General features: G+C 38.0%; 1 long non-coding RNA gene across 1 annotated transcript; it reads left to right on the forward strand.

Moving 5' to 3' along the window:
- Positions 1-3,508: 3,508 nt before the first annotated feature.
- On the forward strand, positions 3,509-59,071 carry LOC120409883. Its single transcript, XR_005601750.1, has 5 exons — positions 3,509-3,607; positions 8,767-8,822; positions 24,735-24,811; positions 40,154-40,278; positions 58,973-59,071. It is a non-coding gene; the product is annotated as an uncharacterized LOC120409883 (long non-coding RNA).
- Positions 59,072-144,179: the final 85,108 nt, after the last annotated feature.

Genomic DNA, 144,179 nt, shown 5'->3' on the forward strand with positions numbered 1-144,179 from the left:
TGTTTCCGGGCGGGTCTGCTGTTAGTGGCAGTTTGGGAACCACGTGCAACTGAAGGAAAACCCTTTTTCCCTTAAGCATAAGAGAGAGACTTTTCAAGAACTGGAACACTGACTAACATCCCATGTTCTGTCATCCTTGTGTGAGCTGGGTAAAAGGAGAGAAGTGCTGGGGGGGGGGGGTAGGATTTGCTTTACTTTTGTTTTGTTATTTTCTCTTTACTTTTAATTCTATTAGCAATAAAGCTCTTTCATTGTACTGCAACTGTTTAAGGTTTGTGCCTGCTTTGCTTTTCTCCTAATTCTTATCTCACAGAAGGAAAATAAGTAAGTAATGAATATTTTGAACCAAAACCACTACAGTGAAGTGTTCCAAGAACTTTGATAAGACCTTTCCTTGGATATTTCCAGGTTTTGAGCAGAGAAACCATTTTCTGGTATCACAGGATAAAGCCTGTGGTGCTTTATCCTCCCCAGAACAGTCAATGAGACATTGAAGAATATTAATATGCATAAGTGCTAAGCAGTTGCAGTTCATGAAGTCACTAATTAAACTGTGTAGCAGTTTTCTTCCACACCTTGGCCTTTCCTTACCAGCTTTGGAAGTACAAAACCAGAGGCTGCTGGGCTGATATCAAAGTAGGTACAAATTCAGCCAGGCTTCAGACTTCTGGAGTAAAGATTCAAATAATGGATTTGTGTTTCAGGAGTTTGTCTTCATAAACTAGGTTTCTTCAGACTGAATTTTATACTGAAAATAAGGTTTTAAGTCAACAATATGTTTGTCAGTGTTGCTTTGAGAAAGATTGGTTCATTCATTCCTTTGCTCCTGTAACGACTGAAATGAGTTATTTCCCTTAAAATGATGGGTGTGTGATAACTCTAGCGGGCAAAGCCAGGTAGTTCCATTTTGGCTTCTCATTGGAAAAAGTAGAAATAAAAGGAAGGAAGAAAAAAAATAAACTTCAGTCTGTGCTTCATTTTGTTTTCTAAGCACTGGGAAAAACCCATTTAAAATTTATTTTTCCCTTTTTTGTTCTTCATTTTAGGTTCTAAAGGAAATGTTCACCTTTTTAGCCAGCAGGTGGGCAATAAATATTCCTTTAGAGTAGGGGAGGCAGTATAATGGGTCTGTAACAGCAGTTGTCTCCATCTGTTGCCTTTTCCTCATTTTGCATTGTAGTTTTCCTTTAGTATGGAGTTGCTGTACTTCCTTCCCTTTCTGACTGCACTTCTTTGTTCTGGATAACATCCTGGATAGGAAGACAAATACAGCTTGTGATGGAGAGAAAATACTGTCTGTGCTTCCTTTTTGAGCCCTGATAGGAATCTCTGGAAATTTAGTAATTTCTTTAATACCAGTTTTTAAACAGCTAAGCTTGCAAACAGACTAGAGGAAAAAAATAAAATTCAGTGTTGTAGTATTAAATGTTAAGAAAACCAAATCGAGACTATGGAGTCTTACCAAACTAATAAAGTGATTTTTATTGACCTCTGTAGTGATTTTTATTGACCTTCATTTTCTATGCAAGCAATTATATCCTTAGCAGAAATAAGAAGTTCCTTTGGCCTACCAGAAATACCCAGTGTTGTTTTAATATTCCTCTGAGGCTCACTGAAGACGGCAAAGCCACGAAAAGTCACGGGGTATTGCTGAGATGGTTAAACTGAAAGTTTTCCCTTTATTCTTGAAGTTCTCAAGTAAATACTTCTTACAAATTTCTGTGTCACATGAGTGGTGCTGATAGACTTGATGTATCAAATCTGACAGGTCAATGAGTTATTTACCTGGGAATTTGTTGTAAGGAAAAGCAAAATCAAGGGAAACTAATTAGTAATATTTTCTAGGAGAGCCATGATTTCTGGGATTCACAGGAGACTTGTGATTTTAAATTCTTATCTGTGGGAAGTTGCCCCTCCTTTGTGTATTGTGATTCACCTTGACATTTTCTCAGATGGGTTCTTGTTACTGGGAAATGCTGATCAGGATGAACTTAGGTCCTAAAATCCCAAAATGGGAAGTAATACTTTTAAGTAATTTTACTTGTAGAAATATGAAGGTGGAAACCTTCCTGCATCACACAGATTAGGGATAACAGTGCCAAATAACTCTACAGCCCTTCAAAGTTCATTCTGTGAGCCTTCCTTTCAATGAAAAGGAATTTTACTGTATTCTCAGTAAAGCTGCCCAAAAATTAAATCAATGCAGATGTAAGTAAATACTGTTAATGCTTTAATCCTCTAACAGAACTCAACTCCCATAATCTGCAGAGGAAGAGCACCATAGGGAGAAAAGCAGATTTGAGTTATAACTGGCAATGTAAGCTTTGAAATAAGAGATTGTTAGAAGGTACACTGCACTTCAAAAGTAATGTACTCAGTGCTAGGAAGCTGGCAGCTGAGATTTCAATGAAATATGAGGAGAAAATAATATCAAACAATATGGTCTCTATATACTTTTACAGGCCAAGCACAAATAAAAAATTGCTCTCTGTTATGACAGTGTGAAATATAAAATGTGAGGCTGAATATAATATTCTGGCAAGTGAACAATCAGAGGAGACAATTACTGAAGGGACTGTATCAGATGGTTCATGTGGTGTTTCAAACCTGTAGTGTTTGAAGGGATCAAAGTTCTCCAGACCTTTGCTCTCCTGTCCTTTCCTATATTGCCAAAAGCTAACAGAGAGAAGAGCTACAGCAAGTAACATTTAAAAGTATTTAAATAGCTCTGTGTTTAAGTAGGTCCGTGTTAACAATTGAGAATGACAGGAATACTTGAAGGAGAAATATTCAGGGTGCCAAAGATACCTCCTGTTCAACTGTTCAACTTTTTGCTTCGCACTACCTAAACAGTGGAGTTTGAGAACTACAAGCTACGCTTTAAATCATGCTGCAGATGTTCTCTGTAGTTCTCCAGTAACTCAAGGAGAGGTAAACAAAACTCTTATTCCCCAATCTGCAGATAAGGTTGGCAAGTGACTGATGAGGTCTGCTTGCTGACAGTGTAATTATTGGAGGTCAGAGCAGGGACAACATAAACTGGTAATTATTCACATACGAGGTTGCATGGGTAATTGGTTGGGTTACACTCTGTCAAGGCACATGTTCAAACTGCTTGAATAGTAGGGAATATTCTCATGGATACAGTTTTTTCTCCTTAAGGGTCTCATTCAAAACCAGTTAAAATCAGTGACTCATGAACTTCAGTAAGTTTGGTATTAAGACCTGAAAAGTGCAGGGTGTCTGAGTTTATCTTTCTTTATTTATTTGGAAGGAGTGCAGAGTACAGTATAAATGTTTTATCTCAGATAAAGCCTTCACCTTAGGGGCAGTGTGTTTGCTCTACCATGGCCTTTTTTGTTTATACTACTCTTACACATTTCCACATGTATTAAATGTGTTGATTTGCTTATTATTTCACAGATGAAGCATTGTCTTCTCTCTAAGGATTGCCATTTGCAGAGAATTATTGTTCTCAGTGTATTTCTCTTCTTTTTCCATAGGTGCCACACTGACCTGCCATGTTGGACCTAGACCACAGCCTCCCATCACAAAAGTAAATTAATGGATTGAAAAGACTCCTGGAAAGCCTCCTGGTTTAGCTCCTGTAAGTACTGCTTTCAGTAAGAGTGGGGGGAGAGGGGCAACTGTGATGACGACAAGACAAACTGTTTATAAGAATTCAAGTCCCAAATTGTTGTCTCTGTGCATGGCATACTAGAGAACAGTGTTTTGTTTTCCTCGGAACATCAAAATCCAAATGTAAGTATAGAAAAGGAAATAAAGAAAATTCTTTTTGCTTGCCTCAGCTGCAAGTTCATAGTTCTTAATAGTCTAAGCATTTTTATGGTTCAGAGCCAATCACTAACATTATGAAATTCAGATTTGCCCTCTGACATGTTCTGAAAAATTGGGCTGTACAGTAGCCTGGTGCAGCTCCTCAAACCATCTCAGTTTAAAGAAGTGACAGATACTACCTCTTCCCCCTCGCTAAAGCTAAACATCTCATGGCAAGCACTGTGCGAAACAGGGAACTTTGCCTGCGTTAGTCTGATAGATGTTTCTATCTAATGGCAGCTGCTTAAGTGCCTTGGCTAAGTAAACACTTGGTATAAGTAAAAATGGATCCAGATCTCATCCCCTGTTCTTTTGGATATACTTTTCACGTGTTTGCTGTTTTAATGGTTCAGTTCTTGTACAGAATTTTTTTAAGAAACAGAGCTTTTACAAAACAGTGCAATTTTTTCCTTTTTTTCCTTCCTGGCAAGAAATACTCTTGAATTAGACCCAGTAAAAATCTATTGTCTTGCAGAGAGTGCACATGCCAGATTTCTTTTCCCTCACTAATTTGAAGTGGGAGAAACAGAAGTTTCACTATATTAATGGATTGTGGGGAATATATTCATCTACCCCCCAGCTTACAAGGCAAAATGTAACAGCATACAAAACTATAATAAAAGGAATCTAGCTGCAGAGGCTGTAATAAAATGATGGTAGATGAAATCTAGCTGTGTATCACCATGGCAAGTAATTCCTAACTGAATTCACTGATCAAAACTCTGCTGTCCTGTGTAAGACAAACAAGTTATTGAAACCTGCCCTGAAGGCTTTGTGATGATGAGGCATTGCTGGGATAATCACACTCAGTAGTAGGCACCTTCCAAAGTGTGAGACTTTAATGTATCAGAACTATGCTTTTGTTGGAAATGCTGGGATCTGCAAGCACTTCCCTCCAAATTTCACATATTGAATCCTTCTGTTAAAAATGAAAGGCTCTTTATTGGCAAGCCAGGGCTCTCTTAATTTCAATTATTCTTAAAAAAAAAAAAAAAAAAAATTGCATCTACAAGGTGAGACAACTTTGACATACTTACCTGTTTCATAGTGTACAGTTAGTTGCATGCATTGAAAGATGCAAGATTATCATTGGTACTATGAGTCATGGTGTGAAAATACATTCTAAGTGAAAGAAATTAATAAATTTGTGCTGGATTATGGTCCAAATATTTTTATCTTTTTTATATTTTTCTATGAGAAAACCCTGACTTAAAACAAGGAGAAGTTCTAGCTGGATGAAAAGAATAGCTTCCAGGATGAGTCCCCTTACGAAAGACATCCTAATGAAGTGTTGCACAATTTTTGAGTGATGAGAGAAAGAATTGTATGGAATGTAAACAAAAAGTATTTTAAAGCATACAGTTATTTCAAAGAAGTTCAAATACTATCTACTTTTTGCAAATGCAAAGGGAAAATTGGCATGCTGCATCGCAGTAGTTCTTGTCATTAAGCTAATTATTACACAGGCAGTGTAGCATTAGTCACCGTTTGAGCAATTCCTGGCCCATTTATCAATATCAGTCTTAATACTTTGATTAAAATCAGATGTATATGTCAAGTGGAACCTTGATTTTCTTGCTTGATGATAATAGATATTTGCCAGAATGGCTTTATATAAAATTTTTCTTTTTTGGCAAGTCGAAAATGTGTCATATCAAGGCACTAAGCCAGAGACTTTGAATCAGCTGGCAGAATGACAAAAAGCAGAATGATATTTAAGGGAAAGAAGTAAAGTTTCTCTTGGATGAAAGACCAAAATTATTTCTGGCAAAAGAAATACCTATTGCCAAGGAGATATAAAGGCCAATCTCTGCTCAGCTACCAGCATGTCTGTCAGTAGCTGCTAGTAAAAACTTCTTCTGCTATGGAGCCATGCATGTCTCTGTGGCCCTTGTCCTTCTCATTAAAACAACCTTAGTTCTCTAATAATTTGCATGAGAGCGACCATTCCTGCTTCTTTTTTGAAATACTCCATTTGCACATAAACATTAGTAAACTCTTAATTAATAACCTTTCTGTAGTCCGTGTGCCTTATCTATTTTCACTTCTCTTTAATTTCAACTCCCTGAGGGAGAAAATTGAGTCCTTTCTCAAAGCATATGTAAAAATGATATAATGTTTTGGTAAGCTTCCTTACTGTCAGGTGACCCTGCTGATCCTCATTTATCAGGAGATGAAGAAACAAGGTAAATAAAATACTTTCTGCAACTGTAGGTGGTTATACAAAGATCTTCTCTCACCAGCCATATAAGTCACTTCAGAAGTCAGAGCCTCAGTAAGGGAGTACCTGACTTGAAAATGAGAAGAAGTGTAAGAATTTAAACTGAAATTAATTACTGTAGTGGTCCAGGCTTACTTAGGTGCCACACAATATGTATTGTTTTGTAATAATCCACTGGAATGTCATGTATGAAATATCGCAGGATAATGGTTAGGAAAATAATAATGAAAATGAAAAAATGACTGTTCCAAGGCCAGTCATATCTAAAACTCTGAAGAGGATTGGTTTATGAATGTAGGTAATACAATAATGCAGACACGCACACAACAGGTCTCACCAAACTCTCTTTGGGTTCTCCATTCTCCTGTTCCCAGCTTTCAGCTCCCACGTCATACTGGTTTGAGCTAGCACTCGAGTTTACATTTTGGAAGGTAATGGACATGCAATTTAGTGGCTTGCCAGTCATTCCTTGTTCTTGGTTCAAACCTGAGAGAGTAGGGAGGGTGGTGGGAAAGCAATGATCATCCACTTGCTTGCAGCTGCTACCTTGTAACGTGAAATCAGACACAACCTCTGGCCATCAAAGAATGCTTTTATCAGGAATAGCACAGACAAGCTGAGTATGTCCTGCCCTCTAAACACAGATAGGGGCCTTTATATTATTTTATGAAAGCAACACTAATATCAACATAACAGAAAGCAAAGTAATATTGCTGAAAAATAACACATTAATTTCTAAAGACAAGATATCTTCAGAGTCCAAATCTTGAAATTCAAGGAGAAAAGCAAAAGAGTTTGCACACTGGTGAAGATTTTGATTTTGATTTCAACCAGCAAGTGCAATAAACATGCCTGAGAAGAAGTTTTTGTCTTGATATATGCAGTTAATCCACTTCCTCACCTCTGGTCACAGTGGTTTTCTGGTCACAGTGTTTCCCAATTAGATTTCTATTTCAGTACAATTTCTATAGCAAGGAACTTGCATAAAGGAGAAGGAGTGGGAGATTTTCAAAGTACCCTTGCTAATTAGGTGTCCAGCACTCATTGATTTTGAATAGGAGCTAGGTCCCTCAGAACTCTTTATGCCTTTGAAAAATTCTCCTGTAATCTCTCCCGGTTCTCTTTGTACAGCCTCTAGCCTTCAAAGGCTTCAAGTCCACGGAAGAGACAGCACATGATGCCTAGGCTGCATTACCCTTCCTGTCAGAACTGCTATTTACAACTGAAAGGTTTCAAAAGGACAGCCTATATGTTGTTGACAGAAAGAAACTTCAGGGCTATTAATATTTTGCACATTAACTCCTTACCTGCTACAGTGCCTGCTTTGCTGTAACTTTAAACATAGGGTTTCAGTACGTCTGTGTGGATTCAATACATTTGTCAATACATTAGGCACCACTGCTTAATTCACAGGGATAGACGATTTTAAGAAACATCAAGTCAGAATCGCAGATGTAAATGATTCTGCTGTTTTCTAAAACTATGACTCATTTGTAAGGCCAGGCAAGCTGGGAATTAGTTATTTCATGTACCATGCCCAAGTGTTAAAGATTAGATGTCATATGTTTAAAAACCACGAAGTATGTATTATGTCCCTTTTAAAAATCAATTTTACTGGCCAGTAGTCAACAACTATTTCCCTATGATTCTGAATATTCTCCTAGTCCTTCTGGAAATCTGCTCAAAAACATAATAAAAAGTAATGAGTCTTTTCAGAAAGCTGATTCAGGAAAGGATTTTGTTTATTTTAATAGCTAAAGGGATGTACAGCACACAGCGAATGTTTGCTGGCACACACCGTTGGTGCAGCAAAGCAAAAGTTGTTCACCTCTGACTCTTAACTGTGGGGGACTTCTTGACTTACGGGATAGGGAGAGGGAAAGAGAGGATTCTGTTTTGCAGATATCACTAGTAAGAGGTACACACCTCTAATCCTGTATATTTTAATAAAGGCTCAGCTTACAATAAAATGCAAATTATGAGTCTAAATGTAATTCCACACCACTGGAAATGACACAAGAGCGCTTCTCATTTTGCACAGGTGAAGTTCCTCTAAAATTTAGAAAACCAGAGAGACTGCACTCTTAGTGAGGCTCTAAAAACAGGTAGGAATTCTTATTAATGACTGGTTGAATGCCTTGTTGAACAAAATGTTATCACAGATTACATCATGTGCAATCAAATGAGAAAGGACCTTGTTCTCCTATCTGTTCACTCATCTATGATGAAATAATTGCTTCTTCAGGATGAAATGTTAATAATGGCCCTTTAGATTTTGAATGCAACTAAAATGTTACATGCAAAATAAGCCCCTTCACTTACAGAATTCTATTAATTCAGCTGCTTGCAACAACTCAAATTGAAGTTTCTGGTTTTATGTCATGAGGATCTCCTAAACCATATGTGATGATGATATTTCATCTCAGAAAGTTAGCTGCAGCTTTGGTGCTTCCAGTTTAGTCAGAACAGGCTAACATAAAGCTAATAAAAACATTTCCATGGTTTCGTCTCGTCTCAATCTGCATCTTGAATGTCTGCATTGGTCTAAAAAATGACAGCAAAAACTCCAAACAAACAAACAAACAAAAAAACCAAACAAAAACCCCACAAAAAACAAAACAACAACAACAACAAAAAAAAAAAAAAAAAAAACCACCAAAAAACCCCATTAAAAAACCCCCAAATCCTCATACTATTATTGTCCACAGATGCAGTAACTGGAATGTACCAGGCCTATCCCAGGTGTGATCTCAGCTATTAAGAGGTAGGTAAAACTCCATAAAAACTTCTGAACAGCACAGTGACAACCATTCATCAAGAATCTGATTATTTCTACAAGTGCTCAGTTCACACATTTATCCTGTGGTGAACTGCCAACAAGAATTACTGTACCATTTCTATTCAAATTCTTGAAAAAAGAACCTGAAAGTAAGGGTGTGATATTAAAAAAATTTAAAATTAACTATGCTCATCCATCCAAATCATAAGAACAAAGCTAAATTTGGGATATTAAAAAGTGCTTTTGCTGTACTTCAGTTATTCGGCATTTAAATAAGTTCCCAACATTACTCAGAGGTAAATAAGTATACATTTTAAAATAGTTTTATGGAAAATTATATGTCTAATGATCTGGACTGTGCAATAAATATAGCCTTTTATCAGAACACAATCGAATCATTAGCGCTGCAGAAAATTTGCTAGGATTGTTTGATGTTAACTTACTTTTTTATTAAATCAATGGTAAGGATGGAAAGCTATTTAAATCACTCATCTCCTGGCTCACTGGCAGTCACAATGTGTTTTATTTGATCTTAAAGCCAGCAGTGAGGTTTTAAAGAAATTTCTGTTAATAGAAATGAAAAAATACTGTCTGATTTTTAATAGTAGTTCTTGAAATTTGAAGTGCATACTACTTTTTCACCATGGTTATTGCCTAGCTATACCTGTATTTTCTGAGCTTTCAAAGACATAAAAAATTAAAGACTTACCTATGTCCCTAGACTTCTCTAGATAAATTCTTTTATATTTGCAATTCACCTCATCTTCTTTGGGAAGAATGAAAAGATGTGACAGTGCCACCTTTGTGACTGAGACAATCATTTTTACTGCAATTTTCCAGCTAACCTGCAATATCTGTTCTGAAATAATGCATGCACAATTGCCTGAGGCTTATGCAAGAAGTCCGAATTTGTTTTTTGTTCTAAGTTTTCCAAAATTAATTGAATGAAGGCTCAGTGTTTGCTGACATTACAGCCATAAACAGAACATGGTGTCCCAGGCCAGAGTTCAGGGAAGGGTAGAAAAACAAGGAGCCTTTTTCAAGGATTTCTTTTAGCACATTTTCAGGTTTACTTACACCAAAGATTGCCCCCAGGCCTACAGGAAGGTATTTCATTACTTGCTTGTAACATTTTATGGTTTTTAGAAAATATTGCCTTTATGTTTGATCCAACTTTAGGGAAAGTATCATTTCCATTTCTTGTTCTGCATCATTTGATCTTCCTGAGGTAAGGAAATTGAAAGCACCTTGGCAGTCATTGTAGGCATACTGTGAAGTTTTCTTCTAGGAACACTAGTGCTGAATTAATTTGGTTTAATGCAAACTGAGGTTTAATCTCACCTGACTAGAAATAATACAAAGATCACAATATAGATAATTTTCTAGATCTGTACTTAAAGTTTCTCTCCCTTTTGACATCAGAGGGGACTTTGGAGAGCTCTGTCCTTAATTTCTGCTGTAAGTGTTCAACATCGTAAATCTTCACTAGTTCTGTGTCTTGTCAGTGACTTTTGATAATAAATATATTTTTTTCTAAAATGTTGTAGTCCAAGAAAAAACGGATGATCGAAAAATTACCTCTAGGTTTATGGGTACAACTGTAAGTTGTTTGTTGTCAGAATTTTATTTTTTGTTTACTTGAAGTGATTATTGATGCATCTGAAAAGTAGCACGTTCTGTTTACTAAATTCCCTGCAAGGAAAACATTTACATGTTTTATAGAGACCTAAGTCACTGGCATAGAACAACAAAGGTATCACAAGTGAATACATTTCACTTAATTGCAGGAGACGTGTGATCCTTCAAGGGGAAAAATTCAAATAGGTAACACTTCAAATGCAGGGAACTTTTGTTTCTTTGAACGATTAAATTAATAATAAGCTTAACATAAAAAAACCCCAAACTTTTATTATTCTGATGACTAGAGGATGTTGATTTGTCTCATTTATTTAGAACAAGAAACAATTTAAATGTAATAGCTTTGATTTTGCTCAATGTATTTTCTTAAGGATTCTTCGTAACCCAGAGTGGGGGTTGAGGGTAAGAAAGGTAGGAGGTGAAAGATGGTGGGGCAGTATCACCAATTCAATTTAATTTTAAATTCTAAAAGCCTTTTCAAGATCAAATCAAATATAGAGGGGAAAATTAGCATAAGAATCACCAGCAATAAAAATAAAGAGAAAGAATAAAGTAATTGCTTTTCACTAAAGTTTAAAGCAAAGCAATAACAGAGAAAATACTGCAGCTTAGAAAATGATTTGCCATTGCAATGATTCATTTCTAGCCTATAATAGGTGTTATTTCCCTGCTTTGCAGTAAGGCATTCATTACATGCCCAATTTAGAGCAAAGTTAGCCACAGAATTCTTTATAAATAATCAACAGTCACTCTTCAGCTCATCTTCAATGCTACATCAGCATGACAACCTAGACGGTAACAGTGTAGCACGACAAGAAAATGTGCACAGTCATTGTCTAATACTGCCTTATTAGCTGAAAGAATAGGCAAAAATGACAGGAGTTCATTGTATAATTCATTAGTCCAAATTCCATTCCCTTTGGAATCAGCATTAAAATGCTTGTTGTTTCGAATGAGTGCGGTGTCAGAAGCGTATGTTTTTCAAATGTGTGCCCTGGATAACGATTAATGTTGTACTAGAAACACTAATCTGGTGGAAGTCTTTGTGGTTTTAGTGCATGTCACATGCTGTGAGTCCAAACATGTCCTGTCACATAGGAATAATTGGTAAGACCAGTCTGGTCTAGTAATACTTCTACACCCTCTTTGTGTCATATACAAGGTGGGCAAAGCTGCATCCATTTAGGTCAATGAAATAACATTACAGAAAGGTGGGCTTGGCTGTAATTGTACCCATCAGCAATCTACCACCATGAATTCTTACCCACTTAGTGGTTACTGTCAGTACATTAATTCTCAGAAGAAGAAAGATGTACTGGTTTTGTGAAGGTACAGTCCTGAAGAAAGAACCCTTCGAAGTAATGTAGGTAACTAACTTTCTCATTCTTAAAGTCTAGGAATTTCCAGAGTATTCTGTAGTAAACAGACAGCGAGGAGTTTCCAAAGACATCTTTTCTTACTCTGCTAACTGCCTATGAAACTGTCACATTTATTTTCTTTGCACCAGTCTTTAGGGAACTTAAAATTTAAGGTGAAATCTGTGTACAATTGTAAACACATCCAAAACACCACATTTTTTCAGGTGAGTGGGTTATGATAACTCATTTCCAAGAAATTGTTAAGGGAAACATTTGAAATGAAACTTTCGTTTCAGGAAGCTTTTAAAGCACCTGGGTTTTTACAGTATACAATATACAATTGTATATTGTATAGGTACTGACCTGTAAATATGAGGAAAGCAGTATGTCTGTTTACAGGTTAAAAAAAAAAAAGCACTATAAAATACGTCACTCAAAATAATAGTCAAAAAAATATTTAGATTCTGCCACTCCTGATGTGCCTTTGCTTACTGTCATAAAATGCTTCCTTAGAGCACTCTCAGCTCCTAAGGATTGTCTGTTGAAGCAATAATTTGAAGAAACAGTCTATCTGTCTGGAAATGCCATTGTCAAAATAAAACAGACATATTTTCAACTCTGGGATGTAGCTGTGATGAAAATATAACAGTGCTGAAGTCACTGGCAGATTTGTCCCTGGGTCTGGTAGGTCTGAGGTTTCATCTCAGATCTTCTAATTTTAATGATTTTACATATTCATTGTCTACCCTAAAAGGGCACATCAAGAAATACAAGCATTTAGTTATTCTGATGCACAAACCAGGGGAGCAGGCCAGGCCATCTGGCATCTGAAAAAATATTATGATTACTGGAGACTTGTTTCCAAAATATGACTTGCTGAATTGGTATTTTCATTTCAGCAAAAACAAACAGGTTAAGAGCTTCCTCTTTGAAGTTTATTTTATTTCTGCACAATACAACAGATGGAAGTGCTATTCACCCCACTCATCACTAAGCAGGAAGATTGAACCTTATTTTGAGAAGTCTACCAGCTGAAGTTTACAGCTTCATCAGGAACATATTCTAACTTCTGGTATCATTTCTTGAACAAGTTACAGCTTTGTGCATTGTGTTTTGTCTGGGATACGTTCCAAGTTTCAGAGACCTGCTCTCCACTTATTTAGAGTGGATGTTGTTTGAAAAGTAAAATGTCTTTCTAATAAGGGGCTGCAAAGTCATAGCAAATAAATGCAGCCAACAGTGTGCAAAATGACACATCTGTGGCCAAGTACACCTTTGTGGGAAGGCACTGGATCTTAATTAGTTGCCTAGGAATCTCTGCTGCTACCTGACAAGGTCTTCTTGCTGCAGGTTGGCTACAAAATGGAATTGTTTTAACCTCATTTTTTGAAATGAAAAAAATAGAGATGCTATTAACCCACTTAGCTGAAAAAAACTTCACTGATTCAGCTGCCACCATGTTGGGTTCCTGACTCTTAGACATCCTGTATAAAATGAAATCAAATAATTGAACAAAAAGGGCAGTGGCCTTAGGTCCAACCTGGATTCCTCCCTCAATTCCACTTCATTTGTAAGTCCTATGTATTAGAGGCAATAATTAATTTTTTGTCAGCAGTCAACAAATTCACATAAATCATATCTGTATCATCCATATTTCTAGGCTGTTAAAGAGGACTGGAAAAGTTACTAACTCTTAATGTCCATCCCACCATGGGAAGAAAAGAGCATGGGCATGCCATGAAAAGAGCAAACATGATGCATTTTTGGACTGTGTGCCTAGATTTAAGACAGTAGGAGAGGTGATAATAATAATATTTTGATGTATAGCTGTAGAATAGGTAAATGTACAGAGAAAGAGCAACAAAGAACAGAACCAAACAGAAATAATAATGACACATTCTGATAGGTAACAGTATTGGGTAATACAGTTAGAAGAGCCATTTTTCTAAGGTGTATAGAAATGCTGAAGAGACTAATTTAGGAGTTTCAGCTATAAAAGTTTAATAGCAGAGTAATATTACAAAACAGAAAAAATAGCCTAGCTATTGAAATTACCATTATAGCTATATATATTTGGCTGTAGAGTGCTATTGCCAGGAACGGTACAACATCTGCACTCAAGTCAATGAAAACTTTTAAAATATAAAGTCCCATAGCAACCAAACCAGAAAAAGTCATGGAGCTCTAGGCAAGGTAATAAACACCACTGAGTTTTATTACTCTGAGAACTGAGGAATGAAGAAAGTTGCACCATGAGCTTTGTGAGCTTTTGAGAGAATATTCAAAAATTAGGTTGAATTCTCTGAAACTGAGCTTAATAGGTGGAGTACAATGGAACTGAATTCATAAGAACCTTCTCTCTGTTACAGGCCATGCTTTGCTGGCTAAAAATGTCACCCAGGCAGAAAAGAATGAAGGCATTGGAATATCTCTGCCACCTTCTGCCCCTCAAGTCATTACTTGTATAAGTACTCAGGCGAGAATAGGGTACTGTAAGGCACACTGAGATAGAAAACAACTATTTTATGACAAATTAGCTTCAGACATTACAGGAGTCTGTATTGGGAAAATAAAGGAACGCAGAAAGATTCTACCATGGCAGTCATTTAAACCAATGCCGCAGCCTGGCGGAGTGCTCAGGACTGTCCTTGGTGCGTTCAAGTAGTAGAAGGACTTGTGTGCAGTAGAAGGACGTCTGTGGTTTTGTCACTATTGATCAGTGGGGCACAGAATTCCAGTTTATTGTGATTTCATTTCGCCAGCCCTAGACTGTGGAAATGAGTAATCTTTAAACACATTTGCAAAGGGCTGTAAATGTAATTAATAAGCAAAGCTACTCTGCAATGTAGGTGGAAAAGCCCCCTTAGATCAAGGATGCCCAATATACTTTTCAGTCTTGTCTAACCCATTGGAACTTCCAGATTTATGTTTCCTGAAGGCAAAATCTGAGAAACTGATGAAGTATTTTCACTTATAGCAGTTTAAATAAGAAGGTGGTCTTTGTATTAAGCTTCTGCAGCAATCTATGTCTTGTGGTCATATCAAATCCTACTGATAATTTAGATGGCAAGGAATAATATAATGAAGAGTTAAGTTTGTCAGTCAAATCCATAAGGATAACATCATTCCACTTCAAAAGAAATGATTTCTCCAATGAGTATCTAATTTACATGTAAACAATGGTTATTTTTAGTTAATTAAATGTCACGATTGTTCAAAGTACACTTACTGATACTTGTGATGTAGTTAAATCATAAACAACACAGTCAAGGAAAAATAATTTGAGACACATTTGCTTGGACTTGCTGCTACTGGAATATCCCTGCAATTGAATTTTGCTTCCTGGAAATGGGACATACGTGGGTAGCTCCTTTTCTGGCTCTAGTACTAACTAGTATAGTAGCAGGGCTGTTCTCCTTTACAACTAAGAAGGGAATCTGCACTGTGTGTCTTAAGTTATTATTGTATTTCCTGATTTAGAATCGAGATCTGTAACACAGAGTGGATATCTTATCACTTCATTATTTTGGTAAACCAGAAGCAAATGCTGACAAAAGGCATTCCTGTGTTCTCAGCAGTACAGTTGATTTCTTCTCCTGAGGTTTACTTTATGGCTAGAAAATTTTATAGTGACAGCTGTATATCTTATTTTTGTTTGGTTTGTTTTCTGATGTTGATCTTTACTGATTCTTGCCTGCAGTGTATCCTTGAATTTGAATGAATAGACAGTTTATTGTGGAGGAAGAGGAAGAATATACGCAGAGGACAGAGAGGATGGGAATTGGAAGGCTTTGTGGCCTTTAGATTCTGTCATAGCAATTTGATTTCTAATCAGAGACTTTTTTTATTATCCTGGCATCACCTGTCATCCTGATGAGGATAATGATTTAAGTGTGGTACATATGTACTTCCTTTAAATTAAAAATAGGCTCCTTTTAGCTCTGTGGCTCTTCAGGATGTCTTTCATTTTTCTTTGACAAGTTAACACTGGTTTTCATTTTAGCTCAGAATGCAGTTCATAAAATACAAGTAGACAAATTCTGCCAGGGACCATGACTTGTAAAAGCATTTGTAAAGGGATGGCACATTTTCTAAATGTTTTGTTTGTAAAGTAGCTATTAATCAAAAATTTCACTATGCAACAAACAACCGAAAAAAGATTGAATTCACCTCTTTTCGTAAGAAGGAGCTGTTTGTGATGATGGAAATTAGAGATATTTTAGCAGAATTGAATGCCCTCACTCACAGAGCTGAAACCCTGGGTACTGCACGACATGATATGAAACCCAGCTGGAAATCCTTATTTTCTTACTCTGTTACAAACTTGATGGATAAGGAAGTTATGGTTGACCTTTCACGAAAAGCAAATCATGATGTATATATATATATATATATATACCTATATTATGTCCCCACTGGATTCCTTATTTATATATATATATATATATATATATATATACATGATTTCTGTTGAAGAACATGTGTAACTGTGTATATTTCTGCTTGGGCTGAGGTTTTTCCTTTATTAGTACTATTGTGTGGATCACCTTGTTGTGATGTATTTTTCAATGCAGAAAGAGAAAATAATAGCATATTTTTTAATGTAGGAATGCAAGTTTTCTGTATCTTGAGGCTATCTCAAGCGTTATTTGGATTAAATGAATCATTATTAGGATTAAAATAGGATTAAATGTTAGGATTCCCACTTTGAGGTAATTGGCCTGTGTTGATCTGAGGGTTAGGGACCACAGCATTTTCAAAACCTTGCTCAGAGGTTTCTCACCCTTAACTTCGTGTCACTCATATAAATGTATCATTTTTGGAATTAATATTTGTCATTTGAAATGATGTACATGTAGAAGGAAACACCCACATTGAACATCATAACAAAAACCTAAATATGGGCAAACTGGTGATGATCCTTGAAAGAAATTGTAATTAAGTTTTTAATTATTTATTATTACCTCTGTAATCATTTCATGTCTGAACAGTAGCTCATAATAAAAAATCTCTATCACCTAGAGCTGTGAGGCAATGGCTTTCCATTAGTCATCATACCCTGCATAATGAGCAGCATTGCTAATGAGACACAACACACTTCAAAGTTATTCAATCAGCAGTCTGAATAATGAGATTTTACACAAAAATGTAAATACTGAGCATGCAACAAAAGCAGTAAGGTGGATTATAGCTTTTTCTTTTAAGCCACCATGAATGGAAAGATTGAAAGGAATTTAATTACTTTTTATAAGTAATATAGTGTTCCACAGATTCATAAGAAAACAGAATAGGCCAGGGCACTTGGTGCTTTAGAAGAATATGAATTTAAATAATAGACATAACTGCTAAGAATAAGCTTTATTGGAAGCTGTAACTTTGCGTTTAAATTTTTGTGGGAAACATCTGCAAAACATTTCTTATAATGAATCAGAAGAATATTAATACCATATTTGACAAATATGTCAGACTTAGAGATCAGCCTCTAGTATACATTGATGCAAATTACATTAAAATGTAATATAATATAATATAATATAATAGGCATCAAGCCTGTCAGAATTCAAGGAGCATCTGGACAATGCTCCAGTCATGCTGCTTAACTTTAGGTAGTCCTGTGAGGAGCACAGAGTTGGACTTGATCCCGATGTGTCCTTTACAATTTGAGATATTCTATGTTAACATAATATTACATAACGTAACAGCAACCAGAGAAAGGATGATGTGTGACTGAGAGTTGAACATAATTTTTTCACATGTACAATCATACGGTTTTTAAGCCTGCTACTCGAGAGAAGCAAAACTAGAGGACAGTGTTTCAGTTTTATTTAAAATGCCAGGAAAATCAGTATCAGAACTGTTAAAACTAATGGCAGTTTCATGGTAGTTATTACTGAAAAATAAAAATTTTTACTGATTGAAACCAGGAACATTTGGGATTTGACTTTGGATGTTTTGGAAGGTCTATGTTGCAGGATCATGCTTTTTTCAGAATAATTCCTATCCATTTATAGGAAATAAAAAATTTCTTTGATGTAAAATTCTGCAAATATTCAGGTGGCTCTTTATAAATCAATCAGTAGGTTATGATTATTAGTAATACCAAACTCAGTTTTATAGCAGTGTGCTCCCTTTATAATCATGTGAGCAGGGAAAAGATTTGCTGCTGGCCATCTGCTGTTCAGGCAGGCTGCACTAACCTTTCACCTGCCTGAAAGAATGAAGGTGCTCTTTAGAAAATGACACCAGAATTGTATTTAAAATTATTACTTGGAGCTGCAAAAAATTGTCAAAATCTGAACCAGTAATGGATACAATATAACTTTGAATTACTGAGTTATATTGCATTTAAGAGAAATCCATTATATGGGTCCTACAAAATCGATTATCCCTTATGGAAAGAACAAACCAGCAAAGAAACGAAAAAAACCCTCCAAGCAAAACAAAAACTTGTCTGAAAAATAGGCAAATTTCTAGTGAATATTTTTTACGTTGCTGATTTCACTAAATCTATTTTTAAAATGTAAGCCACTAATTATCTCTGGTTATCAAACCAGATTTAGTGGCTGTGAGCTGAATCTCAGTGTATTCAGACTTCAAATGCAAACCATGAAGTTTTTTCTGTCCCCAGTTCAGTGAGAAGCAACTCAACCAAAATCAATAAAGAAATGTCAGTTGTAACAAACTTGTACAGAAGAGATTGGGATTAGGATTTCCGAATTTATCTGTTAAAAAGGGATTGCAACAAAGGACAGTAAACTTATTGAGCTTCAGAAACTTTTTGCTACTTATAAATATCTGATGGTTTAAATACCACTCCTCACAAAATTCATTGCTTCTATTGATCAAATGTGTTTTTAGCTCAGAAGCACATATTCTCTTACTATGAGGTAGCTAGCTGTAAACTGGACCAGGCCTTAAAACAATGGCCCTATAATTTTTAAGTGTTCAGTAATAATGTTAATCATGATTAACTCGTTTAGTATTAATTTGGTTCTCATAAAATGCTTGTATAGACCTTCTAGACTAATTAGCTTGACCTTAATTTTGAAGGGTAACCAATGACTGTCTAGTGTTAAAGCTTGACTTGGAGCGGAAGGCAGGCTGGGAGCAGATTCCTGAGCACCAAGTTCAGCCTTTTGAAATTTCCTTCCCACCCTTTGACAATAACTTTGCTGGATAAATACAACATTGACCCAGTTTGCTGATTGTCAATGAATAATGAGACTTTATGTTCAAAAGGAAAAGATTTTGTGGATCTTGTATACCTGTGGATCTCCTTAATTTCTGTAATGTTTGATGTAGTTAAAACTTCTCTACTCTTCTGGGAGTAATAATGCTTGTACATCAGCACAGGAATGTTTAAGAGGGTCTGGAATAAAAGCATATGCCTTAACACCAAGTTTAAACATAAAAAAATTAAGTGTATTTAACATATATTTCTTCAAAAAGGGCTGCACCACACCAAGAGGGAGAGACAAATAATTCCCTGAGAAAATAGTGATTTCATTTGTCCTGTATGCAGGACATCATGACTCCAATAAGATCATACAAATTTCTGTCTCAGCTTTACCGTAAGTGAGAAAAAGATTGTGCATATCACTTCCTTTGCTGTGCCTCCCTTCTAATATTCTAATAGATCTGTCTCTTACTAAGAGACAGAGTTTGAAAATGGTGTTATTAAACTCTGAAAATGGTCTGCAAATCATTGTTCCCCTAATACACATTTTTCTTCAGGGAACCCTGCCACAAGGATTTGCACAGCCGTTCTGTGTACACAAACTACCTTAACACAGGTATTGACTCCCATGTGCTTCTAAATGAAACCTGAAACTCCATTGTACCTGAGATTTTATTAATTCAGCATAACAGGGAGGAGGTGAGCCAGTGGTGAAAACACCAATCTGAGGTGCCACTATCCTATAGTCAGACACTCACACTCCTGACATGTTCATTTGAAGCAAATATTCCTGGAGGGACAGAGATAAGGTGGGTTTATCATTCTTTACTATTAATGCAGTTCCAAAACATCTTTTTTACCTGCAGATTATTTTACAGTGTAGGATAAAACCACTATGTACATTTTAGAATTGCAAGTTGAACAGTGTGTTTTCTTCCTGGGAATGCACCTCTGTACCATCTGTATACTGCTAAGCTGCATCTCATGCATTTTGTAAAGCTCATTTTTCCAGGGCCACTTTATGGCTCAGGATTTAGTAATAATATGCATTTACTTTTAAACCTCCTTTGGATTCCTGAGGTACTTCTTAATTTGATGAAGTGCTTTCTTTCATTTTATAATTCAGAATCAACAACTTATTGACACCTTCATACTTGAAAGAGTTTGGGGTGTTAAAGTGTTTCTGCTTTTGATTTTATCTCAGACAAGAACCTCTATATTCATAATACAAGTTTAAGAGAAAGTAAAAGATTCCATCTCAGCTGTGAGAGATCTGCCCAGATGTTCTCACAACTTCTAGTCATCTCTGAGCTCCCTAAAGCAGATATTCTGATCATTTTAGCAGCCAGGGAATAGAATAATCTAAACCATCCCAACTCCATTAATGTGACCATTTCAGACATGGAAAAACTGAGGTGTGGAAATATATATAAGGTCCTTAATTTATACATTTTGAGGCACTTTTACTCACCTTCTTAATCACACATCAACAACTAAATAAAACCACTAAGGCTGTTTTTTAGGAACCAGCATTCTAGAAGAAGTCTGGCTTATGATTTCTTTTGTTCCTGTTTGTTTTGTTTTGGGGTTTTTTTGAGAAATAGTGATGATTTTTCTAAACTGGGATTTTAATGAAGAAGCCAGTGACCCATCCTACACTGACAGAGAGGGATACTTCAAGTACAATAGTTTGATTGCCAGAATTTGACACAAAGTAGATAAGGTATTTTATCTTTTTCATACACTAGATTATGCATTCTCCTTACTTTGGCATTTCTGATATATTTTCTGAGAACCAATTTTGTCTCATGTAAATGGTTCTCTGGAGAATTTCTTGACTAGAAGCGGCAGAAATGAAAAATAAAGCCTACCATTAGGAGAAAAATATTTTCCATTGTTGGCACAAAAAATACTCAAAATATGCACATGGCCAGGAAAACCACTATTTGAGTTTGTTCAGAAAAATATCATGCTGTTTTGTCAAAAGTAACACTTGTATCTCATGAAATTGGGCAAGACAAGCAGTCCAAGTTATAGAGAGATGATAAATCACTCCTGTTCTTAACCAAAAGAGTCTCAGGCTGAGAGCTATATACATTTTAAAATTAAGAAGCAGTAGAAGTGAAGATCATTTGCTAACAAATATAGATGCATCTCAAACCCATTTGAAAGCCAGACATTCCCCTTCTGCCAAGAGACAGGAAAGAATTTTGAGCACAGTTGAAACTGTTAAAGCACAACAGCAGTTAATCCTCTTCATTCATTACCAAGTTATGGCTGGAAATAATAATTGCACTGAAACCAATGACCACACAATGAATAGAGAGCACTCCACAAGTGATCACTGTCCAGGTATATTCCTGATTGCTTTTGGTCTGCAGAGGATAGAACTGAATTAAGTAATTTCTAGCCTTCTCTCGTTACCCAGGTAGGGCAATTTGTATCAAATCACACCAGAGGTTCACATAGCTTATCCTTATTGTGCAAACTCAAGTTACACTAATGCAACTGATAAAATTTACTCACCACCTTCCAAGAAAGAGGGATATGAGAGATCCGTGGTAGAAGGTACCTTTGTTCTACCTAAGATTTAGAAGAGTGCAGGGGAAAAAAATTACTTGACGTTATATAGGGCTCACAGCGTTACAAGGCTCATTATATTTTCTCAAAATCCAGGTTATATTTCTTGGCATCTCCTCAGACTTTATCAGTGCAGAGATTCTGACTCTGTTCTGTTCATTTGCACTGCAGCCCAGATTTTTTCCTGTCACCACATGTACCGTTGCTTTCTTGCTTTACACCTTCTCTCCTGTGGAAACTTCTCATTTCCATTTGGCACTTCTGTTCCCTGCCTTGCTTCAGAAAACCTTCATCTTTCCTCTTACTGTTGCAATCTGCTAAAATTCTTTAGCTCCTTTCAGGTGATTCTGACCACCATCAAGCTTCAACCCACCTACAGGCCCCAGACTAGGTCTCTTCTTGTGCCCCAATATACAGACCTGAACTGAAACCAGCTACTGTGAGGTTTGGCAACAGCACTGGCATTGTGACTCTAATATAAAAATCCATGTTATCAGACCCTGTCAACATTTCTTCAGGTTTAGGTGCTCTGATTTTTCTTTTCACCTGATTTTTTATTTCTAAGGTAATACATTTTCCTGGTTAGAAACTAGCTGAGATTTCCCTGATTGTTGTTAAAATACCACAAAAGGGTGCAAGTCTTTTATGTCCTTGCAAGAAAATTTCAATGTATGTGCAAGAAAAATAAAAAAAATCCCTGTTTCTTTTTTTTCTGAGATGATGAGTTAATCCTGTTAATGGTTTTCCTGTTTCTGCTGCTGTGCTTCCCCCTTCTGTGCAAATACGGGCAGAGTTGCTGGTGTTACATAAAGAATATATAGCAGTAGTTTATTGTCTTCTTCAAATTAAATATTCGGCACATTTTTTTCCTGGTGTTCTTTTCTCCTTTCCTGAACACCTTTGTTGCCTATTACCATAGGCAATATAAACCTGGTTGAAAAGAAATCATCTTTATAGAAACAAGAAGACTGAAACCAGATAGAAATTGCTGCAAAGAATAAATGCTAGACTGATGTTTTCAAAAGAATAAATGCTGTTTTCAAAATTTTGGAAGGTGTACAAGTAATATTCTTCTGTAATCTATTTCCAGAAGTCTCCTGCATTGTGTAAGTCACTCCTTTCATCAATATCTGTGGCCAGGCAGATCCTAATACTGTCAAAAGATATTCAAACATGATTATTATTTCAAATATCAATGGATATTTTCCCAGCAAATGGATTTTTGAAAATTTGAGATGTTAAAGGTGTATGCACACTGAACTCAGTAACCTGCATCCAGATGCTGATTTTCAGTAAGAAACGTGCCATAAATCAAGAGACATTGTAATTACTGATGGGTATTCTTTACATCTCAAGAGCTGGCTGAGAAGACTGAAAATGTGTATTCTTTGCTTACAGTTGAGGTTGGAATTAGTCCTTGCCATGGCACTGGTATGAAGTTTGTTTTAAAACATGAAAGATCCTCTTAAGATTCCTGAAAAATGGTATTAAAATTTATTGTTAGATATTGCTGATTGTGATTGAAAACCACTTCATTAAATTACAGTAGAGGGAGATGAAGGACATCTTGCAGCAATGAAAATGGTTACAAATTTAATTAAAACATTAAATTATTGTTGGAATAAAGGTCATAATCATAAAATGTAATTGAAGGAACTACATTAGCATGTACCCTAAGGTATCCTTTCCATTTCAAAATATATATTACATATTTGACATTTAAAGAGGAAAGAGGTACCATTTTATCTGGATGGATGAACGGTGATGGGGAGAACTGTTATACATAATACAGTTTAAGAGCCCAATTTTTCAAAAAATCATTTGCTCCTTGCATAGGTGCAACACACTATTTTTATGTCTCTGACTGACGAAATTCACCTTATTTATTGAGCACCATGGACCTGCTCAGAGCAGAGGACATCGTATCATACACTAAGGCTTTATCTCCGTGGAAAAAGTGTAACTTTTCCCACAGCCTTCAGAGAGTATCCTGGTTTAACTCTGGTTACGTTCATGCCATTTATCACTCCATTTTCTCTCCCTTGCAGCAGGTTAGGGAGCAAACACCGCATAGGGAGAGAAAGGAGAAGCTGCCAGAACATCTATCCATAAAAGCCTGCTGAAAGTACACTGCTAATGCTGCTACAGGACAGCTGTCACCTCATCTCCTGGGAATCACTTTTTCTAAACAGAAAACACCCCAGAACTGAATAAACTTTCTTCTTAATAATTTTTCCTAAATACTCCGCAGTAGTCTCCGAATTCAGATAAGGTCTTGTAAAATACTGTCCATATCTTTCTGCATTCACTGCTATCTTTTGGAAAAAGGACGGGGTATTTTTTGAAATATCTCAGAGGGGGAAATCAGAGTGAGTACACTTAGAAAATTTACATATCTCTGTAGAAATTTTTTTTCATGTGTATTTGGGGAGAAAGTCAGGATAGCCAAGCTGGATTTCATGGATCAGTGCTGCAGATTGAAATGCTTTATTGAAGTAAATCACTTTACACTGTGGAAACAAAATAAGAATCATGCATCAGTTTCTAATAACAAAGTAATTCTTAAGATTCTTCAATAGCAGCAGAAATCCCCTAAATCTTCTTTAATGATCATCATTTTTCATTGCTGTTTCTCCAGACATTATTCCGGTTGCCATATGCCTCCCCATCCTGACCTGTTGCATCAAAGCCACTTGAGGAGCAGTAGAAGACTGCTCAGACTGTTTCTCCTCATCTGATAGTTCAGGTCCATAGTATTTGCTAGAAAGCTAATGCCAAGAGAGTTAGTAAAATACGTTGTAAACCCCATGAGGTTTTTTCAAAGTTTAAATCTACTTCTGTTATATGTTCTCATTTTTTTTTCCCTTTTCTGCAAGTACCAAAGGCTTCTTTGCCTTCTCCTGCTTTACCTTTTCTTTTTTTCCTATGCTTTCTTATATTCAAATGCATTCCTTTATTAGCAAAAATATTTGATACAAAAATCAAAAAAGATGAATCGGGATTTGGAGAAGATATCAGATATTGCTTCTTAGAATTATGACATGAATTCTGTTTCCCAAACACAGGATTTCAAGATCCATACTGCTATTTTTCTATTCCGTTATATCCAAGCTTCTTCTGAATCCTTCATTATTTCCTTTACAGAGAATTGTGACATGTGACACAATGGAATACAGATTTCAGTACCATTTGGATTTGCATTGGGATCTCCAGGAACCCTGGTATGTAAGTGAATCCTAGATTTTGGCCATTTTGGCAAATATCAGTTCTCAGCAAACACTTAAATGAGCCAGTAGAAACCCTCCATAATAACGTCACAGTGGTTATCTAAATAGGGAGTTCTGATCTATTGTCCTTATTACTGATCTAAATTAATCCACATATTCTGAAAGGTAGTAGGGTGTGCTCAGGATTGAGACCATTGTATGACACTTGTGTGGCTGCATCCTGCAGTGCTGTGTTTTCTGTAGATTATGTCACTACTTTATCTCTCCTCCCTTACATGAACCATTAAAAAAAAAAAAAACAAGTTTCAAAGGAATTCAGCATGAATTATTTAGTATGATTTTTCTGCTTTAAGAGCTGAAAGAACAAGATTAATTGCATTGTATTTTTTAGTATTTGAAACATCAGAAAGAAATATAATAGGAAAATTAATATTTGACACTTGGGTCCATTAATGAAATTGGAAGGGATATCCAGTTTACTGATAAGGCACTTCTGAAGACCTATTTAGAGTTCCAGCCTGAGTCATGACATCGATGAAAGAAGTGAAGGAAAAAATATACATAGATCAAATGAAAAAGGAGTAAAAAGCAGAATTATTTAGAGCACAAGGGACTAAAATGGCAGTGGGTGACCGCAATAATTTCAGGGAATAAGGAAAAAAATGACAAGTGCCTGAGAGGAAGCTGTATATTTTGTAAAAGGAACTAAACTGAACTTGAAATTAAGATTCAGGCATTGCTACATTTCTGTTGCTCAAATAAGCAGAAGATTTTTTCTGATAAATGGTTTGGGTTTTTTTCCTTCTGCTTCCCAACACCCGAAAACTGTTCATTATCACAACATCAAAAAAGACAGATAGAGGTATTCTAGAACAGATGAGACAAGAAACTTAAGTGAAAAATGTGTAGATTTTGTTTACTTGCTATTTTGCCAATTACTTACAAAATCTCAATGTAGTTTATTGCTAAGTGAGAGAAAGCTGTCCTTAATTACAACAGCCAGTGTTACTTTTCTATTATTAGCTATTTGGTTTTATACTTTTTCTGTCTATTGTCTCTGAATCAATCAGTATAAAAACATGCTTGTGGTAACCGGAATAGTCTCATGGGAGCTGCTGAAGCAAATTAACAAAACGGAGGGACATTTAGCATTTAGAGATTAGCAGCACAAGAATTCAAAATTCATCTCACTTGCTTTAGCATGGAAAAAAAATCTCAGCCTACAAACAGTTAAGGAAAAAAAATGAAGCAGGATGAGTCTCCTACTCTGTTTATTTTTGATCACTCTCGTGGGGTTCTTATCTATGGCAGTTTTTTATTATACTAAAAAAATATGCAGTTTACAAGTTTCCTATTTTGAATTATTGGCATTATTCCATTCCATTTGAGTTACATAAACAGATCACAGCTCATCACCAGTTGTCAAACCCAGCTGGTTCTTATAATGTGTGGCCAATTTCTCGAATTTCAAATGCACATAATCCATAATTACTGAATACCTAACTTCCAATTCATTCATTTGAATTTGAGGCATAAAACTAGTGCCAGGTCCTTTGTTGAATCAGGAAAGCTGAAAAGCACATAGAAAAATTAGAATTAAGAGATGCAAAGACTGGTAAAACAGAAAGGAAGATAAACTTCTACTTGTTTGTAAGTACTTCCTAAAGCTACTCAGAAGTCATATGAAGGCTGCAATATCAAATAAAATGGCAGTGAAAGAAAACAGATAAGGAAAAGAAGAAGTCTGGTAGCGCACAGGGAAAAGGAGGCAGTGCTGCTGTTTCAGTGTGGCTTCAGTGAATTGCCAGTTTACATCTTAGAAACCTTGCAAGACTGCAGTGAAGCATTTAATGTAATACAGAGGGTCCTGGATGCTGGCAGAGAAAAAATCAGAATACCTTGAAGAGCAATGTCATTATCTCAAAATTTACAGTGATTAAAATTTTTCCAAGCTTTTTATTTTTCCTCTTTCATCAGTGGTTTTTTCCCTTCTAACTGATCATTCATTTTCAGTCCGTTGTTAAACAGCTTTATCAAATGAAGGCTGGGTGGCTCTGTAATGAGAACACATCCAATAAAAATGCTTTCAATTACATTTTTAAACTGCAAAATATCAAATTACTGCTGTATGAGGATGCTCCATTGAAAACTCCAGGATTACAAGAGAGGTCATTATGTTTCTCTGCTACATGGCTTTGAAGTATAATACCAGAGTGTCACCTTAAATATGATTCATTGAAAATGTTACAGTGAACAAACCAATTTTTCATTTCTAGAGTCCTGCAATCAATGAAAGAGTTCATACAAAGCAAGAAACAGTGTAAACTTTAATTTCTTTATTTCTATCACTACTAGAACTTTTGGATGATAAAACAGAAAATATTTTTTAAAAATGTGATCTAGTTTTCACTATATCTGTGATTTATTGAATTCTTATATTTCCCCTCATTGCGGTTATAGCCACAAGTGCTACTTTATTTCATCTTTTGGTTCCCATTCACTAGCTAACAGTGGGCTGATAGAGAAGTGATGGAGTTACAGGAGATCCAAGTTTAGCTCCTTATTTTGTCATTCCCATGATGCCTTTCAGAAATTAATGTTCCAGTGTAGCTAAGTTCCATCTGCAAAAGACGTTTAGATACTCAGAAAGCAGTGGAGTGTAAGTGCTGAATCACTTGGTTTTAGAAATCTTACCCAAATCTCTCTGCGGTCAAGTTCCCAATTTCTGAACTCAGGCTTTCTTAATCACCAGGATTACAGATTTTTCAGAGGCCATGTCTAGCATAAATCACGTTTTTTTTTAAGAAAACACCAAACCTCAGACCTTTCCATTCAGCATTAATTTTACCTACTTAACTACTGAGTATCACATACCTATTAATAAAGTTGCTTAGGGCAACACAGCTGCATTTTCTACACACTGCCAGAATGACCAGTACGTAGATTAAGGTGGGAGAGTACAATGGGTGTATCTAAATGGAAAATTTAATGCTTTGCAATGGCTCTTTTGTAGTTTGGAGTTATGTCATGTTCACTAGAATATGCCATGTGTGCAGTTAGAGCTGTTTCCTTCCCAAAGGAGGAAAGGTGGGAGTTCTTTCCTGCAGTATCACCTAGAGCACCCCAATCTCAGGGTGGGCATAAGGTCCTCCAGCAGTTTATTCCCTGGGCACAAATGGGGTCATGTCAGGAGTGAAAGGCTTGTGCCATGTATGATGTTCAGACCATCAGTGGCTGTGAAAGAAAAGCAGTAAAGTGGATTTCATTACCAGCAAACATAAATTGTGATTGCAGTTCCAAAATGGAGCACCAGACCAAACTTAGACCACTTGGTAAAGCGTGTGCACTGAACAGGACCAGCAGGATTCCTGTGTATGGGAATTCAGGGGTCTGCACAATGCACAGGTCACTTACAGAGCTCTGTACATTCCCTCTGGGTTTGGAGTAGGTACCTCAGAGCCTGATTGCTCCACCATCCCGCACAGATGGAGGGAATCTCACCTTTCAAGCATCAGCTTCGTGCAATTTTTAAGAGCATCTTTTACTTTTTGCACATTTTTGTGGTATCACAGAACGCTATATTCCTGCTGGCAGATGGAATGGATGTTTAACCAGAATTAAATTAACTTTCAAAACTAAATCTGTTTCCCTCTCCCCTTGAGAAATCCTGCCTAAGAACAGTATGCCTCTCTTTTAGGCTACGTAGGGCCAAAACCTCAGGCAGCAGGGCCTCTGATAGCTGTACTGCTTGCACATCTTAGAAGGGGTGTTTATGTAGCATTTACTCTTCTAGACTACATTTTAACTGTTACGTGATATTTAGATTCCAAACAATTTTTACTTATTTCCTGCACGATTTGTATTTTACGTTAAGGATTGTTGCATAATGATTTGCTTTTTGTTGTTCATTGAGCAACTCAGCTTCCAGCTGTGATAAAGTAAACATCTGTCCTTTTCCTGGTGCTGACGTGGGAGGCCATATGGGCACTGAGAAATTCACAATACAAGAACTGCATATTAATGATTAGCTACTTTCCTTCTAGCACAAGGGGTTTCTTGATGATGTGAGGTGTAATAGAATAGAACCACAAAATACCAGAAAAATTCGGGTTGGTTTTCTGGACGTCACATAGTCAAAGCAGAGCTGTCTAGGTCAGGTTTCTCACAGCCTTGTACAGTCACAATCCAAGTAATTATCAAAAGTGCAGGAACTGGACTGAAAGTGAAGAAGAATAATTCAGTCCCCTTCAGACCATGTATCCCTATCCAGTCAATCCATTAATATACATAAAGGAGTATCAGGCACGACTTCAAATGTTCCATGCTCCTTAATATTAAAAAAATGTATTTGTGTAGTTCCAGCTATTGATTGCACAAAATGGGAGATCGTGTCAATATTCATAAACACCGGAAGGGAGGTTGCAAATTGAAAGCAGGGAATAATGGAATTTTTTTATGCCAGTATGCCAAAGCTGCAAGGAAACAGTACATGTGCAAAGATATTTACAATTATGAGTACAAACTAAGTAAAAATGCCTGTGATTGCTCTGACCTTCAACTCATTACATTACTAATTACCTTCATATTCCTCAATATAAAATAAACATGTTTTAATTATATTTATGCACAAGTGCATTTGAAGTTTGGATAAACACTCATGAATAAATGAAAAACCCAATGAGCACCAGACTTCGTAAGAAAAGCACTGACAAAAGATTTAATTGTAGCTTTGAGAGTGGTTGTGATGCAACATTATCCCACCTAGTGTAAGTTTTAAATTATATTTGATTATAAAGATTATAGCTTCTTACATAAAGCAATCACTTGCCTGACAATTCCATGGGAGAGAGAAAGGAAACCTAGCAACATGGCAATTCCAGTTATTATAAATGGACCCTTGCAAAAGGTATAATCTGTTTGAAAACTTTGCCTTTAGTATTTGATGCAAGCTGTAAGTCAACTCAGTGAAGGAGCCTTTAAGTCCTCTATGTCTATGGCCAAGAGAGGAGTTGTGTTCAGGCACCTCATGGATCAAAACCATCATTTCTGAAAGATTTGGCAGGGGTTCTGTGAAGTTATTTCTTAATTGATCCTGAACTTGACATTTTTGACACTATCCCTGACTTTGCTGTTTATCTTTGCCTGTCCACGTCTCCTTGCTAGGATTGCCTTGGTGTGCACTCACAGAGTTGGTTTGCTGCCAACAGGGAATTCTGCAGCATGTGAAAGGATGGATCTGTCATACATAATTTCAGACATTATAAACCCAGTCTTAAAAGGGTTCCTAACTTTGATTTTAGGTGCTTACTATAGCTCTCTGATGTTCCAAAGTGGTAAATACTTTTGCTACTACAAGTACCACAAATACTACACCACCAACTGTTGCAAGTGCTTTTAGTGCATGGTACTACTTATAAAATTGTTTTAACCCAGAATTTCTCTTCTCCGCTTTTCATGTTGTCTGGACTATGAAGCACAGAGATAACAGGCTGCTGCCAAGTCATATCAGATGTCCTTTAAGTGTATTGGGTTTCCAACACTTTTATCTTGGAAGACTCAATGGTACAGTGCAGGGTATCTGGGATAGCAGTACTGCTAAATCCCAGTGTATTTACTTTTTCAAGGCTGACAATTCCCATCTACCTGTTTTTCTTTAATCATTAAAACAATGAAAATGTAAAAATATCCAATTTACAATTATGTATTGAGAATCCCACATTATATCACCCTTCTGTTGTGATCTGATTGGGGGAAGAGTATAAATGAAGCCTATGTATTTGAGTTTAAATTCTTGTGATTTCTTTATGAAGCACCATGAGATTGCAGGTCAAGGCAGTAAATGAAGATGGGTCTAGATTTTTTTTAGGATTCAGTTAAACTGAGCCAAGAGATATCAAACACGACCATCTTTGCCAATAAAATAAAGGTCAAATTGTCACAAAAAACCCCCCTCAGAATATAGAATTTCAACAAAGAAGCATCAGTAAGTAGCTATGTCATATTTATAGTTACATTTATATTTATTCATTGATCGGATTTTCAGTGGAGTCTAGAAAAACTAGACACTTGCTATGTTAAGAACAATTATCACATCACTTTCAGGTTAAATGTTTTTATCCAAATGTCAGTAAGAAGTTTACTCAGTTATTTTTATGCCATGTTATTTTTATAGACACGGCCATGGATTATTCCACACACACAGAAACAGATAAATTGAGCACTTACTTACCAGATTGTACAGCACTGCAGAAAGTCAGATGGAGCAGCAGTAGCCTAATTCAAATTCGTTTAAAGTACCTCGGCTCTAACAGGATCAGTCACCTTTTCCTATTAATACAGTATTCCTTTTTCTTCTCCTGAGCTTGACAGTTTTCCATGACAAAAGAGATCTTTCTAGCAATAAAACATACTTCTTTTTGTGTAATTAACAGGGCCAAGAATTTTCCAACAAAGCCACAAAAATCAATGAGTGATAAAGAAAATGTTTTGTCCCACTCAGATTTTCTTCTCAAACACACTTCAATTTCACGCCCTTTTGTAAAACAGATGTGTGCAAGTTATTCAGGCTGTTTAAAATCAAGAAACTTCCTCATAGTCACAGGGTTAAATGTGTACAACCAGGGTCTCATACAGGAAAGTAAAACTAGGTCTGCATATCATTATATGATTACAAAACAGAGCTTGAAAAATATGGTTTCTAATATTCAGTTTCTGCTATTCTTGTCCTGAGGATGATGTTAGCTACCAAAAAATACAGGTTTTTTCAACAAAGTTAAAATTAAAAACATAAAGAGAGGCCAGTACTACCCAGCTAGGAGGTTGAGGAACACTAACTCAGTGTGGCCTTGTCCCTGCTGCCTTTTGAATGAGCCCCTCTGTCTCCTGGCACCTGAGGTCTGCTGCAAAGCAGCCACCTGTGCTGAGGATTGTAGGGACAGACACACTGCCTTCCATTATGTTTTTCACCAGCTTTTCTTCCTGGCTTCTTCTCTGGAACCTGTCCAGCTTGTTTATTTGTGGACCCTACATGCAATTTTCCCAGAATCGAACAGAGGTTTTGCTTTTGAGGAAGTTGAGTTACTGCAGAGAAAATAGGCACAAAAAGGAGAGCAAGGATATAGATGTTGATTGACAGCAAAGACACTCTCTGATAGAAAGTGCTTTCAATTTTTCTGTTATATTCACCATCCAAGTTCCCACTGCCTCTGAATTACCAATTAAAAGTCACTTTTGTTAATAAATCTTCTCGAACACACATGACAGCAAATGTTCCACACTTACATCTAGTCTAATAATCAAAATGCTTAACAGTGCAAAATAAATACTCTTGGTGGCTTCCACTGGGTTTTGTGCTTGATATTCTCCTTTCTGACATTACTGTTGTGTCACTCTGTTTAATTGGAAGTAACCCATCCTGCCTGACTGCTCTTTCCTCACTTTTGGTCGCCACTATCTCTGCCTTTCATTGTGCAGCTTGTTATCTCCAGTGCATGTCCTTTGGGGCTGGCAACCTCAGAGATCTGAAGCAAAGGTCTTTTGAGACAAAATCGCACGTTACAGCGACAAGTTCGCATCTCAGATGTGTTCAGTGTAATTTTCTACTGAAGATGTCATCTTCTAGGACTCTAAATAATATTTTTGTTCAGCCTTATCCACATCTCTGTATTTTTGCAAGTCCTCAATGACCCTGATATCCGCTCCTACTCAGTGCCAGTAATCTTGTTTTCAGTTTCCAGCTAAATAAGGTGTCAGCAGGTGTGTCAACCCATGCTTCCCTGGTGCCACCTCATCATTTTGCAGGGCCAAGTACAGACTGGTGTCTCATTACACTGCCACCTTATAGGCACTTTACTATTTTGACACCCTTTTCTACCAGGCTCTAGGGAGAGGGGGATAGCTATCCAGAGGCCCCACGTCTAAACCCGTATTTCACTGGGAACTGCTTCTTAAACTGTGGCCCAGAAATTGCTGTGCCTGTTACGTCCAGTGAAACAGATTTGATGTGCATGATCTTCTGTGTAACTATTCTTCCTTTTTCTGAGACTATTTCAAAGGAATTGTGGTAAGAGTTCAGGGCAAACACTTACATATGCCCCTTAATCGTAACCTAATCTCTGTGCTAGGCATTTGGTTTTGCTGTGTCAGCAGTGTGGGTTAGCTTTATGATTTGGCCTTGGTTTTTGGCACATGCAGTAGGCCTTGACAACTTTCTCACCATCCTTGCTCTCCTGAGTCCGTGGTATAAATTATCTCTCTCTCTCCTCTTCATTTCTTTCCATTCTCAAATGCCTTTTTTGTAGCGTTATAATGTTTTCAAGCTGCTTTATGAATCACTGTCATTTAAGCACTGTTCCCCTTTCCCTCCAGAGGAAGTGGGAGCCTCCTATTGATTAACTGTGTAAGCTGGAAAATTGCTCTTCTGCCCTCTCTGTGCTAATAACCTAAATTGCTTTCTGCAGGATCTCATCATGGTAGTGCAGCTTCAGCAACCACTGTCTATCTTTTGGATATGACCAGTTAAGAATTTTAAATTATACTGATTTTCACACTCTGAACTTGCCCTTGCACAGTGCTGCCAAATTCCCTTGTGGAAGCCTGTCTGAAATCCTTAAACTTCTTCCAGACCTCTATTCCCTTTGCAAATCGTGTCTGCAACTGGAAAACAAAACCAAAACAACGAAAATGACAAAAGGCCCTCTCTATTTGAAGTAGGGTTTGTGAGGCACCGCTTGGCAATGGCAGCAGGTAGAACCCTCATAAGGAGAGATGCTGGATTTTGTGCATCGAGCCAAGTCCTGATCCTCACTCTGAGTGTATTAATAACCATTGGACTCGATAGTCATGTGATTTTAGCCAGTATTTCCCACTTTTGATTCTACTGTTGTGAGTTAATAGTTCCTGAAGGTGCCCAACAGCAGCTTCCCCTTGTACTTACTAACTCCATATTTAATGATTCTATCCTTCCAGCTTTTTAAAATTAACATCTCATTTTGACAAAGCAAAAAAAAAGGCACACACATCTCACATACTTACCTTTCAAAAAATCTTTCCACCCTTTACCCAGAAAAGTGGACATTCTTGATGTGGCCTTAAACATCGCTAAAATCACCTTTAAAGTTACAGCTTTGAATCTGTTAAAACGTCTAAGAGGTTGATTCATATTGTTTCATTTTCTTTCAGACCAAAATGCGACTCATATAGCCGCTGATTCTCTCTGTGCCACTATTCCAGGTCAGGCAGGATTCTGGGCTACATAAAAATAAAAAATGAAAGAGGCTTTGAATGTAGCCTCAAGTTACAGTAAAACATAAATTATATAACCAAACTTATATGAAGTAGAAAGTATTCATATAAACCAGGAAAAACAGAATAGAAGTAAGCAGAAGTTTATAAAGAACTAACTAACTTCACATTTTTAAACTTGCAGGAGCAATAAGCATAAATATGGGCTTCTTGCCAGCGCCTTTCTAGTTTTAATGTGTCTATGTTGGAAAAACATTTAGTTTGTCTATTTATTTCTCATTCAATTGATGATTTTATAACAGCCATGTGTGTACGCATAACTATACATTTATTGATTTAAGTATTTAACACTCCTCCTGTTACAGGCCAATGCAAAAGTTTTCTTGTAACTTTTTGCCTTTGAGGAGTTTCTACCCAAGCAGAGCTTGAAAAGTTTCCAATGTGGATTTTTATTTTATCCAATGCGAGGAAAATTGACAGGACATGAAATTCCTGCTGCAAAGTAGTTAAATGGCTTTACTGAACTTATTTCAGACTTGAGGAAGGATTGGTCTAACTTTTAATGTTATATTATATGGTCTAAGAGACGCTACTTTCATCTCCAAGCTTTGTCTCTCCTATATTCTTTACACCAGTATAGCTACAGTGAAGCAACTTTGAAGCAACCTGTAATTTAAACAATTTGGGATATGAGCTCTCTTTTCCTGTTCTATTCCCAGTATGATAACAGCCTATGTAACTTTACTTGTGAGATTCTAAAATTAATTAAACACCTGCATAAATCTTCAGATTTGGGCTTGCTCAGCAGTGCTAGCGATAAGTATATCTAATATGTAAGTAGGTTACAAGCTGACTGAACAAGTAACAAGTTGTTCTTTATATGGGTATTTAAGTGGAAAGCTAAGAGTTCAGATCTCTAACGCTCCATATCTTTATTCACATGTGAATAAAGTCTTCTAATGCAAAAGGATTTGCCACTTCAATAAGAGTTGTGAAATTAAGCTTAACCTTTCTCTTCCTTGTGCATTTTGTTAATTAACAATTAACTTTCACAGATTAAACTTCCAAAAATCATTGCGCAAAAGCTGCTTGAGTCCCCTTTCAATGCCTTTATGTCCACAGCAAAGTCCAGTACTTCAGGAGAGTGTGAAGAATGTTTCCTGGAAATGTAATAATCTGGTGGATTACTGAGTTTTGATCATGTCTTGTGCTTTTATGACTATGGAGATGTGTCCATCTCTGTCATGCAAGATTTATTACTTAGAGTAGTCCAAAGTTGTAGGTGGTGAGTAACAAAAACTAGAATAATAAAAGAGTGTGTCATCTCACTTAAAACATTTTTTCCTGGATTTGTTTTGCTGATGAAAAATTTTAAAAGGAAGAGTCCACCTTCGGAATCAGTGCAGAAAGTATTGGTCAGAGATGTGCTTTAGGTCACATTAAGGCAATGTAAGTGAGGTTTATGTAACAAGTGAAAAATGGATAAATATTTTCTCTTGAAATAAATACATCACAACAGGAAGCTTAACCAACAGCAAAGCCGAGGGTAATACCTTCAAACAATCAACTCAGAAAAGTGCTAGTTTGCATGACACCAAGACAAATTCCTCCTTCAAATGGGGAAAACAGCCAACTGCCTTCGTGTGAGTTACAGTGATAGTGCTGCTAATGGAACTGAGCATCTACTCCAGCTTCTTCCTATCCTCAGACATCAAACAAGTCAAACACTGTGGTAAAATTCTATCTTAGATACAGGATACTCTTGTACACAACACAGCAGTCAGCTCCCCTGGTGTGATTCCCCTCTCTTATTCCCTTCCTGCCCACATGAAAAGGAACAGTACTAGTTTTAAATAATTTATTTTATTTGGTGTATTCAAAAGATTTTTGATTTTATGTACAATTCAGAGCAATTTAAATCCCTGTGTCCTACTTTACTCTGCAAATACCTGCTGTTCAGATATGCTCGGGAGAGCTGGGAGAGCACAGGCCCCAGAGCCTTCTGCCTTACCCCATGAGCTGGTTCTCCATGAAGTCCCTCACAACGCTGCCCAAGACAGACATTTGCTCACTTTGTGAGGTGGCATCAGTGTCGCTTGCTAACAGTTATGAGTAATGAATTGACAATAAGGTAGATGTTTCCTTCTGGTAGCACAATGACAAGGAGCCCTCACATCCCATTTCTTTCTGTGTTAAAACTATTCCAAGCTTAGCCTGCTATAATATGACCAGTTTGCTGACTGCTCACCATATGCTGAGTTTAAAAGCAGTGAGGCCTTCCTAAGGGATTCAGTACATATAATGTGTTTGGAGGATGCGAGATTAACATAAAAAGTGAGCTCTCTGCTGTGAGATCAGATGTTGGCAATGAGAGCTTCTAAAGGTGCTGCCTCTTTCCTGAGATGGCATTTCAAATAGGAAAACATTGAAAATGAAATGCACAAACACTTGCTGAAAAATAAATGCAACTTAAATTGTATATCCTTGTGCACTCATGCTTTTTTTGAGAAACGGAATCTCCAGTGATGTATTTATACCTGGAGATGAAAATACATCTGATTTGTCATAAAATCATTAATGAATACCCAACACCATGTGCTCTGCCTGGATAAAACTGGTCTGCTGCCATGTGAGTCCGTAAGATGGATTGTCACTTGGGTAGCTACAGAAACATTTGGGAATGCGTTTTCCCCTTTCAAGTTCCCTGTCCCTGCAGCTCTCTGTTGCTTGTGAGCTGCACCGACCCAAAAGCCGATTAAACACCGTGAGTCAGAGCGTTCCTTTCAGGATTTCTTAGCCAAGAATCAACAATGGAGAAAATCATTTGCATGGGTTTCTAGTCGATGAAACATCATTCTGTCCCTTTGAATTCTGAAACACAAAGAGAGAGTATTTTAGTTCACCTGCAAGGTCCTGTCCTTTGAGCTTGTTTAGGTAAATTGACTTTGTGTAATGAAATTTTCATTGCTTCTGGGAATAAACAGAATAATATATTTTAAAAAGCATTGCCTACATAAAAATTGCTCCATTTCTAGTTACAGACTATACCAAGCAGTAGTATTACAAACTAAGTAAACATCAGATAACAGGAGAGCATTTTTAAAGGGTATCTCTTAGAGATTAATTAATGTCCAGTGGGAAGGATGGCCTAAGCAGAAATCCCATTTTACTGAGGTAGGAGTTAGGATACACAGCAGCCTGTCCTTCTGGGCCTCTCCTCTGCACACGTAATTCCCGGTTAGTGGAGCCATCTCCTGCTGCAGCAAAGCTCCCAGCATTATTCCACACACTCCAGGGAGGAGAGGAGAGAAGAGGAGTGTGGCAGGTAGTGGTCCTCAAAGTTCTTTTCCTGTACAAAAACAGCAGCACCCCTCACTGAGCGAGATTAAGGGAATGTTTCACGCACTCCCAGGTTTCCTGTGTAGCCCTGCCGTGGTGATGTTGCTCTGCATCCCCGATGAATTGATGCTACAGCCCTGAGCACTTCAGAACTGCAAAGCACGGGTGATAATGACATTCAGTGCTGCAAAAAGCTCTGCCTCCCACTGCACTTCTACATATTAAAAAGGAAGGGAAGAAAAGGCCCCCACAAATGCCAGGCTCCAGCATCAGGTCTGAATCATTAATGAGGAACAGCAGATTGAGTTTCTCCTTAAGTGCAAAATTTATTGCGGCCTGAACTGTTGTACCTCGGGCTGGTGCATGCACAGCATTCTGTTTCTTTCTGTCTAGGTCACTGATTTTGCCTGGAAAATTGAATGTCATTTGGTAGGTGAATTTGTGGGTTCTGGATATACTCTCAGCTATAGAAGTAGAGGACAAGAGCCATTATTTCTCAGTCCCTCTTCCTCTGGTGGCACAATATGCAGTTACGTGCTCAGATTCAGGGTGAACCTGTTCACACTGGAGTCTCGCCCATGGGAGAGCAGCAGATGAGGATATGGTCTCACCTGCAGTCTTTACCACCCTTTACCTAAAGAGTATAGTAGCCACATATGGTTTTGTGAGACTTACTTTTCAGTCCATATGGAGAAACTTCTGAGCATGTGTTTACAAACAAAACCACCCTTTCCTCAGGGCTCTGAGGGAGACTTTTCAAGATAACTGCCTGTCTAGATCGCGCTTCTTTGCCAAAACAGATGTTATAATGTATATTTCCTACAGCAGGTTTTTCTCTCAACAACGTTTCACTCCCTCTGCCAGTGAATGTCTCTACATTCATTAAATAGCTTAATTATCTCAATATCACATAAATTACTTTAAAGCAAGCAAACAACAAACATCACTCATTTTCTCATGGTAGTCTTTCGTGTGGGAAGCAGAGTAGCCCATGGATTCTGGGAACGCTTCCATAGTCCATTGTACATCCTACTGATCAAAGGATGCAGCTCTTGTTCTCCCGGTATTACAGGTAAGGTCGTTTGGATTACAGTGGATTTGCTTCCAGAAAAAGTGAACATCCAGTGAAGTATCTCACATGGATAGACAAAATTCATCCACCTGGCAAGACCTCATTCTGCTTCTTTGCACTGCACAATATTTAGCTTCCTTTTTACAGTTGAATGCTATTTAATAGACACTGTTTAAATGAAAATAGTGCCAATTATTCAATATATTAATGGTATTACAATAGTCTGTGGGAACTAATGAAGAATAATTTGTGCTGGACATTTTGCAGAAGTTGGTGAAGCCAGCATTTTCCATGAAAAGCATGGAACATAAAACTAACGATAATATTTACGTTATTAACAACTTACTCTTGTTTTCTACAAGCACAGTGTTTGACATTATGACTACTTCTCCTGCATGAAAACCTGGAACTCATATATATTGTTGTTATGATGACTGGAAAACTGAAAATGAAGTGAGGCAAGTAAATGCCCTGCTTGTGTCTTACTACTCACTGTGTGGACAAGACAAGCTACGCTTTGCAGTACTCTGTCTCTCTTTTACAGAACCTTGTCTTTAATTGTGTCTCATTAAATAGCAATACAACACTGAACTGACCCCATGCACGAGTGCTTCACAATCACCTATTTGGGCTGATCTCCTGTGAGCTAAACTGTCTAAACTCTGACAGTGTTCTCCAAGAAACACAGCAAGCAGGCATGCTCCGAGGCTGATCAGGATCAAGGGAGGCTTTCAGATGTCTAGGTGTAGGTGTAGCTTATGCGTCCACTGAAAACAGGCACCAAATCAGCCTTTGTTTTCTTCAGTAGTTATATTAATACTGTTCAAAGGCATTGAACATTCAGGTACAGGGTCTTCTAAAAATTAACAGCAATTCTAATCCTGTTGCTTTTATTTCATATACTAAATAGTAAATCGCTTCTGAAAAAAATAATTGCTTTTGACTTTTATTGCCTAATGAATTATTCACTTCAAGTGGGAAAGGCAATTTTATAGTATCTCATAAAAAGTATTTTAAACAATATGGTTATTATACATTTTCAGTCTCTGCCACAGATTGTTTTGAATGTTTTAACTGTGATATGAGATTTTAAATATTGAACATATTGGGTGCCAGTGAATATTTCAGAAAACACAGACAAGCTCTTCTGGCTTCACAGTTTGTATTATTAAACTGTCATGAAGTGGGAAAAGCCTCTCCTGTCATGAGACTGTCAAAGGGGAAACACAGAAGTGACTTTGAAGAGAACCTGCAATAGTAAAGGTCTGAAAGAAGGCAGTGGAGAAAGAGAGTAAGAAACATGAATGTAAGAGAACAAAAAATACAAAGCTGGCTGGTATACTGAAAAAGGGGTTCATATTTCATGTAGTCACAGTTCTAAGCAGTAAGGCTGCCTTGGCAGATGAATGGCACAGGTTAGAGATCTCTCTGTGCAACTGTCAAGCTGTAGGATTTAAGCTGGGATTCGAGCAAGTGTTTCAATCAGATAGGGAAATTTAAGGAGGAATATTGACTGCAAGGCCTCACTCATAGTCAGGTAGATGCAGCTCATACGTCAAAGCACAGTTCTCAGTTTAAAGGGAAGTACATGTTACCTGATGCCTTCCAGACCTGGTTTGTTTTGCTTTAAATAATAAAAAGAATTATAATAATAATACTTGAAACTAAAATTTTATTTTCAGATGACCCTCAATTGGTCATGGCTGCCTGGAATTCCTGAGTCTCACCAAGTCCTCCTATCTTAGCAGCAAGTACTTCCCCTGTGTAGGCTGTCCCAGGAAGATGTGTACCACTACCTGACACAAAGGTAATAATTTTTGGGGAAAAGGTTTTATCAGCAAGCTGGCATTATGGAACTGAAAGTATTCACAGATCAGAGAAACTGATAAAATGGGTTAACCATGGATCTAGGAATGTAAAAAAAAAACCACTTTCAATGTTGAAATTTCCTAATCAGCAAAAATTGAGTTTCCCTGTATGGATAAAAAAAAAATTAGATACATAAAGAGAAACAAGTCTTAGGAATTAGCAGAGACACGCAAATATTTAAAGCATGTCTACAGTGCAGAACTGTGTTGCAATAACCTTTCTGAAGTTACTAACACATCTACTGCTACATAATGTACAAGGCATAGGCTTCTTTTCATGCTAATCTGGTAAAATCCCCTTGATCTTGAAAAGATAAAAGACATTGCAGGGCTATCTTTTACTTTCATCTTCTCTGTCTATTATCCAGGTCTTTATAAGTCACCTTTGTCTCACCTGCTCCTTACCTCATAACTTTCCTTTTTGAAAGAGCACATTAACACGTTTAGATGCACAAATAGCCTCTTCTTACAAAAAAAAATGACAGTCTCTTGAGATCAAAAAGGATGATTGTCATTTATCTGCTGTTTAGACATGCTTAAGTGGGCATACTTCTTACTGTCCTGGAGGGTCATTTTAAGGTCAATACTGTATGTAAATAATACAATTCAGCTGAAGTTCAACTGACCAAAAAAAGATGGAGGCTTCCCCATTAAGGTTCAAGATGAAATAGCAATTTCCTACATGTACTCATCATCCAATGTGTCTCTGTTCCCTTGAGATCTAATAATTCTTTAAAATTCCACAAGGGAGGATTGCCTTTGCTTTTATGATCCAGAGGTTTTTCATCCAGAAAATAATATCCCATGTATATTGCATGAATAAAGGAAGGGGAAGCCTCCTCAGAGAAAAAATTATAAAAAGCCAACTAATTTCTAACACAACACAAGCTGGTTTTCCCTGTAACAAATTTCCATAGTTATTCCTGTCTGTCTACTATATGCCAGTTAAATGGGCTTCTAATACACTTTGTTCCTTTCTGTGCAAGTGATTCATCTTTCCTTTGAAGAGTAGGGATAGCACAGAACTGAAAACAACCATTTCTGCTTAGGGGAATCCTGGGTTAGCCCCATGTAGTACCCATTGATATAAAATCTATATTCTATTTAAAAGCTCCATATTTCCCACAAGTTACCATAGTGTCTTCTAGTGATTAGAACATGAGAAAATTCTCCTGCTATGAGTGGATTTATCTATCTGTATGAAGAAGTACATGGTCCCTGATTTAGTCTTACCAGTCTGAGAGGAGCCTCCATTTTTCCTGCCTAGGTCTTACAAGGTGTCAAAGTGAGAGATGTAGCTCAGTTTTGACATACCACTTAAAAATAGGACTACGAAGATAATTTAGAGATACTGACATGTCCTATGTTACTTTTTTCACCCAAGGAGAAAACAAAACTTAATATGAATATCCATAACTCTTTCTTCTCTCTTGCTGTTAAAAGTGTACAGTAAAGTTCGCTTGAGTAATTATCTTGGATCTCACTGAAGTATTACCAAGAGCACACCTACATGTTTGTGAGTGTGTAGATACTTGTGTAAGAAACATTTATCCCAATTAAGACCAGTTTTTTAGCTGTGGCTTGATCAAAGACTCACCAGCTACACACAGATTTACCTAAATGCAAACATTTCCCCTCTGCTCACATTTTCCACATCCACATGGCAGCTGTTTTTCTAGTGAAGCTGTGTTATTTTCCTCATGAAGTCCTCAAAGTAAGTGCTTTGTATAAGAAAAGGTAAGGAAATTTATACTGCAGACTGATTTCTGTTTTATTCTTCTTCTTTGTTGGAAAAGGGTGGAATTGATATTACCTAAAGCCTTTGAGATCAAACTTGATCCATTAAAACATTTCCATGAAGCATAGTCTCTATGCTAAATAAATTGTGGTTAAGTAAAACCAGGAATCATGAAGAGTTGGGAGTTTCACTTGTGCACTAATCTTCTATTTAATCTCACTGTGACTGCTCCAAATATTAAAGACTGGCTTTCCAAATGGGAAGCATCACTGGAAAACCAATGCCATAGGTGAAAGAAATTTATAATAGTTTTGCTTTCTCTTGAAAATGATGCATAATAAGTGTGGGGGAAAGTGATAGTGGTACTTCTCCAGGGGGCAGTCTCTTCATGGAGCCTTTAGAACAATTAAGTGAAGAAGCTGAAACAAGCAAAAGCAAATGCTAAATAGCTGGGTTTATGTATCAAAGAGCAACCTCTTAATAGCAATGATATAAAATAGATGATACTGTTTAAACAAAGCAGGTCCTGGGGACTTTTAGAAAAAGACTTACATTAAATCGGAAGTCAAACAATGCCCTTGAAAGAGGATTTTTCATTGTCATGAATCAGGAATAGGAAAAGCATTTCCCAGTAATAAATGGTGATGCAAAATGGATTTTCCCGTCATGGTGCTAAATTCTGCCTTTTGCTGTCAATGGGATTAACTGGATGTTAAAAACCTGAGGTGTTTACATCTGAGTTATAAATGTTTTTCAGAGAATAAAAATTGCACTTCGTGAATGCAAAGGAGAAGCTAAAACATGAAGTAATACAGGTGACTGTTTTAAACTAAAAGCAGCACACTCTGGACAATGAAATGGAACAGGATCTATTTTGCTGAGACAGCTTTTTGTTTTCCACCTGGATGAGAGATTTTGCATGAAAGAAAAAAAAGGCAATGTACACAAAGCCCTCTGCCTTTACTGCTCTATGAACTATCAACTTGAATGAAGTCTGATGGACCTGGGGCAGCTGTTAAAACAGCAGTTCGTCCCTTCCCTGTCTAAATATGATGCCAAGTAGCTGCATGGCCCCAAACCTGGACAGACAAGACGAAAAGGCAAAAATAATTCCAGTAGTAAAAAAAAAAAAAATCTTTGTGATGTCTCAGCAGACACAGATTTAGAAACTGAAATGCATAAACATGAGAAGATCTGTTGAAACTCTAACATGCATTGTTGACCCACAGCATGCTGGATTGTTTTACACTCAGCTGGGGGAATTTTCAAAGGTAGTAAAGTGGGCAAACCTAGAGATATGACTAAGGCTTACAAGCATCTTACAGCTTCTGTAAGATATTTCATTCTTTCCATGCTTCAGAGTTTTCAGATAAATAGAACAATTGCAGAAATTAGAAGAAGCAGGTGGAATAAATGGAATTTAATGCAGTCATCACAAATTAAGGCTGATGTAATGCTAACATCGTATATATTATCATGGGTTGATAATCTGCTGGCTACCTAAAGTTCTTATGCTACAATAAACCCCTTAGTTTAGCACGAAATCATCATGGCCACAGCAAAATTTGAGTACAAACAACCAACAGTCAGGTTTTGACACTAATAGAAGGGGATTTCTTAGGCCAGGTGCTCTTATTGACTAAAGACAGGCTTATTAATCTTTCATTTCAAGTGTACTGCTTGACAAGCCTGCCCTAGTTTCCACACCACATGCTCACCTGCCAGCCTTCTCAAGCTTGTGACACCAATTCCTGAACACCAGAACCAAATTAGCATTTGACCTTTAGAAAGTTAGCTCAGAATGCATGTCCAAAACTCACACAACTCATCTTTTCTTGGCCGAAAACCTAAAGAAACCATCTAGGAAGACACTGCAGGTTATGAGCACAAGCAAAGAGCGTGGAAGTAGGGAGTTTACAGGGTGTGATTTACTTGCAGTAAAAATAGTAACCTTCCGGCATTCACAGCCCACTGTTTCAAGGAAAAGGAAATAAAAAATTAAGTGTTCAGTAACATCAGAATGGCATCTGAAATAATTAAACTACTGTTTTCAGAACCCTGAGGAAGAATGGGATATAGAGGAAAACCTGTCTAATTTTTAAGAAAAATTAAATAGCCTACTGCTGTACTGTGAAACAATGCATTAAATTTGGTGCTCTATTTTTTTTTATTTTGCAATGTTTTTACGAGGAAAAAATAAGCACAACTTACAGAGAGCTTGAAAAAGTAGCCATACATATTATATATATATAATAGCTGTCTCACAAATTTCTTTCCCTTGGTGTTTTCCCTCTCTTCCCATATAATTGGAGGTCCCAAGCTCAGGTATTTCAATCAGCTTTCTCGGGACTCCCTCTATAGCCAGTGGAGAAAAAAAGGACCTCTAGAGAGCACTGCAACACATAAATTCTGAATCGCCTTTAGCAGGGCTCTCTCAGCTCTCAGGAGAGCCTTTGAAAGTTTTCAGTTAACTGGGAGAAAAGGTTTATCAACACTCCTGCTGTGAGGCAGCAAACGTGTTTCCATTTCTTTAAAAATATTAGGTGCCTATCTAAAGCCGCTGGAAACTAATTCCTTGTTTCAATGATTTCCCTGATCCATTTTATTTTTTTTATTTTCCCTAATTAGCTGTAAACTAGACACATTTACCTGATTTAATATAGCATCACCAGAATTCAGATATCCTGGCGTGTTGAGCTGATTAGGTTCTTTTTAACTTTAGAAGTGGAATAAGTTTTCAATTACTCAAGTTGCACAATAATTTTTCAAGTTAATTTATAAAATCCGAAACTTTTACCAGATTGTTGATGCAAAAGCTACAGTAGCTAAAAAGTACTGTTGCAGAATATACTGTTGAATATTTGAAAGACATCGACTTAAGAGTTCTCTTTATGCTTCTACGCATAGGAATTACAGTACTAAGTTCTGTATTTTATGCTGCTATCTTTGCAAAATACTGTGCTTGAAGAAATATATTTTTGTTTTAATAGCTGATTTTTCAATGGCATCAAGGGGTATGCACAAGTCTCTTCATAGAATGGTGTCCTGGTTTTATTTATTTTTCTAAAGGTTGCTTCAAAGCATTTTAGGCACTTCACAAACTCAAGGCCAAGAAACTCAATACTAATGAATTGGCAATATGATCCTTTTTAGAGGCAACTAAATTTTCTTGACTCTAAAATGATGACAGTTAAGATGAATCTTTAATTTTCACTGCCTGCCCATGAACATTATCCTTTAACACAAAATTAATTTTTCGTCTATTTGTGTGTGCCTAAAATTTCCTTTCCAAAAATCAAATGTCCCTTTCACTTCCATGGAAAAACACTGAACTTTGTAATGTTTTTGCAAGATTTATCCCCAACACATTCTGAAATGTTTAATCAAAGGTATCGGTAGATACCACTTCTGTTTCATTTAAAAAAAACCAGTTTACAAATAAGTGACATTTTAAATACTTTGTGTTACTTTCAGCAATGTTCTACTCTAGCAAGCAAAATGAGACGTGACACAACAATGTAACTCTATTAAATGACAAAATATTTTCCGTGTTCCTGAACTCTGAAATTATTTTAAAAGACAGAAAGAAATCTATTTGCATTTTGTCTCCATAATACAAGCCTGTACATTGCAGATGTCTGCATGACAAATGTACCTCCAGAAAGAAAAGAAAAATAATTCACTACACAGTAGTTTATCCTGAATAACCAGAAGTCAAATGGTACAGTAAAAAGCTTTTAGAAAATCAGGGAAGGAGTAAACATAGTATCTTCTAGAAGCAAGAAAATGTAGCCCTAGCTAAATTATGTTGCCTGGTGGGGTAATTGTTAAAAGACAAGCTTTCAAGCTTTTTTATGATGAATAGAATTCCAACATTATATAAATATGATCAGATTAGATTTATCTTTTTATGCAACAAGCTGTGCTTTAGCAATTGTCATTTTGTTTTGATAGGCAGAGAAAATATTATTGATATTGACATAACAACATTCTTGTTTTACTAACTTTATTAAAAGTAGCTCCAAAATAGAAAAGTTCATAAATACATAACTCAAATTAAATCAACCAAACATGCCCAGCTTTATAAACATAACTTCTTTTTCCACTAGCAATATGAATTAGTGACTCCTTTGTTCTGCTCGAAGTAAGATTGTTTTCTCACTTGCTAAACAGTTGTTAAATTGGTGAGACATACCCAATATATGGGAGTCCCAAAGGATTGATGTTCTTCTGTCAGTCTTTTATGACTCAGGGAAGTAAGGACCAGTGATAACTAAACATAAGTCAATAACTCTGCAGAAATACCAATTTATTCCATAATCTACTCTTTAATCCACTTTTCAATTACAAAGACACTAAATGTAGCATTAATTTCTATTTCTCACACCTTTCTTCACAAGGTCAGCTATTTGGATTGGTCACTCCTTTTAAAATTTCTCCATTTGCTTTCCATCTTTTACTTCCTCAGAAACAGGTTTTTGCCTTTTCCTCACCTTTCAGTTCCTTCCCATTTCAGCCTGTTATGACTACCCTCATGATTCTTTTCCTTTACTGTAGAATTCCTTCCAGCCGTTTTTTTTCCAGCGAGTGGGGTTCCCAGTTACCTGTCTTTTCTTCACAGCCACCTCACAGGAAGGAGATTTTGCTTGTTCTATACAAATATGGGGTTCCCTCTCGCAAGTAACAATCGACAGGTTGAAACAGCCTCAGATTCAGCCACTGGAGGTTTAGGTTATTTGGAAAAATTCCTTCAAGGAAAGGTCTGTCAGACGCTGGAACAGGCTGCCCAAGGAGTCAGTGGTGGAGTCAGTGTTCCTGGAGAGATTCAAAAGATGTGTAGGTGTGGCACTTGGGGACAGGGCTAAGGAGCGGCCTTGGTAGTGCTGCACTTACAGTCTTAAGGGTTTGTTCCAACCTAACTGAATCTATGTTTCTATGGCCTCTTGTCACTCCTGCAGGAGTTTAACTGAGGAGAATATTCCAAATTAATCTTGAGGGGGGGAAAAAAAGTAAAAAAGAACCCTCACCAACAATAACCTTCACAGGCAAAAATCTATGAGCTTTTTCTACCAAACATTTTGTAGAACTTTGCACTGATAGCACCAATCCTTTGCAATACTTCTCCCACATAAACCCTTTGTCCATGACAGTCAGTACAAGTGAAAATTCTTCAGGGAAAAAAATATTAAGTTTTAAAAGGATCTGCAAAATGCCCAGATTTAAATGCTTTAAATTTTTTTTTTTCTTTAACTTCATTCACCTCATACATCACACTCAAAATAACATCCATCAAGAAAGTTATTGTGGCAACATTGACAGCTGTGGAATATCTATCTTTTAATGTTGTAGATGAGCTTTTAAAAACATTCTTCCTGCCTGATACAACTTAGGGGCTTGTTAAATAGAGATTAGAAAAGGAAGGATATTCTTGTACTTCAGAAATCCTATGTTTCCATAGCATTTTGAAGTCCTTTTCCTGCAACTGCTGCGGGTTTCATTTGTGGTCTTGGAAAAGTCAATCTTCATCACCTATGGAAACACTATTTCATTCCTTCAAACTCTTTCAGAAGTAACATCCATCTTGATTTTTGACTTGTTGGGTATAACTTGTCAATCATTTATGTCATCAAATCCAGTGCTTAGAATCCTGGGAACATCCTATTACCTGGGATGTCTGGGTGCTCTCATAAAACAAGCAATAATCACCACCATAAAAATAATTGACGCAAAGACATACATTAATGAACGCTACAACCTGTGAGGCACTGAGCTGATATTAATTTGGGAGTTACAGCGATTTGGACCAAATACTGCCATACATGCATGATGGGAACACGCCTCAGTAATTTCTGCTCACAAAACCAGATTAATTTTAAGGCTAAAAACTTTCTTTCTAAAGCCCTTTTCACATCTATTGATAACCTTCATTATTAGTTGCTAACTTGCTTGGGTGTGTTGATCTGCGAGTCCCATTTGAATACATTCATTATTATACCGCCAGAAGAAACAAAATTAAACTTAATTACAGGTCACATCACCTCCAGCTCAAGTTAATTAAAAGCCTAATCAAACCTTTTGGGAAACAGTAGCCTGTCACTGAAAAAATGATAAGGGGAATAAATTGCATTATCCCCGCACTAAGGAGAGTAATCTGTCTGATTGCCTTTTATTCCTCCCCCTGCCCGATTTTGCACAGAAAGAAATACATGGAATAGTATATATACTCTCACATAACATTTGTACTAAATAAATGAGTTTGCCTGCTTTCCCTCAGTCTGGTAATCAATGCCTATCGCAGGAGGAAATGCAGGAATTATGCTGCATGTCTTTATGCTGCCTAGCACATAAAAATAATTAGTTATTACAAGGTCAACTTTCCAACTTTAACTGCATTTGGGAGAAGTGTGGAAACCAGCTGGAGGCCTAACAGGACTGAATCTCCAATTAATACGGAGGAGATAGGCAGAACTCATGGGGTGCACACTCCAGCTGTTGGTGTCAGGACACCTGTGCTCTCAAATTGCACTGACCCGCTGTGCAACCTGGAAAAGCCACTGCCTCTCTTGGATGTTTGTTTTGACCATTTAAATGTGCTCACAAAATGGGGTCCTTCAGACAATTTTTGCTCCTCAAAATTGCTTACTCTTCGCTTACTGCTGTATTATCAATTAATACCAGCCATGCTGTAAGGAAGCTACAAAGAAAGACATTTCTCACGTGGGAGGTCTAATGAGGAAAAGTTCTAGCAACAGATGCTGAAAATGATTGTGGCCAGTTGTTTCATATCACCAACAGCCTCTCCCATCAGGAGCCCGCAGATGAAATTTATAAAAGAGAAAAACTGATTTTTCAATAAAAAATGTTTATTGGACTTGAAAAGAAGTCCTGAACAAAAATCACCCAGCAAGAAACTTGAGAATAATCAATACATTCATTATCTGTATTTCTTTGGCCCCACATATGTTTTGAGTCTGGCAAGAACCTGTTAATTTTAAACCCAACTGCTTCCTTGGGTATTATAAGTAATATTCATTATTGAACATGAAAAACTCAAATTGTATCAAACTAACAGTTTAATATCATCCCTGTTCCATACTGGATTCATAAAACTCATAAAAAATGAGATCCAAACCTGTGTGCTTCTGAATTTTTCTGCTTGTCCTCATCTTTATTTGTTCCTCCTGGAGAATGATGGGCTGTTTAAGCTGAGCTGAGCTGATGGTTTTCATCAAAACAACTTCTTATGCCAAACTCTCAGAAATCATATATTGATTTCAGTGTTGATTTGAAAGGAAAATCCAAAGGAAATTTTTAGAGGACTTAATTTTGAAATAAAAATCCAGGGACTTGAAGCTTCATTTAAAACTTTATTCTTAGTTATACTGTTCACATCTGTTTTGGATTGCTCTTTCCATAATTTCATGATACATAGAATATTATTGCTATTCCTGAGGGCTCCACTTAATATTAACTGAAAGGCATTATCTACTTAAATGAAAATATGTTTCCTATTCGTGGGAAGAATGAAACCACACGCATAGATGTGTTTTCTTGGATTGTCCCAGAGCAGTCATTTTTCTTACACCTTTGAAGCATCCAGGTTTACCTAAACAGAGCAAAACCAGCTTAATACGGAAAAGCAGAAAGCGGATCAGGAATAAATTGCCAATACTGGATATGCCAACATTTCATTTTGGTATCGTTTTTCTCTCATGACGTGTTTTCAGGGAGGGAAAATTAGAAACACACACAAATTTGTTCTTTTGCCTGCTGTCATTTTCTCTCAAATGTTGTTCTCAATTTCAGCGCCAAGTGGAAATATCCAACATGGCATACAGATGTTTGCAGCTGAGCAAATGCATAATACAGATGAACATTTCAGTTGCAAATCAGGGCTAAAATAAAGATTTATTATGTCTGGAACTCAACTGGAAGAATTTTCATTCGATTTTCTTCTTCTCCTGTTGGTTCCCACCCAGCCGAACAACATGTATTGTATGCTGCTTGATAAAAATACACCTATGCTTAGAGTAAAGGCAGGCACAAATTTCTTAATCACATGAAGGAATTCAGATCAGCTTTCATCAGGGAAAAATGAAAGAAAATTCAGGAGAATGTTGCTTCATTTAAAAATAAAAGACCACTAAGGTCTACTAGAAACCATGGAACCGTAGAAGTATCATAAATGTAGGGAGGCCAATATCTAGGCATGCTGAAATCAGAAGGAAAAAGCAATCAGTGCTAAAACAAAGTACCAGAAATGATGGATGTCAGGAATGAAAGAGAAATGTGTCACGGAAGGAAAACAGATAAGCGGATATTAAAAGGAAGGTCCATTGAAATGAGAAAGATGAAGGACAAAGCAACAATCAATGAGAATAAAATATACATATAGTGAGTCATAACAGGATGCTTGTATTTTGTCAGATGGAGTCATCAGTCTATGAAAACAAATAAAAATATAAAGCAGTGGAATAAAGAGCCACCAAAGCTGTGTTGGAAGTGCACTGTAGCTTCCCTGGGGCAGCGCAATGCCTGGGGCTTCCCTTAGCTCCACTGTAACATGCTCTGGAGTTTTGGTACCTTTCCTTCAGAACAGAGGAGTGAGATTTCACACAGTTTGTTATCTCTGAGTGTAAAAGGGAAAGCTGATACAGAAGCAGGGACTTCTTGGGCATACAGAAGCATGGGCTCCTTAGAGTGTTTTGCTTTCTTTTGAATTTGGGGAAACAAAGCTGAAACCAAAACCAGAGTTTGTGTAACTTCAGTGACCGTAAGAAGTCAAGGCAGTGATGGTAAATGGAAGACAGATCACAGCATATTCTATCAGAGCACAGAACAATAAGAAATGTGATACTATTAGCTTCTTGAAAAAGCAAAAGACAACAGCAATTCACACAGATCTCATTATTCAAGCCATTTCTAACACGGTTTTGAGCTTTGGGAGGGAATTTTGGTTGTAGTTGTTTTAATTGAGAGATGGAGATCATAATGAAGACATGATTTGGAAGTCACTGCTATAGTAGCAAATGGCTTTGTGAAAAGAATCTTGGAGTTTTTACATCTTGAACTTCTCCTCCTCTAAAGAAAGCTTTTGAACAAGGAAATGTTCAGGTTTGGAGCAAAAGACATAGAAGTCCTTTCCAGGATTATTTGCCATGGGTTCTGTGAAATGGGAACGGACTCTGATGCTACAGGTCCTGCAGGCGCTTTTCCTGGCTGCTTGCCACATCGAGGGCCTGCTTAGCTGTCTGCTTGCTCCCTAAAATGTGCATGAGTCGGCTCAGGTGCAACAAACAATTTTTTCCCTACAAGTTTCCGGGCAGATTCTTTTGTAACAGGGATGTAGGCAGCAAATCCTTAGCTGTTGTTATGCACGTATTTCTCTTCGGTGCTCCTCACTGGAACACTGACACGGATAAGCTTGCCTCCGATATTTAAGTCAACCTCTTTGTCAATTCACCTATGTGGGATTTAAAGTATCGGCTGCTGTTCTAGGGAAACAAGGTGACCACATTCTTTTTTGTTACAATATTTTCCTCAGTGATAGGAAAAAACCAAGGTGGTGGATTCCCCATCCTCTTCTCTCTATCCCACTAAAAGCCTGATCTTTATTTCTCACAACAGCTGCTCAAATATCACCGTTTGCACTGCTAAACGTGGTTTCAGGGGGTCATTTTCAGACCCACACACAACTTTACAGCATACAGACACCACATCACTTCATGCTTGGTTTCAGACAGGCTTTATTTAAGCTTTCTGTCTGAAACTTTCAAAAGTACGATTTAGGGTGAAATTGCAAATAAACCTTCAGAACTGCCTAATTCATAGCAGAGAATGCTTGTTAATCTTATGAAATGTACTTGATGCACTATTTAGGGAAGTTTAAAAAGCTGTTTGAATCACTGCTTTAAAAAAATTCCATAAGCTTAACAGAACAATAAAATAAATGGGCTGTGAAAGGTTCCCTAAGTTTAACAGGATTCCTCAGCAGAAAAAATGAAGGAGACTGAAACATCAGAATTCATTTCTTCTGTCACAATGATATTTCTTATTTTAATTTATACTAAATATTGTCATCCTTTTTCAAAAATATTAATATCTGCTTTGGTACTTTACCATTTCTTAGGGCTCTATAGAGTTTTCTTCCTCTCACACACTCATTCCATTTTCCTGGGTTCAAAACTACTCCTGCCACACTCAATTACTCTATTTACATATGAGGGATGCAGAAGGAGGAAGAAATCTCTATGCTAAAAGTACACAAAAAGTTAAAAATGGTTTTAAAAGTAAATCAGGCATCTGTTGTCGTTCAAGATTTTACCATTCTGGCTGTCACTTCAGAATAGCTGTTTATCTCTCTACGTTTTCCAATGCACTTCGGGTGACAGGGTGGGAATATTCTTGGAAACATTCTAGTGTGTGGATGGTACTTTTTCAGTTTGTATCTCTATTAAATTAATTTTTGAGGCAGTACTTTGAGTGGCTCATAAACTCTTTGTTCTTTGACATGTGCCTGTGCTCTGTGCCTTGATGCAGAGGCTTTCTAAATAAGTTAATTGCTTAAATATAAGCAGAAGCAAAGAGAAATCATAGGTGAGTTTTTCAGCCATATCCTGTTACTTTAGTGTATTTTTCAAATTACAGTTGGCAAGAAATTAGAAGAGCAGTGACCTCTATATTAATGCTATAACAGAAATGGAAAATCTTCCATTCCAGGACAGTGGCGAGTTCTAGATGCAGACACTGATATGTGTCTCCTCTTTAATGATCATTTTCTTCAGGAATAGGTTGGGTGATTCCATACTAATAGAATTACTAGTTATTCATAGAGCATTTGTCTACTACAACTGGAGTGCCATGTTGTCCACATGCATACTTGCGTGTTAATCTCTGTGCCTAAATCTTCTGCAGGACAGTAAAGCAGAGATTACAGAACATATAAGCTGTATTTTAACAAATTAATTAATTCTGTAGAACTTTACATGCCCTGAAATAGCAGGCTTACCACAGCACTTCTGAAACTGTGGGCTGAGACTGCTTGGAGGATGGACAGCATTAAACATCTGCAACTGGCAGTAGTTCACTTGCTCTCAGGCTGAGAATGGGAAACCTCTGGCTGGATGTGTCTATTCCAGTCAGGAAACTGCTAATTAACCAGGATAATTGCACAGGCACTTGTGACCAGTCATAATCAGTGTTCACTTCCTTGTCTAAATGACTGGAAGCAATTCCCACTTCCAGGTCCAAACTGAAGGTTTCAAAGAAAGTGACCTGGCCGCTTTGGACAACTTCAAACTTCCATATTTTAGTGTTTGCCACAGCAGTGATGTGATATCATTTCATCATATGGATCACATCACTAATGCAGATCTGAATCAAAACAAATACGAAACTCAGCTTTGTTGCCTTTGGTAGAGTAAATGTTTCATATTGAAGAAGAACAGTTGTTGTTTTCTTGTGAATTATTTACAACTCATACCGATCTGGCATCATTTTCCTCCCAAAACAGTCCATCTCCATGTATTTCAGAACTGGAAAGAATAAAGGAGGGGTATGAAAGGAGACTATTAAATATGAACTGTCGTGGGCTAACCCCAGCTGGCAAGTGAGTGTCATGCAGCCACTTGCTCACTCCCCCCTCATCCCACAGTAGAATGGAAGAGTGTAAAAGATTTATTTGAATTGGGATTTCCTTTTCACAGTACAAACACCGAGCAATCCCTTCCCCCAGGCACAAGCCCTACTTGCACTTTATATAGTCTATATGAAAATCTGCTGGCAAGTTCTTGAGATCCTGAAATCCTGGGATCCTGCCCTGTCAGGCTGGTACAGAACATGGGACCGTCTTCTAGTGCCCAGAAAAGAGCTGAAGAAAAGCTAAGGGGGAAGGGCTGAGATACTGAATTTGGTGGCAGGTTGCTTCCTGCTGATGCGTGAATAAGTCTGCTACAATTCATGTGGGAATCTTTTTTTTTGTGTTGGTTTGTTTGGATCATGAGAAACTTGGAGGTCAAAACCTTGCCTTAATTATAATCTCTTTCTAATTCTTGCAATTTTAAAAGGAAAATGATGTTATTATTTTACATAATGGCATGCAGCAGAATCTGTGTTTGAACAATAACCACAGCTAAATGCATTAATGTTTCCCCAGATAACTGGTTTTTACTTTTTTTCTCCTCTCTTCCATTTATATGCACATTCTCAAAGGGAACATAGTGCTCATACCGTAAAAGGCTTGAATTACCTTCTTTTTTTTTTTAAGAATACTAGAATTGAATGAAGATAAAAAGGGATATGTATGAATTGCAATTTGGTTTTGAATACTGTCAGTAATCTCTCTATGCACCTACCAAGACACATATCTCTCCTATTGAAGATTTGCTTCAGAAAATGTTAAATGCACATCATAGCCTGATGTCCCCTGTGTGTGTGTGCAATGAAGGATGGTGAACATGCACTGTTGAAGCAGCTGTAATTCCTTCTACTGTTTTAAATTCTCTGGGAGTGGGAACTCCTTTCACTTTGCAGTGTAAATTTTGTTGCCCCTTCACCAAAAAGTTAGAAGAAAAAAATCCCCACCAGTATTCAAATGGCTTTGTAGCTTATGTCAAGTCAAGGTTTAGTGAGTTGATACAAATTGACATAGTTGATAGGAGTTGTATTTTCTGCCTTTTTTTATATATTACCTTTATTATAAAGATAACAGGATTTTATTCATATTATCTGCCCCTTACACATCTTGTAAGTATCCACAAAATCCATATGGACTTCCTGCAGACAAAATTCATCCATTGGCCAAAACCTCCACCAAATACTTGATTCATTGATAAAACCAGGCAGCAGCAGAACAGAAGGAGGGAGAAGGCTTCAAAAGGTTTTTGTAGTCAACTTGGGTCTTATTCCTGCCAGTCGTGTACTAAGGGCTGAAAGGTAGTTATTCTTTAATTCATTTTCACACTGTACATCTTCCTTTTTGAACACTACAGTATGAGATTAGGATAATATAAACATGTCTGTTTGAAAGCTGCAGGGAAAAATGAGTTGTCAGGTATGATATATTTGACTTAACTTTCATAACTTGTATTTTAAAACAATATTAGCTCTGCATGTTATTATACAAGTGCATAATGTATGCACACCAGATGGCAATTTGGGAATGCATGCAGGAGCTGAGGATATATGTAACACTTTGCTCACAGCACACCTTGAATTCAAGGGCCATTTCAAAGAACATTCTCATTTTTTTCTTTCCTTGTAATGAAACACATCTTTCCAATAAAGGGATTTTCTGTTAAGATTAATAAACTAGGATTGGAGGAACACATCTCTCAAACAATAAAATGTTCTGGTTCATTCTCTTTCCACTCCTGTGAAAGCATTAATATTAAAAGCTGAAGTGGCTTGTGGTTTAGAGTGGTTATGAAAAAAATCACAGATAAAAGGCCTGAAATAACTGTAAGAACATAAACACTTTATATTTTTATCAGTAATAATGCCCTTCCATTATAAGACAAGCAAAAGGTCTTTGCTCTGCATTTAAACTTTAACTCATCTCTTCTGCTCCAACTAAATACATTGGTTATCCAAGGTATTTTTAATCAAAAGAAGCAATTAAGATTTAGTATTATTTGTGGACATCAAAACTCTCTTGAGGCCAATTGAGCTCTAAATAAAAAAAATTACTTGGAATCTGTATTCCAAAGTTTAACCCTACAACAGTAGTAACCTCATCTGCAGAGTGTGGAAGTGGGTATCTGTTCCCATTCACTAACGCCATTTCTTTTGGAGGATAGGATTATGAAGAGTAGTTTTGTGCCTATGTATAGCAATTGGATTATGAAATATGAATATCCTGCTTGAAACACATCTGTAATTAACCAAAACTTTCTTGATGAACAAAGCAAACCCATTCACTCTTAGTCTTTTTCATCTGCTGACGTTTTTTTCACTTCATTTCATTCCAGCCACTACATTCAAGCTCTACCTCAATAAATGGCAAGACAACTCTCTAAAAGAAATAGAATTACTGGGCTGGTTTGTTTTTTCTCCAAAGAATATCTGCTGCCATCTGTTGACATCTGAAGTGCTCTTGAGTCTTAAATAAAATACAATCAGATTATCAGATGTTACACATACAATTGAACCTCTCAACAGCACTTGTAGATATTGTCAATTAGACACTTGAAACTGAGCCATATGTTTCCATGTTGTAATAAAAAAGACACAGGAAAGGCTGGAAACTGTGAAAACTCACAACTCCTCAGCGTAGCATGGTACAAAACAATTTGTGTAGCTCTTGAGGAAAGTATTTGTAGTAAAATCAGTTAGAAAAGATGAAGGCTGCAGAATGGTGTTGGCAGGGAGGTACTGAGTAATTAGAGGTAGCAGGGGTGGAATAACAGTGCGTGGCAATGCAGGGTTCAAATGTGCAGCTGGGCTGAGTATGAATTTGGGAATAGCAGTGGGTTTGTGCTTCCCTATGTAAATATACAGCATTCATTTGCAAAGTTTGGTGAGGAAAAAAACTACTTGGTGGGAGAGTTGAAGACTACAACAAAGTGCCTTTATGGCTATTCTGCATAAATTCTCTGTTTGTTGTGCTGTGAGCAGAACTTACAATTTTTAGGAACTCCTTCCAGTTTTTCTCCCTCAGTACTGCATTTAGAAATCTATGAAGTCTTATTAAGGGAAGGAGGCTTTTTTTTCCCCATTTTTACATCAGCATCAAAAAGTAAAAGTTATTGGCATGTCTATAGACTTTTTTTGGTCCTGTGTTGCAATTAATTTGAATTAGTTAATAAAATATAGTTTGTTCAAAAATTTTAAGACAATTGCCTATACATCTCTTATACAATCATGGCATGTTGTGCAGTATCTATGGGAATTAAGCTATATTTTGTGTTATTTTTTCATAAGTTGCATTATACCTATGCTTGATAAACTTCTTCATCCAACAGACAATGATGCTTTCTCTCTATTCTTTTCCTAATCCGCTAGTAAGAAGAAATATCTGCGTAAGTGTGGTGAAATTCTGTACTGTAAGTGCATCTTCCCTGTCTGACATGTGAATTTGTGTTCTGATTTCTTGTCTTCAGAGCATCTTCACGAGAATATTCAGATCCTTACTGCTGATATAGGAACTGAAACACCACTGTAGCAGGGGGAAATGCCCTCCTGTTATTGGCAATATGCACAACTATTTCCATTGCTAAAAGGAAGAAGTCACTCCTATAGCTTCAGAGCTCTGTTCACACGGCAGACTATACATTTTCGAGGTGTCAGCCTGATCAGTTGGATTTATTTTGATCCAACATATATTTGTTGTCATGTTTTATGGAGAAGTAAAATAGTGCATTTAGAGCAAACACACATTTGTTTCTCTGTCAGTTGCTTTGGCTTAGATGAATCCGGGCTTGTTACAAGACTCACAAATGTCATGTGTAGTCTCAGTGCATAACATCTCCTGGGAAGTGATGCCTGTTTTCCCCAGAGGAACTGATCCTGCTTTCTGCCAGGAAGTGACAGCTGGGAATCTCCTACCGGAGGCTCTAGAGATACCCCACCAGCACACTGAATTTGCAATCACAGCTTCGTTTTGCATTTTTGCCCCAAAAAGAGGCTTCAGGCCTTTTCAAGGATATTCTGATTATTTTTCTATGCTATTAGATAGAATTTTGTTTTAAAAATGTTTTCTCCTTGAAGTTCCCAGTGTGTATTTTCTTTATCCACCAGCTGTAGAGTAGAAACTGGGGGCCTGCAAGTAAGTGCTATCAATAATTGAACTAATTATATTTCAGACATAATCCCCTATTATTATAAGAGAGTTCAGTGAGCTATAAGATAATGGACTAATAAACCCCTAAAAACTGAGATTTAGCAAGGAAATACCAGCAGAGCTTGGAATGCTGCATTCTGACCTGAGTGATGTAATAAATGTTTAATCAAGTACTATTGATAAATTTTAAGCGTGAGAAGGATCTGGATAAAACAGCAACAGAGTGAAGTTTTAGATTATTTGCAACAACTTTGCATCTCTTGTTTTTAATAAAAAACAAGCAGCAGCCCTGATTTAGAGGTCTTCAAAGAATTGTTAGAAGACAGCATAAATTGGTGCCATCATAACTAGACACCTCTAGGACTATAATAATGAATGGAATTTGGATGACCGTCTTTCATGGGTATCATGATTGAAGGAATTCAAAGCTGTTAAATGTAGAATGCTAAGATTTCAGATCATGCACGATTTTAACCTCACAAATATTGAAGCAAAATATTCTGGCCCCTCTTGAAAAGTTCATTTAGAAGGTCAGTTAACACCTGAATAGCAACATAAATGGCCACGATGTTAGATTTTTCTCCCCTACAGGATGCACCACATAGTACAGGAACATGTTTGGTTAATTTTTTGCATTGATTACGGAGGAAACGATTTCTTATACCATCAGTCAAGAACAGATCTGTAGCAATGAATTCCAGAACATTATGGCACACCAATGATTAATTGCCAACTCAGGCTGTTCATCTAAGATAGCAACTGCAATAAAGACTGGTAATTGTGTTTACCAAATGGCACATAGCAATTTAAAATAATTTGGAGGGTTACAGTTGGCTTTAGGGTATGTTTATTAAGGGAATTTACACTACCATCTTCTATTAGATCCACATTAATGTGTTACAATTAAATTATTACTCCTTGATTCTATGTTGCATAGGTATTTATCAACATGATGTACCATGGCCCTGAAGTTTGTAGTTAGGGAAGAATTATAGGAGACATTCCTCTAGAGGCTACAGGAAGTTTTGTATCAATAGAGACCTAAAATACTTCTATAGAAAGGGAAGTGGAAATAACCTTTCTCTTCCATTTTCTAACTTGCTTTTCCATTTTCCAGTCTCTCCTGCTCTCTCTCCATGGTAGAGTGCTCCAGAAGAAGGGCTAGTTTCCCACAGTACATGTGTCTCCTGTTCAATTTACATTTCACCTTAGAAAAAGCTGGTGGACAGGTGAGTGCTTCCTGTTTGGTACAAGTGGGAATTTGTTCTAAAAAAAAGCAGCAGAAAGTTAGCGAGCAGAACAGCTTCCAAATCCCTATGGCCATCAAAGACAGATGCGCATGGAACACACATCATTAATGCCTCTTCTGGGTGAGAGGAAGCACAGCAAGCCCACGTGAAGGTTATTTCAGAGAAATACTTCTTTTACCCTCAGTTTCTAAAATGACTTCCTGCTGTCTCTCCTTTTGCTTTGATTTTTTTAAAACGCTACAGAATTGGAGCCAGCTGTAGCTTTTCACTGACCCATACAAGTATCAGGTGTGTAAAAGCTATTTAGGGTTCTTGATTTCTTTTCAGCTTTGAAGAGCAATTCTGTGATTTGCTTTCTGAGGGGTGTGTTGGTTTAGGAGTATCTTAGTTACTTGATTTGTCGGAAGGAGTGTGTCTTCCTGGCTCTAGAAAGAGACTGGTAAGGTCTTGACTTGCTGAGTTTTTTGTCTGGGATGCAAATACACTCCATGGGAAAATATCTTTGTTTAATTCAGATGATCAACAAAGGACTTTCTGCAAATGATACCTGTATTTTAGAACATCTAAGTACCAGAAAATGGAGCAGTCAGAGGGGTGAAAAGATACAGAGGTGAAATAATTCTGCTAAATAGACAAACCAACAAGTGTGGTTCATAGTTGCTGGCCCCACATGTGTGCAAAGGTAAGGACTAGAGAAGGCAAGATGAAATTTTAGTACATTAGAAAGTGATAGACCTACCCAACTGTAGGTAAAATGGCATGGGGAAAACAGCCAGCAGGAAAAGAATACCTGGTCCCTGGAAGTGAGAAGAAACTGGGATTTGAGGGTGTAAATTTGGGATGGAAAATAACAACTTAAAGTTTGACATTCATTTTAATATCAAGTGTGGTATTTGCTTGGCTTGAGTGTAAAAGTTCTCATCCTGTTTCTAATGTATTCTCCTATTTTTGGCATGTTTCTTGCATCTCTAATCCTGAACAATTTTGGGGTCAAATGTAAATATGTATTTACACCTCTGAGTAATCTGCCTGAATACTCTTTCTACTTATTTTCTATTCTTACCAACTGAGGGTACCCACTTATTTTGATTTTCCTGTTGCATAGCTTCTTTTGGGGGTCTTGAGACATGCAAAAAGTTGAAAGTTTATGTAAAAAAGATTCACCTAGGCTCTGGTGTAGGCATTTTTTATTTTTCATCCTTTTTTCTTCTCAAATGATGGTTGTTACTTGGACTGTTTTCATGAGGGAACTAGTTTTATAAGAAAGCTTACTTCTGATTAATTGGATGATATAGGTGCATAGTCATAGTGCTTCAGACAATTTCAATGGGAAATTACAATTAACCTGGGGCAGGATGTGGTTTTTCTGGTCAGATTTCACATGTAGTGCTAGTGTGTAAAGCAAAAACAATATATTTCTGCTTAGTTTTTTATTCTAGTGAAGATATATATTTTACCTTCAGATATTTGTTGAATTATAAATAAGAAGTGATCCAGACCAATATATCTAAGATTTTACTGTGTGAATATTGTAAGTTTGATATGAAATGTGTACTTAAATATCCCTTTTGTGAGGTTTAGGGAGCTTTAAAGGTAGGTTTACTTGTGCCTCATGGTTTCTGCTGCAGTGAGCACTATTGATCTTGCTTTGTGACACTTCTATAACTAACTATCAATAATGTGCTGCTTTCTCTTACTAAATAAGAACCAATACATGTAGTCAAACTAACCTAGCCTGATTCCAGGCAGAAAATAAAGGCATAGAGGGAGAGAGAAGAGGGAAACAACTTTGGTTGGTGCAGGATGTTGGCAGGTTGCTAAGGGCCTCGCAGTTCCCTACTTTTCTGGCTGCACCACCGTGTCCAACTTAAATCTCCCATTTTCACAAGATCTGATGCTCTAGTTAGGTGAGAAATTGTTTTAACACACACACAGAAAAAAGCTTCCCTAATTTCAAAAAATCCCTTAGCTGGTGTGAATGACAGTAAGACCTTTCAAAGCTTCAAAAAAGCACCCAGTAAGCCTGACACCCTCATTGGTATGTATCAATATGCCTTTGCCTGACACCACAATTAGTATACCATCAAATATAACATGCAAGAATTTAATTAGTATTCACAGGGGTAAATATGGTGGGGAAGAGTTCTTAAAATAGTTGATAGAAAGGGAAATGATATGAAGCTTTCAGGCAGCTGCCAAGCCTGATGCCTGTTGACACAGCCCTCTTGGTTCACCGGAAAGCATTTGGACAAAATTCCTTGCCAAATTGCCACTGAGAATTTACACAGCCAAGGAATAACAGCTCTTTGTGGAGCAGAATGCCAACTTGGCTTGTCAAGGAAGGCACTAAAATGCCATAATTTTCCTGAGAATCCTCACTGGGGACCCCCATCCAGACATCATCTGCCTGTGGGTTGGGAATTCCAGGAAGGCTTAGGCCTGGGCAGCCATAGCTGTGAGTGTGATCAGCTGTGCCCAGCCCTGTCTCCACCAGGCCTGGTTTTATGCCTGCTTTCCCACTTTGGCAGTATTTTGAAGATTACTGTGGAGAAATAAACAGGATGGTTTATGGAAATAGTAAGAAACACTATCCACAGGCATTATGCACTGGTTAAAGACAGTCTTTCTCCCTGCCCATGGAATTAATCACCCATCTAACACTTAGCCATCATTATCACACTAATTTGAGCATTTTTTTTCTCACTGTGGAAATAATAGCTATTACTTAGGCTTCTGGTTGTTATTTAAAAAGCCCAGAAAGGGGAAAAACCACATCCCACTGAAAGCTAACAAGGTGCCTGTGGTGGGTTTGTGTAACTTAGCACAGAGATGATCTGCAGGGTACACAGGGCTGGAAAGTACAAAACTGAAACAAAGCCTAAATTAATGCATATAATCTTTCACAAATGTAAAATACATTTCCTTTATTTATGTACCACTCTTCTTGCCTTGACATATTTGTTGGAAGCCTTCCCCAACAGAATCCTGCCTGGAAAACAGCATTGAGGAATAGAACATTGGTGAGGAGCTGTAGAGAAAGGTAGAAATTGTTTTAACTACAAATCTGCATGCAGTTAAGGAATGGGAGTTACGGTGAGGGTCTGAAGGGGGTGGGGGACAATTAAGCCCCACTAAAGACTTTATTTTAAAGGTATAAATGTTACACACAGATGGACAAAGGAATGTGGTGAGTGTAGCCAGCAGCAGGGTTTGACATTTAAGTGAGGAGTAGTTCACTGATGTACCACAAGACATGAAATCATTCACCATTGTTTTAATATTTCTAATAAGCATGAGAGTTCTGGTGTGCCTTTGATTGCTTCAGTACTGATTCCAAATAATCTTTATGCAGAAGAACGAATAGCAGTGTCACAAGTGCCTCAAGGTGGGAAGTTCATTTGGGTTAACTGTGTGCTTTTAGTTCTGAGTAATCTCTGAAGGAACAGTGCTGTGGGTTGTTTTCCCAGCTCTCCTGGCACAGAGTTAAATAGTTCAGCAATATTCCACAATATCTGATGTGAATGTGTGTGCACAGTGTGTAGCCTTGCTTTGTTAGGAGCATTTGGGTGCTTTTACTACCCCTGAACAACATACAGTACATTCAGCATCAATTTCCTTCCCCTTTTAATTTAGAAAGGAAAACTTATGGTCCCAAATGTATGGCTCACTTTTCATATGAAGTATTGTATTTCTGTGATTTATTGAGATATTAACATGGAAATGGTGATGTTAAACAATACTTGGAATAGCTCTAAAAGTGTAGTGGGAATCATGATTTCATAAGAAGAAAATTAGTTATGTAGGTAACATTATTGTATAATTTCCCAGGGGATTTCTACATCGGGCAAGATTTTATTATATTCTAAAACAAAGTTGCTTGCACTCACTTTAAATATAAAGTACTGCTGAATATGACAATATCGTAAGGCTGCTCACAGTACAAGCAAAGACATCTGTTAATGGTACCATGAATAGTTATGAACTGTGGTACTCAAATGGCTTTGCCAGCAAAGCATTGCCTCCTAATTTATTTTTATAGCTAATGGATGCCTCATTTTTCATGGTTTGGTAGTTTGCATTCAAATGTACCAATAACTTCCAAGGCAATCACTTCTACACAGCATGTTTTATTTGCAAATGTAAGATGCAAGAGCTAATGGTGTGGTGGGTGGTAGTCTTCTCCATCAGCAGTTTTGTACGAATCCTTACATTATTTTTTTAGATTAGTTCACAAAAAGGAATGTGCTATGTAACAATATGTTTACTGCATGTAAGATTTGATTTCATTTGTTATCACACAAATTAGGAGGGACAAAGGCTGTGTGTGATCACATTGTTTTGCCATCCAATGTGCTGTTGCTGAACTGGACGCTTTACATCTTCGTTTGCTCCTGGAGACATCACCCAAAACTAGAAGGAAACACAAGTGGTTTCAGCTGCTGCAGAGCAGACTTCTAAAGGCTCCTCATTGGAGGAAAGGAGGGAGACAGCAAAAATTAATTCAACTTTCCCTATACTAATTTTTTGGTAGTTATTAATGGAACTGATTCTAGGAGGAGTTTGTGATGATGACATGATTAGTAGTTAGCAGCTATTTTCCTGGGCTCTTCAGCTCCTGTGTGGTTTATTATCAGCTCATCACTCGAAACCAGCATTGTGTGGCTGGAAGATGGGGATGCTGGGCTGCTGGAACACTTGGATTTGGCTGTGGTGAGAGAGCTAGAGTTCGTTGGCTCCGGCACTGCAGGTCCTCCTCTGTGCCTGGCACTGCTGCTGGCTCTTTTAAATTAAATTTAGTTCTACTTATGTGATGCCACTCACCACTGTGGTGTGTATGGTGCCATAACTGAACTGTTACCTCTCACATCTGAGGGCAGATGAAATGAGTGACTGGCAAATGAATCCATCTGATTAATCGTAGTAGGATGTGAGGTCTGTGGAAATTCGGGTTTGAGAAGACACAGGAAAGAAAAAAATAATGGAGGAACTCCTGAGAGTGTTGATCAAAGTTCATCTTGTTAAAACCCAAGAATGCAAATATGATTTTAGAAGAGCTCATTTAAGACTTTTATAGGGGTGTTGGTTGGTTTGGGTAATGATTTTTGATCGAAATTTCTCGAAGTCTTTTCCAAGCGCAGATTCCCATTTCCTTGTCTCATCACTCTCACAAACCAATCTCCTGAGATTCCAGCCCTTAACTGCACATACACCCAACCAGCTTTGGGGCTAAGCACAGAACTGGACCATACTGAGGTGTGCTATTGCTCTCCCGGAGGGACTCAGCTCTCCACAGGGAGCTCTTAGGTAGAGCAGTTTCAGTGACCAGTCAGGTGCTGGTGTGTAATTCCCACCAGCAACCACTGAACCTGTGAGGTGTTCTATGTCCCACTCTGGTGGCCCTTGTGCAGATACTGCTTGAGACTTGCACATAATATTACAATTTCATACTGGTATTTGTTGTAACTAACATATAGAGTCATCTTGGATGGCTGAAAGCTTTAGCTTTCTCCTCACCTTTTTTCCCATCTTACAGTTGCACTATTCTTTGAGTATCACTTTCACAGGAGTCTCCCTTCTACAGTGAAACCCTCCCATAACACTGAAGCCTTAGCATTTTGAAAGAATCATTTTATCCCTCTCTTGGATAAAAGAGGGGAAAAATAAACATAAAAAAGTGTTCGTGACAAGGTCTTTCTCAATCCAGCTTTGTAGCCCTGAACTGCTCAGCTTTGGGCTTTCAATTAATTGACGATCTTTCGATTAGGTGACCAAAGCCCTTTCTCCACAGGATGACTGCTGCTTCAGTTGCAGCAAGAGCCTCCATTGTGATTCCAAGTAGCTGGAGAAAATCTGCTGCCTTGCCTGCCCTTGTGTTCTGTACATCAAAATAACCACCACAAGCCTCTGAGTAGCGCAGCCAAAGCAGAAGCCACATCAAGATCCTGTTATATGAGAGTCCAATTCTGGTAGCAGATTGAGTTTGGGATGCTGTGGACAAGTGCCAAGAAGCGGCTTGGCCCCTAAATAGCTTTATTGTCTCAGCTTTGCTGCTCCTCTCCCTTGTCACTACCATCACCACTTCTCACCTGTTGTAAAGTGCAGCCTGGTAGCTGCTGTTTAGATCTTTTCTGGAATACATAATGGTGAAATATTCTAGTAATAAGGCATTTTTCTCCTGTGGTTCTGACTATGGGTTTGAGATACAGTATAATTAACCACAGTTATAATAATAGATATTTTTAGAGCAGTAGTAGTAGTAACAAAAAACTGGGCCTGCAAAACTTGAGCATTCAAATAATGCGTCCAAATAATAATCTTCCTTGCGTGACTCCTCTGGCAGAGGCCTTTTCCCTGTGCTGGAGCAGAACTGCCCGGGAAGTTCACAAATACCCCATTCTGAAGGTGTGCCATTTGAGCCACCCTTGCCAGACGTGCTTTGCGTGGTGCCGCACTTGGGCCATCAGTGCAAAGTGGTGCTGACAGTGATCTGTCTCTCGTGGAGTCTGGAGCAGGCTAAACACAGGAGCTGTTGCACTGCAGGGGATATCGATCACATCTGGTTAGTGCTCGGTGACTGTGTGCCACGGAAACCAATTGGACAGATGACTCGGGGCTCACTGGAGAGTAAAGCTCAGCTCAAGATGTGATCAATCCACCAATCTATAGTGACAGAATAATACATTAGAAGAGATTGATCCTCGAGCGGCACTAAATCAGGTTAAATCCTTGTCCTTGGATGGGTTTGTTGTACAGAAACACAATTTATGTACGATTTCTTTAGTTTCTGTTAAAGTTCTTTAAACAGTGTATCTTTCTTTAACATCTTCCTTGCCAGAACTGCTTTGTAGTTTTCATCCTGTGTCATCCTGCTTTTTTCCCAGAAACACATGTCATTTCATGAGCAGTGAGTTGCAAGTTAATTGTAACCATTCTGTATGAACTCCTCCTTGAATTTCAGTCAGCAAACTTGATCCAAGATGATGTTTGTCCTCTGAGGATGCCAAAGGGTCAAGGTATCAGTTCAGATGTTGTTTTATCTCTGCATCTATCACAGACTCGTCATCAGTGAGGATGTGCATTCTTGAGGGTGCCTTGCTTCATTTTTTTACACTTGCATTGGTGAAATGCCACTGCCTGTAGTGACTGTATAAAACAGGATGAAATTGTGAAAATTTAAAATTATAGATGCAGGAAGTAAAGACTCATTTTTTGAAAGGCAAATGTATGGTGGTCTCCTGTATACATCTGGATGGTAACTGTTCAAGAACTGCATGTCATCTGCTGCTGCCATTAGTTGTTTTACCTCAAAATATGCTTGAAAAATATGTCAATAACCTCTTATTGGGTTATACCGGTAATGGTAAGTGCAGAATACTGCTAACTTGTGATCATCCAGTTGGGATGCCAAGTCTGCTGCTGGTGTGTTGGCTGTGAATGGACAACAGTAAGTTTAAGGTAGTCTCCAAGAAAATTAATTATGCTCTTAGATATATGATATCTAATAATGTTATTTTATTACTGTGTCATGCTTAGAAATCACATTCTTATTCTTACCTCATACAGAAAATCAAACTGTTCCTGTTGATAGATATTCCAGGTTGAATAACCATAGTGTTTCTCTGTCAGAGGCACTGCAGAGCCATGCTACAGCAACCCTGCTGGGTGACACGTGAGAAAGAAGAAGGAAGGAAAAGTAAATACACATGAAAAATATAAAACTGCATGTTCTTCTACAGCTCCACTTCACCCTATCGTGAAAACTTGAAAATATATTTAAGCTGTAATAGACTTGTGATCAGAGGAGTAGTTCATATGAGAAAGAACCTGTACAAGAAAAGAAAAATAGAATTAGTACTTGCAACATAGAACAAGTAAATTTTCCCTGTTATTCTCTGACTATATAATCTATCTACTTAAAAACAAATGCACATCATGATTTGGATTACAGACTGTTTGGTTGTAGAACTGCCTTTAAAATGCTTGTCCATGAGTGATAGGAAAATGCTACGTATCTAACTATGATGGCATTTGTATCTAGGGCTTTCAGAATTCTTTTTGAAGTGCTTTTCAATATGTGACTGACATTTGTCAAAGTCTTTTTTGCTAGCAAAATACATCATTTACCCTGCTGAGTTATTTGAGAAGTCTCTAATGTTTCTCTTTATGTCAGCAGATAAAATCTACAAGAGTAATTAACTAGATTGAAAAGAAAGGGACAAAAGAGAACTCATGTTTTGTTACACAAACTGTCACAAAGCTATTTAATGGGAAGATACTTTCACTTCTCCCTGCTAAGGTTTAAGTGAGCTTATGGCAAAGGGACACTTTTCAGTGACTGAGACCTAATCCTAGTTAGATAATCATGGTTCTGCCTGGAAGTGGATCATTTGAAGTGCCTCATAATAAGCACTGTTAAATAACTGGATGATGAAATCACAAGCATGAATTTCTTCTGCTTGTACAGCAGTTCGGATAAGGAAGTCCTAATTTTGTGTCAAGGCTACTTTATTCAATTCTTTAAAGGAGGGAGAAATACATAATGGATCACAGGTCCCCAAGAGAACATAAATGAATGATTTCTAATTTCCTAAGAGTGCTTCAGATAAGGTAATTTTTTCTTCCATCTGCAATCCAGGAGGTCAGACTCTTTTCTTATCAAACAAAGACAACAGTGCTTTAAACCCCTGAATTACAGGAGAGCCCAAAAGTCCTTTTCCAGGTTGTCATAGAAGAACAGTCCACCTACTCCCTTTATTTTCTTTGGGTGGTGAGGTTGGTAGCAAAACTTCTTTAATGTAGTGAGCAACCCTTTGGGCTTCTGCCACAATAAATTCATAAGTGAGAAATGTATTAAGTAATAAACACACTTAAATACAGTAGTCTTTTGGGGCAGAGAAGGTACTTTTTGGGGTTTGCATTTTCTTGTTCTCCTTGTCTGCTTTTATCCTTTATTTTTACTTCTCTCCATTTCTGGACTCCTGCTGTAGCGTAGCCCTGCTGGAAATTGACACACGTAATTCTTAAATAACCCATTACTTCAATGCCAGTCATTAGTCTATCCCATGTTTGACATTGTCTCCTAATTTTATAGAGAAGTACTTCATTTTCAGTGTCTTATTGTATCATGGAAAAGCAGCAAGTTAGTCCTAATCAACACCTGTAATCTTCTTCCATGCCTGAGGAAGAGTGAGCCAATTAAAAATGCATATCTTGAAATGGATGAATACACACATCTCAGGCTTGCTCACAAACGTAGCTCTTGCAAATTTAAGGTGGTCAAAACTCATTAAGGTTCTACAATTCAAGTGATGCAGATTTCAAATGTGGATGCTGCCTGTAATAACAATTGTAGCTTCCAGGTTTGAAAATCAGGCGGATTGGTATGAGAAGCAGCAGTGGTGTGTAATTCTATTCTGGCCAAATGCCACGCATTGTAAATGCATTAGTTGTCGTGTCCCATGCGTTCCATGCCTTCGCCAGGTCAGTATTGGATTTCTATTGCTTTGTCTGGGGTAGGACTTTGCTGCCAGCCAAAAGGTTCTCATGAGTGCTGCAGCTAATCAGCGATTCAGAAGTTCAGCATAAATCCATTGAACTCACACGAGTCAAGCAGGATATACCCTGACATGCTTGTAAATTAAATTACTCTGAGTGGTCCAGCTTAGCTTAATGATGTTATTCCTAACTGAGAGAGTTCAGCAAGTGTGTTTAATAATCTCCAGCTTTGGGAGCACTAAATACAAATTGTCTTGGAAGGGCAAGGTGAATTTCTAACCCTTCAAATCGAGAGGTAGAGGAGGAAGAGATGACAAAAGTGCTATGCATTAAAATACCTAAATATGCATTCTTCAAAAGGCTGGCTTTCTATTCAGAGTGCTGGCATTCTGGAGAGGTAAAATAGAGGCTCTTTATGTCCTCTCTTGCCCACAGAGTTAGAGAAAACCATCCATTCCCTCGTGCTGGTCCAGAGGTGCTTGCTGGCTCTGTGGATTGTCAGCTTCATTCTTTTCTCCTACTGGAGAGGACTTCTGCATATCCTTGTGGGAGGACGGAGGCAAGCAAAGAACATCAAGAGAAATACACATAAAAAAGAAAAATCCATTATTTAGGATATAAAGCATGCAAGGCCTTATATACATAAGAAGCCAAAAAGGGCATTTTTGTCCATTCTGCTCCTTTGGTTGACATTTATCCACAGACATTATGCAAGAAGAACCAGAAAGACTTGGCATTTAATGAATTGCTATCCTGTTTCTTCTGACAGTCAAGAAATGGGTGCCAATTTTCCTTTTGTAAAAAGAGGAGATTTAGAAAATAGCAACAGTAGGTAATTATAGATATTTATAGGTGAGAAAAGGTCATGCTTAAACAAGATAACTCCTTTTCCCCTTCATTGCTTTGTTAAGGATGTGCTGTACACTACCTAACATTTCTAGTTTGGGAGCTTCTTGCCATTGCAGAAATTGCATCCTGTGAATACTTAGGTTGTGTTTTTTCCACTTGTTTTGTCGGCAAAATTGATAGAATGCTTTCAAAGTAGATTTTTAATTGATTGAAAAAACATTTAAATGTTTGTGTTTCCTTGTTGTTTCGGGGCTTCTCAAACTTTGTTTTAGTATGTGGCATGAATATTTTCCTGGCTGGATCCACCAGAGAGTTGTTTGTTACTGCCTACGAAGTGTTTGGTGCAATTGTTTTTTGTTATCAAAGTCTGTACATCAGTGAAACAAGCCATAGATTATATTTCATATATTCTGGTGTAGTAAGGTAATCTCAAAATGAAATTGCAAGAACAATTTATAGGTTTTTGTTAACCTTAAATCAGAATTAAGTTACAAAAGGTAGTTCTGTGGAAAAACTTGAGATAAGGAGCAAGTGTTTTGTTTCCCGAGTCTTGGAGCTGCCTTAACAGCCAAAGCTTTGATGAATCATGCACAAGTGTAGTGAAAGCCTTTTTGTTTGCCTCTGTTCAGTAAATAATTGATTAGCAGCTCCTAATGTGGCTCTAAGAGCTGGAAGTGCTTCCCTTAGCACAGCCGTGTCACTTGTAATGGAGCTGAAGTAGGACACCGGGTGACAGGGCTGTGCTGGCATTTCCCACTGTGTCAAGTGCATCTCAATGAGTCCCTGTGTCCCACTTGCTGACGCAGCTCTTGGTACCTGTGCCTGCACAGGCAGCCTGGGAAATGATGCTGGGCTCTGATGATTTTTCTTTCATTGGAAGCAAAACAAGAGAATGGATTAGTCTTTTCTTCACTGCATTAAATTCTTTATTGGAATCTAATGTTCAGACAAGTCAGTATCTCTTTAACTGTGGTGTTCTCAGGTGTTATTTGGAAGAATTGCAGATTTCTTGCACCGGGTCTTCAGGCCATGAGTAGAGTTTGGGTGGGAAACTCCAGGAGCCCATGGACTTGGTGTTGCGCTGGCACGTGCAGGTGGCACAAGCAGTTCCTCTGCTCTGCCTCTGGACAATACTCAGCTATTTCAGATTGAAACAATTGGATCAGCTTGAGAATCAGCATTTATACTTGTGTTTAGCTTGTGTAGTACATCTAAGCAAATCAGAGGTGGGAAATGGGGAATATCCTCAAGGGCTGGAAATCCCAGCAATTCACTGGTGGAGGTAGTGCCATAAGGTCCAGTTTGGAACAGGCTCTTTTTAATTCTGCTAGGTTCTACAGTCTGGAGATTCTAGTTTTTTTGGCTGCTCACCTGAAAGCACGAAACCCATTTTACAATTTTGTCTCCTAATATAATGATAAATATTTAAATTAGTAACTTCATTTGGAAAGAATAAAGATTAAGTATACTACATCTATAGGCTCTCCTTTCCCTGGGTAGCCTCACTCCAGCTGCAGCTCTATTTTGTCCTTCATAACCCCAGTCCTCTACTTCTCCCTCATATTGTGTGATAAACTAATACATCCATTCTTAAGTCCATTTTTGTTTAAACATAACAATTTTTTTTTTTTGCTGAGCAGAAGTGTTGAGTAAGGATGACAGGGAAAGAGCTTTCAGCAAAAACTAATATTCTCTATTTGTTCTGATATTCTTTCATGTGGAGAACTTGAGGCATTTTAAGTTTCTGGCAGTTCTTTGCCAGATAATGTAAGTAAAATATTTAATACTTTTATAACACTTGGTGCAGGCCATTACTAAGAGCTATGGAGTAATAAGGGTGATAGTAACTCCCCAGCCCTATGCAGGCAACATTACTGAGCGTTCCCTGTCTGAGTCATACCATATACATGACTTATTTAATTTGCATTCATTTGGTACATGCGAAAATTATTTGCAATCACTTGTGTGTTCGGTGACTTGTAATGTTCAGACAGTTAGAATGAGAAAAGAACACTTGTCTGATGTTTTAAAAAATGCCAAGGGTGAAAACTTTACACCACCTTTTAAGGTGATACTGGCAAATGTTCCCCAGTCTTTGATTTACGTATTGCAGTGACCTTTATAGAATTTCTGTACGTAACATGTGGCAGTTGTCATCAGAATTAAGGACAGCAGCTGTCAACATATTCAAATGTCAGGCTTTCAACTTTCCTAAATCTTCCAGATAAACCTACTCTTTGTGAAATAGCTGCACAACTCCAGCTTCCAACAGTAGATCCCAAATGTCTCTTGTGCTTTGTATTCCATGTGATGTCCAGAAGACTTCTTTGTCTGCTTAAGTCACAGTTCTGATTTAAAATGGGGTAGGAAATTGTGTGAAACTGTTTATCACTGATCTATGTTTGGTCTTGATGGGAAATGGGAATTCTTTCCAAATCATACCAAATACTAGGACTCTAGTCTAGCAGGCTGTTTTATTCAGACTGCTACTGAACTGCATTTTAAATTTGCACAGAATGCATGTTATCTGAAGATGGAAGTAACCTAAAGGCAGAAAATTAAAATTATGAACAAATTCATCCAACTAAATCTGAATGCAATTTAAAAGGAAGAGATTTGCCAAAGTTTTTATGAAGAGCGTTGCTTAATATTTGAGAGTTAAGTATCACAGAAGAGCATATTTCATTTACGGGGGGAAATTCACTTTATTGAATAATTCATGTTATTTTTTTCTTGACTAGCTCACATTAGAGAGCTTTGATCTGGTTTTTTGGTGGAGGCTGGGGAGTTTTGTTGGTTCATACTGGCTGTCTTGAACTTCCCAGATCTCAAATGCAGCCGTACTCAATAGGTACACTGTCAAATTTTGGGGTTTTTATCCATGCACAAGTGGCCTCTCCCTTTTTAGTATGGACTGGTGAAAGTGCAGCCAAGAGAGAGCAAGGGAAAGTGTTCAGCTGGGGTTTGCATTTTGGCCTAGAGGAAGAACAGGGAATGTCCCATCACCACCCCTCTGAAACAATGGGGGCCCAAACTTGCTGAGCAAGAAATGGAACTGTTGTTGTTTTTAACCTGCTTTTTCTCCAGGAGCAAAGCTCCCAGTAGCAGTGCAGCACCATAAATTCCACTGTAAAATACTGCAGACTTGTGTGGCTGGAAATGTAGATGACTGCTTGTGAACAAGGACACTTGATTCATTACAAGTGCCAGAATAAAATCTAAATTAAATATTTCTCAGGCTGTCTAGGACAACTGTCAGTATTACACACCTGTTATAGCAGCACAGCCAATGAATAGAACTGTCAGTCTTTATTTTTGGCTTAAACAACAGTCTTCATTGTTAGTCCAATTCTTATAATTTGTATTCCATGCAGTCAGGAATGTAAATGGCCTTAAACATAAGCATTTAGTGCTTAATCCTGGTTGTTCTACCCAGCACCGGCCTTTTAAACTCAACAGTTTTGTGGAGGGAATTAGATAACCTTTCAGAGATAAAGTTTCTTCTTTAATTAAACAATATCCCTGAAAGTACAAACGACTTTCCAAGAGCTGTGAGACTGCTGCAGACACACCAGAAAATAAATTGGGTAACTCCCACCTCCCCAGTAGTAGGTCTAGCTGCCTTTTCTACATCTTCCACTCCATTTCCCGATAAGCCCTGAAAATGCATATTCAGTGCAGCAATTTATCCTCAATGCCTCAGTGCAGCACTGCCTTAATTTGCCAATTAACACTTCACCACCCTCCAGCAGGGCTATCACTTTGCTCATGACTGTTAAAGCAGCACTGGGACTGTGCCTGCTCACTTCACAACTCACTGCTGCCAAGGGGGTTACATAAAGGTGAAAGCTCTTTCCATGACCAAGTTCCCACAGAATATAAGATCTGAAATAACTTCTAATTGTCTCAAGTCCTCACATTGGCAACAGCTCTATGAGCTGAAGTTTCTTTGCACGTTTTTCTTGGCTTTTTAAGCAAATGAAACAAAAGAGGAAGAGGTGAATACGTTGAGAACAGAAGATGTGGGATGGCTCCTAAGCAAACAGAGCTGGAGAGAGGGGGGAACAGCAACACTGAGGATTATACTTAAAATTATTTTGTTATCAAACTGTTAATAACTGTCCTGCACACTAAACCTTGACGCTTTTTTTTTATTTTAAGGTAAGAAATTATATAAACTTGTTCCCCATTAAGTCCTCCCAATCACCATGCATTGGCATGTTTATCTCAAGGAGCTTAATTTCCTTTGTGAGCTTTGAAGGGCTTCTCATGAAAGTCCAGGTTGGTCTTGTGGCTTGTAAATCCATATATGCCTAAACAGACAACCCCAAAACATCAGTGGAGAGGAGGATAAAGCCAATGTGGGGTCCTCTGCTTTCTAGGCTGAAATGCTTACAGGGAGAGTGTGGTAATGGCTGGCAGTTTGTTTGCTCCTGGAGAGAGCTGTGCAACCCAAGCATTTCTTATTTGAATTTTGCCTAGAAGCACTCATAAAAAGAGAAATGGGAGTTTACACTGTAAGAAAAAAATAAATGTTGCTAGCTGATGGACCAAGAGGCCGTGCTCATCGAAGAGGAAGGTTTTGCCATTAAAATATGATGGATGACCCATGTAATATAAATGTAGGAAGCCACTTTTTACTGTTTGCACTGCAAATTCTTCTTAATCTCATCCATGATGGGCAAAAGACAGTAAGCAGATGGAAAGACCTCTGCCAGCTCTGCTAGGCTTTGAGGTTGGATTGGAGCCAAGAGTTCCAGAAGTTTTTTGCAAGGCACACTGCTTTTCACTGCAGTCAGATTTCAGCTAAAATACATTTGAGATAACTGCAAATCTACCATTGTCTTCTGTATCTGAGTATTCATGCCTACATCTGTTCCACTTGGAAATAATGTTAATTTTTGAAAACTAGCTCATTTGCTGCAAATCTGTTCAGATGGATCAGTGGGAACTTCTATGCGGTAGAACAAAACTGCTCTTTATGAAAGAGCGGTATTTTTGTGTTACAATTTGCTCTTTCCTGTTCTGAGATACATATAAATTTATTGGGTCAATGGTTTACTTTAAGCTACTAAAATAGAAGGTATTAGCAGAGAAGGTGGTAAATGAACTGCTTATCAGCTATTTGTCATAGGTCAAGACAGTTTTGTTTGGTTTTTTCTTTACTATTTAGTTTTTCCCTGGTTAGTCAATAATCTTTGATTGTGGGGGGTTCTTCCCCCCCTTTTTTTTTTGGTTGTCTGATCATAATAAACTGTGATTTCTGCTTCATTCTAAATCCCTTGCTTCCTTCTAAGTTGGCTCTGCTTTGCCTTTGCTTAGTTTTCATTAATTATCTTACTAATTATCTTATTAATTCGGGTTTTCTTCCCTCCCTACTTTATGGAAGATCCTGGGTATTATGATTCGTTTTTGACTCTTGCATGAGAAATACCTATTTAAGCTAATAATAATTTGTTGGAAGATTTTGAAGAACTGTGGTTTTATAACAAATACATCAGGCCTTCAAGATGCATGGAGGGTAAATACTGAAAGAGTTTTAGGTCCTTGCAGGAGTTTGCTGTTGTCCCTGAGAATGATCCCCGATCGCACCCTGATTGTAGTCCTGGTGATTGGCATAGTGGGGTCATTATCTCCAGGTGCTAAATAGATTTATTGTAATAATAAGTAAATATCATATACTAAGTAAAAACAGCAAGTTACAAGGATGAATAATTTTAATTGAAGCTAATAGTACCTGTATTATTAAATTTTCATGTAGCCACAGAGGTGGGCTGACGCTTGCCTGTGTCAAGCATTGAACACTATGTGCAAGTTAATAGAAATTACCAAGCATGGTAAAGTAGAAATTAGGGAGCACTTTTGATTTTTTTTTTCTCACTAAAATTCCAGCATTATGGAGAAATCATTTCATTTGAAAGCTGTGTGTTTGCTCAGCTTCTACCAAGTGCTTATTAGCCATTTGGGGTCTATTTTAAACCCCTTCTGTGATGCCTTGCTTTATCTTTTTACTTGTTCTTTTCATTCGCTTTGTTTCCCTCACTTTTAAACTCTTCCTGTTGTCTGAAGTTACATGGTAACAGATTTTGTGCCTTCCTTTTCTCATGGACAGATATTGAGTAAGTATTTTATCATTGCTATTCAATAGTGGCTTTTTTGTTGTCACAACCTGAAGTGTCATATGGCTGTGACTTGCCAAAGAGATCCTTCTCTTGTGAACTTTTTGAACCAGTGGTGGCTTTTATTTACCATCCAACACCAATTGCATTGTACTAGAATAGCATCCTGCCTGCTATTGCTGCCATAACAAGGAAGGCCACATTAATATATTCATTTAAAACCTGGCACTCATTTTAGTTCACGCTGTTATCATTTTTACAGAGACCATTTTGCATATCTATTATGTCTTCTGCATTTGACTCTTTTTTTTAATCTCCTTTTATTTCTCAAGATGTATTTCACCTTTAATAGCTGCATAATCCCACAGAGCTTGTTCCTCCATACCCTGTTGTTCTTAAGTGCCAGTCAGGCATATTCCCCGCTGTTTTCAGTGGAGCCCACTGCTCTGTGGGCTCATTTGTATGCCACAATATTCCCCTGTTCTCAAAACGAGATGATTCTTTCTGTGTGTTGTTCTCAACCCTTCATAAAGATTCTCTCTCTGTGACTCTGGTTTTTAGTGCAGTTATGTTGTTCTCATTCATATTCAAAATTCTTAAAATGCCACTCTACTGTACATGACAGGAGGTATCTTCGATTTTTAATTCATTGCCTCCTTGGACACTTCCATCAAGTCTGCTTGCTGCTCTTTCCACGGCTGGCGAGCTCTTTCCCTTTAGCCTGTCCTAGAGAACTAATCTCCTGGAAATTTCCTTTAGTGTTTCTCCCCAATTAACAGTGAAGGGCCACCAGAAATCACCAGGGGGGCTGAAGGGAATAGGAAATAAGTAGAGCCAGAGTGCTGGGGTTGTTCAGCCTTTTGAAGAGAAGCTTGGGGGCAGACCTTGTTGACAGAATGTTCTATGTGGCACATCATAGAAGACACATGGCAATAGAATGTGGTTGCATTACCAAAATATGGGTAATACATGGATAGGTGGATACATAAAGCTGGAGCCTGGCTTTTCTCAGTGGTTTGCAGTGACAGGACAAGAGGCAGTGGGCTCAAAGTGTTATAGGGAAAAAGGCTTTTGTTTTCTACTGAAGATTTTGAAGAAGAGTTAGATTTTAGGAGGACTGAGCTCCTAATTACTCTTTATAAAATTTTCACTAAGTTGGAGATGCCTTATTAAACCTAGCAAAATTTTCCAGTTGTTTTAGCCAGAAGATTATAGCCCTCAATAATGAGTGTAGTTCATTTTTGCAAGTACTGTATCTATTTTTGTGTTCCTTTGCCTGTGATATTACCTAAGCCTAGCAAGAAAAGCATAACTAGTGTTTTTATTCAAAAAGTAATTTTCAACTACATGATGGAGTAATTTGGATTCTTTGCTCTTACCTCCCCTTTCTTGTTCCCATACTTGATGATCCTTTAAAATAATGAATTCAATAGAAAATAAAGTTTGACCAGGTAGATAAAACATTTGAGTCTTTTTTTTTTTTTTTTTTGCCCCAAAAGTTCCTTTCAACCAATTGATTATGAAGTACAGCCTTGTGTGAGGACAAGGCTGCATCTTGCCCCTAGGCAGATGCACAGCACAGAGTGAAGCAAGGCAGCCATTCCTCTGATATCCCTGCACTTCCATCTATTTTCAGATTAGACTTGCTGAGATGGATTTGGTTTCTTGCTACTTAGTAACACATAATTTTTCCAAGTACTTTGTAAGTCTCCCCTTTGGCAACAAGCTGCCTGTTGTGTGAGAGCTCTCCTGGCTTCCAAAAGAAACGAAAATTCAGGGAAGTGTTGAAAACCAGCTGCAAATCATTTGATGCCTGCAAGGCTGGCATTGGGAAGCCTTTCTTATTGTGACAAATATGCTTATTCAACAGACCTGCATACTGTGTGGTAGCAAGAGTGTGTTAAAAACTGGGAAGTAAAGCAGCCATCTCAATTTTGTCATGTGTCCAGCTGTTCAATTATGTACATGTGATATATATGACTGAATTGCTGCTAAAAACACCACTGTCCTTTTTTGATAGAAAAATAGTTTCAACAGGCTGTAAATGAGCAAGTTTTCATTATGAAATTAGACAGTATGCAGTCTTCAAACATCAGACTACACGGGAAGAAGTAGTACTGAGCTAAAATCTCCAAGGGTTAAAATCTTTCTCTGGAATCTGTGTGTATTTTCAGAGTGGATTGAAAGAGATATTTCTGTAACTGTAATTTATGCAATTCCAAAGCAGAATTTAGATTACAACTTTGAAGTGTCTGCTACAAAGAAATGTGATGGTAAGAACTTCAGTTATTAATCTGGGCTCTTGCACACCAGACAAGAGTTTTGATTGTAATGGGATTTTCCTTCTTTCTGATGTAAGAAAAAAGTGAACTGTAAGGATTTATGTACCAGGCCACAGTATCCTTAGATATTGCTGGGTTTTAAGATTGGTTCTTTTATGAACGCGTTTTTCTTCCAGTGTCCATCCAAGTTACATCTCTGGCTCTGGAAGCAAGGTTTTTCCTGCCAGTGTAGTTGTTGTCTTGCTTTGTTTGGTTGGGTTTTTTTACGTGTCACCCACACTTCGTGTTGGTCTTTTGACTATTACCTAGCTTTATGGTTTTGTCAAAATTGAGGTACATTACTAGAGAATGAGAGGAATGGAGATGAAAAAGGAATGAACTCAGAACTGACCAAAATAAAATACTTTAATGCTTTTGCTTGTGAAAATGCTATTATGTTAGATTGATCGTCTTAGAAGGAAATGTATTTGAGTCACATTGCTACAAACCTGTACAACAGAGGTTTTTCTGAAATACCATCTTGGGATTCAAATGGAAATGCATCACCATCTCCCTTATATGGCCCTGGTTTTGTTATTGGCATGGGAAGGGCATGTTGGAGAGCAGTAGTTCAGTGTGTCTGGAAATACCCTGACAGAGTTCCTCCCTTGGGAGGCTGAAGGGAGGTCTCCAGGTGATTGCTGAGACCGAAGCAGCTGCCCTGGGCATGCCTGATGTAGGCAGGCAGACAGGTCTTGGAATGATCCAAGTAAGACAAAGCCTTTTACAGCCTATAATAATGCTGCATTAAAATTGCAAGGAATCTCATTTTACAGTTCTTTCGAACCTGTCAGACAGGGAATCCAAAGAAGTGTCCCTGAGCCATTTTTGCAGCTCCACTGATAGAAAGACAAAGGAGATGTGGCACCAGCCTGTGACAGCCATCTCCTGGTTTTGTCCTGGGATGTGAGCTCTGTACCAAGGTGGGCCTTCATCACCTGAAGCTAGACAAGTCTGGCTTTGCAAAAGCAGATTGACAGTCTTTAAATAGGTTTAAGCTGAGCTTTGAGCTGAGCCTCCAAAGGCAATTTAAGTTGCAACTGCTCTTACTGACATAAAGCTCAGCCTAAATGGAAACCCATTTCACTGCCCTTTAATGGGGTGAGTGCTATAGCTGGGAGCTTGTCACCTCGAGGTATCATTTATTAAGAGCTCAGTTTATGGTGCTGTTACTTGTGAGTGAAGACAAAAACTAATAGTCCTTAATTACCTGGCACTGCTTTCAGTAGGAGAACCCTGAAGGAGATGCTATTCAACAGCATTTATTGCACTGTTTTTCTTGCACAGAGCCCTTTCTACAGACAATATTCACTGCACCACTTCTAATTTCTGCTCTAAGCCATTCTGTTATTTATTAGTTATTCACAAAATGCATATATATGCAATGAAGTATTAATATTAATGTACAATTCCATATGAAAATACTACATGTGAATGTACAGAAAGTTTCCTCACAAGGAAATTTAGGTCTTTATAATAGTTTCACAGTTATAATTCTAAACTTGTTATACTTACTTTTGCTAATATAGAAGTTGCTTGTCTTTGTTATGATATAATGATGTTCAAAAGTTCATTTTGGAAAATGGAATGACATAAAAAAAATGTGACAATGTCTGAGTATCAGTATCAAGCCTCATTCACTGCTTGGGCACAGGAAAAGTGGTCACAATAGCACCAGATTGCTTTAAAAATATGCTTAAGCATTGTTTAAGCAGGCCAAGTGTTATAAGATATGGAATGGTATATTCTGAGTATCATGACAGAATTTGAATATGAAGTGCACAGCACTTAAGGAATGGTGCATTAAACATTACATGAATTGCTAGAAGCTTTCTTTTTATTGCATTAGAAGATGTCCAAATGTGAAAATGAAGCAGCTTTAGACTTGTGCAATGCTATTTGCTGTTTGAGAACTGGAAATTAAGCAGAAAAAAGTTTAGTTGTGTGTTTTCAGCCCAAGATTCAGTACTGACTTGCTTCAATTCTAGTTTTAGGCAGCCTAATCCCTTAAATTCATGTACTAGAAGACCTAGTGGTGAGAAAAATTACTTTTTCAAGCATTTAAAAACATTATTTCCATTATAAAATTTTAGCTTCTCTGCCAGTGTATTTGATGTACTGTAGGTCTCATTATAACCTAGGGGGAGGTGTTGTCTCTTCAGCTATGTGAGCAAGTTAACAAAGGAATTGAGGCCCAGCTCAATTACATGCAAGATTTTAGGCCTCTTACTTGACATTCACACCTTCAGTATGCAAACACATCTCCCAGGGAAGCTCTGATTAAAAGTAAATTAAATAAATGTATGTGCCATTTAAAGTCAACAGTATGCATGAAACTGTGAAATTTTATGGTTATTAGGACACTGTGTCTGTCTGTCAGGAATGATGCTTCTTACTGAAATTATAAACTGATGGAAGAGCAGATTTTTGTGTAAGAATGAGCTATCACTGGAATACCCTTTCTCCCACATTAATAATTAAGAAAACCTCTGGCCATCTTCACAGATTTTTTTTTTGGGGGGGCGGGGGGAGGAAGGGGTGGTGTTCAGCTTTTCTACTCTGGAAAAGCAGCCATTCAGGGCCGTGCTCGAAGTGTTACCTGACTCTGACCACAGAGTTTCTATGAGGACACAATTTCCAAACTGCCACTTTCCCTTTCCATCATTTGCCTTTCATTTTTGCTACAACACTTTCCCTTCATTTCCTTGTTAGTCTTCTCCAGACAAAAGCGTTTCTCCCCTTATCCAATGTAGTGTGCATAGGAGGATTTTTGCAATTAATAAAAGAAATGCTACTTGGCTATTCATTTTTGGAAATTGGTATGCAACTCTGACATAATCTAGAAAGGTCCAACTGGATAATCAGAAGCAGCTTTGCAAAAGAGCTTATCTGAACAGCCAGCCTGTTCTCTCAATTTTGTCCCCTGTATAGTACAGAGGTGGCCCAACACTGGAATTGTTTGTTTAGCTCTTGTCTACTTCCTCTCTTCAATTTTTTTTTTGTATTGTATTTGCTGCCTCTAAAACCTTCTGTTGGGCGAGACTACTGTAGGATGAGTTGTTTCCATTTGTTACTGGATGAGGTTTAGCCAAGTGTGAAAGGGAAAAAAAAAAAAGTGTTAACAGCATAAGAGTTTTAGGGAAGTATTTGTAATCTCTTGGAACTGATGATGACTTTTCCTATGTGGTGAGTGGGGAGGGATTAGGGACAGAATTATTTACTTCAGGACTTGCTTGCTGATGCTGTTTACAGCCTGGCTGAATGCTGTAACACTTTGTAAACATGCAGTAAATCAGTCTTTCTAAGAGTTACTTGCTAACTGAATTTACTCATCGATGACTAGTTTGAGTAAAACAGAAAAAAAGCAGTGCTTTTAACTGATTTACTGATGAGTTCAAATGGTTTTAACTGATTTACTGCTCAGTAAAAATGGTTTCAAAGCTTTGTTTTAAGTATTTCTTGGTATTTAGGAATCATCTTTCAGCAATTTACACATTTTAGCCTCAGTCTAGTTTTCCTCTCCAGGTTTTTGTATAAATGTTTCCTGTAACATTTATTTTAGCTTTCCTTTGTTAAAGGAAGATAGGACTCTACTCATACAACCCTGATCTTTCCATGCCTTCCTAACAGAGTAATGGGTCACTCCTAATCTTCTTTGTATTTTCTTTGCTTTTTTATTATTTACTCTTAAAATATGTACAAAATCAGACAGAAGTTCCAAAAATAGTTTCTGGCTTAATCACCACAATCAATTCAACCCAAGTCTTTGTGACTGTGGGACTCCTTAATTTCTCAAATCAAAGAAGGCTGACATATGGTTTTAACATGTTGCAAAAACTGTAGTGATTACACAGTTTTCACTTCTTCCAATAGCATTGATTTTACACATCAACTTTGTGTATGAGTGGTTTTTTTAATCTTATGGAAGTTTTTGTTCTTATACATAAAGTGCCAGATTGACAAGATGCATCTTGAAATTGTGTGAATTCTTTACCATCAGGATGTTTAAAATTGAGATTAATCTCTACTGCAGTAGACTGTAATAATTTCTACATGGGCAGATCATGGATAACTGGAAGAAGTCAAGAGTTTACAGCTTTGAAGAAGCCAGTGTCATTTGTTTTCTCTATTTGTTAACAACTTTTCTTGAGAGGATGTACTGAGAAATTTACAAGACAAATAATTGGAAGAAGAGAGTGAAATTCTTGAATGGAAAAATGGCCAAGGCAATCTCTAAGGGAAGATGTCAAAGGACTCAAGATAGCAGGTATAAAAATGATCTGCCTGATAGTCATAATTTCAAAAGTATTTGAGATAGCTATACAAGCTTTTAATATGCTGAATGTCAGGTCAAAGATGAAGTGCTGGGCTTCAGGTGATAAAACTAATTTAGTTATAATTAATGCCACTTTGATTAAAATGGACCAGAAGAGCAGGAGCCTATTCCTTAGTAGAAATCACTATTAGCAGTTTTGTAATTTTTTTTTTGAACTAATGAATGTGATACTGAGAAGCATTATCAAAAGATCTGCAGTCTAAATTAGACTACTTTGGTATATTTTAAATTGAGTGTGCTAAAACCTGAAAAATTTCCCATTTAATTTCCAGATAACATCTGCAGAAATTCACGAACTCAGTTAAGGCAATGCAGTATTCCAGTGGTATGTAACTTGCTGTTAGTACAGACAAGCTGTGCTGGGGCAGAGGCTGCTTCCAGACCTATTCACTGAGCTGAAAATGGGGCTCAGATACCTGGTGAAAGATGACTGCCACATGGGTGAAAGAATCAGTGCCCCTCATACTGGCTGCCCTTTCAATCTTGTAATTCGAAACAAAAATTTGCACCCCCCAATTAGAAATTTGACCCCTAATTCTTTGGAAAAACCTATGGAAAGGGTTGTGTAAGCAGATGAGTATGTATTAGTATTGTAAAAACTAATGTAATAAAAGCCAAGGCCCTGGAATGCAATAGACTGCAAAAGTGGTTGTAAGCCACTCCTGTTAATAACGTGACTGTTGTGGGGGAAGTCACTCTGAGATTTCTGTGCAGCAGAATCAGAGCTATCCTGGAAATGATAGGGATGTTTTCAGCTCTCAGTGGGTGGATGCAGGGGAAAGGAAATTCTTGTTCATTTTTATAGTAATCTTTTACTTGCCCTCTGTGAGACAATCCAGCTCAGAACGTACATTTACCTTTGGGAAGAAGGAATGCACAGTTTGTTAGAAACTCAGCATTTCAGAACACATTCTTATTGGGAATTTTTGACAGTTTCATGGGACTCTGAGCTTCTGGTCATAATGGATCCCTGACAGCAAATGGGATCTTCTCAAAGCACTGCAGTGGAGAGAAGCTTGGCCTTAGATGGTCTGGGAATCTGGGCAGTCCTTTCGGAAAGGGCAATTCATGCTGAAGTTCAGTTAGGTACATTCAGCTTTCCAAACTACTGGAGCTTGGCTAGAGAGCAGAACAATGTCACTTGGTTTTTTATTCTCTCCCACCCTCTTTTTTCCCCCCCCGACTAGAAGAGCTCTTTCATGAAACATGTTAGGACTTGTGAGATTTTAGCTTTGTGATAACAGTCTTGGATCTTCAGTCTTACTCATGGGAGGATTAACCACAACCATTCCAACTCCTCCATTAGAGGAGAGATATTCTTGAAAAGAGCTTATTCACCCTTTTATTTCTGTCATTCAACAGCTTCAGCAGGAGAAATGAACCTAAGGAGATTAGGAATTGCATGCTATCCATATTTTGAATATTTCTGATAGGAATATTGGTCTGTTCCCTTTAAATTCTAATGACTACGATTTGAATAATAGTTCTTTGCTGTTTATGATCTTCTGAAGTTGCCAAGTTGGGATAATTTAGGGGTTTAAAGAACTGTATTGCTGTTTGCTTAATACCTGCTTCTTATCAGGAGCAGAGTAATTTATTGTTGCTTGGATGAGACCGGCCTAGACCAATAAACCTCCATTTCTGCCTGTGTGTTTCTGTACTTGTTCAGTGGTAATGCATGCAAATCCCTGAAGACGGTCCTGGAAACTGGTTGATGTTTTTTTTAATTAATTACTTTATCTTTTGTACCGAAAACTGGTTTTCTCCCCTCTTGTATACAGAATATTTAATTCAATGGTGTTTCTCAGACACTTTAAAGTGAAATGGGCACTTAACTCCTTCACAAAAGAGGAATTTTCTGGAGTTATTCCAAGGGTAATAGAGAGCAGTAAGAGGAATTTTAAGTATAAATCCTATTTTATCAGTGGATTTTTGTTGGGGGGGGGCATATCAGTCTTAGTTTGCACTAGGCTTACTTTTCCTGTAGTGCAGAACAACCTGAAATGCTCTCAGGGCATCTTAATATAGGTAGAGGTGTATCAACACAATTTGTATTTCCATCTCTGTTAATAGTCTCAGCTACCTGAACACAGACACTGCAGATATTTGCATCTCTTTTATCCAAGGTATTGGAGTCTCATGATCTCTGGGTATGAACATACGTTTACTCAGATCTTTGTTTTCCTGTTTGACCTTCCTGTTTCCAAGCAGAGATTCCTGTTTAAGACTTACAACCTTACAATCAGGAAGAACCAAACCAGCCCGATATGGATGGAGGGAACTGGGCGTTCGGAATTACATCCGAGTCATGATGAAATTTTAATAGCTAAATTCCTAAATGAAGTGCTAATTGAGCCCCTCCTCTTTGAATAAGCATAAATAGTTTCTTTCCCACCCACTTGCCGCTTCTGTAGTGGATTTAATTATCACCTAGCCAGAAGGCAGGGACACTATTACACCTAGAGAGAGGGGATAAGAGGAGGAAGGAGTCACTTTAATGAGATGGAAGAGAAGTCAGCCAAGGAAGAGTGCATGTATAATTTGCTAGAGTGCTTATATGTGTGTGCATATATATACATATATATTTATTACTGTGCTAAAGGTGACATTGATTGTTGAAGCTTAAAACATCCAACTTCAGTGAGCTGGGTGATGCTTTGTTTCCTTCTCACATTTTCCATAGTGTGTCTTCACTCTTTCCTGACTTAAACATTTCGCTTTCCTCAGTAGTTATTACTTTTGTTACCATCATGTCTTATTGAAAAAACAAACAAACCAGTATTGTACGTGGATTTCAATTTATTGGGTCTCTTTGTAATAAATTGCTACAGTAGCCATTTGCTTTTATTAAAATAACTGATTTATATTACCCTGTAATTAAAAAGCCAGTGTTATCTCTATGATACATATTCTTTTATTTCATAAACAAATAGCTGTTTAGGTTAAAAGGGAAAAGAATTCTCAATTTGTTGGAATCCTTGGTAGTGCAATGGAATGACAGAGGGAAAAGAAGATAATAGGTGTAGCAAGGCAGTTCTGCTCCTGAGTGGCCCCACTCTGAATGGGATTACATTGTAGTCTGCATTGTTCTGTTCCAGCTTACTGGTTCCTATTAAAAAAAATTCCCATTGCAAGCTGATTGTTAACTTTGTTAATTCCCTAACATTTGGCTTCTTGAGACTGTATACCTTTGTACTGCTGTATTGCATTGATGGATTGATTCCCTGCAGTACTAAATCCAAATGGTTCCTGATCTCTGGTCTTGTGAATTCCTGCTTAAGTTCTTTATAGCTATTCCCTGCAGGTCAAAGGAATAATTTCTCCTCCAACTTCACAGGCTAGCCAGCATAAGCAGAGAGAAAAAGAAGGTTAGATTATTAGTAATTTCTAAATGCCATTTCCCATAAATTTGATGTGTTGTTCTTTCAACTACATGGAAGACAAGATTATGCGAAAGGTTGGTTTGGCTTTTTTCAGTATATGTTCAGTGAACCGCAGTCATTCTCTCCTTGCTTTTTACCATCCTGAGGCTTGAAAGCTTATTTTTATTTCCCTTATCAAAATCAGAAGACTCCACACTGCAGCAAATAATCATTCAAAACACTGAATGATGTTCTGGACTTTCCATAATCTCCTCTATTTTGCAGCAGCAGTGAAAGGACAGCTGTCAATAACCAATTTGCTTGAGCTTTAGGAAGAGCTGGGGTATCCAGTGGGCCCTTTCATGGGAGCCATTCTGTATCCTGAATTACCCTCACTGCAAGGGAAGGACCAAAACTGCATCCAGTTTTCAAGATGCAGCAGTATGGTGGATTTGCACAAGGAGCTAATGATATTTTGGTTTGCTTTTTTGCTCCTTTCTTAGTAATTGCTAACGTTCATGTCTGGTTTTGCACTCTTGGGTACTGGATTTATGTTTTCACAGCACTACCTATCTTGACCTTAACATCCTGTTCCTATGTATTAGTGGCTGGCTTATCACTGTGGAGCTAAAATTACTTTTTCCCTTGTGCATCATTTTACAGCTATCCTTCCTGAATTTCATCTGCCATTATCTCACTCTATCCCTTGGCTGCAAGGTTTTTCTGCACTTCTTCACAGTCAATTCCATCTTTACCACCATGAATAACAGTAGCATCCTGAAAGTTTGTCATCACACTCTACACTCCTTTTTCCAGATAACTTAAAAACATGCTGAACACCAGGGTCTCTCATAAATCCTGTAAGACTCTGCTGAGTATCTCTGTTTGGAGAGAGAAATGGCTTTTACACTGACCTTCAATATCTTCCTTTTTTAGTCACCAATTTTATTCATGGGAGGACCTTCCTTCTCATGACTGCTCAGCCTGTTTGGAAATGCTTTTAAAAGATTCCTGTTGGAGGCCTTTTGGCAATCCCTGTATTTTGTATTAATCTCACCTCTCTTACACATATTGCTCTTGGCAACACAGGTAATCAATATGTTTTTGGTACATGCCTTGCATTTATATAAGCTGTGCTGATTCCTATGTAATAGAGCCTACTTACTGTGGCTTTGCTAATTCTGGGAGTGGTTTTTTATAGCTTCCAATAATTTCCCTGGACCACATTTCAGAACAATTGGGAGTAATAATAATAATAATAATAAAAATCAGTAATATTAATTTGGGAGAAATTTTCTGTAATGTTATATTTAAAAGTTTTCTAGTCATCTCCTAGTGTTCTGCCAGCAAGGTGGTTTGGCATGATACTGCATACCATGCTTAAATAACTATTATTTTGTTTTTAATCCCTAAGTGCAAACCCCATGAATTTGGTGTCTTGATTGATGCTGCCATAAACTTTAGATCTGACATGTTGATGTGCTGCAGGTCCTGACACACTGCATGTGGAAGGGAGCTTTATCTTCTGTGAGTGTTTCTTCTCTGTTGTGGCTTCCTAGCAAATTTTACTTAAAAGAAAATGAAGCATTCCAAGACTTGCTTCCCAGCACAGCAAAAAAACAAAACAAAAACATCCTGTTCAATTTCCACTTCAGAGCAGATGTGACCTTGCTGGGTTTTGGACAGATCAGTAAACAGCCGCAGTATTCCTCAGTCACTTAAATTGTTTTCACAACAGTTTTCTGCGGAGTTTATAAAATATAAAGTCACAGCCTTAGAGTTATCTTACTTTCTTATTTATTCCTTCCAAGTTACTAACCAAGAATTAAAAGTAATGCAGTTACACATCTCAGATGAAATAAGAGTCACTCCTTGGAAGTTAACTACTGACAGGAGCTTGTTGCCTTACTGTATCATGTCATGTTTTTGAAGGACCAGACCCTTTGGAATATGATGCAGCCTTTGGGTCAGCTGCCGCTGCACAGTGCTGGAAACCAGCTACTCTGAATCCTCAGTGTAATGGGCTTCACTGGTTTTCTCCTTTCTGGAGTTCTGAAAGGAAGCTGGTAGTGGAACTAGAGGTGTTCAACTCTCTGATCCTCAGCAGCTGATCGAATGATAGAGCATGAGATTATAACTTTACATTTGGACTCTGTCGAGTCAAACTGAATTAGATGAATCAAGTAACACACTGTCCAAATGGCCATTTTTTTAATTAAAAAAAGGCTTTTAAAACAGATGTATTAATTCACGTTCAAGTAAGTTTTATCTCACACCTCCCACAAGGATAAACAAACTACTAGAACCAAGATGTGTACAGAACAGTTTAAAGATGATTATGTTAAAAATAACAGAAAATCCTTTTGTCTTAAGAGAAATTAAAGACGCAAAGAAGCTTTCTCTAGTACTTCTACAGAGGAAAAACTCAAGTGTTCTGAAGGATCATTGCGTTCTGTTTTGAGAGCCTTATGCCTGGTAGCAAACTGTAATTCCCAGATATTTATATTTGCACTGCTTCACCTTTTTATGAAGCATATGTAACATGTAACTAAATCTGAGATGATACCCCTGGTTGCAAATGCATTTTGCAAAACCAGAGCTGTGCAGTGGGAAATTAAGTAAACAATCATTCTAGCTATATAGCAAAGTAAAGGGAAATGTTCTTCCTGCTAATTTACACATGCAAATTAGATCAGGTTCTTGTATCAATAAATCAATACAGCTTAATTAATTCCTTGGTGGAATTCAAATATGGCAAGCGGAGTTTGTTAGGAAGAAAACAGTCTGTACCTTACTTTTGATGGTGTTTTCAAACCACGTCCTGAAACATTGTAGTCATTTTGTTGATAGGAGGGTTACCATCACCAAATTCACTTAGCTTTATGGTAAGCCCTCTATTTCTAGTAATCCCAGCATCCTTATTGTTCCCTGCTCCTTTGACCTGAGCACTCCTGTCATTTTCCCTTGGTGTGGCTGTCTTGGCCAGAACGGGTGGCATTTTCTGCAGATGCCTGTACATTATACTTCCCTTTGCTACTTTACCCTGCCCTTCAGTCGGCACATGCTCCCCGCTGGACAGCTGCAGGCAATATGGAATTGTCACTTGTATCCTTTCCTCTTTTCTGCCTCCAGTGAACTCAGGCTTACAAACCTGAGTAATCATTCCTGTCAAAAGTCGTTCTAATGACAAAGGCTCAATGGGGGTATCATTTTCAGGACTGTAAGAGAATTATTCACTCAACTAATTTTAATCATCTTAGTTAACACTCATCATCCTGCCACCCTCCTTAGTGAACTACAGGAAAATATTTATAATACCTTAAATATGGGTATGGAGGCTTAAAGTTAAGTTGGTGCTTCAAAAAGTGCTGTGGTGATCATTCAAAATATAGAGTGACATGCTCCTTGTTTTGTGAAAGTCATATTGACATTTTATGTGGTTTATATAACAGAGTACATTTAGAACAAATGGAGGAGATTTATTCCTTTAGTGGGCAATAGTGCTTTCCTTGTCTAGCTACTTTTAGTGACACAAAGTTCAGGTCTTTGTGTCAGATCTCAGCTGCTATCCTTACCCGATAATGCATAACACATGGATCTACTTATATAAAAAACATTGTCTGCAAAGAGATGTTTTAGATGACAGATTCTGTGGGGGGAAATAGTGATCAAATATTTTCTGAACTCCTAGAATTTTTCTCTGCTGAAAATTTAAACTTACCCAAATGATATTACCTCAAATGTTTTCCAAGTATGTGGTTGTAGGGTTATGACTTGGATTGCCTATCTGCTTGTTCATGGTTTTCAAGTTACCACACAGGATCAGTAATCAAGGTAATGCAAACTGCATATGGCCACAAGGTAATTACAGAAATGTATGGTCATCTGAAATGGTTGGGTAAGGATTGTTGGTACATAAACACTTGCTTAGGGTTCTGAGATGCTTTTTAAAATTGAGCAGTTAATGCTATTTACCTGTCTTGGTTTTGTTTCTAAATATGGCATCACCATTCACCCTTGAAACCACCTTCACAGCTGTTCAAAAGTGCAAATTTCATCAGCATCATGCTAAAATTGATTTTACAGACGGATATTCATTGAGGTTTTTTTTAACTGCTTGCAAAGACAGACAGCATTCTTTCCCAGGCTGAAAGATGAGGAAAGATAATAATAGCACTTGGCCCACAAACAAAAACACCAAACAAAGTTCACAATGGTTTCTATAAAATCTCAAATTAATCTTAGCTTAATTAGCAACAGACCTCGTGAAAAATAAGCAGTTTTATAATGTGGTCTTTGAGTTCAAATGGGGAACGGGGTTCCTTTGTTGCTGCTTGATGATCAGCGTGGTCAAGGACGCAGGATTGTTTTACTGAAAAGAGCTGTTCACAATTAACATTTCTAAATCACCCCAAAGTGAAAGGCATAATGGGGAGGGAAGCATCAAGTTAGAAATGGTATGATAAAACATGGTAAAAACAGCTGGATCTATGGAGGGGAATAAAAAGTTCTGAACGACAAACCTTGCAGAAAACTTTTGTCTGTATTGTGGTACAGATGTTGCAGCTCTGAAAATGACATATGTTGTATCTTTTGAAGTGTTCCTGTAAAGGATTTTGGGGTGAATTTAAAGAACTACAAGAAGATTATTACCAAAGTTTTCCAGGCACTGTTACAGGTTGCCCAGAGAACTTGTGGATGCCCCATCCCTGGAAACGTCCAAGGCCAGGTTAGACGGGGCTTGGAGCAGCCTGGTCTGGTGAAAGGTGTCCCTGCCCATGGCAGGGGGATGGAACAAGATGGTGTTTAAGGTCCCTTCCAACCCTAAACATTACATGATTTGAAGGTTCTCTCATGGGTTAGCATAGCTACAGGAAGCTGCCCGGTTTACTAACTGAACCCACTACAGGTTCTTAGTAAGCAGCTGATTCCTCTCCTTTTGGAAATACACACTTTTCTTTTATTGAGATACTGGAGGGGATGAAGCTTAAACAGAAACAAACACATACACAACCCACCTCTCCTCAATATATGTATCATACAGCAAAAAGCAGCAGTTTATTTCCCTTTAGAAAAATATCAGTCTCAAATGAAAAGCATTTAAACCACAGAATAGCTCTAGAGATACTTGACCTCTCATCAGATGATGTGTCCTGTCTTTAACCTACTGGCAGTATTCCAGGGAATTTTTGAAAGTTCTAAGGCATTACATAGGAGTATAAAGACTAACTGTGTGAAGCATAGGTGGAATAACCCCAGTTCTAACAGGAAAAATCTTGCACCTGAGAGCAGAACTAGTTCAGAGCTCTAAATCACCATCCATGAGGGTTAAGGGCATAACAAATATGTTAGGTGCTAAACATCTTTACTGCAAGTAAAGAGTATAGCAAGAAACTTTGCACAAGAACTGCTAACTCGGGTACACCTCATTTCTACCTGGGTCAGTGCTGCTGTGTTCTCAGGATCCCTCTCTGCTCATTTTTAATAGACCTATTTGTATTGCTATGAAATAGCTGCAAGGTTTTTTGTGCTGTGTTGGGACAGGGAAAGCTGGCCCTTAAATCACAGAAGTGAAAGAAATAAGCTAACTTCTATTGGTTGAATAGAAATTTGTGCTGCATGTGAGGCTTGTATGGTTCACATAGTTCTTTCTTGTCCTCTAAATGCTTTGGAGACTTAAAGAAAGGATGTATCAGTGCTTATATTTCCTTAAAATCAGATGTATCAAGTCTAATTCATGCAATAATACATCATCATCTTCTATGTGGTTGAAGTATACTGCCTTGTCTTTTATGGTGACATCCTTCACAACATGTGCAAAGAATTTAGTGAGCTATTTGCAAGTGTTCATTCTGGGCTTTTTGCAAGGATAGCTTTCAACAAAGGTACTCTTGATGAGTAAAATCTCTGCTCAGGGTTGTTATTACTAAATTCCTGGAAGATGAGGCAGACAGGTGTCTATCCATTGCTGCCACCTATGGAAAAATGCAGTGGGAAGCTGTTCGAAATATGTACTGGCTGGCAGGTTAAATTCTGCTTAATTACGTTCAAACAAGTGCCTCACGAGCAAGATGAGAAAGGAGAGAGATAGTTAAGGTGCAGAGGGAAACAGCCTCAACTGTTATGAATCACCTGGATGCCATTGCCTGCTCCTACAGTCTGTCAGAATTTTGTTTACAAGAAGAAAAAGGCAGTGCAAAGGGCATTCAGCAATGTCTTTGAAGCATCCTGGTGAAATAGCCAAGTGTTTTCACAAGCTTTATGCTATCTTGGAGATTTTAAAGTATTTCCCAAAGTAATTTCAGCTCTAGGTTAATGCTGAGACAGATTCTGGGAGGGGGGATGGAACTGAAGGTTGTGCTGTGTCTTTACAGTCTTGAACAAGGCTTAGGTTATTTTTCTCCTCTATTCCCAGCTGACTCTGTGTGCATTCTCAGTTGAGTAGCCTGCTTGATTATAGACTTTATGATTAAATGGCTGAGCCTTACTGTGAAGGTTATTTTGTATTTTTGTGGCTGTTTGAACTCAGCAGTAGCAAACAGTCTCTCCCCTGCAGTGGCACTGAAGGCTGGAGTATCATTTTAAATGCCAGAGGACAAATCCTGCAGTGCAATTCCATTGCACAGAGAGTAGCAAAGCTGTGGAAACTCTGGTCCACTGCGGCACAGGGGCGGCTTGCACTTATTCCTGACTTTTCTATGGGGAACAATGTGGAAAACAGAGCAAAATATCAGTGTGCTGATGCACAGTGCTTTACCAGGATGCGTTTCCTGACTCCTGGGAGTTTTTCCATGGGCAGTGCTGAAAGCAGTCATTTACTAAATGGTTTTGTTTGGGGGGCATACCCAAGCCCTGCTTGTTGATAGCTCTGTAAGCCTTGCTGTGTAACCAAGCAGTGTATCTAATTCAGCTGAAATTGTTTGGAGGAGGGAATCACAACTGAAAGGAATGCACTGTGGACAGAGACTGAGGTTAGAAATTTACATATTATGGTTGCGAGGAAGCAAGTGGCTGAAATCTGTTGAGATTTCCTTGTGAATAACTAAGTATTAGGGAAGTGTTCTGGATAAAAACCAACAGAAATTACAGTAGGACAGAAGGGCCACCTGGGATTCTTTTAACAGGGGCTGAAAGGAATTGAGGCACCTGAAGTGTTACAGCAGACTCTTTTCTATAGGTTTTCTAAATTGCAATTCATTGCCACTCTGTGGAGCTTTAGGTGTGCCAAGACACACCAAAAAAAATAATCCAGTTGATTTACTGAATCTTTCAAAGCATTAGTTTTAATCATTTCACCCTAACGCAAGCACTCTAGCCCACATTTTAAACTGGTGGTAGTCTTTTATTTCAGCTCTCTCCTTACACTTGAACAGCATTTACATACCATTTTAAACAAAACTGTACTGCTGACTTCTAGCAAAACCCACAGATTACCTCTGCAGATGCTGCTGATTAAGGCTTGTGTTCTTTGGGTGTTATTTCAGTTCCTGCTCCTGACCAGAAGTAACACAAAAATCCCTTTTGAATGTGCGCCTAACAGGAAGTTGTTAATTTGTATCTCTGTCTATTTTCTTCATTTTGTTCAGCGGTACTTTGGTAGCTTAGATCCTCTGTAGAATACCCCCTCCCCAAAAATATCAGATTAAGTAACAGGAAAGAGATTTTTAAGGGAAGAATGGGGTTTTAAGTGGACTCCCACTGATTGACCTGCTGTCAGAATCAAGGAGGGGTGATCTGGGTGGGAGGAAATTGGGAAAACTGTCTCTGAGACAAGAATGGGAGGGACAGGAGAAACTGTATGGGAGTGTATAAAACACATTTCCACTGAAATAATAATAGGAATTTCACAGGAATAATAAGAAGATGGTGGGTGTTATCAGGGTCAGGCTTCTTTTCATTGGTCTGGAAGTCAGTGTTCTTCATTATGTTAAGTCAGACAAGGATTAAGGACATGGGGTTTTACATTTTCACACTGGTTTTATGGCTTCATCTAAATATTGTGTGTTTCGTTGCGTTCCTTTTTTTATAACTATTATTTTAAACAAGTGTGTGAATGAAAATTCCCAAGAACCAAATAAATATTTCAAAATTTTAAATATAAAAATCATGTATTTTTAAGTAGACCAAAAAAACCATCTAAAAGATATTTTCAAGTACATATTACAGAAGGTACACGGGTGACATTTGGAGAAAACACATTGGAGGGACTTAATTCTGAACTGTGAGTGATTTTTGGATGCTCATAACACCTACACTTTCATTGTACCAGCAAATATGAGATATAACTTTTTATTTTATTTGAGCGATTGCTTTTTTTTTCCCACTGCTGTCTGCTGTCTTTTCTCATACTTGTTAAAACACAGATGACATTAAGCATTGTAGCTATTTTTGGTTGCTTGCCTGGCTGGCCAAAACTTCAATTTTACGTCAAATCCCTGTTCTGGGAAGTATGGGACCAGTAGCATTGAATATCTCTCTTTTGATCCAACCATATACAGGCATAGTTTTCTTTGCTAAAACTGTAAGTATTTCATATAATGTAAGGGTAAACAGGAAATCTAGCACCTTCCTTGTACAGCCTAGATTCTCCTGCAAATAAAACAATTGCTACAGATACTGATTATCATTTTCAGTCTTAAAAGCAAAAAAGAGATTAAGCCAGTGATGCTTTGCTATTGCTGCTGGTAGAATAAGAACAGCTGCGTGACGTGAAGTACAAGCTCCATGATGTAACCAAATATATACTGGAGTGAGAGGGAGACCAGCCAAGAAAAAAATAGTTGCCCTGAGGGAGAATAGCACTGGATGAAAATATAGATAAAAGGAAAAAAAAAAAAAAAAACCACTAAAAACTTTAAGGTTAGCCATTTTATTTCCATTTATAAAATATAGCCCCTGAATGTTTGTTTTTACCACAGCACAACAGGTTTTTATCTTTTCTCAACCTGCAGTAAAATATAGAGGTTAAAAAAATAGAAGTTGTGCTTTTGTCCTTGAGGACTTTCATGAGCACAGATAATAGTTGCTTATTTACATTGGGCATAAACTTTACATTGCACGTTATTTTTTCTTCTTTCTCTGGGCACTGGACTTAAGTCTATATACGTGGATTTCTAGTATGACCCTACATTTTAATGTTTTGTGCTGAGGACAGCAAGTACAAAGAGAATATAGAAGAAGCAGACATAGGAAATTAATTTAATAGCAGAAAGACATATTCCATTGAGAAAGCTGTGCTAATCATGGAGCATGTGCTACATGATTTGCATAATGAAGTGCTGAAAAGTCATGAACTATGAAATTCAACATCTCAGAAAATTTTTATTCTTTCTTCATGTTTCTGTTACTGTTAGGTCTTTAATTATACAATTTTAAATGTTAAAAATGCGCAAGTTTTAATTAGAATTTTAGCTACCTCTACATGTATAGACTTCAGAGATCAAGCTAGTATCAGAGCAACAAGGCAAAAGAGAAAAATAGGGCATGAGTACAAAGCACCTTTTCTGCTTATTTGAAATATATTTATATATTTTAACCACAGATTCATTCAGGTAGCTATACAAAACAGAGCACTCAGGAAATAGTCCCATTAAAAATTTTATGGATTTAATGCCCAGCTCGTCTACTTGTTCTACTCTAGCCATCATCTCTTCTTCTCTGAAATCTCCCTATGACTCTTAGATGTAGTGGTGGCTGTTTCTCTCTTCATTTGGAGCTGCTCCAGCTTTACTCTCATTGTCTGACTGACATCCTCTTTCAAACCTGCCTTCAAACCGTTTGGACCTTCTCATTTGCTGATGCCCCAGCACGACAGTCGTGGCTACTGTCACAAAGCCCGAAACCCAGAGAACAGGTCTTAAAATGTTTCTTGATGTCCATAGTTGGAATAATTTTTTTTTTTGCCTTTTTACCTGCAGGAGGGGTGGGCGCATAGCAGCTGTGGCTGTTCATTGTGGGCTTTTATTTCAAACATCTGATCCCCTAAGCACTTTTTACAGCATTGCAGTGAGCTTGACCTACAAAGTAGCTTTGTTATTCTGAAGGAGCATCCAGCCCTTAGCCATTCTTATTTGGTTTTCCTCAGATGTTCTGCAGGAATTTAAAAGATCTTCTTCTATGCCTGGTTTTGTTCTTATCTGAGCCACATATTTCTGAGCCTATCTGTGAGCACTTGCCTGACATTCCTTGATGAAACAGTCACTGAATGCACAGTCCTTGGAGAAGAGACCCACCATGAACAGGACTGAGGTTTTTTTTCTGTGGTCCCGGCAATTTTGCTTTTTCTTTCTTGAGCAAGGCAGCTTATAGGAAGAAAAATGCTGGAAGTGAAGCTATTTTACAGTGAAGCACTTTTCTGGAGAAGAGGTACTGTGGCTGAAATTATTTAAAGTAATGACTAGTTAATCTTTAGGTCTGGGAAACTGTCTGAGCCATCTCAGAATCCTGGACTTCAATCTGTTGCCAGAAGAGCACAGCAGATCTTTTTCCTGGGGGAAGCTGTTGGCAATCCAGCCAGCTCACTTCCAGGTGTAAGCACCACGGCTCTTCAGTTGGGGTGTCAGCCAAGGTGGGTTTTGTCCTGTGATGCTCTTCAGTGTTACTGCCTGGCGCCCTCTCTCAACAGATGGGCTTAGAAAGGGGCCCAGCCGCAGGCCTTGTGAATTCAGTGGTGCACAAGAAATCTATTGCCGTGGCTGGCAGTTATCTTCTGTCTGACAATTATATCAGCTGGTCTGAGAAAGCATACGACTCCTCCCTGCAAATCTTGGTTCATTTGGAAAAGCAGCTGTTCCAAACAGTAATGGAAGCGGAGGGGATTTTGTAGGACCCTTAATGGTCACAGCCAGAACTCTGAGATATTCTGCCAATTTTTTTTTTTTTTTTTTTTTTTAGCCATTGAACAATATGTCTTGACAATAATGAGTTTGTGCACATGAATACATATTTATCTGCAAATTTAACAACATGTGAATGTATACCTCTTGCTGCAGGCCAAAGTAAATTTGTAAGTTATGTGAGACTTTGGCTGTGTGTGTATAAAATGATTGCTGTTAACTACTAAGCAATTTTCTTTCTTTTCCTGGCTGTAAAATCTCCTAACAGGAAAAAAATGCAACATTAATAATACTACAACAAAGGAAATCATATTTATTACTAGAGGAGAACAGTGGCTAACTCCCTGGAAGGTAACATTTCACAGTTTATGTTGACAAGTAAATATTTGACTGGGATCACAGAACCAGCAGAGTCATCAATAAGGGATCCTATCGTGGTGTGAAAGAAAAATTCTTCATAAACAACATTTTGCAGACTTAGTTTAACTGGATGATGCCTTGTTAATTTTTGTAATGGATGGTGACAGTGGCATGAATAAGATATATTATGTTAGTCAAATGGAATGCATGTGCTGAATGCACAAGTTTAACTATCTGTACCTGCACAATAAACCTAATTAAATGGTGTGTCATCAAAGATGATTTAAATGAAAAGATAATGAAGCAAATCACATGAAAAGTGTTCAACAAAATTTATTCTGAAAGAATAGGGAAGGTTATTATAATTAGAGAAGTAGTTCTTCATGTTAATCACTTTTTTAAATATCTCATTAAAATCACAAACTTTGGAAAATTCATGGAAACTCAATTTTTGGCTTGGGGCAAAAGACAGGATTTTTGTCATCTCTTTTTTGCAGGAAGGGATATATATTTTTACTGACCAGTGTTGAGGGAAAGTTGCAGGTCTTCATAGAAATTCATGGCTTATGGCTCTTTCTATTTGTGTATGAACAGGATCCTGGTTCTCTCCCCTGTGGAGGTTTCCAATAGAATTTAGGGCAAGCAGTTTGCAGATGATAATATAATTTCTACCACTGATGAGAAGAATGGCATTTTGAGATACCTGTCAATACCTTGTTCAGAGTAGCAACAAGCTGTGAAAGTGAAGGAAAGAAAAGGAAGAGACTTGGAGAGCTCTTCTGAGCCAAGAAATCTTGTTTTTCACCCTTCAACATGTTGTTTTCTCAGTGAAAGAGACATTTGGCAGTGAAGGGACTCTCACCAGGCTCTGTATTGCAGGTGTTTAATTGTCCAGGACAATTGCTTGTGTGTGAAAGATGATGCTAAATGGCACTGAAGCTTCAGTCAATTTCTCCAAAAGCAGAATAAAAAGGTATTATTAGTCCCCAAGGTAGCTAAAAGTGCTTTCTTCAGGAAAGTTTTAGTGACCTTCCCCTAACAGAAGGTTACAAGTAACCCATTCCTTTATGCTGTGGGAGGAGAACAGACTGACAGCCCATTGTGTGTTTGTTACCCGGATTAAACTAAAGTTACAGACACAGTACTGAGCCACAAATTTCGGGACTGGGGTTTGATGGCATCCCCCTCTGCTCTGCATGTGTTGGAGGTATTTCCTGTTTCTTCATTCCATGATTGCCAATAATCATTGTACCTTTTTTCTTGGAGCTCATTCCCGGATTTATCTGCTTTCTCCCCAGCCAGATTGCTCGCCAGTTCTGCCTTCCCTAACACAAGCACATATTTAGGCCATTTGTCCAGTTCAAATTTATTAAATTTAGGTTTTTATTTCAGGCCTATTTCGACCTCATTGGTGTTCTGAGATGCTGCTGCAATGCTGGTCTTTGTTATTGCTGCTCTGCAGTGACTCCCAGCAGACAGCACAGCCAGACTGCCTTTAAAGCCTTATGTGCAAGTCATGTTGGGGGTGAGACCAAAGTAACTGTGGTGAAGAAAACCTATACAGATACTTTAATCATCATCAACCAGATTAAGGTAACAATTCCTCAACAGCTCTAGCATGTACAGCAGGATCTTGGGGTTAATATTGAACTATTGACGGATGCTTCCTGAAATATCCGTCAATAGTTAAAAACACCGTGATTTGTAAAAAAAGATTTCTGTCGTGTTCATCCCTTCAGTGCTTTCCTGGCTGAAGTGAGGCAGTGCAGTGGTGTTTAATGAGATCACAGCCGTGTCTGAAGTGTGACCTGTTGGCTGGCAGAAGGCAGATACTTAAGAACAAATCCCAGTAGGGGGGTTAGCTTTTAAAATAAGGTTTCATTTCCACAAATATTCGGAGATCTATCGGCAAAAAAGGCAGGAGAGAAAGATTGCAGTGCGCCTATCTGAAATTTAATCAAGAAGTTAAACTTACTGTAACAAACACAAAGCTTTAGTTATAGAGAAAGTACTGCTTTATATGTATTTGGTGAAAATCAATAGGGAATGGCAAACACTACACTCTTAACAATTTTCTGTCAAACTTTTGTTAACATATCTAACTTAATTCATTAATATGTAGTCAATAATTATTCCATCAGAAGTGCTATAATGTATGATTTCCAAGCAGAACTTCAAACTGAATGCTTAATAACGTTTTCTTTTTTTAACTCATTTCATAGTCACAAACAATAAAGCAAAAAATGAAAAGGTTCTTTGTAGGCAGAGCATCTGAAGTAACTGCAGCTTCTAGGTCTGATCTTCACAGAAATACTGCCACTTTTCTGTGAAATCCTGTTTCTTTCTGATGAGATGTTAACACTGAAAATTTTAAAACTTGGCTCTACTTAGAGTATTTTTTTTACCCCTTTAAAATGTTGTAGCTGTTTCTCATTGGCTAGTTTGTTTTTTTTTTAAAGGGCTGTCTTCTCAGGGAGTTGCATTAATTCCAAGTGATGTCTTCTGTCCAGGATATGCTTGAATGCCCCTAATGACATCTCCTTAGGTCTTAGTTTCCCAAACATGACCTTTAACAGGTGGTAGAGTAAGAACAGAAGAATCTTAGAATCTGTTTCTTCTTCATATCACTTCACTGGTAGCTGGCTCAGTATCTGAATATGCAGGTATAGTGTCCCTCTATTTACTGAGGTGCCCAAATATTCCTGCATCAAAAATACTTACAGAAAAAAATCGTGCACAAAAAACTAAGTGTCCATTGGCTTTGTGACAGCACCTGTAAAAGGTCAAGTTCACTGTGCTATGAATTCCCTGTGCCTGTGGGCAAATCTCATGGCATTTTTTAGTGAACAGTACAGGCTTCTGGAGTCTGTCCTCTCCCTGTTGCAATCAGTCTCCTTGTATTTGTTATCTTTTCCTGAAATGCAATCAGGCACATAAAATATGTTGCATCTTTTGTTCTGCAGTGTAAAGAAAGATTTTACCACAGTCAGTATGCTTTCAGATTTGAAACTACTGGGGTTACCAATTTTTTGCTGTGTCTTCTGGAAAAGGAAGTTGCACGCAAAACAGTTGCATTTGCACACATTACACGTGCGACTTCTTCTGCAGACAAATCTCCCTGGAGTCATGTGCTCTGACCAAAAAAAATGATATTATATTCCTTTGATATAGCTTTTAGATTTATGGTTAGAAACCAGTATTTTTACTAAAGAAATATTGACAAGATCTTGTGTTATGCCTCTGAGGATCTGGACAAAGTGTCAACACAAAGCTCAATGAATAGGTCTAACTGTGTGAGGTGAATCTACTGAAGAACACAACTTTGTCGTCTGTGGTTAAAGGAAAGAAGAGCTGAATCCAAGGGGGGGATGTGAATAACTGTGTAAGCAAAGTGACATGATTCCATCTGCCTGATTTGGGTGACTCCCAAGCTGAGGCAATATTTCTCTTGCTTGTCTTTTACAAACAAAACATGGACATTTCCAAGGACGCAAGTGGCTGAAACAGTTTGTCCTTGTTCAGGCTGTTTGAGAGCTGGCGAGTCCTGCTGCCCAAATGCCCCAAATCACAGCCTGGGATCCCTGGTTCAGCCCTGGATTCAGGATGGAAGATGCCATCTGCTGAAGTAGAGAGTCCAGTTTTCTTCCTCTTTGATTTCATATCAGTCCTGCTAGGACTAAAAACGGAAAGGTCAAGCTGGAATGTGGTGTGCTACAGGAAACAGTAGCTCAGCTGGCAGATAAATCTGCCTAATCCAAGGAGAAATGAACTGGGCATTTTTAGTATTGCTCTGCTACTTCCTTTTTCTTCAGGGCTGTTAATGTTGGAAAGTGTTACTTTGTGTTGTTTCATCTATGCCTAGGAGAGTAGGTAGGAAATTTGGTAGAGCACGTTCCAGTTTGTCCTTAATATACAGCAGGTAAAGAGAAAATAATGCATCCATGCATAAAAATCACTTTATGCCAGGATTCCATTTGAGAGCATCTGGGAAGCTTTGAAAGCTTTATTAGAGAGCGATGAGGTGTGTTACCTGAAACACAAAGAATAGGTAGTAAATTACCTTGTCAATCTTGCTTCCTTTCCTTCCCTCATCTCTGTTGCTTTTTCCTTTCTGTTATCTAAGCCGCCTGGTACAACCTCACACTTATCCTTCAGAGGAAAAGTGAGTCCATCTGTCCTTTTCTCTTGGTGCTGAGATTAATACTGTACTGTCAACATGTTGTTTACCTCCCCAGGCTGGCCCAGCCATTTCTGCGAGGAAGGAGAGACGCCTCGAGTGGTTTGTCAGTGCTTTCAAAAGGCGATTGATGCGCTCCGGTACAGGAGAGCGGAACTGTGTTACTGCCATGGTTACAATTCCCCCGTGGCTAAGGGATAGAGTGGTCTTTTCCCAATAAAAGAGTGTATCTTGTAGCCAAAATGGTGCTTAAAAATCCCAAATGCCTCCTTTCTCTTCTTTGTTACAAAGCAGCCTCCTCAGGATGCAAAGTAACCTCATTGCTAATCACTTGGATTAACTTGTGGCCGACGTGTTTCCTACCTTTATTTTTTTTAAGTGACTTCGTGGAAGAAGACTAATCTTATGGCTTACCTTTACTGTTTTTACATTTTTTCACTGACTACATGGAAGCTTTGTTGAGGGGTATTTATTATGAGAGGCGTGTTTATCAGTTATTTCGATGGAAATGGAGAGTAGTCCTGGGCCTCCAGGAGTGAACTCCTTGGCTGTCAGAACTGTGACATGAGGGGAAGAAATCCCACCCCATGCCTCAGGCTCTTAGGCACGGTGTTGAGGAACTATTTATGGATTTTCCCCAATTTCGCGTCGGGCAAAAGCGGCGCCAAGCCCGAGCTCTTGCTCCCCGACCCCTCACAGGGGCGCTGCAGCCGCCATTTCGCAATGGTCTCGCCGGCGCCATCTTGTGGCGGCCGCGCGTGAGGCGGTGCGGTGGCGGAGCGGGCACCTGAGGGGCAGGGGGGCGAGCGGGGCCCCTCCGTGCGCTGAGAGAGGGGATTAGAAAGGCGCTTCAGCTCAGGGGATGATTCGGGTTTTTTGTCTTGACTTTGCAAAGAGAGCAGAAGTAGCTGAGAGGTGGGTCCCGGTTGGCCAGAGGTGAGCTGAGAGACGGTGGTGAGTCTTCCTTCCCGCACCTGACCTGTGAGGGGAGGCTGCAGCAACAGGGTGAGTTTTGGCTATTGCAGCTTCGAAAAGGCACGGTTAGTGACTGATCTTCCTGAAAAAACCCAATGCAAATGCTGGGAGGTGGCAGAGACAAATGCCCGTTCATTTAGTAAATAATGCTCCTGAGGGACCGTTGATCACGAAAGGGACATAAAGGCCGTGAGGGCTGCAGAGGGAGAAGCACTTACTGGGGAATACCCGATTAAGGGAAGGCAGTAAAACATATAATGGCTTTGATATTGTTGCTTCCGAGGAGAAGATGGTGCTGCTTTTCCCACTCCGTATGCTGTGGAAGGACAGAACAGAACAGGAGATGCTGGTGAAGGCAGCAGTATAGTGAGCAGATCCCAAATGCTTTCCTGTGGAAAAAAAATGAAGGTTAGTGACAGACACTTTACTGAGGGGTTTGTTGCTCCACACCACCATGGCTGAGTAATAAATAAGTGTGGTTAATTTTACGATTTTTAATACTTAGGAGTTGATAAAGTCAAGGAAAATAAAAAAGTTGAGACTTTGAGCTAGCTTATAAGAATATAGAAGATGTCTAGGAGAGAAAAAACCTTCTCATCTCCAAGTCTGGTGGAACTTGTGAAACTCAACCAGGTTTGTAACCAGTGAGAGATGGTTTTGGTTTTCCTTTGAAGTATGAAGTGAGGTTTTTATGTCTGTGTTCATTGTCTGGGGTTTTCTAAAGCATGAATAGCCTTCAATGTTCAATTAAGAACTAAAGCTAGGAATTTCACTTTCCCTCTGGAACAGCAACAGCAAGTTTTAAAGGAGCGTGCAGCAGAATTCTGAACCTAGATGTGCTAGAATACTGCACTGGGTACCCTAAATATTTGAGGTAGGGTAGCAGAAATACTTCCTGCAAGCTAAGTGCTGTGGTAGTTATTCCGACAAAATAATGGAAGATCAAAAATGTGATGCTTCTTTTGAAGAGCAAATAACATGAATTTTTAATGGAGTCTTCTTTTTGTGTATGTGACAATCTGTAGTAGGATATGAACTACCACCGTTTTCTTGGGCAATCCATGACGTACATCATGTGCAGTCACTACTGTTTTGAATTATATTTATTTAAACACTGAGAAATGCTATCAGGTTTGCCATCAGTATTCAAGAATTCTTTAAAATAATTATAGGATTATGCATAGAACCTACAAACAACAGGAAGAAAGAAGGTGAATTCCGTCAGCTAAAAAAAATGTGAGGGTTAATATGTGCTGTAGAATGAGGGAAACATCAAATAAAGTCTTGTCCTGTCCACCAATAAACTCACTGCCTTTTTAAATGTCTCATGCCTTTTGGTTTGGACAAAATTTGGCACGTTTGTACGAAGGGAAAAAATGGAAAATAAAACAAATTTCAGGAAGCGTTGGAATGGTAAGTATTTAGTACATCTTTATTGCAGAATCCTACAGGCAGTGTCCCACAAGATATCGGTCTCTAAAGGTAAGTAATTGTCTGTCATTGACGGTAAGTAGACACGTAAATATTTTGACTCAAGCAGACCTTTTTAACCTGCAGCCCAGACACTGAACAATGGAAGTTTGGTTTTTGTTTTCAAGATAAATTACGTTTCAGAGAAGTTGGAAATTTTTTTAAAAGTTGTTGCAGCTGAGATGATAAAAATCTTTAACTGAATTACTCTATATTCATTTTACTTATATATGTATTTTACACAGTGTTATTTTACTTTATAAAACTCATTTATTTCTGTAGTGGTTATTGCTGTGTTTGGGAAGTATTAGGTGAGGAGAGCAGTAAGCACACTGTCAATGTAGTGACCTCTTACTAGCAAGGGCCTGACTGGAGTATCAGATTGTCACATTTATACGAATGTGGGGATTTTCATGCATTTATATTTTTAAATTAAAGGTTGGTCATCAGTAGATGGTTCTTGTGCACAGCTAACCCTGAATTGCACTGTCAAGGAGTGGGAGCAGGCTGCTTTCCTTCAGTGGGTCTTAAATGTCTAGTGGAAAGGACTGTATTGAGAGTGTTTCTTCTGCTCAAACAACAACGTTAATGGGTATGGTTGGTGCTTTTAGTTGTGTAGTTTGTGAGGGGCTTTTTGTTTATTTTTAAGCTGATTTAACATTGCTCACAATTTAATATTGTGGTTCTTGCATTTCATGCTACTGTAATCATCACCTGCTGGGCACTAATCTCTTAAATTTTAGTGCCAAATCTCTTTCTTTGGGGAGTGGGAGGATGTAGAGTACAGTGTGCTTTAGAATTAAAAGTATTTCAGCAATGCAGGATTCTTTCCATTTAAACATTATAGAGAAAAAAGGTGGAACCCTGAATTATTTTTTCCTCTTTTTCCCAGTTTGGGGAAGAATGACTTTATTCTTTGTTGTAATGTTAGGCACATGGGGATAAATGGCTGGTTATTACATATTATTTATGTGTTTACTGCCAGATTTCTTCAGATGTACATTATTAGCACCTCTGACAGGCTGGTGTTTGTTAAAATGAGTAACATGAATCTTTAATGTTGTTCTTGCCTATTTATCTAATTATTGGTCAAGCAGCATGACTTCTAGGACAGTTTAAAAATCCATTTTGTCACACAAGTAATCATTTGAAACCACTTTTCTTCATTTCTTGGGAAAACTCACGTGTCAGTTCTGTCAAAGCAGTTTGTCTGTCACAGAGGAAGTGGGCAGAAAGGACTTTTACCTAGACCCAGTGTAAAATCTTGGTGTTATTTTTTTTCAGCTTGTGAAGTTTACTGAGCTGTGTGCTGTGATAATGGTTTGAAACGAGGTGTTCCCTTTCCCCTCCGTGACAGATATTTGCTGTGACCTCAGTGAGCAGTCACAGATTTGGAATGGTTGTCCTTCCACCCGCAGTCCCTGAGCACTGCTCAGGCAGCAGAGTGCACTCAGTGCATAGTAACACACTGAGGGGAGCAAGAAGAAGGGCACGGAAGGTACAAAGGATTTAAGGGTGATAGGTGAAACACCAAAAAAAAGAAATTGTAGCTGTGGGAGAAATTGTCAATTGTCCACAACCTGGATCCTGTTTAAATAATGTTAGTTCATTGTGCCAAAGAGAAGGAAATCTGGCAGCAGTGTTGAGAAGAAATTGGTAAATCCATTTCTAAACAAACCAACAAAACTGCATCCAGAAATTCAGTCTTGAGATCTCACCTGTTCAAGATCTCCTAGAAGTAACAACAGAAGTAAGAGACAATCTCCTTACTGTGAATTCAGGTGTTTCTACTAGTGGTAGTCACTGCTGATGATGGTTGAGATACTGTGAAAGAAATAGTCTTCTGTCTTCTGAAAAATACATTGGAAATGGTTATTTTTCTGCAAAATATTTTTCCAATGAAGGAGGTGGGAAACTGTTTGGAGAGTCATACAAACAGCAGGGGAGAGAACTTCCCTTTTATCCATGGTGTTTGCAGGTTGTTCTCTTTTTGTTTTCCACTTTATTTTCCCATGTTTCTACACTCTTTGAGGTAAAATTCATATCTGCATTTTTTTCATATAAAATGACTGGGTTTGAATCATAAGTTGAAATTTTTATCTTGAAATTTTAAAAGAAATTATGGGGTAACCTTGAGCTTCTTGTTATACTACTGGGGTTTATCATAGAATAAACTGAAACCTAAATGACAGGTGGTTCTTGAGCTACTCAGAGGTCGAGAGCTTTGAAAGAAATTGAGTTGCTGCTGCAAAATGCATGAAGTTCAGTCTTGGTCCCAGTTTATTTTGGTCAAAGAAAAGCAGAACTTTCTCTGAGTTCCTCTGCGGGGAGCTGGAGCAGTGTATGCAGCTGTTGTCTGTTACCAGCATGTTTTCTTTTCAGCACTGTAGAGCTTTTACTGTTGCTGAAGCGTAGAAGACTGAGCCAAGTCTGTCAGTCAGGAGCCTTTTTCCTGCTCACTAGGATAAGGAAATTTTATTCTAATATCTTAAATGTTATAAGCAGTATTACACTTAAATTATAAACTAATATATTGTATCTGTGGCTGGAGGAAATACTAGCTGCAGTCTGGCAGCCAAGTAGTGTTATATTGTGACAGGTTTCCAGTACATCCTGTGCTTCCATGTCTAATTAGTGGCATCCCTGCTGCACCCAGTGGCCGCTGAAGTGTCTAACCCAGTTCACTTGCAGTTGTTGATCATTTTTTGTCTGGCACTGCACTGTCATCTGACTGTCATCGCTTGGGAATTGTCACCTAGAGTAATTGCTTAAGATGCTGCCCCATGTCTTTTTTCCTGAAATCCTGGTGTTTTTCCCTAAGCTGAGCTGTGAGGTGGCTAATGACATTCCCATTGACTGCTCATAAAAAAAAAAGCACAGTCAACATGTCAGTACTGACAGTAGTGCATGGAGCAGAGCACAAAATAGAGACGTACTTGGCTGGTGTTTGCTTCTGCAGTGGATACTGGAGCAAAAGGGAGTCTGCAAGGGAAGGACTGGCAGGCTCTTCTGCCACAGGATGTGTGGGCCAGCTGCTCTGCACAGTGCTGACCTTGCTGCAGGATTAAACATTACACCTTCTCTTCCTCAGCTGAGACCAACACGGTATTTTGGTATCTCCATAATGCTTGCTGCCTCAGACACTGTCCTTGCTGAAGTACATTCTCTCCAAATTTTTCCTCCTCCTTTTCAAACATCTGGTATTTTTTATGACCAGTACACATAAAATGAGCTCATAACATCTGTTCCTGCAGGACCTGCTGTAGGGGAATAGAGTGCCAAAGATGGACAGTTCTGCAGGTGTCACCTTGTGGAAGTAGAGGAAAAGTTGGTCATCAGCTTCTGATGAACCATGCAGCAGCTGTTGATCTGTGGGTCAGAGGCCATCCTACCTTTGGTATCACTTTCATAGTTTCTGGAGTTCTTTGGTGTGTTTTGAGGAGTTTTGTTGGGTTTTTAAAATTATTTTTTAACCTGAACTGAAAGCAGTTGGATAGTGTCTGCAGTGTTGAAGGGATTCGAGATTGTTAGTTTGTTTGAAGTCTTTTTTTTTCCCTCCTTTAGAAAAGTGGCTGAACAAAAGGGATGAAAATGTGGGCAGGACTACCTCATTAAAAATAATGCAGTCTCAAGCACTGTTTGTTTTTTGACCTAAAGTCGGGACAGCTTGTCAGCAGACACAAAGCTGTTGGTGAAGCACTAGTGTCGTAGGGACTAGTAATTTAACTTCTCTTTCAGAGCCTCTGAGTCTTGAGAGCTGTTTGGATTGATTGGAGTTCAGAGGTGGACTTCTCCCATGGCTCTCCTCTTTAGGAGTATGTGCCTTCAGTGTATTGGAAGCTTGTCCCCCTGTGGTATTTTCTGTGTTCTAGACATACGCTGAAAAGGAAAAGTTCCTGCTTCTAATAGAAGAAAGGTGATTGTATGATGATTATAATAGCAAGGAATGAAGAGGGATGGGAAAAACACCGTAGCCTGGTGCCTTCAGAAGTATTAGAGTAGATGCGAGCTCTGTGTTGGTTTTGAGTCTTGCTCCTGCATCCTAATTCTCACAAATCTAACTTGTTTGTAAATGGTGAGGTTAGCTAATTTTGACAAGGCAAACTGTGTTAAGAGTCTGTTGTCCTTGAAGATGTTGGGGTTTACGTGACGCATTTCTTGTAAGACATTAAAGCTCCAATATTTAGATAGCTTAGGAGCTGTATCTAACACGATAACAGCATAAAAGAGTATGAGTTAGAGGCTAATGAATGTACTTTTTTCATTGCACCATGATTATAAGAACAGCTGTTTTGAGCACTGATGTGCTGACCAACTGTGAAAATTCTATGTTCAGTAGCTCTTGATGCTTCTCGTTTCTCCCCATGTGGAAGAGTGATGGAGTAGCTGAAAATTGAGCTGTGGTTTAAAGTACAGATGGACAGGGATTTGATAGCTTGGGCTGAGGGGATTGTAATGCTGCCTGCAGTTAGGCAGATCTGTATGGTTTTAAGTGTGGTGACTTTTGTTTGTGGCTCTGTATTTTACATGAAAACAAGGGTTTGTCAGTAAATTCATGTGACCAAGACACATTAAACCAAATTGTTTGAACAGTGTTCTAGTTCCATATTAAACTGGATTCTAATGGTCTATCTTCACATATAGCCTGTTTTACTTAGAAATATGTGACTCTTAGTCCAAAACAAATTAATAGGAATAGCGAAAATCCACCCTCTGATTCAAGTTAACTCTGAATAAAATTTGAGAAAAAAGATAACATCAAGCACAACTTCAAAATGCAAGTATTCGTTTTTCATTTAAGAAAGGTTGTTAATCATCTGTTACAATAATATTTCTGGATAGAATGAAAAAGGCAATGTTTTTCTTCTTTGGCTTGTTTTCAGAGGAAAATGACTGGGTTCTCGTGGTACTGGACAGTTATGACTTGATATTGTCTGTTTAATATCAGAATTTTTTAAGTTGAAACTTACTGAGACATTAATATTATCTGCAAGAGAATATATTGATTAAGAGATTAATTATGTAGAGTACACAGATATTTTTCTGAGCTCCCTCTGGGGATTTTTTCCTTTTCCTTGAACAAGCATTGCGTTTTGAGTCTGGGCCAAGTGGGCCGGATCAGCTCTCCATAACTTCAAATTACTGATCACACGGCAGTTGCAGCGGCGTCAAGGAGAAGACGCACCAGATGAAGTAGTGTCTTTTTCAGGGGTCGTATTATGTCATCGTAGGAGCAGGCCAAAATAATGTTACCTGAGTTCCTTCTGGCACAGCAAGTTTCTGGTTGTGTGGGGCACTGCTGTGCCTTTGAATCACTCCTCAGTTGAGCAGAGGGGGGAGGGACTGTATTTGTATGGATGTCGTTCTTTCCTTGTGCTGGTTGCCTTTCAACTGGATAGATTCCCCAGGAAAGCAAGAGGTGACCGATTCATGTCCCAGCTATGCGTATGAAGGGAGTGGTAATTGTGCTGTGTTGATCCTTGCAAGCATGGAACAGTTCAGCCCAGAGCATTTTCAGTATCTTCACTGATATCGAAGACACTTGCAGTGGTTTTTTTTGTCCAAGTCTCTTCCAACTAGGTAACTTATTTTATTTTTCACCTGTATTTTCCCAAAGCATCTTTGAATTTTTATTTTAATTTCCTCAGCACTTTATCCATGGGACACTGTTTATTGATTAGTTCCATTAGGTATGAGGTGAATACTATTTTCTGAGCCTATTGTGGTTTAATTTCAGTAAACATTTCTTTTTTTTCTGCCCCCCCCCCCCACCCCCAGCGTAAAGCACTTGATATCATGTCTCCTTTGAGTATTTTCAGGGACTGCCAGATGGCCTGATAACCTTGCTGTGTCCTCTGTCAGTACTTCCTGAGCCAAAATCCCCATTAGGTATTTTGCAGAATTCTGCCAGTCTGTGTTCCAGGCTCTTTGCTTTTTCATACAACATAACCCAGAAATGTTTGACAAGATCCTGATGCAGCTGACGTGTATCAAAGTTCCCTCTAGGCTCTAAAGCTCATTTTAGATAGTATAGTAATCTGGATCAAAAGGATTTGTGCAAGTTCATTTTTAAAAGTAATCATTTGCATTTCTGTTGTTATACTAATCAGTAAAATAGAGCCCAATATCTTCAATTTTGGTATTAATTTTTATATGGGCCTTAGTTTCTTGTCTAATCCCAGATTCATGAGGAAAAGGACGTTATATGTAATCCACTGGTCGTTGTTCCTATGCTTTTTCCTTCACGATTTGCAGTGACGTTCATGTTAAAACCTGCTATTTACTGTCAGCTATTTTGGGTTGCTTTTTAAAATATAGGAGGTACCTGTACAAACACTTCTGATGTTTACTGATGTTTTCTGTGACTCGACTATGTGTTGATGTATTCCATGCTTGAGTTGCAAAGCAGTAACTGGTCTTGAACTGCAACATGAGCAGTCTTAGGGTGTTGTTGCTTGTGTAATGTGCAAGGGAGCTTAATGAATTTTCTGCCCAGCTTATTTAATTATAAAAGGATGCCAGAGTTCTGAACTTTCTTGTCACTATCCAGCAGCTCAAGAGATAAAACAGCTGCGTTCTCGAGGGTAGAGTTTTACAGCAGTAATGCAACTTTGTTTCCTCCACTGATCTCCACTGTTTGCCTGTGTGAAAGCAGTCATAGGGGCTGCCAGGACAGAGAACAAGGTGTTCTATTCTTTGTATTGTATAATGAAGATATGTGCAGCTATGTGTGAATGCAGCCATGTGTGAATTAAGATGGAAGAAGAGAAATAATAAACTATGGAGAAATAGAAATCCCTATATTATTGGGAAAATGTGGGGTCATGTGGTGGATCACAGCTAATATGTGATAATAATGGCCATAGTATGCTTAACATTTTAGAACCTAGTGTATTTCCCATTTGGATTAAATTAAATACATACATCATTCTAACAAACCTCTCCCAGCAGATGGTGAACTTTGGAAGTGGGGAAGGGAATTAATGGCAATGTATTTCATATTGGTGTTCTTCTGTCTAGTGATTCAATTATTTCCCCATAAAGAATTTACGGTTTCTACACAACAGATGTTGGTCAGCTTGTGAACAGACATTGCTGAAGGTGGAGTGAAAAATGATCTTCAAATATAATAAACTCAACAGCTATTATTTATCTCATTGTTTAGAGATAGGCCTAATAACCCATTCCTAAATAGGAGGGAAAGTGAACTAGGACACAGCTGAATTGCAGTGCTGAAACATTACAATCCCAAGCTGATCTCCAATACAAGAGAAATGTGAGATAACAAATCATAGTAGTTCATCACTTGGATGTGTGATTAAGGGAAGCAGTGGTGAAGACAGCTGTCTTTAAACAAATAATCTGAATATAGGAAGGCAATTGTGAAAAATCCATCCCTGCTTGATTTTTGAATATGAAGTAAACTTCTGTAAAATGATCTAGTTGAATATCTTAGGAAATGAGCTCACAGAAGGGTCTTGTTAAATAATTGCAAGTTAAACCAATTAAGACATAGAAGTACAATTTCTGTGCTAAGGAATACATTTCTGAAAAGACACCAGCTAAGTAACAGCTATTCACAGCCTTTTGTCTTTTTTTTTTTTTTTTTTAATCATTTGTGAGAGAAAATAAGTAAATCCTTTTCTAGCAGCTAAATACAAAGGGATTTGTCATGTAGGGTTTTGGGGTGTTTTTTGGAGGGCTTTATTTTCTCTCAAATACAGAAAGCTGTATTCGTTTTTTCATGTATATATAATATTTAAGCAGGCTTGAGTACACTTGCCCAGAATGTTTGGGAGGGGCCATGATTGTTTTTTTACATGCTCAAAATCTTCTACTGAAGTTTGATAAAAAATTATAAAGTACTGATACAGGCTTCATGTCTGCCAAATCCACATAAAGCAGAGAGTAAAAAAAAAATATACTGTGGAAATCAATATTGAAATTAATCCTTAAATACTTAAGCATTTGGCTTGCACAGATTCATGCATGTGATTCCTAAGCTTTGCATGCACCAGTATAACACCTGTGTTTTAGATGAACTGTGGGTGTAAGGATTGCTGCTTACTGAAGAGCTCTGCCTTCCCCCCCCTCCCCCCCATTTATAGAGGGGGCAAGCCAGGGGGGAATTACCTTGTTGTTATTTAGAAAGCATGTATATAAGGCAAGTATTATGTTTCAGTGTTGTTAACAAACTTTCTGTCCTGTACTTGATTGAAGATGTTGTTAACCAAGTATTGCAAATGATACTTACAGGGTAATAAATGTGGGCAAGTATGGTAACAGTAGCAGCTGGACAGTGGGGCTTTTTCCAAGTTTTTCCATAGTGCCTTTTAGTAAGTATTAAAAACAGTTTCCAAACTGAATCTAACCTTGCAAACTGGGAGGAAAGGTAGCTTAGAAGTAACTATTTTGTTTATTTCTTGCTTAGGCAGAGATTTGGTAGCATGGTGGGTAAGGAGCAGACTCCAGAACTGCTTCAGGCTACATAACTTGGACGGCAACCCCTGCTGTCAGCCTGGGAGAAAAGAAAATGGTTTCTGTTGCTGTTAGATCTCCCACCCACTGAGGGAACAGGGGGTCAGCGTTCCTTTGGAGCAGTACTCTTAAGTTTGGTGGAATTCAGGTTGTAGCCCAAGAGGTGTTGAAGAAGCCAAGATAAAGCAAGCACCTGGTAATTGAGTAGGCTGAGGTAGGGTGGGAAACAATAACCATGTAACAAGAGCAGCAGCAGAGGATTGGGTAGGGAAAAATCCTCCTGTGTCTGCATATTTTTGTCTGCTTACATCTCTTTTGGCTTGGATTTCAGACCCATCTTCTTGCCAGATGTTTTAGTTTAATGCAATTATGAGCAGGCAATAGAAATGGCATCCTTAGTGAAAAGCAAAGCAACAAATGCTTTGGGGTGTTTTGGTGTTAACAGGTAGTGGAAGTTTATAAATACAACAGTTTACATAAATTTTCATGAGTACAGTAAATATTCAATTGTGTTTATTTTCCTCTTGGTAATTATGTCAGATAATAAAATGTGCAAACTTAGGGCTAGAATATGTACAGTAATGTCCAAGGTGTGGCTTAAAGTGTTCCTGTGTGTGGAGCTGCACTGCTGTAGGACCATTTGTGTGGCTGAGTTCTGGTCTTGTCCTTCACTAGTGGACTGGAAAACTCTGTCCTGTACATGTTTAAATAGGTATGGCCACCAAGCTTTTCACTTTACACTCCTAGTGGTTCTCATCCTCTATCTTTCTTATGTACCACTTCATGGTGCAGCAATGTGTAAGAATTTCATAGTGCCAGTCCCTTAATGAAATGCAGATAGACTTTTCTCAAATTCATGTTTTCCAGCTGTCAGCTACCAGACGAAATTTCGTTGATTGTTACATGGCCAGGCTCTGCTGTTTCTTGAAAGCTCCATGCTGTTAAGTTGAGCTAAGACTTTATTTACATCAGTGTAGTAATATTGACTTGGAATCTTGCTTTTTCTAAATTAGAGCCTACCTAATAATCAAGTAATCAGCAGTATTCTTCCAGACCTGCTCTGAGGGAATAGCTCTGTGTTTTCCCACATTTAAGCAGCAAACAGAAGACGGGACTGTAATGATGAATGTCAAGGACTTTTGTCATTCCTTTTGACAACCTGTGAGTTCTTGTGCTTAGAGTGTTTTTGTGAATAATGCTTGAAAGGGGACTGTTACTATTTGGAGTTTGTTGCATATCAGAGCCAAGCAATACTCCTGTTACTTGTAAGTTATTCCTCTGTCAGGAGAGTGAGGAAAAAGGCAGGATTCACTTGTGTACCTGCTGTGCTGTGTGATTGATAGGCCTCTAAATTGATAGAAGGTGGTGTGTTTTCTGAGTACCAACAGTTGGATTTCAGAGGAAGAGAAGTGTATTTATTTTACGAGACTATGCTTGGGAGCACTGAAAAATCTTAAAAATTTCTAAGGAAATTTTATTAAAGTTGATTATGGATGACAAGCTTACTAGGAGCTGTCTTCATCAACTACCAGTTGCTGTCTTCTGCTTTTCTTTCCCTCTGGAGCTTACAGGTCACTTGTTGACAGCCTGTGTTGTAACAATGCCCTGTATTTGATTATAAAAATATTTACTGCTGATCTTTACTACTGAAGCTTTCTCATTCAGCTGGCTTGGTGCACTCTGAGCAGTAATAAGGACTGGAATGCATTTGGATGTTACCCTAAAAGTTTGGAGGGTGGCAGGGTGGGGCAGACCCCACACTGTTCTGGGATTAAGTTGTTTTCAAGGCATTAGGGAAATAACTCAGTGGTCTAACTTGGAAAATATGTTGGGATGAGGACTGTATATTTACATCCAGGAACACAGGCTTGCGTTTAAGTTATGCAAGTGGGAATGCAGTGTAACAATTCCTTTTCCTGTCAGTGCTGTGTTTTTTCTTTTAAAAGGTAATAACAATTACTCTGAGTTTAAAAAAAATGTTTGCAACGTTATCAGAGGAGTTTAACTCCTCGTGACACATTTTTCACTTGGCTGTGGATTTCTTTGTTGCAGCCAAATGGTCCTACCAGTAGAACCAAGAAAAGGAGGGGAGAGGCTGAGCTGGCAATTTTTAATTGTAGTTGGAAGTTACATTTTTCTCATTCTTGAATTTAATTCTTTGATTAAAGAATCTTTTCTTTAGGTAGTATGTGTTTCCAAAGTTCCCTACTGTGATTTTATCGTTGCTTTCTACATAAGTGAGGTTTGAGCTAATCAGTCTGTTGTGCAAATACCCTACATATAGTTTGTAGATGTACCCTCTTCCTGTGGTGGTTTTGGCCTGCCTGTCCATGTGTGAACCAAAGTTTCAGGGTGTGGTTTGAGATCACTTCTAGCTTGTTTAGTTTGAGTCATTGAGCTAGGAAGTAAGGTCAGCAGGTGAGGGAAGCTGACTTAGTATTAAAGACATAAGTTTGAGATTTGCTAAATGCAATTTGTATTGTAGAGAGTGCCATAATTTTCTGATGTAATTGTAGCAAGTCACCTGGTATATTTTTCCTCAGTCTTCAAAAGAGGAAGATGACAGTGATGTCTTGTTTCTTTTATGAACCAGTGGAAGAAATGGGGTCACACAAACACTTGGGGAAATGTGGTATCAGTAAACAAAGCTGAAATTTTGTATGCCAAATGCTGTAGGAAATAATCATAACATACAGCTTGAGTGATCTTCAAGCATCTATTCTGACCCACTGAATCACTCTTGGGGAGAGAAATAAGGGGTTTTTTAAAGTAATGAAAATGTATTTAAGCGGCAGGGAACTAAAATTTAAAAGGCGACTGGTGTTTGTAATGGATCCCTAGAAATGTCTTACCCAGTCTGAAACGGAGGGTGTTGCAAAGCAGGTAGGTCTCAATCACCTCTTCACTGACAACTGCTACAGTGCTTCCAGAGTTCAGCTCAGGTGTCAGTTCTGGGTGAAGCTGCCCTGGGTGGTTTCTGCAGCAATATAACAACCAAAAGGGTTGACAGCCTCTGCTGTGTCAGTGACACATATTGATTAATGGCCTTGGTAGAAAGAAATTTGTGAGGAAAGTGGCATAGGGACATTAAAGTCATTCTTCTTGTCAGCAGTAAATACTGCAAGGTCTTCTGTGGCCTTGCCAGTGTTTTGTAGTCTCTGGTTCTTGTAATCAACCCAGTTGTCTTTCATTTCAGTGGTGTAGGTGCATAGAAAGGACATTCATTGTGACAGGAAACATGTGAGAAATGAAACAAAACAAAGCTAGATTGTGGAACTCAAATCTAGCAGGCTAAAATTTTAACAGCAATTACTGTTGATCTTCTGGATGAAATAAGGTGTCTCTGGCTTTTGGTTTGTTTGTCTTGCTCAATTTAAAAAGCGGGAAGAAGTTTGGGGAGAATTTTCTGTGGAGGGTGTTCTTTTTATTTGGGGGTTTGGTGTTGGGGGTTTTTTTTGAGAGAGAAGGGCTTAAAAGGGGGTATTTTTTGCCAGAATGGGGTTATCTTATAGATACCTTCTGTGAACTGATCTGGTTTTACATCGTTGTTTTTATATGGTAGATACATAACTTTGCAACATATTCATGTGCATTTGCAAATCTTAATAGGTGCTGTTTCTGTAATGGTATTAATTGCCTTGGAACAAACAAGATATATAAATAGAATTTGGTTTTCTTTTTCTGTTTATCAGATATTAGTTAATTAGTTTGCTATTTATTAGAAAAGGAATACTAGGAAGAGGTTGCTGTTTCAATGTCCCAGACTGCAGAGTTTATGAAAACTAATTTGAATTGATGGCATTTCAGTAAATGCTACCAGGGGACTAAAATGAACAGCCCAGCAATTATAGCAGAGTATATTCTGCTTATTACAGTAAAAAGACTTTAGAGTTCTTTTCTGCTAGTGAGTGCACTGGTGAGTGAGATCACTTTGTGTTGTTCTCTTAAAATCATTCTTTGTAGCCACAATAATAGTGGGTATGAAGTGGGTTTGGGGTGATGTGAGTTATGGGACAGCAAACTACCTCAGAGGCTAACTTTTAGACAGAGGACAAACTCTGGCTTGAAGAGTAGTTGTACTAAATATATATTGTGTTTGCATTTCTGTATTTTGATAAGAATGTTTCTTCTGAAATTGGGTTCTGCATTTTCTTACTGTCCAAGTCTGCCCAAACTCTGTTCAGTATCTCTGTAGTGAGTATGTCCCTTTAGAAGCTTGAGGTACATTGTCGATCGCAAAGAGATTGTGTAAGGGTTGGTGTGAGCAGTGGATGTAAATGAGCACAGCTCCCTTCCTCTCCTTCACAGTCCCTTTACTCAATATTTGGGAGTTTACTTGGTAATGAGGTTTCATCATAGTGATAAGCCCCTAGCTGAGCATCTCATTATTTGCCATGAATATGGTAAATAGCTTTGTCTGTGACCGTGAAGCAAAGAGAAACAAGTTTTTACTGCTCTTCATCCCCAGTGATGCTTGATACAACCAAGAGAATTTGTTGCCTAGTAGTTGTGTAGAAGAGTTTATGGTGGATTAGGTATCACAGTATATATTCCATCTCTGCAGATGTGATGAAGGCAGTGTCTATGCCAGGATCCTTCACAGCTGTGGGGGTGCTCTAACTGTGACCATGCAGTAGGCAGCATAGAGATAGCAGGTGAAAGGCCATGTTGTCTTTTCTTAAACAGTTGGTCCTCTGAGTATGGGATTTAGATTCTATTAATTGGTTAAGCTGTCCTTTTCCAAAAAGCATTGGGTGGGACAGAGACAGCTTGTTTAAGGATGGTTTACAGTTGCATATCATATTCCTATCTGAGATGAATCTTCAGAGACACACAGAAGTGCTCTCTCCGGTCTTTCAGGATGCTGTCTTTGAGCCAAATATTGCTTATTCCAGTCCAACCATAGTGAGAATGTAAGGAAGGAATTAATTTTATTAAAGCAACCTCTTAAACAGCAGAATGTAATTTCTGGTACACCGGTTAGTTGTGTGGTACAACACTAATCAGGTTAACTATATACAAGCAAAAAGTACATTGATGTATGTCAAACAGGGGTATTCCTGAAGTCTTATTGTTCTTTGTGCTTATTAAAGCATCTGCACCTTTAGGAAACTTGCCAGTGCACTTCCAGACTCTGGTAAGCATGAGGACAAGTTTTCATCCCTTAAAAAGTCACCAGGCAACCACAAATGTGTAAATTCTGGATATCAGAGTCAAGTGTAGCTGCAGCTACTGTCACAACTGCTGGCAGTTCAGTGAGCTGATGCAAGAAGCTGGTTGTTTGTCTGTGGTCCAGCTGGTCAGCTACACAAGAAGCAAATGAACTTTTCAGAAGGTTTTCAGTTGTTACAGGTTAGTCAGATGGCACCTAGTGTGAGTGTGTAGTAAGCTTTGTCATATCCGTTCAGTGGATCCTTTCTGTATGAGATTGCTCATGCTTGGTGATGTATTTCCAAGTATATGGCCTTAGTTTGATTCTAGGCTTTCCCTCATCCCTATTTTAATTTTTACTGTGAAACTGCCTCTCTGCCCTTTCTCTGAGATTTAGCTCTTGCATCTACCTAGTGACCAATTTGTTTTTATTAGTTTAGCCTCTAAGAGTACTTAATCCTGAAGTAATTAGTGATTCAATTGATACTGTAAAAGGAATACCAGAAAATAAAAATAATGTAATTTGGAATGTTTATCTGCTTACAACTAAATTTTAAAAAGATACAAGTCGTGTGTTACCCTAGAGTTTCATCTGGACAGCTTGGAGAGTCCTCTATTAAAAGAAAATCCTTTGTGCTTTGTTTGGTTTAGTAATGTATGTAGAAATAAAGTTCAATTTAATCACGTTTTCTGCATAAACAGAAGCCAAGCTGTGATAAAAACACCTACCTCCAATTGCTATCAGTGACCATTACCTGTGAATTGTCTTAGATAGCTGATGTTGTAATGTGCTCTAAGCCACCTTTTGTATTGTCTTTATGCAACATAATAAACTGTTGCTGGCTTGGAGGGTATTTGTCAGTTTTGAATTTTAGTGTATCTGTGGAGAATTGATTATCTGTACAAGAGAGAAATATTTGTTTACCCAAATCTGACTATTATTAGCAATAAGTTTATTCTCAGCAAATGCAGTTTTGCCCAACGTGGCTTTTTTCAGTTAGTTTTTGACAAATGGCATTTGTGCATTAATTTCTTCAAGCTGTAGCAAAAATAAAACTGCAGGGACTTGTGTTAAAAATCTCTACCATCTGCTGTGCCTAATGACCACGAGGTTCAGAGCTCTGATAGAGCTGTCAACCACTAGGGACTGGGCTGTTATCTTGATGTTGTTCTATGCCTTAATGAGTCTCTCATTTCTGATGAGATAGCAGAGAACACTGCATGCAGAGTTTCCCAAAAATCAGAGCAAGTTTTGTCTGCAAGCTCTGAACCTAACTTGAAGTGTCTCTGCAGGCACTTGTTTTGGAGGAGGTGGGAAGCAGGGAGAGAGGCCTTGTAGGTGGAAAGCAAGCTTAGCTGGGTTACTCTGGCCATCCAGAATTCATATCCTGTTCCTTGAGCCTCATGAGTATCAGTTATGATTGTAGAATGTCTGGGTTTCGGAACTGTCTTGGTACAGAGCATAATGTGGGTCAGAAGTAAATCCAACCCAAAACTGCTCTTTTGTAGCTTGTTGCATTCCACTGTGCAGATGACTTGCTGTAGTAGGTGCTAGTACACTGTAGAAAGGGAGGAAGACTGGGAAGTGCTCACTGCATAATCTTGGATATTCTTCACCAGAAAAGACAGCAAAATGTAAATCTGATCACTAAACTGCCAAGTGTCTTTACTTGTTGCATTTTTGGGACCATACCAGATTCTAAGACTTAGAGGTAACTACAGCAGGGAAGACAGTAACTGCAGGTTATTCACTGGTCATTTTTATGATAATTTGTTCACTTAATTTTTTTGTCATGTGGGCAGTTGAGCAGAGGAATTAGTTTTGGCAGAGATGATTGGCAGGAGTATTTTGCCGAGTTTTAATCCTGCACTGCTGTCACTGCCCTTAAGCAGTGAATGGTTTTGTCTTTTTGTCTTTGTGCTTCTGAGTAACCATACTGTGTTATATGAAGTTATTTTGAAACAATTGGACTGTTGTGAAATAAGAGATTGTTTCTGAAACAATGTAATTAAATATACAGAGATACCACGTTGGGACAGCTAAACAGGAAATACTTCCTAAATTTCTATGGTATCAAGTCTTTAAAATTGTCAGGTTCTTCAGGAAAACATACAATAGTTCTAATTTCTGGTTTTCTCTTTGAAAGAAAGTCTAAATGAAAAACTATTGAAAGATTGACAAGAGATATTTGAGAAATCAAAGCAGCATTTTACAGGCAACTGGGTGGTATTGAGGAGCATGTCAGATGACATCAATTCTTGTGTCTCATACTGCTAAGAACAGGCTGGTTTTTTACTGGGTACCTTATGTCATTGGATAGTTAACACCAGACCTGGCTGTCTGCTTTTGAATTCAGGGCAGAAAAGCCTTATACTGAATCTTGTGTGAGCTTTAGTTGTTTGATTATGGAAATTTGAAGGGGTTTTTAGCCAGAACAACTGTGTAGTGTGTATAACAGTGTTGTGGAACAGTTTAGGTTTTTGTGGGGTATCTGGCCCCATATAGCTAGATATATAAAATGTTTACAGCCTTTAGTTGCTTATGTTGTCCATGGTGGTTGTCTTTTACTAAGTATAAGAGAAAGAAAGAAGAGACTTTTTTCTCTTGGCCGTTGTCTAACTGATAGTCCATGGTTTAGTTCTTCATAATAATTATAATCCTATTAGTAGGCAAGGGATGATACAAAGTAATTCTATGCAGTGTTAGGGTTCATACTTAACAAAATCACAAGATAATGGGAAATCTTTAGAAAGAAGCTAATGAGCATGTGAGAAACTTGGAACTAGTTTTATTCCCTGCCAAGGTCTTTTTGCTCAGAGCATTAATGCATTAATTTTTAAAAAGAATGACATCAAAGTCTGCTGATGAAAGGAGTTAAGGGGAAAGCTGTAGAGAATGACTCAAATTCATGCTGGTGTGGGCCTTGCTCGAGTGCTGGCAAAAAGCAAAGCACGTGTAGCCACTTGCCATTCTAGCACCAGCACCAAGGAAAGGTCAGCTGATCTTCAGGAGGTACCCGGCAGCGATGTATCTGTGCCGAAAGCAGGTGGGGAGGTGACCCAAACGGAATCATCGCAACAGCAGAGGGCGTTTTTGCAGCCAGCTGCCTCAGCTTAAGGCTCCCGTTTAAAAGCAAATAGAAAATGCTTGTAAGAATTGCTGTGCATGTGTAGAGACTGCACAGTGTGTATATAATACGTACTATACTAATACATGCATTTGGATTTAACAGTGACTGCTGTTAGCTTATAGTATACTGTATAGTCACGCATATTAAAAATTGCATATAAAAAAGGAAGAGCTGGGCAGTAATGATCTAGCAAAGATGTTTATATTCCTAATTTTTTAAAATTAAGAATGCTCAGTCCATAAATCCAAGGTGAGCATCAGCAAGAAAGTTTTTTGAGCAAATTTGTTGAAGAAGTTTGTCCCCATGCCGCATGTTACTCTGGAACCTTAACAAATGTAGCTTCCCTACCCACCTGTAGGAAAGAAACTTACAGTAAGTCATTAAGCAAGCATCTGGCACCAAGGAGACTGAAATTCTCACACAAGCTGCTGGTGCCACATTGCAGTGCCTGTTCCTGACAGGGCAGCATGGTGTTCACTGTGCGTTAGAGGCCCACCTGTGCCCTGCAGTTGTGGAATCCGTGGCTGACACTGCTTTAGACCGCAGGGTTTGAAATCCCCTTGCCCGAATGAGAGAGAAGTCTGTGCAGTTTCATGTGAGTGAAGGTATCTACTTGCTGGTCTCTTTTCTTTTATGTTGCTTTTTAGGATCTTAAGTTTCTGGATACAGCTACAAGCATGGGGGTTTTGTGGATCTGTGCTGACTTGTGCTAGTATTCTGTGCTGATTCCTTACTCATTTGGAACATACTTTTGTTGCTGTGTTTTACTTTAATTGATAGAGGTAGAGAATTTCAGTTTTTATTGATAACTTATAGCCTGGAGTTTTTGGAATATTATGTATTTATCTTTCTCCTCAAGACTGCATGTTTTGTCCTGATTCCTGCTCAGGGCTGTTAAGAGCTGATGCAAGGCTTGAGCAGCCAGTTCAGTGTGAACTTCTACACTGAAGGTACATTGACACTTGCTAGCAGAATACTGAAAGAACATGTTTTTCACAGGTCATAGCTTGTACATTCTTTTAAAAGTGGAGGAGGGCTTGATGTTGGCTTCTACCTGCAGATCCCAGCCGTACCTGTTTTCTTGTTGTCAAATAGGGTATGACTTAAGCTCAGAAAGTTGAGGAAGCTGAACAGTGACCAAACTGAGAATTGATGGCATTAGCTAAAAGGCTTAATTGTTTCTGCTTGTAACAAGATCATGGAATATAATTATGTATGTATGTTATAGTTTTTAAATTGAGACTTTATCAACTAGTTATTGTTTTGGCCTGATTTTTTACATGAGAATCCTTTGATGGGATTGTGCATCATTGTAACTGCCATATTGTCCTTTACCAGCTTTAGAGCTGAACAGACATTATAGTAAACCCAGCTGTTTCACCTTTGTCTTGATCTTTTGTTTCTTGGTACATTAGCTTTGTTTAAGAAAAGTTGACTGTTCCATAAAAGCAAAAATCCTGCTGATTTTTAAATCGTTTGAGGGCAAGGAGCAACTAAATGCAGCCTCCAATGGCACCAGGGTTCAACTGATGTAGGTTATTACAATACGTGTACTTTCTGTGTAGGCTCAAGCTCTTAATTTGGGACATGATAGATAATAGAGAAGACCACAGAGCAGTCCTCAATAATAGTTTGTAAGATAGATGACTGGTTTAAAGGAGGCACTCATATTTTACAGCTGAGTTTTACTTATCAGAATGAAATAATGTTTTAGCCATTTAGAAATGGATATATATTTCCAGCCTGACCTTTATTTTAGTAACTGTAGTATATCAGAAGGAAAAAACATCAAGGTCATACTCGAAATTCCTGGTGTTCCTTCATTGTGAGTAACCCTGATCATTTTTTAGGCAAAATCAGCGGTTACTTAGGTGGCAGTAGTGGTGCTTAGCATATTGGAAACACCCTATGCTGCAGGTGCAATCTTTAAAGGTAGTCTGTAGAGTAAAATGGATAGTGCTGTATCTGTTTCACTAACAAGCAAGCAAAGACCAATTTCAAACAAGTTTTGACAATCCTTGATGTGAATCCTGGAGAGCCACCATCAGATACTTTATTTCACAGGAAAAACAGTTTTTCATGTCACTCACCCAGGGAATATACAGGTCACATTGCCAGGCAATAAGAAAAGAATTGAAACAAAGCCTGTCATCAGAATCTTTGTAAAGAGATTCTAATTGTATCAATAATGCTTTTGAAAACATGAGTTACTTATTGATTTTTGAAAGCCTATGAACATACAGCTAGCTTTGATTTCTCTAACACTTTGTTATTGACTCTCAGCTGCAGAAGACTGGAGCAGTTTTGAAGGGTGATGCATACAGAGGAATGCACTGATTCCCAGAAAGAGAGCAAAGAGAGAAGTGGAAACAGTGACTGTGATTCCCAATGCTTTGAAAAGGAACCACTGTATTTTCAGAATTTTAAGTACAGGGCTTGTGGGGGGAAAAAGAAGTATTTCTCCACGAAAATAGTCCAAAGGTTGATTTGTTGATCAACGTGCTTTACAAGTACTGTGGCCAAGTCTGCCAGCGTTCCTCTGTACTATGTAGAGATTGACCTGTCAATGAAAAAGATGGGAGAGACAGAAACATTTAATTTGCCCCAAGTCCACCAGTTAATGGCAGAGCAGGAATGGGGTTAGTATCTAATGTCAAATCTCTCTATCTTGATAGTGTAGACACAAGGAATTTTGGTTATGTGATGCCTCTGATTTTTAGAATTTTTACCTCATGAGAAGCTGATGCACCTATTTCTGAAGGGATTTTAGGAAAACCAATTTTGGCACAAGTCCTATTTGGGCAGAGGAGTGACATCATTTAGGCTTTAAGTGGCAGTTCAAGGACATGAACAGATCTCCTGGAAGCAACTGCAGTAGAGTGCTGCCACCTAATTGCTGAACACTTAGGATACCTATTAAATATTCTCTCTCCTTTGAACTGCAAAGTAAGTTAGGGTATTTCTTGGAAATACAAGGATAATAAATATTCACATACTTAATCTCTGTGGAGGTCTCCAGCTAATCTTTTCCTCTAACCATTTTGCAATATGCTATACATTTAGGTTTTCAGAGTGTGATGGGGAAGTGCTCTTACTCTGTACTTAGAATCTCAGTGTAGAAAAAGTGTATTTCTGTTCTGGCTGTTTTCTCTAACGCATCTTTGCTGAGACTCTTTCTCTGCTGCTGTCTTTACTGTCTAGCCTGACCACAGTAATTTTGTCATTAGGAAGAGCTGTTGTAGATGAAATACTACTGATTCACATATTCTGAGGTACGTTCACAAATGTTGCCACAAGATTATAGTTTTTTCTAGTAGAAGGAGTGGTGTTAGTTCTCAAAGCATTGTGCAAGATCTTAGATGCCATTTGAAAAATTCCAGGTTCTGATGGTATTCTTTGTGTTGTAAGTCCTCTAATGATCCAGTTGTCTTCAGAACTGAGAACTTGGTAATTTGAAGACTTGGTGCACAGATGTTCTGTTACTGCTGTGGGTACAGATGATTTTCCTACATGTATTCCTAGTTGCTATAGTTACTGTTAATGCAGAAAATTAGACTGTTCAATAGGAGATGGGCTTTTTGAAAGCACAGAACAGGATTTTCTTCAATTTCCACCGTGCGCAGTCTTCGATATAAACCCTAGTGGAATTTTGTCAGTCCTGGTCTACAACTTGAAATTTTTATTCCAGTTCCATTTAGTACTGTCATACCACCTTTCACACACTACCCAATTTTCCCTTTGTTTCTGTATCATCAGGCTGCTTCTCCTTGTACTTTTTCCCCTGTTTTGAGGAGGTAGGTGGTAATGTTTTATCAGACAAGAATGACTCCCAGCTGTGGATTAGTTTACTTGCTTAAGTACCAACAGGTGCCTCTGCATTCTCTAGAGGGGGGATAAACATTTCCTTTCCTCGGGGATCTTTGTATTTTGTATCAGTGCTGACCCACTATCCAAATTCTCTGCTAGCAAATTCTGCTTTCCTTCCTTTCAGCTATAATAATTCCCTCAGCTTCAAAGTAATGAGCTTTCTGTTGTCTGCCTTTTTTTCTTTTTGTGTATCTTCTTAGACATTGTCATGTTCTTAAATTGTTCTTTGATATTTACCATTAAAAATACCATGATCAAATTTTGGCTCTAGATATTGTTGACTCTGGACTGTTTTACAAACTTGTGAAAAATTAACTCCTGCACTTCAGATTTGTATTTCTTGAGTGTCATGTATTTAAAATGCAAATACTGTAACAACTTCACTCATGCTTTACTTGCGTTTGTTATCCTGAACTACCTTAAGTTTGGATTTTCTAATTAAAACAAGCCAAATTATCCCACAGTTTACCCACTAGAACAAACGAACTACAATATTTGCATTTCTTTTGTGTTACGATATCCTGCAGCCTCAAAGTATCAGAACCAAAGATAAAAGTTTGAACCAAGTCTCCTAGAAAGACTCCTTAGGATCATTTCCCTCAGTTTTTTCAGAAAGATTTCTACTGAGTGTCAAGTCAGCTGCTGTGATGACATGTGGGGGCTTCTCATTCAGTTGCGTTTAATCCACAACAATTCCTCCCAGATGAGACTCATCAGGAGAGAAATACTGAGAGTGGCAGTCACATCCTGTGCTATTCCAGTTAAGCAGCTGACTCTGTAAGGATCATAAAACCACATATGAGAAAGAAGCTCAAAGGGTGTTTTGGTTTGTAGCAAGGAATCAGGTGTATCTGTAGTTGTGTAACTGCAGCACAGTAAGGAACCAAGGAGCAGGGACTCCTTCAGCAGCTGCCTCCAGAGTCTGGTCTGAACAAAGTACATTGCTGTAATGGCTAAAAACTTAGAGAAGAACAAAGTTGATGGAAGAACATTTATTTAGCCACAGCACCAAGAAAACAGTGTTGAACTTAATTTGACTTGCAGTAATAAGGGGCTGAGTGATTATGGATTAATACCGTTCATTGCGATATTGGCTGCAAGGTTAAAATTTAATGAACTAATATACTCATTTAACATTTATTAGTTTTCCATAACACCCTTTTAGAAATTTTATAGCTTTAGATTAGGAGAATATTGCAGTAAGTTTAAATGCAGTTCAACCAAGAATGGGAGTGTTATTTTTAAACAAAGCTTTTGTTCCAAAAATCTTGCCGTTCATTGCCACTCTTCTTGTTATGGAAGTATAATGCTTTTCTGTGATAGCTAATACATGTTCATAAGTGTGAAAAATCCTTCTGTGATTTCATACAACATGAAAAAGCTAAACCAGGGAGCATCCTTGGAGAGAGGCCCTTTGTTTCTTAGATATTAACAATCCTGTGAGTACCTGGAGCTTCCTTTTTAACATGACTAAAAAGGATGAAGATGAGTGGAAAATTGCACTTTCTTACTCCACCTGCAATGCATGCTTTCTGTTCACAGGGAAAGAAAAATAAACAAAAAACACCTCCCTGCCACCACCAGACTGAGAGAAACAAGGGAAGTTCTGATTTTGTCTGGTAGAGAGACATGGGTCTCAGTAATGGTGTTTCCTGAAATGATGCTGGGAGTGCAGGATTTTGGGAGATGATTGGCAGGGAGATGGTCAGATGGCACAGTCTCTGAAATATGGATAAGTTTACTGAAGTCCAGGATATTATCATTTTAAATGTGCATACTGTATTGCTCAGGTTATCAGTAGATGAAAATAAACACTTGATATTGACGGGGTTTATTTTCCGTCTAGTATCATAATTTTATTTCTCCAAGTACTCAAGTGAACTAGAGAAGTGAAATCTTGGAAACTTTAGTCCTTTGCTAAATGGGAGATCAAAGGGAGGCTTCTGTAAAGGTTTGACCTTACTTAGAGGGGAAGAACAACTGGTACCAGACATTAGATTTTTTTTGGTGACATCTCTTATACCAGTTCTAAAAATCTGTGTTTCAGGTTCACTGAGCCTGATTTGCTGTTGTAAATACCTTTACTGTGGTGTTACTAGCCCTTTCTAAAATCCAACTAAGTTAAGTGAAGTTAAAGGTTATGTAAATATAATGGCTGTATAGAATAATAATCCTTTAATTATAAGTGGAGTTGCAGCTGATGCTAACTGGAAGTGTATCTGCATGGAGGTGACTGTTTTTCACCAATCTGTCTTTATTCTGTAACATCTCTTAAGAAATTCCTGGATGAGGAGACCACTTGTCCATATCCTATTTCACAATACTGCTCAAACTGATACTCAGTTCATTGACTAGCCACTAAGAAAGCACATTTTAAATCATTACTGTCACAATATTTCAAATGCCCAGTTTGACTTTAAGAGCTTGAAAACGTGAACTGCTTATGCAAATTCAAACCAGCATAACTGCTGGGTTTGAGTTACACCCTGCAACATTTGAACATCCATAAGCAAAGCCCAAATGAATTATTTTCTGCCTAGCAGCCACTGAATTCTTACATTTGAAGTTAAAAACTAGCATCAGTATTTTCTGAAATACCATTATATGCTCAACTTGTGCAAAAATGTAGGCATTCTCAGGAAAATACTTAAATGGTATCTTGCTGGTGTGAGTCAGCCAACAGTTCTTGCAAATCAAAACTGGTTCTAATGAGTGAGAAAAGTGCCTTTTATATTCTTGAGGATCAATATTTCATTAATGTTCTCTTTCGATGCCTCGAATGAACAGTAATCTCTATTAAGTTTGTAGATGCCAGGATAAGATAACACAATTTAATGTATCATATTTTCTGTCTTTGAGAAACCTTTTCTAATTGTCAAAACAGACTATTAGTATTAATCCAGTTAAATAAAATCTAAATTAATGCAGACAGCTCATCATATGAAGTGATTCATATGCAGAGCACAGTATCTGTGTGTAATTTGGTAAAATACAGAAGTTAATAGCAAGAGTTTTAGGAAAAAGGAATTACATCAAGTGTAATTTAAACTAATTGAGATTGATTCCAAAAAGTTTTGAACAGAGACCTGATTTTTTCACTGTACAGACTTCTCAGCATTATGAAATTATTTCTTAATTTACCTGGTGTGCAGCTAGGTAGGTTACTTTCAGTACTGCCCAAATTAGATCAGTTGTCTCATGCTTTCGGTAATTTGCTAGAATTCCTCCATATTTTTCTTTTCTTGGAGTAGCACTCTCATCCATACGCATTTTAGGACACAAGAAAATGCAGTGTTACTGCTAATCAGATCTTTAATTTTTCTGTAGTAAGACATGGTTTTGACCAGGGGCTATGGGACTGTTCTGTTTTGTGCTAGTCCTGTGTCTTCTGCAGAGTTGTTTAATTTTTAGTTTTAGTAGGCTTAATTCTTTATTCCATCAATGCCGCTAAAATTGTTCTTAATGGAATGTAAAACACATCTGTAGCAATACTTGGGTGTAATACTATGGGTAAGCCAAGCAAATAACAGTAAAGTTGTTGTCTAGTTAGCTTTGTTCATTAATTTTTTTTGGCAGTTGATAGATCAACCACAACAAAAATGATTAATAATCCAATGAAGAGTAACAAGATTTCTGTAAATTGCATTACATATCTGAAAAGCATTCTTAGTCTTTCAGGCTATAAATAGATAATATCCTGGTCATTCCAGAGTCATAAAGTTGCTACTATTTCTTCAGAGTTTTAGAAAAACTTCCATTATTTTCAGTATCTATTTTAATTCAGGAAGAATACATGTTTGTCACAAATGGTGCTAAAACTGTGCAAGTGAAACAATTTCCATTCAGTCCATCATAGGACTTAAATGGGTAAAGTATAACAAGTATGAAAAAGACCTGGGTAAGGGTGTTAAAAGTGACATGTAAACTTTTTTGTGCTGTTTGTTGAATAGTTGAACAATTATGGAAAATTCTAGAGGCTTGTGGGTTTTTTCATTTAACACAGAAAAGAGTAGTTACTGTTGATTGTAGTTGCCAGGCGATTCTGGTCGTCTTGGAAAAGCTGAGGAAGAGTTAAACGTTACAGTTTTGAAAGCTGTAGCCAGAACATGTAGAACTTACTATTAGAGAAGAATGTGTTGAGAAATAACATGTTTGTGTTGGTGCTCTAAGATAAGCCCTCTATGTCTCTTCGGTGGTCCGTGCTTCCTTGGTATAGTGTGGATGTGGTTGTTTTTTGGAGTCTTGCATGGTGCAGGTTTTCATTACCTTTTTTACTCCCTTCAGTTCCTTATCTTTGGTTGGTTTTTATCCCGCTTCAATTAAAAGAAAGCTTTCAAACATGTCAAGGTTTATTTTTCATTTAATCTAATCAGAATTCAAAGATTTTTGTTGATCTATAAGAACTGTTCAGTCACAGACTACTTGAGACATATGGAATTGAACAACTGTTACTGGGCTTGTTCCATGCGAAACAGAATCTAGAAAATCTTATACCAAAACACACAAAGATTTCCAGCTTTTTATCCAAGAGAAACCAGGGATAGTATTCAATTTCAACTTCACATCTCTAGTAACAGTTAATTGCCTACATTAAAGGCAGTAATTGTGAGCTTTGTATTCAGTAGGAAGAAGTAGATTCTTCTGGGGTACATTTTTTCCAGATTATTTTATTCTCTGCTTTTAAAAAATGGTGTTTTAGAAATGTGTGTTTCTCTCTGATGTTAAAAAACATCTGTGTAGTTGAGTTTTCCCCTTGAGAGAGAAGAGTCCTGCTCTGAATAAGCTGCAGCCAGGGCAGCACACAACAAATGGGAGAGGGGAGCCTGTAAGGAAGAGACTGCAGCTACCCTCAGCAAGGCTCTGTTCCAGCCCCTTGACCACTCTATCTACAGGTGGTACTGTTATTAACAGTATTCCTTTAAAACATATTGAACACAGCTCAAGTACAACACAGCCCTCTGAGATGGTCAGGAAGAATTCAATCATTGGACAAATTAGGTTAGTCTGGTGTAACTTTTAAGTGTACTTAACTTTTAAGACACTGAGGAAAGGAAGCAAACAAGACAGATGGAGGCAGATAAAGGGAAGAGGAAATAATATCATACAAATAATGGAGGTTTGTTGGGAGAGGGCTTTGGAGTGTTGTTCTGGACCGCTACTTTGAGATGGATTATTAAATTACATTTGTATTCTGTGGTTGCTGGCATTTGCTTCACACACCTAAATACCACTGTTTGTTTTGCACGTGTTGTACTTGATGGATCTGATACTTTGTTCACCTTACAAGTGACTGACATTTCAAGCTGCTTGTTTCTTGTAGTAAAGCTGAATTTGAGATTATGGACTAAATAATAAGGTCATGGATCACAACAGTGATGTAGAATCACAAGGCTGTCATGTTAACAAAACCCAAGTACTGTATTTTAATGAATGGTAATCACAGTGAAACAGGGAAGTATATGGTGCATTAGGAGAAGATATGGTTTAAAACAGAAGTGGAAGATTTGAGTTAATTAAATATTGAGAGATTTCTAATGCATTGTATACCAGTTCTTTAGTGGCAGTTGTTAACAAGGTGATCAGTGCTGCAGCGGAAGGATGGTTGGCAGGCTGTGCATTCGGTCAGCAACAAATGAGCTGGAAAAGATCAATTCCAAGCAGCACAGAGCGCTGTAGTTCAAACACAGAGAATTTAATTAATATCAGTGGAATTGGGCCTGGCATGGGTTAGTGCTTCTTAGGCTTTTACTTTAGACACTACTTTGATTTGTATTTTCCTTAGTTTGCTTGTGATACAGCAATAATGTTGTAATTATAAGAAACAAGAAGTAAGGCATGATAGTTCTACAAAAATGTAGAAAAAGATGAAAACAGGATAGAAGCAATGAAGACAAATTTATGGTAGCAGTAAAGATGTGAAGGATGAATGAGCTGAGAGCTCAGTCGGGTCAGAATTGTTTCGTCCAGGATCCTCCAAGCTTTTGTGTAAGAGCACAAGCACTGATCTGATGTTGTACAGTTGTGTTCTTGTGTTTCATAGTTTGGTAAATGCTAGCTTTGCATTTAGCACAACCAAGAACAGTATTAACCCCCCATGACCATTCTTTACTGCCATTTGAAGCAGTCCCAAGATAAACGTGCTTTGGAATGGTGTTTCCTGCAATTTTCAAGACTAATCATAGAGCAACCTGCAGGTTGTCATGGGAAGCTTTGCTGAGACACCTCTGTTTTCTGTGAGCAATTGAGGCCACAATCTCAGTACTTCAGTTGTGCCAACCAACAAGCAGCACAACTAAGACAAATGGGGCTGGTATGGTTTTATGGACAGCGGTGCCTGGGCGGAATGGGGAATTTTTCTTTTAGACAGAATTCCAAAATGTGAAAAAGAAGAGTTGAGAGTAAAAAAAAAAATCTAGTAAACTATCCTGCTAGATCAGTTCTGAAATACCACTATTCTTAAGATACTGAGATAATGCATTTACATAGGCTTTTGAACAACTCCTTAATTTTAATCCTCAACTTTCTTTAATTTAGCTTTGTTTTTGGTTTTTGTTTTCATTGTGAGCCTGGAAATACTGGCTGAGGAGGTGGGAAGATGAGCAGACGTGAAACTGGGCAGGGTTCCAGTAAATGTCATTGGAATTTTGACAAAATCAATGTGTTTCCTCCAGTGTGCTAGGATTCTTTCAAATTGGCATTTGCTTTCGTAAAGCTATTCTGTCAGAAGAGTTGTGACCAACTCTGATATCTGCAGGATAAAGCAAACTTTGCTGCAAGAGGATTTATTCTGCTTACATGTGCAGCCTGAAAGCCTTGAAAGCAAGCTACTGTGGGGAGGACTGAAAATTCGTTTCTGCCTTTTCAATCTTCAGCAAAGAGGATGGCATGCAGTGATTTTTCTGTGGGGAAAGCTGAAAAACTCTACTGTTTTGCATAGCAGAATTATTCCTACTTAAGAATGAGCAGGAAGAGAGAAACAGAGGAAGTGCTCATTTTATGTGCTTCTCACTGCCTGTCTTCTGTGATCTCCATCGTTTCCCAGAGATAAATTTCCATTCTGTGTTCTCTTTGCTGTCTTCTTTCCCCTAACAAAGACCTGAATATGAGAACAGAGAAGTGGGGGATTTCTTGCATAAGAGTATTGTCCTGTTTTTCAGTTTAGATCTACAAGTTCATACTTTGGGCCAGTACAATTGGATAAATAAAAATCTCTATGTCCATAGAGAAAATGTACAGTACAGTAAGTACATTTTTATAGAGACAACCTTACAAAAGTAGTCTGGGCAGGGAAAGGCAGAAATAATGCATGAAAAACAAATGGTATTTCTCAACAAATGGGCTCATTTTATGACAAAAAGCTCTGAACAGTAACCCCCAAGGAAGTCAATTCCCAAATGGCTGTATAATCCTCTGAGACCAGCTCCAGTCCTCCTTTGTCTCTAATTGTATTGACAGCTGGTACTCCCAACTTTCTGGCAATTTATCTCCCCACTGCATATTTATTGAGAGATTACTTGTCATAGTATTGACCATACATTAACAAGGAAGTGGTAGATAATAGTAAAATCCCTATGGTCCTGACAGATGTTTTCTTGGTACAGGAGCTTATGCTGACAGCATATGCACAAACAGTGAAACTTAACATTTTTGAATCAAAATAAAGCATTAGTTAAATGGAAGAATTGAGTCAATTATCTATATTCAGTTCCCGATTCAAAACCAGATTGTCATGGTAATTTTTTTTATGGAGACACATGCAAAATTATACGGAGATAAACATGCAAAGCTAAAATAAATGTAAAGTGAATGCTGAAATGATTATGGTGATTTCAGTTTCTTCATAAGAAAATTATTCAGAAGAGAAATGATGGTAAAATAGGACTTACAGATCCAGTTACATATTTTTTCGTGTATGGAAGTCTTTACCAAAATTTTAAGTGATTTATTTATGGTGTGATCAGAAAGTCCAAATAGATAAATCAACTTAGTAACCTTTATCTTTGATTTTTTTATGTGCATATTAACATGTCATAATTTGGTTGGGCTGTCCATTCAACTTTTGGCAGGTACTAGGAACTAATACCCCTTTACAAAGTCAGTTTGGCAATAGTCCTTTATTTATTGTAACTAAGGTGCTTTTTAAAGTGCTTTGCGTTTTCTTGACTTATGTGTGTCGTTAACGTTGTCTACAGACCTCCAAGTGAATCAAAAGAACTCCTCACAATGACCACAGCATTAGGTCATTGAGGTTTTTTCAGCTCAGTTACCCTGAAGTCCCACAGGGAAAACTTATCCCTCACTTGCTGAACACATTTGAGAATGTTAAGAGCCTTATGAGGCTCTTTCACCTTCATTAAAACTCTGCCTTAATGGTGCTTTCTGTGTCTCAGGTCCTCTGGCTCTCAGTTCCCCTGCTCCAAAGTTCAGCCCGTGTTCCATAAGTAGTTCTGGTTTTACTTGCACAAACTGCAGTGTTTTGGCAAGGTTCTTCTGCCTGCAGACTTGATGCTGAAACTTCAGCAGTTGAGGAGGTAATGAACCTAGTAATGACAGAGCTCATTAGGAGCATTACAGCTAAGTGCTATGAAAAGCCAAGGAATACAGTTTTAGTTAAACACTAGCATAGAATTCAAACCTAGCATCCTGCTTCTGAGGTTTACCAGCGTAGTTCAACAAAGCACAGCAGCAAAATTCCTAACCCATTATGGGGACTAGGATATTGTTTAGATAGAACACAAACCAGGAACAGTAAGGAGTTATTAAGGCAGGTTTTGCAGTAAGGATGTCGTTAGGATGGTCATTCAGATAGAAGTGATTCCCCGTGAGATGGTATCATCCTCTCTGCCCTGTGGGTTTAATTCAATACAAGTATCATAAAAAACGAATCTTTGGCTTTTGCACAGCCCTAGATAAGGACAGGTTCTTCTTTCTAGTGTGGCTTCCTGCTGAGCTTCATCTAATACCACAGAGCATATGTGGCCTCTTGAAGAAATTGCATAAGAATGGAGCAAAAAAAAAAAAAAGGCTGTTGTAAATGAGAGGGTTCCTTTTCTTTCGTTTTTCATGTTCTCGATGGTTTAAGAGAATGAAGTATTACAAAAGAGTTCTAGAAAGTTCATGAAGCAACCAAAGAGCAGAAGTGAGGACAGGGAGGAATTTGCCAAACAAGGGGAGAATTGATTACAGAACACGGCAAGGGTCCATCCTGTGGACGGTTAGACATCACATTACTGCGTTTGGTAACGAAGGTCATTGTCCTGTGCCCATCTACAGTAGCATATATTTGTTTACCTGTAGATTTCATGAGAATAGCAAAATATTCTAGATGCATAAACAGACCTTATCAATAACTGATTTTCTGCTTCACCTCTAAGTGAATGAACTGTTCTTTCTGCACATTATGTTACAAATTTTACTGTCTTATCATGGCAATTTGTTTGCCTGAGACAACCTATTACAGGCCTTCCCCTTAAAGCACCTTTACTTTCTACTTCTCAAACATTTATCATTAAGTACATTTTGCCTGTGCTTCAGAAGAAAATCAGATTAGAAAGAGACAAGGTGTTCTTAACAGCATCTTTTACTTTGAGAGAGATATTAGCGTTGATTTGATTTTTAGTCTGTTGTGTTTTATGGTTTGCATTTTGATTACATCTGATTAACTTAAGGGGAGGATATTAGAGATGAAAGATTAATTCATGCTATTTTGAGGGAGATAAAGGATGATAGATGGCAAGAACTAAATAACCCACTTGACCAAGGTAATGTGCTCAGTAATCATTAGTCACCTGTGTGATGCTCATGGTCATTCATCGTCTACAAATGAGCATTGCAAACCTGATTTGTAGTAGTTTTTTAAGTAAAAGCACTGATCTCTGTCTACTTTGATTTCAAATTACATTTAATTAGATTATTTTGATAAACAAGAGGTATTTTGGGGACTAATGGTGAGCCTCCAAAGCTTTTTAAGTTAAAGCACAAATACTCATTTTTTCCAAAAATTTGGAGCACTTATTTTTGATGTGACCATTTCTGTACTGAGTCTGCAGAATTAGAAATTTGCCAGTGTCAGAATCAAAAGGCTGAGAATTACATGGGAGAAATAACTGTAATCTTATAATTAAGAATTACTTTAAGTTGACTGCAACTTTTATAAGTTATGTTTGTCCTGGGAAAAAATCCCCACACGGAACTTGTCTCACAAATGCAAGTGATTTATAGCTATGAGGTTGTATAACCTGACTTCTTAAATCCCATGGATGCTGACAAGTAGATGGGGGTTGAGTACGTTGCTTCTTGAGAGTTCTTTTGGCAATCGTCTCCAGGGTTTCTGTGTTACAGATAAATTTTTTGCTGTTATTGCTGTTTTTTGGTGGGGATATGGCCGGATTAGAAGAGAGCAGGAGCAAAGGTTAGCCTTACCTGGGCTGTATTTATAGAATCGAAGTTGGCAGCTTTCCAGTGTTCATATTTGTTTGAATATTTAAAGTCTATTTAGCATTTCAGTCCTTCTCTGAATGAATAGAAATTGTTGCTTTAATTGCATTATTTTTAGAGTAACAGTGTTGATGTTTTGTGATTTTATTTACTCTGAATTCAAGAATCAACAGCAATAAAAAGTAAAGGTTGTTAATCAAATAATGCTGTTTTGGAAGTTTCAGGAGACTGGCAAATGGCATAAGGTTTCCTTTCAACTGTGAGCTAACCTGGGCTCTGAATGAGCCTCTTTAATGAAAAGGGCAGCTTTTGAATGTGGTCCCTAAGGGTAATTATCATTTTCTGTCCTCTTATTAGCATGCCAAGTGGCAGAGTTGAATAGCAATATGAGCCTTGGGAGCCAAGTGAGGGGACAGTAATGCATATATTATTGTAGCTTGTGCAATGATATTTAGCTGTATCAAGGGATACATTGGAAGGATGTCTCTGGCTTATCCAAAATAAATTACTCAAGCCCAACAGAAGTTTTCAGGCCTGGATTTTTCTTCTATTATAACAGAGGATTTGCATTTTCCTATTCTTATAGGCTTTTTTAGACTCATTAATCTTTTAAAAGAACAGCGATTAAACCAAGATTATAAGCTAGTTGTGAGTTTGAATTTACAGTTTACAATTGTATTATATATGTGGCCTGAAACTTGCAGAAGTTACAGCAGGGAAAGAACAACAAATTTTCAAGACTAATGCTTTTATTGTACTACGGGATTTACTCAGATCGGCTGTACATTGGATACATTATATTTGGAGGTGTGTATTTTATTAGTCTTGATGTATTGGTCTAACTGTAAAACTTGGTTGAAGACAGCAGTATATTTAAAAATTTGTGAGTGGGGTGTTTTTCTTCCTAAAATAGTATGTTTGCTTTTGTTACTTAATTTCAGATATTTTCATGACACTCTCTTATGTCTTACTCCTTTTGACATTAGTGGATTTTATTGACTCATTCTTCTAGCTGCTTTGGAAAACCTCCTTATGCTTTCTATGTTCCATAATTTCAAATTTTTACAGTAATGGCAACCACATTGCTCTATGTCAAAAAAAAAAAAACCCCAAACCAAACCCAGATGAACAGACAGGCTTTCCCAGCATATCTGTGTGAATACTTGGAATTTTAAAGCAACTTCTTCATAGTATCTGGAAAAAGAACCTGAACCTTTGATCAAAAGGTCACTCGGGTTTTAGGCAAATTTTGTTACTGCAGATGAGATGATGAAAGTCAATATGTTAGTTTTTAATGAGAAAATGCCCATAAACATGGCATGTGGAGATTGAAAACTTGAGCCTTAGCTGTTTATGGACATTTGTTCTGGTATAATCCTGGAAGTATAAATGTACTGGATTGAGCAGATTTATTCATGAAGTTATTTACAAGCCTTTAAAACATAACTTAGAATCTCTTGATAAGGATCAGGAGGGACAGATCCTTGTCACAGGCTTGAATACAGATTTATTGATATCCATATTCTCCACAAAAATATTGTACCCAGAGTTTGAAGCCAACTCTTCTGTTACTTCTATTATTCTCATTCTTTCTCCTGGAGTCATTGTTCTGCTCAAGGGTAGTGACAGGCTTGGAAATAGTTAGAAACCTGTATGAAAAGCTTTTAGCCTCTGTCTCTTCTGTGTGTCTTAATTGTGCTCTGTACAGAGTGGATCTAAGGAAAATGCTGTGCAACAGATGTGATGCTTCTGGGAAATCCTGGAGGGGAAATCTTAGGGGTGTTATTGGTAACACAGATGTAGCCAGCTGTAGATGGGGCGGCAGCAGCCCAGATGTTGATGTCCAGTGGCTCATCAGACATCCTTGTTTCTCAAGGCTCTGCAATACAGACACACAAATGACAGGCAGAGAAGCTTCGTCTCGCTGAAACTCTGTTTTGTTGTAGTTACTTGTTTTGTAGAGAGTCAAAATGCTGGGATGGTGAACTGAAATTATATAAAATGATCGTGAATGCTCAAACTTTGCTGTGTATCAATTCATCGGTGCTCTTTAAAGCTTTATGGGAACTAGTCCCATATAAATTGTGTAATTACGGGAGACATTTATCTTTGAAAACATGGCAATGGTTTCATATCAATCAAAACCCGATTTGCGTGTATTCTCTTACCTCTGTGTGTAATTTTATAAACGTATTCCTACTTCAATGTAAGTGCACAGCAAAAATTTGGCAATGACCTGTGTTGCTTATTTCTATTTGTATCTACCATTACAAGATATTGCACTCCAAATCAAAATTGAATAAAGTAATAGGGAGGAAGAGCAGGTCGTTATTTCAGGTGATTATTTTGGACTTCTGCTAAGCAAAGAGGATTCTTCCTTGAGGTCAGCTCAGAAAAACTGCTCAGAAATATCCTGAGATAATGCTACCAGTGGAAGTTTTACTAGGAAGGAATTTAATATTGCAAGATATTTGCTATTTATCTTCTGTAGAATAAAATAAAGCTGATAGAATAGCTAATGGGAATCAGTCTCAGGAGTGCATTGTGCTTACACAAGGGAGCATTTCTGTTAGAATGCCAAATGAAAGATGGTCAAGTTTTGTTATTTTTGGACTACTCTCTGTTACATCAGTTTTCTGTCCTTACAGGAATTGGCAATGAGGCGTTGGAATATGTTAAGCAAGCACTCAAGGAGCTGTTTTCAGATGTGTGAGAATGCCAGTTGGCATCTGCTTTGCTGTAAGCACGAGAAAGGATTAGGACTGTATGGTACATAGTGCCTTTGTGGGTTTGTTTTGGTGTGTGTGCCTCACCATCAACTCAAGAAGTTGGGAGTGGTTGGCACATCTCATAAAGTCAGAGGTTTTACTTTCCAGACTGTCTCCTAATGCTTTCCTACATTCCCTTTAAAAGCAGTGACATTTCAATTGGAAATCTCCCTGGAAAATTTCTCCAGAGTCTGTCAAAATATTTTTCTTTGATATGACACTATATGTTCCTTTTCTTATTTTTGCTATTACAGCATATAGAACAGTAAATTCTTTATCTATCTGTGAGTTTTCAGACTCATGTCCTCCCTCTGCTTAGCCATCACTTGCCAAATATGTCCCTATACTAATGGCTATGGAGCAATATTTTATTTGTGTGGCCAGACACGGACTATTAGATGAGCCCTGACATTCAGAGAGTGTTTATGACAGTCTGCCATGCCAGATACAGATCTGTAGTGGGTGGGCATGCAGTAAGCAGTCTACCATCCCAAAAATATGAAGGATCAAATGGCATATTGTACTAGGAATGCCTCTTACTGACAGTCGCTTTAAATGAAAACACTTGGTATTTTAAATGCAAGAACTTCATCTTCAGGTGTTCTTGGCTATCTTATAAACAAAACTGTTATACCTCATACTAGGTCCAGTGACAGAGGTGATTCTAGTTCTGCTTTTTAGTCTCACACACAGTCTTAGGGTTTTCTATCCTTTTGCTCCTTTTTCTGGTGCTTGCTTAAAGGCAAGTGCTAATGATATCCAGGAGCTGTGCTTATGCGGGATGGCTTCATCATCCTTGTACATCGTGCTTTGTGATATTTGTGTTTAAAAAATTAATCTCGTTTCATGGAGTTGGACTTAGAAAAGACCCACAAGGATCATCAAAGTCAGGATATTCTATGATTTAGTTGATTAAAACGGGGCTCACAGGCAATTCTTTTGCTATTAAATCTGATCATGTGTTAAATCCACAGGGAAGGCCTGAGATTAGCATGAAAGGAGAGTGCTCAATTCACCTTCATACGTTAGCATCTCATGGCCAGGAATCAAAGATGACTATTAACTATTTTATTCCTGGTCTTAAGATAATGAGCTTGCTAATAAATCCAGTTGAGGACAATACTGCTCTGGTGCATTGTCCTTACCTGAGAACCTGTTCCTAAGTTTCAAGAGACCTAAGTACCTTGTGTGAATACTCCAGTAAAGTGTGTCTTGTAAAATTCCACTGTTAGTTATGTTTCAAAAAAGTAAAAATAAAAAAGTTAATGGCAGCATTAGCACTCCAAGATTTGGATCCACAAGTAATTTGAAGAAATGCTGAAAAGAACCTGACACCTTGGAGAAGAAGAAAAATTTCTCCTGAGTGCTGCCTTGCAAATACAAGTCAGGAACTCAAAGATTTGTCTAGAATTTGAAATTTAAATTAGCCCCTCTTCTCATGTCCAAATTCACATCCAATCAGTTACCCATAGTACACAAACCTCACTTGCAGAATAAGGAACTCTATCTGTTAGAGGGTAGAGTTACCACCATCAAAGCATAATACCTCTGGACTAATGCTGGAAATGGTCTATCGCTCTCCCACTTGAAATGAGTCCTAATCCAGAAGTTCAGAGGGTCACAGAAAAGAATTGTTCTCTTGAAAGAATAAACCCTCTAGGAAAAGCCCTTCACTACCATGAACAAGTCTATTGAAAACAGCAATGCTTCCATAAAAAAAGCCAGAAGATGTGTTGTAAGGCTCTACTGAAATGGGAATGCTTTTTCAAGTGCTGTTGGCTTTGGTGGGGAGGAGAGGCATGAAGTCTTCCAGCATTTGCTTTCCTTCTCTCATCTTCTGTGCAATGTTTGAAATATTCTCTCAGACACTGAAAACCTCTCCATTCTGTCTCTGAAAGCACATGGTTTTCTTCTCAGTTCTGGGCAGCACACTTCAGAACGGATCAGGGCAGCATTTGAAAGCACAAGATGTGTGGTGACAAGACTGAAAGCATTCTGTCTTGCACTGCTCATAGACTGTAAGCAAACTATTGTTGTTTTAGTCTTGATCCTCATGCTCTCTTTACCATGGGAATTGCTTGAAAACATTTATTTAAAAAGTGAAATCCAAGAGCCATCTCATTAACAGCTGTGAGTCCCAGGGGACCTGCAGGTCACTTAGGCAACAGAAATTAAACAGGCAGTATCCTGCAGTAACTGAAAAAGGGTGGGTGGATAATCACAGCTTAATAGCTACAAAAATTGCGTAGCATTTATTTAAGATTCTTTTTGAAATCCTGGAAATAAAAGCTTTATCCCCAGTCCTTCAAGGAGTTTCATGGTTTTTTTATCTGGATACAGTTATTTTTGTTGAACTCAAAACTAGCACCTACAACTAGCCAGCCAACCATTTTTTCATCGTGGTGTGCTGAATCCATTCTGGGTGCAAATGTGAAAACTCATCTATACAGTATTTTTAAAAAACTGCTGTGGCTTAATATTACCAGGGTCTGAGATTAAACCTGAAGAAGTCTAACAATTTTTGTTAAGTCCATAGCAAAAACCAACCAACCAAAAAATTCCTAACCTCAAAATGAAAAAAGTCATTACATTTTACTGTAGAACTTTCCCATTATCCCCTTGTGTTTGAGCTAGGGGGAAGAAATTCCCTGTACAAAAAAGGAATAAAATGAGAGTGAAGTGGAGGGAGAAATACAATAGGACTAATTCAGACTTGGAAAATACCTTTTACGTGGAAAACTTAAAATGGGAGGGGAAGAGTCAATATGTTATTCCAATAAGTACTTTGTAACAAAATTTGAAATGCGAGCTAAAAGCACTCACTGTTGTAGATTGGATGCTCAGATGTACATGGCCAGGCTGCTTTTCCTCATTTTTTTCTATATTGATAGTAAGTACATACAGAAAATAAATACAATTATCTGCTTTGAAATCTGGGAGAGGGATCTTTAATTCATAACTTCTGTGTAAGGACAGAAAAAGGTTCAAAGGTGGATTGCAGGTAAATCCTTGAATTCAATCTGAAGCAGCACCACACAAGCTGGATTGGTCTAATGCGTGTTTTTTTGAATGAGCTGGTACTTAGTCTAGTGTGTTCCAGTACTCCAGCCTGCTGCAGGATTTCATATCTGCTGAGAGGACACGAGGGGTGCAAAGGAGCTGCCTGAGAACATCGGGTTCTCACTCCTGGGCGAAACCCACAGCTCAGAGGCAGTGTACCTGTTTAGAGAAAAAACCGTTTTCTCCCCACACTGCATCACTCTTGTAACTGCAGCTACCAGTATTTGAAGGGTAGCCTGGGTAATTTTATTTATGCAATGCAAGAGTGACTGCTGGGAATGCTCAGGATGATATGTGCCCTAACAACAGAATACATTTGACCTGACTGTGGACTGCAACATGAGGCGCAGTATTTATGGCAGATGATTTCTTCTGCTTTTGATGTTATGCCCTCTTTTTTAAAATATGTCTAGCACAATCAATGGCATGCCCAATGTGACATTGGGGTTTTTTGAAGCTTTTAAAAGCTACAACTCTCCTTCTCAGCATCTCGGAGTACAGGCTGTCAGCATATGTACATGTCCTGCAGGTATGATTTTAATGCCAAACAGCACGGAAGCTTTCCATTACTTCAGAGGTCACTGGATTTTTTGAGAAATACCAAGCTGGGATGTAGATGTCTGCATTCCTTCACAAGTTTGATTCTCTCCCAGTAAATGTGCAGGAGTGAATGGCATAGTGAGCTAGCTGGGGTTTTTCATGTTAAAACATTAATCTGTTATTTGTTGTGGGGACATTTTATGAAATAATTGTCCTTTTTCATGTATGTGTGGTTTCTGCACATGTTAAAGACATTTGCGAGGCAGATTAATTACGGGGAGAATACAGTTTGGCAATATCTACATCTTAATTTTTGCCAACTTCATCAGGGTAGAAAACTTGGTATTTGTTAGAGGGACAAAGAGGTAGAAGATTAGAAAAGTACACATCTAATGCAAAGAATAACCAGCTGTCTTTTATGTTTATTTCTTCATTGTCAATCTGAACTTGGAAGAAAAACAAGTTAGTATGAATGTAAATGAAAAGCATGTGAGATCCTCTGGTTTTTTCAACACATGGCTTATGATCTGCATAACACACAAAATTGAGGTAAATATTTGAAAACAGTAGTTGGAGTATTAGACCCAAAGTAGAATGCTGCTGTGGTAAGACATGTTGCCTGTTGTGGTTTTATGTCCACTCAGTGCCAGAGAAGTCAGGTGTTTTAATTGAAGTTTGAATTGCACTTTGAAGACTAATTAAGTAATTGTAAGGTATGGAAATTCCCTCACGTTTGTGTTCGTCATGAGCACAGTGAGCTTCCTTGGGCAGGGCTGGCTAGTGATGGTATCGTGTAAATTACATCTACATTCAGTAGTTCCTACATTAAAATGGGTGTTACCATGCCAAGCATGGAATTTAACTCTGGATCTAAATGAACCCTCATTCAGAGTAGGTTCTGGAATGGGCAATTTCAGTCCATTTTCTGAGGCAGAGATGCTTGCTTTTTCTTCACTTTTTAATATTGAGTGTAATGTATGCATCTGTATATACTTAGCCCACTTTAGAAGTTCTTTTCGTGTTTGATTAAAAGTTTTCCTGTCCTGTAGTTCATCTGAAATTTGTTTCTTGCATGTTATTTTGAATTGTGAACTGTAATTCATATATTACTTTAATTTATTCTTTTAAATAATGCATTACTGGAGTATTAATACTGCTGAGTTATTACCACTTCCCAATAAAACTAACAGAATTAAACTGCTATTTTGAATATTTTTTAATATTTCTTTTGAGGTAGCATACCCACATCTTAATGAGGAGAGTTCCAGTAACAACTTGCAAATGCTACAAACTCCACTTTTGTATCAGTTACATTGGTATTTATCCTGATCTTTGGTGAACACCTCCGTTCAAAGCTGGAGCTTAAGGACAAATTGGTGTGGCCTAGTTACAACTGGATCCTAAAGCAAGCTTATCTTCTGTTATCTCTGCTCTTCTGTTGCATACACAGTGTGCCGTGACATACTCTCGTGCATAATGGAGGATTCTTCTCTTTATGGTAAATTTACTGTGCTAAAAGTGGTCTTAATTAGCTCAGCACATGTGAAGAAGCTCGCAGTGAATTAGACTCCATTCTCCTCTCACATAAGCTGTCCCTGTTGTGTTTCTCTTATTCATGTTAAACCCTTCAAAGATGCCTTCCCTGAGCCACAAGCTGTGATGTGAGATTATTAAAGGGTCTTCACTTAATCCTGGCATCTGGTCTTTGCGGGGGAGAAACAGCCAGTTTTCAAAGAGAGGTGTTAAACCTTAACGTGTTCTGGCAGAAAGATCTATAGCCAAGTACAGGCTGTACTGATATTGATACAACATGCAGCTGCTTCAATAATACATTCAGGATAGCTCCTGTTACTGCAAAATGGAGCTGGGACCAACTTTTCTTCTGGTCTCCAGGTTAGTTATATAATTTCTGTAAGCACTATGGGAGGGTGTAGAACTCTGATGGGAGCAGTAGATAAATTAGACAAAGGGAAAAGTTCAAGCAGATAATTAAGGTCTTACCAAAACCTAGTAGCAAAACTAATCAAATTCATGTGCATGTGTGCCGCTAGGAATGAGTTTAAGTAGCTGGATTCTAAGGCAGTCAAGGTGTTGGTGCAAAACAATAACCATTCAGCAGAATGAAAACAGACTTAATGAAGTTAAGTGATTTCCTTGAGGCTGTGCAGTGAAGTCAGTAGTTTTCAAGAAAACCAGGAACACTAGCTTTTAAAACCTTCTGCTGTCTACTAGGCCACCAGAGTGTAGAAATGTCACTTCTAGGAAGAGCAGGATTTGGTTTAAATATAGCTCAGCTAATAGTGAAAATTGGTTGAAGAGTGGTGGATGTGAATGGATTTGCTCTTTGTGCCTTTGCTCGAAAGCTAAGTAATATTTTACGTTTATTTTATTTTAGTGGCATAGAAAATTCCCCAAATACTCTCAAGTACTTTGGGAACTGCAACTCCAAAACATAGGTGGTCTTTTTTTGTGCCCTGCATTGCGTGTTATTGAGCCATGCACAGAATGAATCCCTGCCAAATGGTGATCCATCGCCCAAACTAATCTCTGTAGAGCAGATGGGAGTTTGACAGGGGAAGAGACAAGCTGACAGCTTTTCCTCAAATAAGTCATACAGTGTGTTTCCAGTGCCAAGCTGGATTTGACATTTAATTAAAAATTTACCTCAGGAAAAAAAAAAAAGAGACCAAAAAAACTCCACCTCCACAGCCCCCCAAAAACAACCTTTCACACGCACACCCTGGTACAGATAGAGAATCTGTTTGGTCTTATTTAAACCAGAAACCTCAGTGCCCAGAAGGCCATCACTGGGAAGAGGGCAAACACTGAGATACTGTGGGGAATAGAGTCAGCTATCCTCAGCTTGGCTTGAGGATATAGTGGTGCCTAATAAGCAAAATGAATTACTACTGAAATATTCAGCCTGAGCTACTATAGTTAGAATATAATATGGATGGTGTATATTCTGGTAGGTTTGAGTACAGTCTTGTGTCTCTTTTTTGTGCGTTTGTGAAGTCAAGAATGTTGAAGATATAAAAAGCTTAGTACCATTGTGGGAAATACTTGTAGTTGCAAAGATGTTTCCGCATTTCAGTTTTCTGTCCGGGGCTGCCCTGTGATGCAAACCAAAGGCACCCGTAGCTGGCTCTGGTATCCTTTTGATACCCCACAGATTTTTAGGGTATGTTTCCTGTCCCTGAGCTGGTCCTGTGTTGCTCTCAGCTCTCCCCTGTTGCTGTTCTCTTCCTTGGCAGCAGCAGCTACTGGCACTCAGTTCCTTTCAGAAAACTTCTCACATTCCAAGGGGAGAAAGAAACACAGGAATGGGTGTTAGAAAAGGCAT

This window comes from Corvus cornix, chromosome 4 (assembly GCF_000738735.6).
Source record: "Corvus cornix cornix isolate S_Up_H32 chromosome 4, ASM73873v5, whole genome shotgun sequence".
Taxonomy (NCBI): domain Eukaryota; kingdom Metazoa; phylum Chordata; class Aves; order Passeriformes; family Corvidae; genus Corvus; species Corvus cornix.